The sequence below is a fragment of the Engraulis encrasicolus genome, chromosome 18 (assembly GCF_034702125.1).
Source record: "Engraulis encrasicolus isolate BLACKSEA-1 chromosome 18, IST_EnEncr_1.0, whole genome shotgun sequence".
NCBI lineage: Eukaryota > Metazoa > Chordata > Actinopteri > Clupeiformes > Engraulidae > Engraulis > Engraulis encrasicolus.
The window spans coordinates 2,618,266-2,748,747 of NC_085874.1; the positions used below are offsets into that span (position 1 = coordinate 2,618,266).

The window sequence follows — 130,482 nt, forward strand, 5'->3', positions numbered from 1 at the left end:
TGTCACATAGCATTACTTTACGTAGGTTAGTTCACTTATCGAAGTAGGCTATAAGTAAGGGATAACGTTCGGCGAGAAGGTCGCTACCGTGGAATAGCAGCACGACAGAGAGAATCTTTAGACCCCGACGCGGAGCGGAGGGGTCTTGTTCTCTCTGAAGTGCTGCTATTCCACAAAGCGACCGACTCGCCGAAAGTTAACCCGCTTATTATATGTATATACTTAAATGACTCACACATGGCGGGGACATTTCTTTAGGCCTATTTAATGTTAAGATTGTTGCTGCGCAAAACAAAACAGTGCCGTTGTGGAACACCGCTAGGCAACAGCTAGGTAGCCAGGACAACAGGTGTTGTCTATCACAGCAGCTGATTAGAGTCTTGTTGAAAAGTCGCTTTAGCAGTGAAAAGTCTTGTTGCCATTGACAGCGGTCTGTTATAGACCAACCCGTCCGTTATCGAAAAATAACAGACGTGCGAACGTTGGGGAGCCCCGTTGAAATGAATGGAGCATTCGACCGATGACGTCACAACCATATAATAAGTAAGGGTTAACGTTCGGCGAGAAGGTCGCTACCGTGGAATAGCAGCACGACAGAGAGAATCTTTAGACCCCGACGCGGAGCGGAGGGGTCTTGTTCTCTCTGAAGTGCTGCTATTCCACAAAGCGACCGACTCGCCGAAAGTTAACCCGCTTATTATATGGATATACTTAAATGATTCACACATGCGGGGACATTTCTTTAGACCTATTTAATGTTAAGATTGTTGCTGCGCAAAACAAAACAGTGCCGTTGTGGAACACCGCTAGGCAACAGCTAGGTAGGCTAGCCAGGACAACAGGTGTTGTCTATCACAGCAGCTGATTTAGAGTGACAAAAGACCGGACCCCCTGCGGAGTGATATGAAACATTCGCTTTAGCCACTGACTTGTATACAAGCCAGTGGCTTTAGCAGTGAACGTCTTGTTGCCATTGATGAGCTGATTAGAGTCTTGTTGAAAAGTCGCTTTAGCAGTGAAAAGTCTTGTTGCCATTGACAGCGGTCTGTTATAGACCAACCCGTCCGTTATCGAAAAATAACAGACGTCCGAACGTTGGGGAGCCCCGTTGAAATGAATGGAGCATTCGACAGATGACGTCACAACCATATAATAAGTAAGGGATAACGGCCGACGAGGTGTCCCAATATCAAGGGAAATAATGGACGAGGCGAAACGTTCTAACAGCCCGACGGTGCAGCCAAAGGGCTGTTCGCTTCACCAAGTCCATTTTTCCCTTGATATCGGGACACCTCAAAGGCCGTTATTCCGCTTATCACCCGGTTGCCAGTATTTAAGTAATAATTCATGAATTTGTTGATCTAAGGCAGTGTTTCCCAACCTTTTCTGTCCTGCGCACCTCCTAAGCAATTTTGTCATATGAGTACTATGGTGTTATAATGTGGACAAAAGGTCCACGAGCGCCACTCACTGTACACGCGAGGTATTTTATTCTGCGCGCGCGCGTAGACACTGTCGCGCGCGCGATTTTGCTCTGCGCGCGCGCGCAAACGCTGCCACGCGCGCGCAAACACCGTCTCACGCGCGAGAGGTGACATGAATTTCCTCACGCGCGCGAGCAGAAATATGAATATTTAAATTATCTCCTCCCACTGGTTAGCATAACAAATGAGGCGGAAGTTTGTTTAGTCCATAGTAGTCAAACACAGAGATCTCAGATCTCAATTGCTGATAGACTATCGTTGCTACGGTGACTGCAAACGACCACCTTTGAAACACAACTGAAACGCAACTCACGGCTGCGCTGACAAGGGCATTCACCTCTTTATTAGTAAACCCATTTTATTTTTTGGTGGATGAAAACATTGTGTCAATATGCTATGTCTATGTTCGCCTTATTCACCCGGAACGTTCTAAAGACGTTGAGGGGTACACTTCAGGGGTACATTCGGCAACGCACCAGCTGTCATGCCGCCTCACTTTTGTGTGCCCAAATGTTCGTCCTCAAAGAGAAAAAAATCCTACCGTGGACAGACTTTCCACCGTTTCCCCAAAGAGCAGGCACTTCGCCGTGAATGTATAAATCACATCAAGAGGGATCCTGGTCCATATTTCAAGGTAAGATGCAAAATTATGTTCAATCATACGCATTAGCTAGCACAAATAAGCTAGCTCGCCAAACTTGTCATGACTCATGTAGCCTAATGACGCGAATGCCTCGGTGAAATAAAAAAAAATATGAATGTGTAATTACACAACGCTACATTTATATGATATTTCCAGATCGCTATTTTCAAGATTAGGCTTTTAATTGTGTGGTAAGCGATCCGATGGCCATTGATTTTGTGCTACCAGAACCAGTAGCATAGGCCTACTTGATTCCCTGATTGTCGCTCCCAACGCAGGACGCTCCCCGGTCAGCTCGCTCCCACTAGCCAGACTATCGATCCCACCGCCATATAACGGAGCTAGTTATCTTTTTGATGTTAGTTTTTTGTTTCTAACCCTAAACCTAACCATAACCCTAAACCTAACCCTAACCCTAAATGGCTTGTATGTGGCAGTGTATGATAATACGTGAAATATAATCGGGTGGGACTACACGTCCGGGAGTGATAGAAACACCTGGGACTACACGTCCGGGAGCGATCTCAGTTGGGAGTGTCCATCTACCTCCCGGCCTACTTGTGCCAAAATCAAGTTGTTTTGCTAACGAACTAAAATGCATACCCTGGTATTTATGGTTACAGATCAACGCTGAGACCAAGGTTTGCTCTGAGCACTTTGAGAAGCAGTGTTTTGTAAAGACCGCCCGTGGTATCACAAAGCTTATAAGGATGCCGTGCCACTTTGTTCGCCTGGACTTCAGAGAGGCCAAAGAGGAGAATCATCATTCGCAGACCGAGGTTAGTTTGTTCAGTCAATATTCAACTGACATGTGTTTAGCAACCCTCTAATAATAATAATAATAAACTGAGCATAACCGCGTTCGTCCCGCGACCGTTCCGCCTTGGTATGTTTTGACCCCTTACATATCGCACGAAGCAAAGCGCTCAGGCCTGGGCAGGTTGCCGTGGCAACGCTTCGCACAGCCCTGGCTGGTAGAGCTGTGAAGGATTTTGAATGCCAGGCAGCCAGTAGGGTACAGGGTACAGTACAGGGTAAGCTCGCTTTTATGCTGTTATTGAGAATTTGATTGAATGAGCAGGCGTTGTAAACTATTCTATGCATCAAAAAGCCCTATGTTCTGTGCAGTGCTCCTCCCTCCGAGTCCAGTGACTTTTTAATAACTCACTTTTCTAAAGTTTTAACTTGGATTTCTGTCACGTTTAAACGCCACCGCTCCTGGATCTCTCTCTATGCTGTGCCCTGCCTAGTATTTCTGAGTCCCCTGAAATAGGCTGTCTGCATTCTCTTTTTTAATGCACTGGGCCCTTTCTTTCAAATTAGTCAGTTTGTTTCAGATCTTGTCATTTCTGCTATAGGTGACTGCTCAAGATGTGGCTTCCTGTAGTTCAGAGATAGTTTTCAAAACTGCCTCAAGCTTATGTAGTAGTGTTAAGAATAAACAGGTGTGGAACATATGGCCTATATTTGAATAGTTGTGGGAATAACTGTGGGAACATGGAGCAGCAAGAATAAGCTGTGGGAAACATAGAGCAGCTGACCCCCAACAGGGTCTTCATGGTTGTATGACCTGAATACATTTTCAAAGCGGAGCCACAGGATGCGGACTTCTACTCTTTTCCACTATTAGACGCGCCTTTGTCCTGCACCTGGCCTCAGCGAGGTGGGATGTGCATACTCTTACTTTTATAAAAATGTTGTATATTGACCACTAATTCTGTGCATGCTGTCATACAGAGATGATGACCCATTCCTGAAGTTGGACGCCAGAATGCAGGAAGGTGCTGTTTAAGAGCCTAGGTAGGTATTTGCTCTCAAGACACTTGTCTGCGACAATTTAGGAAACACTGTCAAAGTGTGTGAATGACGAAGACCAGCTTACAATGTTTTCTCTTCTCTTTTCTTTTGTTTCTGTGCTGTGTGGGACATGTTTGACATGTAAATAGACCACTAGGCTAGTTCAGTTGTTGGCGGTGGATTTATGTTGATTATAAATACAAGTCCTTTAGTAGGCTAGTAGGCTAACTAATTAATGCGAGCATGACCTACTGTGTCATGCTAAACAAGCAGGAAGCTGGGCATTCTTGGCGACTCTGAGAACTATAATACAGGCCAAGTCGTCATTGTTATAAGATGGTAATAACATCATCAAATATTTGCCCTGTTGAATGGATGTACGTTTTTGCGTCACATCCTGTTGATGCTAAAATTACGTGCACTGTTACATCAAGATCCATGAACTTGTCAGCAGTGCAGCCAGCCTTCTTTCTATGGTCGTAATGTAATCGTTTACAGCTCTCGAAATGAGCAGACAGCTCAGCTGCTTGGTGCATACTCTTACCAATCGGTCTATATTATTCCCTCTTGCATTATTTATTTTCAGGCGGTGGAAGAAGCACTTGCAGGTATGCTACCGACCAGGCTCCTCAACATCAATCCGAGACGGAAGATGAACCGGGATGAAGCAGTTAGATTGAGGTAAACATCTACACACCCCTGTTCAAATTCCAGGTTTCTGTTACGTAAAAAAATGACAGAAAACAAACTTAAAGCTTTAAAAGGAAAGAATAGAAAATAAAAAACTTCTATCTACATCGTTGCATAAATATGCACACCCTTAACCTAATACCTTGTTGCAGCACCTTTGGCTTCTATTACAGCACTCAGTCTTTTTGGGTAAGAGTCTATCAGCATGGCAAACATAGAAGTGACAATATTTGTACACTTATCTTTGCAAAAGTACTCAAAATCTGACAGATTGCGAATGCATCTCATCTGCACAGTCCTCCTCAGATTGCCCAACAGATGTTCCGTGTCATACAGGTCTGAACTCTGTCTGGGTCTTTCCAAAACCTCAATCTTATTCTAATGAAGCCATTTTTTGTTGATTTTTGGCATTTGCCTAAAAGTAATTGTCGTTCTGAATGATTAAGGTAATCCGCATCATTACCTTTCTAACAGGGGGCAGTATGTTTTATGCCACTACAATGGCCCCTGTGGAACTGTTCTAAATTCCAACCTCCCAGTTACAGCTGAAGAACGATAATCACATAGCATGATGCTGGCACCTTCATGCTTCACTTTACGCTTGGTGTTACCTTGGCAATGAGGTGTTGTTACCTTTTGTAATTATGTCCAAAATGTTAAACCTCGGTTTCACCTGACCATAATACGTCTTCCCACATGCCTTTGGGAGATTACAGAAATATTTTTTGCAAAATGTACTCCACCAAGATTGAACTTTTTGGTCATAATTCGAAAGGGTATATTTGGCAAAAAACATCACCCCAATAACACCATACTTAAAGTGAAGTATGGTGGTGGGAGGGTTCTTTTGTGCTGTTTTTCTTCAGCTGTCACTGGGGCCTTCATTAGGTAGGAGGCAATTATGAACATTTCCACAGGGGCTGTGGTAGTGGCACAAAATCTTCGCCCCCCTGGTAGAAAGGTGAAGATGCAGAGGAACTAATCTTTCACAACGACAATTTCCCTAAGCGCACACCTAAATCTACTAAAGACTGGCTTCACCAAAATAAAATGGAGGTTTTGGAATGGCCCAGATTGGGGGCCTTGTTGGGTGATCTGAGGAGGACTGTGGGAGATTGCACTCGCAATCTTTCTGATTTGGAGGGCTTTGCAAAGAGGGGTGAACGAATGATGAAGACCTGAAGGTCGAAACGTTGCTCGATTAAATAATAAATAGACAAGCAGTGTCGCGGACTTCTCTTTTCACTTGGATTTACTCTCATTGTCCTGCACCTGGCCCATCGAGTGGGATGTGCACACATCTACTTCTCTGAGGGTGAACGAATATTGCCATATTAATGTGTGCCATGCTGAGACTCTTACCCACAAAAGACTGTGCTGTAATGAAGGCCAAATGTGCTGCAACTAAGTATTAATTTAAAGGTGTGTACATTTTTGCATTGCATTGCATTGAATAATAGTTTAGATTGAAGGAGGGAAAAGCTGTGAATTTATTTGTCTCTCTGTCATTTTTTTACATCACAAAAACCTGACATTTGAAGAGGGGTGTGTAGACTTTTGGGAGCCACTGTACATGTAGAAATTATGTGTTCATATCACTAACCCTCTTGGTTTAGCACGATAATGAAAAGAACTGTGAGCAAAAATGTGGCTAGCAGAAAACCAGAGTGGCTAGTGACTTGGGAAAACCACTAGCCACTGTGGCCGGAGAGCAAAACATTATAATGTCAAACCCTTGTCTGTACCCAGACATGGGTTCTACCAGCTGTACGGATACCCAAACACAGCCTGTCACATCGTATGCAAAGCGCAAGTCTGAATTAAATTTTCTAAACACATGTACCTAAAAAGTGGACCACAGTCACCTTGTAGTTTGAATACTTTTACTTGAAGGAGAGGATTGTGCACATCCCAGAGAAAGGTGCAGTACGAAGGTCAACTGTAGTTTTCAGAGTCAGGAGTCTGCACACTTAGAATCGTTTTTGTTGCGTTTTATTTTTTCATGGCAGGATAACGTTTCTACCTCAACAGTCTTCTTCAGATTCTCAGATTCAGATTTTTCATTGTTTTTGGACAAGTTGGGTAAGACTGTATTATGTGCCAGTGCTTGAGTATTACCTGTTTGATTTCATTTGCCAACAATTAGAATTATTTTACACTGTCTGGACAAGATGTAGAAAACTACTACTGACCGACAGTGATATGTCATGTTCTTAATACTGTATATCCTGTCATTACAGACAAGGCGGCCGGAAACTTTGATGACCTCAATGACACTGGCTAGGTGAAGGACATCAAGAAAATGGCATCCGGTCACCAGACATCAGCTCATAAGCCACAACGTCATCAACCATTTTGCGCCAAAAATGAAGCCGTTCACATACCATGGCATCCTAAGCAGGTAATTTCATACCTCTCAGTAACCTCAGAATGTTGCTGGTGAAGGAGAACATCCCGTTCAATATCAATATTACACAGAATAAACAAAATCATCACTTCCCATAATTTCTACCACATGTATCAATAGGCAGCACCACACTACTGTGCAACAGTGAGAGAGAGCGGGCAAGGACAAGTAAAACGGACCTACACTACAGCAAGACTTTGACACTTCTCCACGTGAGAGGCAGCCATCGCCCCCACCGTGGAGCAGTGTGTACCCAGTACCCCCAAAAGAGGAGATGATCCGACGCCATCACAGCCGATTTCCAAAATTGTACACCAAACTCTGTATGGGCGTGTGTGTGTGAGATATTGTAAAACTTTTCAGTCCTTCTTCTATACTATACAGTGTATAAATATGCATGTGAAAACCTAAATATGCATTAAAAACCATTACTGAGGTTAAGAAATGCATTATAACAAATACATCTGATTCAGGTGTACTGTACATTGAAATGTCTTTATTTGCCACAAATACATCACATCCTGGAAACCTGTACAATGTGTGGATTCAAAGGTCTGCCAGATCTTTGTGATGGCACAGGATTGCAGTGGAACCCAAACATAGCCTAGGAGCTCCCACGCCATCTCACCAACTGCCGATATGCAGTATGCCTGAATTTCCTGTACAGCAAAGAAATGTAGAGATTGTGCCTTCATCGAGAATAGGTCATTTGGAATCACAACAATTATTCAATTTACTTTGTGCGTGTGGTGTAGCTATTGCTGTTATTATTATGTTACTACTAGTGACCCATTTAGTTGAGCTTAATAGTCTACATGACATCCCTGCACTTGTGTTACCACTATTGGGATTGGCAGCTCCCTAAATGAAAATGAGAAAAACTTGCCCGGATGAAATGTTATGAACTGTGTGCGTTGTGCTGCTTGCTGAAGTAACATGACACCCACATCACCTTCCAGAAATAAAGTGTATACAGGCTACCTAACCAGAGTCCTAGAGACCTGTTGCTGCTGTGTGATGAAATCCAGGCAAAGACCCACCTGCTTTGGCAATTGCTGCAACATGTAAAAAAGGTAGACAGATTAGGCCCCTTCAGATATGTCATGTGTGGATGGATTCACTTAATTCTTTAACCACTTAAATGGCTTGGGTCAGACAAGCTGGGCTGCACACTGACCTCTTCCATGTTGCCCATGTGGTTTCGTTGGCTGTGTGACCACCTCCGTACAGGGGCAGATTTATTTATTATTTATTACTATTATTTATTATTTATTTATTTATTAAAATGTCTGCACCTTTTTATTAAATGTATTGCATTGCACTGGTATCACATTGCATTAAATGTACTAGCCAAGTGACAAACAGAGCAGGTAAATACAGTCTTGATCTGTACCATTTATGTCACTTCTTAAAGATTCAATTATTCAACTCTATATTCGAAGAGGCCGGTATTGCGCTATCATTTTCCATGAACCAGTCAACTTCTGGGAGTCATTGCAGTACTTTGAGAAAGTGATCTTACTTTCTAGCCTAATCATTCATTGTGCTTGTGTCAGTATTGTAGTGTCATTGGTTATTTACAGTGTGTCGACGCCATCTACTGGATACTCCACGCACGGTTCATTTTCTATCCACTTAATCATTTCATTCCAAAGCACAGTGAGCTCTTGGATGCAATGTAGGCTAAATTCACCCAGAGCTCTAGTTGTGTATACCCGTTGGATCGCTGAATACATAGCCTACATTAAATCCATATTTCGGCCTCCGGTCTCAAGTCAACTGCGGCCGTCTTGCCCACTGTCGTCACCAGCTATGGAGAACAGTGGCCAAATGAATGATTGTTCCAACCGATTTCAATAAAGGGTTTCTGATCTGACCGCTTGAATTGACTATCCAGCTCCCTCTTTTATTGCAATGCTTACCAGCAAAAGTATCAAACACACTTGAATCCTTACACATTACAAATATCTGACTGGACCATCGTAGGAAACAGGTTTGTACCGGTAGGCCTATGTCTCTCAGTCATGCATCATGCACGGAGCTGGATTTCAGTGAAACATTGCACTTACAACATGTTAACTTAAGGTCTATGTAAACGTGCATTTTGGTCTTCTTTGCAAAACAACTATGTCATCATGCCAAATACCTAGCCTGCTAACTTTAAGCTCTTAAAACACACTCGTCGTGAGCAAAATGAAGCTTGACAGGAATAGTCCTAGGCTACAACACGAACCATATTCAGTTGATGAAATGTCTACTCACTTTATTCCTCATCTGCTGTCTGCGAATCTCAACAAGTTCGCCCATGAAACAAACATATGTATTAAAAACAATGTTTTCATAAAAATGGGTAAGAAATAGAGGTAAATGCCCTTGTCAGCAACCTTCAGTCATTCCACTCGTCAGTAAACGCGAGCTGCAGTCACCGTAGCAACGATATAAACAATTGATCTTGATATCTGTGTATGACTATTTCGGACTAAACAAACTTCCGCCTCGTTGGTTATGCTAATCAGTGGGAGGAGATAATTTAAATATTCATATTTCTGCTCGCGCGCGTGAGGAAATTCATGTCACCTCTCGCGCGTGAGACGGTGTTTGCGCGCGCAGAGCAAAATCGCGCGCGCGACAGTGTCTACGCGCGCGCGCAGAATAAAATACCTCGCGTGTGCAGTAAGTGGCGCTCGTGGACCTTTTGTCCACATTATGACGCCATATGAGTACCCCCCTCACTCATGCTCTATATCTGTTCTTCTATCCCAGTGTGACTACACTCCATGTATTTGTTATTGTTATATTTTTCCAAGTACTCCCGGAGGTGTGCTTGCGTACCCCTAGTGTTACACTTACCCCTGGTTGGGAAACACTGATCTAAGGTAAGAAAGAGGTGAGAAAGTAGATTAACCACTGTGCATTGTTCGTTGCTATGGGCACCACTTCCTACATTTCAGGCAACAACTTAGACACAATAGGCCCATACGACTTTGTTGCTGTCGACCAACATTGACGGAAGCACGTGAGCGAGAACTTGTTGTCACGATGTGGGTGTTATTAAATACAGCGCATTTACAGTCGGCCACAAATATGAACGAGACGATGAGCTCGCACCGGTTTGCTCTACTAACACACCACGTGTGAGGAGTGGGGGGGCAGGCAGTGAGGAGGAGCTGAAGTGGGGACCTGTGCAAACTTGTGTAGAGGTGTGAGACAAGACCCATATACACACGTGAGTGAGTTGTTGACCAACCAGTTCATGGGCGCGTGACCTCGGAGGCGAGCGTTGAAGGGGGTAAGCAACTGCAGAGGTTGCAAGATCTGACTGCAGTCGCATGCATCCCGCGATAGTTTGACACCATGTGACATGTCACCTCATCAACGCAACATCGACGAAATTTCGAAGTTTGACAGGAAATCTAACCGTCATGCAGCATTTTCATCCAGGGTGCATTGCTGTCTACATGCGAATGTATGCGTTGACGACATCTCGATCCCACCTACTGTCACCGCCCGAAGGTGCCTGGGTTGTCAGTGCAGGGTTCCACCTGGACACACCAGTGTTAATTTCGTCAACCACGACGATGACTAAAATATTTCATCAACGCCCCTTTTTCCCGTGATGATGACGAGACGATGACACACAAAAATTGTTTCCAGAACATAAAAATATGACGAAAATATATAAAGATATAAAGATATTTTCGTCAAAGAGACTAAGACGAGAAGAAATTCACAAGCTATGGACGAATGGACATTAAAAAATATAATTATTTATAATTAATTGTAATTTGTAATTGTTAATATATAGGCTTAAGTGTCTTGAACTTCATAGGGGATTGGGCGCTCACACTATTGCCTCGCTTGTCTCTGCCTGCAGCCAGTGCATGGCGCGGCTCAATCAGTAGTTCTGTAGTAGTTTCCCAGAGAAAGAAAAAAAAAAAAAAGCCGACGTTGAGGGAAGTGTTCATTTTGAAACCTGTTCAACAAACCTATTGTTCATGACGAAGACGTGTGTTTCTGTAGTAATGAGGTACAGTAGCGCCAATCTTCCTCTGATGCTGTCATGTTAAACTTCCTCGAGCTTCCACTATTCTCCTTTTCACTTAGTCTTAGCCCGGCGTTCGGTGTCTGTTCTTTTTTGTAATGGCTGCTGTATTTGTTGTTTAACCATATGAGTAGGCCGTTCGCAAGCAAATAATGAAGATCGGATTTGTATTTGTATTTATCAGTCACCGTGGAGCGCGCGCCACAGGAGAAAAGTTGCTTAATAGCCTGTCTAAAAAGAGGCAAGGCAGCTACTGTAGTTTTGAAAAGACTCAATGTATGGGCGATCGCTAAGGAGTTGTAAAGTGCTTAGATTTGAAACTTGTTCTCGTCGAGAGCAACGCTAAAAGACTCAAGGAAGTCGACAGCAAAAACTCTTTTCAGGCACATGCTTATTAACGAGCCTCAACACCCGACAAACAAAACAGCAATAGTGTTTAAATATTTGTATGTGCATGTCCTTTCTATCCTCCAGTCTGCATACCCCTGCCTACTATTTTTCCTGGGACTTTTGCAGGGAACTCAACGAATGGGCTCGCGCAATCTATTTGAAGTATTCCACGCATGCCGCACGAGTCATTATCTGCCTCTGCTCGCATTTCCAATTGAAAACAAAAACCGCTAACTTGCATCTACCGGTAGTCTAACATCAGGAATATTTTATCTGACACGCGGGCATCGGGAAGCCACTATCAGGGAGACTTCTTGAACTTCATGGAGACTTGGGATGTCTGGACTTCCCACTGCCGGTGTTCTGTAAAATCTTACTACATGTAATATAATCCTACAACGCCCCATTGGGCATGCGCAGACCATGAAACGTCATGAAAAGTCGACACCGGCTGATCCTAAGACTGTGCAGAATTAGCGGAGGATAGATAAATAGAGTACTTAAATTTACAATGTACACTACAGGTGTCTGTTTATTATCGTTATTTGTGTATGTGTGTCTTAGAAATTGTGTGACCCTGGCAACTTAGCTAACTTACTCGTTATGCTAGCGGTTTTATGTTTAGTAAAAAGCCAGGTTTTTAGTAGTAGTCTACTTTTGTCCATGAGCATGCGATTTTATTTTCATATATTTCATCTCGTAAATCTAACACCCTGTTTGGCGTTACTGTTTTGTATTTTACTGTAAACAATATTACGTTGGAAAATATTACAATGTAGGAGTAATATGCAGCAGAGAGAGAGAGAGAGAGAGAGAGAGAGAGAGAGAGAGAGAGAGTGCCCAGCATGCACCTGGAAGTGTGTGTGTGTGATGCTCTTTTGCTCTATGATGTTGAAATGACTCTGATTTGGGTTTTGGTGGAAAATGACCAAGTAACAAGGGGAATATTTGTTGCAATAGGCTAGGCCTCTCTAAGTAATACTTTGTGAAATAACAATAGCCATAGCAGGTTATTTATTTTACACCACAATATTGACTAAAATGACTAAAATTTGAAATGTTGACTAAAATGACTAAAATTTGACTAGGACTAAAATAGATTTTCGTCATTTTGACTAAGACTAAGACTAAATTGGGAAGGCAATGACTAAATATGACTAAGAGTCAAGACTAAAATTGATTTTCGTCATTGTGACTAAGACTACATTTTTAAAAAAGCTGACAAAATGAACACTGCTGGACACAAGGGGGCAGTTTCTGTTTTCTTTCAGGTGTGCAGCTGATTGGATGACCCTGATTGTGCTGGCCTTCAAAAAGGCACTCCTGTGCATTCTCGCTCTCTCTCCCCCTGACTTTGTGTGTCTGCCTGTAAGAGCTGACCAGTGCTAGCCAGTGGCTTTAGTGAGCTGCAGGTCTGGCTGAGTAGCCTGGTGAACCAGCGCCACCCGCTGGACGGCAAGTCTGGTTTATCAGGCTACTGGCTGAGGCAATTCTGCTCCCTCCCTCTGTCTGCCCCTGCCTGTCTGGTTTTGTTTGATTTAGAAAATATAATGCGTTTAACTCTACCACCTTGTCTGTCCCTTTTGTGTCAGGATTTTGAGCCATGACACATGGGGACTCGTAAGCTGATGCGGCTTCTGGGTAGTAGGCAGCGAAAGACCCGTTCAGCTCACTTCAGCCGGCCGGCTGGTTTTCGAGTTGAGTCGAGCGATGCCATTCCCAATCAAAAAGCAACAAGTGGCGGCCAAGTCGTGCTTTGGTGAGCTGTACCGGGTAGAAAATGGGCAGTGGAAAAGAGCCTTTTGTTGACCAACAAGTCCTTTTCGGTGCTCAGACATAAGTGATGTGATCTGATGGTCCTGATGCTGGACTGTCAGTCCCTTCGGCTCGTAGGGAGATGAAGTGACAGGTGAAAATGTCCTTAATGCAAGTATACTACTTTTTTTAATTTTACAAGTTGCTTAAAACATTTTTTCTGTCCACAAAATTGTGCAATTATGTTAGTAAAAGCTATGGCTTGCCTGTATGGTCTGGTGGTGCTCTGGGGAAGGGAGTGGAAATGAATCTCGATCCTGCAGAGAGGAGAGTGGAGACATACAGCGCTGCCAGTTAGTATTGGCACCCCTTAATTTTATTTACAAAATGTGCAATATATCCAGAAATAAATGGAAATATACACAACTTTTACCATCAGGATCTTTTAGTTGAACATTATAAGATATTTAGAATTGCCAAGTATTTATTTTCAAATGCATTTTGGACTTTCAAGCAAAAACACGAAAAAGGGCATGTCCAGGAATATTGGCACCCCTCCTTCAAGGGTTAACTGCACACTATTAGACAGCAATGGCATTCTCCGAAGGTTTTGGTTTTCATCAATGACCATTTTACAACCAATCCACTGTGCATTTGGATGTGTTCTTTGGATTTTTGTCTTGCTGGAGTGCACATGATGTTCAACTCAAACCAAGTGTTCTTGCCATGGTTACAAATTTTCCTGTAAATGATGATACCTGTCATGATACCTGTGATACGGTCCAAGCCTCCAATACCTGATGCAACAATGGGGTGACATAATATTATGGATCGGACACCATGCTTGATTTTTGTCAGGGTGTCCTTTTCCTTAAAGACTTTCTTGCAGAGTATGCAAACATGCTGTTTGCGTGAGTCACTGAAAAACTGTGCTATTGCTTCATCTGACCATAAAACATTCTTAAAAGGGCTGTGCTATCCCTTTATTTTCTCATACAGCCATCAGGTGTTCCCTGTTATGACTTTTATTAAGTAATGTGGTCTGCCTTGGTCTCCAACCAAAAGGCACTACTTTGTGTAGTGTTTAACACGGGGTGCTTATTGAAAAAAAAACACCCAAAACAGTTCAAAGTTGACAGTCAGGTCTGTAGATGTTAGCCCCTAGGTTTTTTCATTATTTGCACCGACATCCAAAGACTTTTATCATAATGTCTTCCCCTACCCCCCACATCCAAGGATGTTCTTTACAGCTCCATGTTTGGCAGATTTCTGAATAACAGGACACAGTGTTGAAAATGGTATACCAAGGTCTTTTGAGATGACCTTTTATTATTTGGAGGTCTTGTTTTTGCAAATAATAGTATTTGTGGTGTCCTCAGGCAGCTCCTCTGTCTTCACATTGGTAAACTTCAAGGGTGCCAATAGTAACTGGAGGCCCTGTACGGTGTTTTTTCATGTAGTAAACGTACCAGTCAGATGAAATTTGTTCTAGAATCTAGACAGAACAGAAAGCCATGGCTTGCCTGAATAGTCTGGAGTTGCCGGTGGTGTGGTAGTGGAAATCAACTTCAATCCTGCAGAGAGGAGAGTGGAGGCATTAGGTAACAAGACAGAACAGTCAGGTCAAGTTTTCACTAGTCATATGGGAAGTGATGAGATACCTTTGCCTGGAATCGTGAATCTGGCAGAGACCTCAACTCCTCCATTTGCTGTCAGTTGGCACTTCCATGTCTTTTGTTTCTCAGAGGGCTTTAAATCTATGACTTGTATAATTTTGTTGATGAGACAGACAGGTGTGCTTTCACTGTTGTGGTTCATGAGCAGAGGCTCTTTTCCTGTGCTGTTCATCCAGCTGATTTGAATGCCTTTACCCTCCACAGTTCTTCCACAGTTGTCATGAGTGTGCAGGACACACTGGAGAATGACTTTAGCACCAGCCTCTATATGGCTTACACTTGGCGATGAGGAGACTTGAAGAGAAATATATTAACTTCAAAAGATTTAATGTGAATTTAAGGCATTTTATCATGATGTGTATTTCTAAAAATGTGCATTACTGTCCCAAAATCATATCGTTGTGTTTTGATTTATCTACAGTCCATAATTTAGCATGGCAATACAGAGTTATGTTCAAAATACATACCTTGAAGAACAACCAAATTAATTGGAGCATCTTCTCCATATTCAGACATATATCCCTCTTCAGGAAACTGCATGCATGTGTACAGTCCAGCATCTTTAGCAGTGACATTATTGATGACCAGGGCACATGCTGAGTCAATACCAAGTCTCTCAGCTCTGTTTGATGGTGAGTTTTGTTTCACTTTTCCAAGACCAACTTCTTCAATAGCTGCATATGTAGCATTAGTATACAGCCATGTAGTAGAAGAGCAGTTCTCATATGTTCTCATCACATTTCTACAGGGCAGGACTGCTTGGCCTCCAGCACTGAAGAAAAGGGTGGGGGTGGGATATGCTCCTTTCACACCTGCACACAAAAAGCTGTGTGTTACCTATGAATTTTTTACTGCAAAAATGGTAAACCCATGCATAAGCTATGTGGTAAATGCAGCCTGACGTATCAGCCAGTTTCATAGAATATGCTACTTTTTTGACAGACCTGGCAGTCAAGAACCGCGCACCCTGAGGCTTGTGGACAAATGTGAGATAGTTATCTGGTTAACCCTCTGGAGTCCGAGTGCCCGCTGGTGGGCAATTTGACACTTCTCCAAAAACACATCTGTAACTCTGTGAGTGTTTGTCATTCAGACATAGAAGTGACACCATTAAAAACCTTGAAACTTTTAGTTTTCACATATATATATTGAAGAAATCCTCCGAAGTCACAGCTATCTTTATTCACATGTAAAGTACCCAGTGGGTGAGTGGCTATACAGAGGTGTGAACACAACCCTTTCAACCAGCAGAAACAAAAGACTGTGTGAAAACAAAGGCCGGGGTGCGTTCCAATATGCGACCTTGCTTCCTCCACTTGTGCTTGTGACCTCGTACCAGGAAGTAATATGTCATGATGACATCACTGACAACAGCATTATATTTCAATATCTTGCAAAAGCTCAATTGTGAAGTCTTTTTCTCATTTGCAATTGGGATGGTGAATGAAAAACAGACCCCCAAAAGAGTGTGGGAGTGTGAACAAAATGGGCACCCCCCTCCCCCAGTAAAATTGGCTGTGACACGGACAGTATACATCTTACATTCAAATAAATTTACAATGTGTCTCTTAACCCTCTGAGGTCTAAGGCCTTTCAGAGGCTTTTAGGCTGCTTGCACCACCCTGACATTTTCAAGTATTTTCAGCTAACAGTAAGCATCTATGCAAAAGTGGAATATATGGTTGTATTGTGAAAAGCCTGACAAGAAATAATCTGAAAAAAAATTGGATGTCATACAAACATGTTTTATTTAAATTGAGTATAAACACAACTGTACAAAAAAACAGGGTTCAGACGTCTTCAAAAAGTTCAAGAAAACACACAATAAATATATCTAGCCAATACTTTTGAAGTTTGAATCTTGTAAACAAATGTGTTGGCAGCATACAAGTGAAAAGGGCATTTAGAAATGTTTTGTTGTTTTCATACAAAATGCAAAAAAGAATGACTATGTCACTGCCACTGCCTGTCTCATTTGAATACTAATGAGATAGGTGTGAAAAACCTCTAATGGCCCACACCCCCCTGTCAATCCCCATGTGCTCTGATAGCCCCAACCCCCCTGTCACTCTACGTCTGCTGTGTTTACCCTACCTGAAAGGGGCGTGTTGTCACCTCTGAATAGCCACTCAAGCACTGGTACTTTACATGTGAATAGCTATAGGTGTGGCTGCTACAGGCAGAGAGTACAGAATATGCGAAGATTTCTTTTCACTTTCTTTAAATTGGGCCATCTATATAATTTATTTAATATATATATATTTGAAATCTGGAAGGTCTGAGGTTTCTAATGGTGTAACTTATGTGTTTCAATGACAAAAACTCACAGAGTTACAGATTTGTTTTAGAGACATGTCAAATTGCCCTCTCAAGGGCACTTAGACCTCAATGGGTTAAGTACCATGGGTGCACTTGGTAATATTTTCAGAATTTTTTGAGACCTAACTGTGCGGGCTCCTGTTGATTTGGCGTGGAATGACCCAATTGTTTTTTGAAGTTCACAAGGCACAGAGACACCAGCAGAAGACCACAGCAAACAAACTTTTTAATTTCACTAACAGGTATTTCACAAAATGTATTTAGTATGGATTTATAAAATGAATTAAGTCATAAAGTGATTCACAACCCATGTAAGACATTAAATCGAGTCCCCCACTTTGGATGTTGGGGCAGAAATGGCCCTTAAATGCAAGAATTGAGAGGCACGTTGATACACAAGTGCAGCAACACCAGCAATGTATTTGAGGTGCAAATGGAAATGAGAAGTCATGAAGACGACACAGACAGCGGGTCCATGCTCCATGCTTGGTCAAGTACTGGGTAACCTTGAGGCCTACCCAAAAGTACATGTAATCAGATGAATGTGAAGTTGACACTCCATCCTTAAATCTTTACCCAAAATGTCACACAAAACTGTTTCTATTCAGACCAGGGACACCTGAGTTGCCGGTTGTCACAACTCTCTGTGGAAGGATGCCGTAAAAAAAACCCTCATATCTCTTTAATTCCACAACACAATCTCACAAAGGTCACAGTATCAAACACGTGTGTCTTTTAAAACACACCCTACCTCAAAACTGATAGCACAGGCTGTGCAGACAAGCTTGACTAACTGCTTAAATATATTTGTATAACATATACAGTAAGTTTGATGGTTCAAAGCATAGGCCTAAATCCTTGGTTTAAAAACGCAAAGATGAAGACGAATGATATTTACCTTTGTTGTTTAACCAGATGAACAATGCAGTGAGAGAGATGCAGATGCTGGCAGCCATCCTCATCACATTTCTTATTTTTGCCATATGTCTCTGTATGCTGTAAGTATGTGTCTGTGTGTTCATTAAGGAAGTTGCTGAAGAGCCAGGTTTCACTTCTGCATTACATCATCCCCCGGTTGACAGTGTCTGATCTTTCCCATGGTCATGTGGTTTATGTGGGGCCTGGACAGCCTTACACTATTGTAATGCAAAAAACAAACAAGCAAGCAAACAAATATTTGCATCTATCGTATGATCCTTGTCTGTGTGAACTGAGCTCTTAGGACCAATTGTGACTAATCTACAGTATGATGCCCTGATGTTTCCATGCAACATATTGGCCTCTGGTAAATATGGATGTTTTCCTGTGTTAATTGCAAAGCCAAAAATAAGCTTTATTTTACCCAGAACTGTAATAACTATAATGTATATGTTTTTCCAGTTACCCACTACTCGCCTGCACTGTCTCGCCTTAACAGGCTTTTGGGAGACAGCTCCACCCCGAAAACCAGGACTTAAACACATTATAGCATGTTAAGAAACAGAAAAGTAAGTCTGTGTCGAAGAATTTCTTGGTGAAATGGTGTTGACCCTGTCAGAGGGTGCACTCATCAATCAGGTCTAGTCGTATCAAATCAGAACAACAGTTGTCTAAACAGATCTAATTGTTATTGATGAAGATGTATAGCAATACAATCAGTGCACAAGTCTTGATGGAAAGTCTCTGCATACAGTCACCATAACACAGAATTGATCAATCCGAGAAATTCCCTTCAGATGCTTCCAGCGCTTCCAAAACAACTTCTGCTTTAGGGTCTGTCCTCTCACATTAGTCTATTTTTAAGAGTTATTTCCCTTTCAATCAGCGTCCTTCATGACATTGTAGAAACTTTTCAATCATGGATTTGGTTCTGGTCTGTGTTATTGAAAAATATAATGATCTTGTTTATTTGAATGCCTTTTTTTTTAGCAGAGGTCAATAATGACTCCGACTTTCTCTCTGTAGTAGCCTACATTGGGGTAACACCATAGCCTTTCTACCTATAGCCGTCCCACATGCTATTCGCCCCATTATACAAAATTTGGCCGCAGTTCAATGGATTTGCATTAGGGGCGCTGTTCAGACAGAGCAGATTGGGGTTCCCCTATTGGGCTGGGGCTAATGGCAAACAATAAGTCCTCCCTAGCAGCTGAAACCTGAACATATTACGGTCGTCTATGACTACAAATTAAAAATTAAAAACACAGTAACCTAGGAGTTATATCCGTCTAGTTTCTTACAGATTCGACATTTGTGAGTCAGTCTTCACTAGCTTCTAGCTAAGGAAATGACGACATCCAATTGGTGAATGGGGAACTAAACCGGATGCTAACGTCGGCGAGACGTAGCCTAGCCACAAGCTAACTGACAAACGTGAGGCCAACAACTCAGCCGATCGTGATGTACGTCACAAATAGACCAATCGACCTCATATTTAGACACTACAATGTTGATTTCTGCCTTCGATTTTCATCAGTTAAGAAATCTAGCGTCGGATTAACACATTTTTAAGGTAGTAAACCGAGTTGCCGCCATGTTTGTTTTCCAGAATCAACCGGGTAGAGAGCTCACGTGCAGCATTCTGGGTAATTGAGTTTCACGTTATTCATGCACAAAATGCGTGTTTTTAAAAAAATGCAATGAGTTTAAAAAATCAAACCAAATGCCATTTGGAAGGGCAATTTACACTTCCTTTAGGAAAAATAAAATGAAAACCGGTGACCTTCCATATCCGACACATCAGTTGCGTCTATTGTGGAGCTTCATAGGACCCCCATTCATTCTGACGGCTCTCCTCTGCTTGAACATCGCCGCCCCGTGGACAGTACCACCCGGAAGAAGCTGCCAGTTTGGCCTCTCCTCTATAAATCCTCTCTGGTAACAAATTTAGAAAGAGGAACTTTAACTGCAACATTGTTGGTGACAACTGCTTTGTATCACACTCACACTTAGTACTCTTAAGATCGAAATGTAGAAATTGTAGTCTTGTGTCTTTGAATTTACTTTTAAAGCATGTTTTTGTGTCATGTTGTTTTGTTTTTGTCCTTGGTACCATCATAGGATGTTTTGTGATTATATCAAGTTCAATTTCAATTTCAAGTTCAAGTTTATTATATCCATATCAACAGTATAACATACAGTTGCTAGGAATGTCTTTGGTTTGCTCGTACATTTAACAACACAAATACATATAGCTAAGACAAAGACAAGAAAACAATGTCGTTGTAATAATCCTTTTTAATCCTTCTAATCATCCTTTTTAAACTTAATATCAATTCCTGTCCAGGGACTACAGATGATAATTAGCCTTGAGGTTATAATCTGGCTCAATTGTACGTCTGTGCATTGTCAAATAAACCTTAAACTAAAGTAGACCTGTCAGCACTATGAGGCCTTTATACAAATCTAACAATGCTGATGGACGGTAGTTGCGTTGTGGTCTTGTTTTTCAACACAAATCTTCTTACTTAACCGAGGTGTTCCTTCATTGCAGAATCTTTAACCGATTGCACAGCCGTCAGCGGAAATCCTACTAGGCCTACGAAGCATTTACGGTACACAGACAACATTTTAGAGAACTGCACACACAGCATGTGCTACCTGCAAGAGGTTCTTATTGAGAAGAGAGGCATGCTGTAACTCCACTGGTAGCAATAAGCCCTTGCAGATGACTGGGGATGGTGTGGCCCACAATCAGAACAACCACACACACACACACACACACACACACACACACACACACACACACACACACACACACACACACACACACACACACACACACACACACAAAGACTTCTTACAATACAGTGTGCTGTATCAGATCAAACAAAAACCTAAAAATAAACTCTTAAAAAGAATTGTTAGCATTCCTTCACAGCATCCCTCACACTCTGTGGCCCATGCACCCCTCTCCCTCTGCGTCACTTAGTCACTTCAGGTCCCATCTCCGTGCCGTGGGACAGATGAAGGGCTGACGACATCTCCTTTGGTCGTCGCTGTAGGACGCGTGGCTGCATCTGTCTTCAAAACCCCTCCAAACCGAACGAAACTGAAGCAGCCCCTCATTAAGTATATCCATCCAAACAGTTCCCAGGCCCTCTGAACCGTGCCCTTCCTCTCGGCCATCCTCCACTCATCCCTCAAACATCAACATCCATCCAACACGCCTGTCATCTTCCCATAGTGTTTGGAGTGTTGCAAACAGTGTTGCCAGATTGGGCGGTTACCCACCCAATTGTGCTGCTTGGGATAGCCGTCTGCGGGTAGAAACGGTCAAAAATGGCCATTGGGCGGGTTTGTAGTTTTATGGCCATAGAAATCAATGCTGAAATTGGGTGAAATTGGGCGGAGTTTAGCGCCTCCAGGCCGTTTTTTGAGTAGCATTTGGGTTGGAAATGACCAGACGCGTGTGGCAACACTGGTTGCAAAGTGTCGGTTGCTGGAAAAGGACCGCAGCCAGAGGATGATTTTACAATGCAACTTGGCCTATCGCCACCTCTGCTCCGCTCGCATTCGCCCCTACCGATGCACAGAGCTTTAATCAAAACAACATTTACATACTGTACGGTGGAGGAAGTACATGTATATATTCCACCGGCAGAGCGAGGAGTACTCTCTATACAGTAGTCTGGGCAATCAGGGCTCCGGTCGGACTGACTCCGAGGGGGGTCACGTGACCCTACAACCTTTGACCTCGAGCGTCATGTGTCCGAGCCGAGGCATTGTGCAGACACGGCCACAATCTTTCATCTGGGTTACTGGAAAATGAGAGGGAAAGGAATGTCAATGGGGTGCAATTGTGTGTGTGTGTGTGTGTGTGTGTGTGTGTGTGTGTGTGTGTGTGTGTGTGTGTGTGTGTGTGTGTGTGTGTGTGTGTGTGTGTGTGTGTGTGTGCGCGCGTGCGTGCGTGCGTATGCGTACGTGCGTGCATGCATGTGTTCGTGTGTGTGTGTGTGTGCATGTGCATGTGCATGTGCATGTGCGTGTGACAGAAAAGAGGGAAACACTTAAGTCAATGGCTTCAGCGTGCACCAGCTGCACCACTGCGTCAAAAACTGCTAACGTCCCCCCAGGCATTACATCCAAGTTGTGGGAAACACAGAGAACAAGGCGAGCACCACCTCCATAGAGAAAAAGAGAAAGAGAGTGAAAGCGAGGTGGGGGGGATGTAGCCCCAGCTCAAAAGCACTAGGCCGGCAGTGAAAGGCATTTTCACAGCTCCATAACTTGTTTGTGTGTGTGTGTGTCGTGTGTGTCTGTGTGTGTGTGTGTGTGTGTGTGTGTGTGTGTGTGTGTGTGTGTGTGTGTGTGTGTGTGTGTGTGTGTGCGTGCGTGCGTGCCTACGTGTGTGTCTCTATTTGTGTACCAAGGCACCAACAAGTTACAACATCCTACACAAACACACACAAGACGTAGTGTTTTGATGTTCAGGATACCTCGCATGGCTAGTTATCAAGATTGTTATTTCCACACACACACACACACACACACACACACACACACACACACACACACACACACACACACACACACACACACACACACACTTCTCCACATCTCCTCCTTTACTCAGCAAGCAGGCGCGTGTATATCATTAAAAAGACAACATTGACTCGTTCAGGCCTCCTCCCCTGGCGGGGGAACCGCTGTGTTATCACAGTGTAATGAAATGCTCCGCAACAACAAGAGGGAGAGTCAATAGGTGGGGCCCCCGCCGGCCCCACAGTGCAGCCATTGTGCTTGCCTTGGGGTGTGGAGGAGAGGCGGGGCCCAGGGTGGGATGAAAAGAGAAACAGGTTTTATTTGGCCCGCACAACAAAGTAGAGATGGCCAGCAGGCCTCATGTGACCATGCGTGTGTGTGTGTGTGTGTGTGTGTGTGTGTGTGTGTGTGTGTGTGTGTGTGTGTGTGTGTGTGTGTGTGTGTGTGTGTGTGTGTGTGTGTGTGTGTGTGTGTGTGTGTGTGTGTGTGTGTTTGTGTGTGCACACGCACATGCTTGCATGTTTGTGATAGCAGTCCTCAGGGTGTCCTCCATGTGTTTCTGGCCAGAGAGGGAAGGAGTAGTACTCATGTATAATTTAAACGGTGTCTTCCCAAAATAGTCCCATTTGCATCTTCTAGTCCACATGTCCACTCCCGCTGGGTCATTGGGTGACTGTGGGTCATTTGAGCCGGCAAAGCTCTTTGAGCTGACAGATAACAAAGTGTTTCCTAGAAAGAGGCCTGCTTACTGTAAAAGTCTGTCGAGACATCTGTGTGGTGGTTCTTTGCCTTGGTTACTGATGATGCTCGTCAGAGGCGGACTTTCCGTTAGGCAGTCCTCTGCAATTGCTGAGGTCCTGACCAAATCTGTCCTCCAACTGGGCTCCAACCAGGCCTAGAATTTCGTCATTTTAGGGGCAAGGCCACTTGAGAGGGCATCAGAGAGGGCATCAAGGCCACTGTGGCCTTGTGGCAGATATTTTTTCAAGTGGGATAGCCCTCATGGCCCTCGTGAAATTCCCGCCCTGGCTCCAACTCTCACACCAGTTTGTGGAACACACACAAAAAAGGAGGCTTGGTCTTATGTTGTCGCTTACAGTATGTAAAGTAATCGAATACACTGAATATATCAGACAAAACTCTTAAATAGGACCAAACACAGAATGTTCTGTCTATACAATGACTTTTGAGGGCCCCATGCTTATATTGTGTAAAATGGCAAAATCTGCCCCTGATACTAGTGACACAACAGAGGGGTTTGTGGAAGAAGGTTTTTTCTTTACACCATACTGTGCCAATTGCAGTCCTGGTAATTGTTTCCACATTCTTGATAATACAGTACATTTATTTTCAATATTTTAAACAGACATTTGTCTCACATCAGGATATTGAAAGGGAAAATCCCCCCAAAAAAGCATCCTGGGCATAAAACATGTGATGCCGTACATTATACTGACATCTCAGTAAATAATAAAAGCTGAGATTGTTCCTTTATTGATTTGTTTGATCTGTCTAGCTCACAGATGTTCTATGTGTTTTGGACGGCTTACCTGAGCCACCATCACCGGACATGTCTCACTTCACAAGTTAATTTTTTCACCTCACAGAACCAAACTAGAAATGCATTCAGAGAACGCAGACCTCCGCCAAGGAAGTTCAGTTCGTTTTGGACGGTAGCCTATAGACTCATGATGTGGTTTCATGCATTTAGGCCTATAAGCTACATAGCATTTGTGTTCAGGTAATTGAACCGTCAAGTCGTAACCAAATTACAGTTCTATCTGTCTCTTTTATCATTTCCATGTCCTCTAGCTGTGGACTGTTTAGTTCACCTTTGATTGTTTTATTGGCAAAGTGATTGTTCATGCTATATGCCTTCTGTGATTTGCAAATGCTCATTGCTACATATTAGTCACATTGTTGATGATTGGCAGCATGCCTTTCATTAGGCTACCATCTAAAACAAAATAAAAATTAAAAAGCACAATTTTCATTGGCCAACACCCATAGTAGGCCTACATATTCTACAGCAGTGCAGCGGTCCCCAACCACTGGGTCGCAGACCCAGAGCGCAGTAATAGGCCTATATATAGTCCTATATATTTTTTTGTAATAACAAGACAACATACTGTAGGCTACTTTGAGCCGTTCACTTAATTATTGAATCAGAATGAAATGTCCAAGAATCCCCTTATCCAGTGGCAGTGCATGGATGGTTGTGGAGTGTCAGTTTTTATTTTGGGCTATTTCGTAAGGCTAAACAAACTTTTGAGAGGTAAATCCACTTGTATCATTTCTAGCTGTTTCAATATCGTGACACCAACGTTGTGCTACAAACGCAATTGCTTAGCGAGAGACATGTCGACTCGACTGGTCGCAGCTAGCGGAATCATTGCCTACCCCGACACTACACTTGTTGGAGAAGTTCCTCCTACCTGTGAATAGCGAGTCATGTAGTCTATGGGGTTTTTTGCGAGTTGGTCTTGGCGCCGCATCTCCAGCGTTCATTCGTTATGAAGTCTAGGAACTAGTCTATGGAATGTTTTGTAGTGCTGATGGCTTCAGTGCGCGGGGATTGGGGAAGCAGCAAATCACTGCGGACTAACGCAATTCGTGCGCGCCTTTCTTTGAGCTTCATTTTATATGAATGTTTTGTGACAGCATTGTGAACTTAAACGATCTGCGAGGCTGTAGCTAAGGCTACTTTTTGATAGCGATTTTGACTGCGGTAAGAATTTCACTTCAATGCTCTGCCCCGGTGTGGCTGCGTGAAGGTTTGCCAGCTCAGGGCTCCTCCTCAGTGGTCCTTGCGCGCCCTGTGGCAGGCCATGTAATAGCAGCGTGACGAACACACACACAAACTCGGGCGATCACATAACCTCCTGGCGGAGGTAATTACCGGCTAACAGAAATCCTGGCACATTAGAGTTCAACCGCCAGCAACACATTTGAAGACACACACACACACACACACACACACACACACACACACACACACACACACACACACACACACACACACACACACACACACACACACACACACACACACACACACACACACACACAGAGCCTTGTGTGCTGAGTTGGTACAGTATGTTGTCTGTGTCAAGCAACCGTCAACAGGATAGAGTAATCAAGCAACTCAGAGAGAGAGAGAGAGGCTGTTCAATGGTGCCAGGCCTGGCGTTGCTGCTATTGAAGCTGGCAGCGGTGATGCGCTCATGCATAACGATGATTAGACTGGCACCGCCAACCATCCCAGAGTCTCTGCTGAGGGTCTTTCAATCATGGAGACGACTCTACCAGCACACTGTACCAGCTTGTTAGACTGGCATGTACACTGTATCGGTATTTTAGACTTACATGCTTACTTTACCAGCCTGTTATGGTGATGCTACACTGTTGCTACTAACTACTAACTATGCTATACTATACTTTATACTATATACTATACTGTACTATGCTACTAACTTTTTGAGGAATCTGTCCGGGCAACGATGCCATAGAATGTTGTTTAGACTGTTAATCATGTAATATTTTTAAAAAATATTTACAAACTGAAAATTCATTTCCAACAATATTTTATGACCATTTATGATTCTTGATGGCGAAATAAAATGACGAGTACATGGTAAGGGTGTGAATGATTACCAAGAAGTATGGACGGAAAAGATCTTTGATTCTCAGTGTATTGTCTGTAACAAGTGCAGGAACCAGCTACGACAATTGACATCTTAGCACATTCAAAAACTCGAAACTGGTTTATCGCTATCGTCCAAACATCATTCGAATGAGAGAGGTCAACAGAGGTCAAGAGCTTCTTTCCTGTCCAGCCTAACTACTCTGCCGGTAGAGCTCTGCTTTGCCTAGCCAACCAAGTAAGCCATTTTCAATCCATCCGCTACAGCAACGAGCAACACCCTCACAAGCCGGATGTGATAATCCTACTCCCTCCTGATCAGGGCTGTTGACAGCTTTGGCTGCGCCCAGGACAAAGTCATCTGAACGGGCCCCCCATCGAATACATACAATGTAACGAAAACCCAATTCTGGGCCCCCTCTCTCCCTGGGCCCGAGACAACTGACCCCATCGTCCCACTGTAGACTGAAGACTGTCAGTCTGTGTTCCACCCTTGTGGCTTTCTTTCAGTTCCCACTTATGGCAAAACAGACTATAATAGGCTACAATGAGAGCAGTGTGTGTGTGTGTGTGCGCCTGTGCGTGTGTGTGTGTACGTGTGTGTGTGTACGTGCGTGCACGTGTGTGTACGTGCGCGTGTGTGTACGCACAAGCACGCGCACGTGTGTGTGTGTGTGTGCGCGCGGGCATTCATGCATGTGTGCATGTGCTTTTGTGAGAAGTTGAGAACCTATGAATGGAAGGCGTGGTCACAGGAAGCAGCTTTTACTCCACCAACATGTGTGTGTGTGTGTGTGTGTGTGTGTGTGTGTGTGTGTGTGTGTGTGTGTGTGTGTGTGTGTGTGTGTGTGTGTGTGTGTGTGTGTGTGTGTGAGAGAGAGAGAGAGAGAGAGAGAGAGAGAGAGAGAGAAATAGAAACAGAGACAGAGACAGAGAGACAGAGAGAGAAGAAAAAAGAACACAACAAAACACATGCGTTGGTCCACGTGTAGAGGGAGGCGGGTGTCACGTGCAAGGGGAAGCCCTTGGTGTTGATGCATGTGTTGAATGGGAGGCAGGCAGGCGCTTTCAGACACAGACAGCCCCTTTTAGCAGCTCCCATCAGACACACATGGGCACACACACCTTTCCTGAAGCCCTGGCTCTCGTAAAGGTTGTGAATGACAGTTAGACGGCAAACTGCTTTAACGGCCGCTATGTGCAGCACTCACACACAGACACAGACACAGACACAGACACAGACGCACACAGACACAGACACAGACATTATTACAAACAGGTGTGCTCCTGTGAGTAATAATATATATAGTAATGTGTGCATAATATGACATGGTGTGTGTGTGTGTGTGTGTGCGTGCTTGTGTGTGTGTGTGTGTGTGTGTGTGTGTGTGTGTGTGTGTGTGTGTGTGTGTGTGTGTGTGAGAGAGAGAGAGAGAGAGAGAGAGAGAGAGAGAGAGATCGAGATCGAGATCGAGATCGAGAGACAGAGTTCAAATCGGGTGGGTGTATTTGTGGAGGCTAACTTTGAGAATCAAGTCAAGTCATATTTATATAGCATATACATTATACAATATGTACATACATATACAATAAGGCAACCCAATGTGCTTTACAAACAATAAGGAAAACAGAACAATGTACATTTGGAATTGAGATTAAAACATGCAGGTATGGTAGGCATATTAAAACTTAACAATAAAAAGGAACAAACAAAAACATGTGCAAATTAAATAACAGTAGTAGTAATAAGTATGGTAAGCCTATTAAAGCTATATAATAAAGGATAAAAACAAAAATGATTACGATTAAGATAACGTAACGATAACGGTAAAGGTAACAGATTGAGTTAATATAAAAGTATATAAAACATAGTAAAATGTTGCATCAGTAAAATGTTGCATTTTTTATGTCTAAAGGATGGGGGTTCCAGAGTTGGACAGCATGTACCAGCTAAAGGCAGCGTCTTGTGTGAACAGTGAGTACAACCAGTTGTACCAAGTGCATCAGCAGATCTAAGGGGTCTGGGTGGGCAGTATGTATGGAGAATTTCCGTTAGGTAGGAGGGTCCTCAATTATCAAGGGATTTAGAAACAAGCAATAGGGCTTTAAAATCAATTCAATTCAATCAATGAGTGTGCATGCAACGGAGGATGCCATTGCATACAAGCAAAACGTTTGAAATGAATGAGTTTGAAATGTTCTGGTCTTCTACAGATGTAGCAACACTATTAGTATATAGATGTATTACACAGCATTGATTGAACTTTAAAAAAGCCCTTCGCATCAGGTTGCTGTTAGGAGTTTTGTTTTGCAGCCCTAATCCAAAGATAAATGCATTGTTGCACAAAGTCAAGTCTTGCCTACCTTAATATGAGGCTTGTGAAAGCACAGCTGTTGTTGAGCATGTAGAGTGGAGTATAAAATGGCATATTTAGCGGGCAGGTTTTATCATATAATCCACATTTCCCCTTCTGCCTCAGTATGAGGGCCAGACGGTGCAAATGGCCCGTTTATCAACTAAACGCCTCATCAGTTCTAAATCACCTCACTGTGGTGAGATTAAATATGGGGTTTGTGTGTGAGTGTGTGAGACAACATGTGTTTTTCTGTGTGTGTGTGTGTGTGTGTGTGTGTGTGTGTGAGAGAGAGAGAGAGAGAGAGAGAGAGAGAGAGAGAGAGAGAGAGAGAGAGAGAGAGAGAGAGAGAGAGAGAGATTGGTAGTTTATTGAGAGGCTGTATCCCAGAAAAGTTCACTTTAGCTCTCCTAGCTTTCACCCTGCTACAATTTGTTGAGCCACTGAAACAATTTTTGGAAGCAAAACAAACAAAAACCTGAAGGTCGTTTCTGGTTGCACTGGACACATGCAAATTATTTTCTTATCAAATACAGCACATAATCATTCTGTCTTCATAGTACAGGTGAAAGCGATATGGAGTTCCTCCTGCCTCATGCCCAGTCACCACTTCATCTACACACAGAATACACACAGAAGTGTGCGCGGGGCTCTCCCCCTCCTCCTCCCCCTCCTCCTCCTCCTCATCCTTATCCTCGCAGGGTATTTTTCTAACCTTCGGCAACTGTTCTGTATAAACATTTGTGTCCAGCTTGGGCGTATTGAGATTTTTCTCCCCGCTCACAACGGCTGCTCTGTGTCCCTGTCGAGACGTACTGTAGGCCCAGGGCCACTGACTGCTTTGGCTGGGCCTGGGACAAAGTCATCTGTAAGGGCCCCCCTACCCAATACATTCAAAGTAATGATAATCCAACTCTGGCCCCCCCTTCTCCCTGGGCCCGGGACAAATGACCACTTTGTCCCCCCCTGTCGGCTTCCCTGTGTAGGCCCCTGCGTAGAGAACCCTCTTCACACTCGCTCCTGCCCCACAGTACTCCAGTGGGTCGACCTCGCTCCCACAGAGTTGAAAGTCGACTTGTTGGAAGCAATTACTGCCGACACGCTGCATGGAGCTCTAGCAGGCCAGATGTGAAGTGGATTCATATCTCCAGTACCCCGGAACTGACTAAAGCAAAAGTGCATCGGGTATAGAGGAACGGACAGGTGGAGCATCTAATGTATGTAGCCTGCCCAGCTTCAAAAAATGCAGTGCTAGTTGAACACTTAGTTGACATAGCCTCTTCTAAAGTGGATTTGGTCCAAGAGTGCTGTCCAAGTGTTCATTTGACACTGCATTTTCACTCTGTGTGCAATGGGGAGGGGAAGTGTTGAAGTGTGAAGGGGGAGGGTGTACTAGGACAATTCATTGGGGCCTGTGCTTCACAGGGACCCCCGGAGGACTATGCAATGGCAAGGCTGGATCCAGGTGTTATTTTCTTTCAGAAGGCCTGTCGTTTCTCATGGCTCCCATGCCTAACCAGAGGTGGTATCCTAGGGTAGGGCTGGGCAATATGACGATATATATCGTTATCGTGATATAAAAGTGTATATCGTGATCTTTCTCCTATATCGTTTATCGTGATAGTATTTCAATACAGTTGAATATCATTTAATTAAATTTCATGTCACAATACACACTTTGAGTTAATGTAACTGTAAAAATAAGAATAAAAAGATCAATTTTAAAGAAAGGTTGTTTTGCGACATGTAAAGATAAAGAGCAAATAAAGAGAATAACTGAAAATGTATGCAATTGTGCTATATCGTTATCGTGATATAAAGCAATCCATATCGTGATATTGTTTTTTTTCCATATCGCCCAGCCCTATCCTAGGGACACCAATTGGGCATCCTGGGCATCCAACTGAGTTTTTTTTCTACTTATGGTGTCCTGTCAAATTGATTCCAGCCAGATGATTGTAGTTCCGCCTTGTGGAGCAAAGTAGAATAGGTATCCTGGGGACATCAAGTGAACATCCTTGGCTTTCGCTATCTGTGAATTTATCGAAGGTCATTTCAGATATAAGCTCAGCTAAACTAACCTGAGTGCAGTAGCTGGGTTGATTAGGATCAGCTGTCGGAGTGAATGGCTGGAAGTACAGTATGTCCACCTCATAAGTCTCCCGCCAGTCCCCCGGATTGTTGACCTGGAATAAATCTCCACAAGTTGAAATGTCTGAATATGTGACAGGCCTTTAGTGATAGACAGACAGACAGACAGACAGACAGGCAGACAGACACACAGACACACAGACAGACCAGGCTATTCTATAGATCCCAGCCAGTGAAAGTAAAGTTGAGGTCAAAAGGTTCACTGGCTATGAAATGTCATGCTGGCAATAAGAATACAACAGGATGCATGAGGTAGTGTTACATGGGGATGTAGTATAGTGTTGTTTCTTCAGCGTTTAGTTTGACTTATTACTGAACATTGCTATCGGCAAAACGCCCACCCAAAAGAGCACATTACATTTTGCAATGTACTTCCTCTATCTTTCAAAACAAAATAAATAAGATCTTATTAACCTTTCTGTTTCTCCATTAGGAGTAGCTGCACAGTTTATGACTTCTAGGATTTATACTGGGTTTGATTGTGGGCACAGTTTCGTAACAGTTTAATTTAAATGGTATGAGACAAAGTCCAGATCTTACTTAATATTATATTGTTCCATCTAACAAAAAAACCCTCAGGAGAAATAGAGACAAGTCCGTTTTTATGTAAGGTTGTATTTGTTTGTGAAATTCAAAGTCAAAACAATTCTAAGAAGCCATATTCTTCTCTGGACAATGTTCTCACTGTTCACACAGCAGCAGAACTGGCTGACCATTTGGTAATAACAAAACTGAGGCAGAAAATAAAAATTTAACAAGAAAGCACAAGCATGGCTAACAAATTAATGCTCCATTGTTGGTGGGTTTGTCACATGGTGACTTGAGCCAAATTCAATTGTTGTGCATAATACCCTTAAGCTCACGGCATTAGAGGAGGCTTTGATCTTTGCACTGTCACCTCCTGTGGTGACAGCGGCAGAGGGTGACAGAAACCTCTAAGCAGAAAAAACCCAAAGAATGTTGACCAAGAAAAAGGTTGCAAAATGGCAAATGCAGCTTGCTGAGTTTCACACCATGTGCTGCGATGGAGAATGGAGACAATTAGTTCTCCATGTGCGATTTGTTCAGCGTTTTTTGATACTGGTCATAATTACTGATGGCAACAGAAGAAAGCAAGAACGTGAAATAAAGAAATTATTTGAGTCTTGAGCCCAATGGGTACAGGGTGTGCGTGTGAGTGTTAATGTGAGTGTGAGTCTCATGAAAAATATCTGCAAAAATGGCACAGCCTGTCACTGTCAGCTAGTTTTATTGTTGTTTTTTCTTTGAAGTATTCTTCACTAAGGATGCTCTCATCCCCTCTGTCTGTCTCTGTCTGTCTGTCTCTGTCTCTCTCTCTCTCTCTCTCTCTCTCTCTCTCTCTGTCTGTCTGTCCGTCTGGTGCCTTATGGAGGCTTTCCGTCCAACAGTCCAGACAGGCCTGGGAGGGTGGGGTGAGCTGCTTGCCTCTGCTACTCTGGTGATAACCAGCCAGATGTGGGAGCTAATATAAAGGGGATCAGCAGTGGCCTGCAAACCACAAATACAGAACTGAATCCCCCACAGGTAAATGGTGTGTGTGTGTGTGTGTGTGTGTGTGTGTGTGTGTGTGTGTGTGTGTGTGTGTGTGTGTGTGTGTGTGTGTGTGTGTGTGTGTGTGTGTGTGTGTGTGTGTGTTTGTGTGTGTGTGTTTGTGTGTGTGTGTGACACATGCAACTGTTGATAGGCTATAATGTTTCAAGTCGAGTCAAGTCAAATTGTATTTGTATAGCACATTTCATATTTACATAGACTCAATGCGCTTATTAGGTAAAATAAACACACGTAACAATTTAAATACAATTAAAACATTAACAACCCAATAAAAAAATAAAATGCACAAAATAAAAGTAAAAGATAAAAATCATGAATAATATACTACAGAAAATAAAAAAGTTTTAAGACCCTTCTTAAAAGATACAATGGATTGAGGTGACCTTAATTCTAACGGCAGATTGTTCCAGAGGGATGGAGTACAGTAACTAAAAGCGCCATGACTAGTTTTTGTGTGAATTCTGTGGACAGTGAGAAGATATTTGTTGGAGGACCTTAAATGACGGGTTGGGTTATGAAGAGATATTAGATCAGAAATATAGGGAGGGACTAGATTATTTAATGATTTATGGACAAGAAGTGAATTCAATTATTTGCTTAACTGGGAGCCAGTGAAGAGATTTGAGAATAGGGGTGATGTGGTTATATTTGGGAGTTCTAGTGAGTATCCTTGCAGCTGCGTTCTGAATAAGTTGTAGTTTGTTTAACATTTGCTGAGTTAAACCAGCATAAAGTGCATTACAGTAGTCAATGCGACTGGAAACAAGAGCATGGATTACTTTTTCGGAATCATGTAGAGACAGAGTGTTACGCACTTTAGAGATGTTTCTAAGATGGTAAAAGGATGCCTTAAAAATGTTGGATATGTGCTTCTGAAAATTAAGATCAGCATCAAGGGTCCCTCCTAAGTTTTTGACCTCCTCACAAGGTTTAACGATAGAATTAAGAAGTGGATAACATTTATTTCTGAGGGCCTTTTGGGCCTACCAACAGAACCTCTGTTTTCGCATTATTTAACATTAAGAATTTTTAGGCCATCCAGGTCTCTATGGCAGACATGCATTGAGTGAGATCATTCATAGGACTGGGGTCATCAGAGGAATAAGATATCTATAGTTGGGTATCATCAGCATATGAGTGGTACGAGATGTTGTGTTGCCGGATGATAGACCCAAGAGGTAGCATGTACAGGTTAAAAAGTAAAGGACCAAGAATTGACCCCTGTGGCACCCCGTATAGAATAGGCTTAGCATCAGAGACAAAATTATCAATAGAGACAGTAAAAGACCTTCCGCTTAATAAGACGAAATCCAAGTGAGAGCTGTACCTTGAATACCAATTAAATGTTCAAGACGGTGGAACAGAATAGTATGATCAACCGTGTCAAAGGCTGCACTTAGATCAAGAAGAACTAGAACTTACATTTTCTGATTATCAGTGGCAATTCTGAGATCATTAACAACTCTGACCAGTTTCTGTGCTGCGATTTACACGGAAACCAGACTGAAAGGGATCGAATATGGCATTCTGAGACAGATAGGACACAAGTTGCTTGGAGACAACCTTCTCAAGAATTGTGTGTGTGTGTCTGTGTGTGTGTGTGTGTGTGTGTGTGTGTGTGTGTGTGTGTGTGTGTGTGTGTGTGTGTGTGTGTGTGTGTGTGTCTGTGTGTGTGTGTGCACGCACACATTTGAGCATGTGGGTGTATGGGGTGGAAAGGCCAAGAAGTGCAGCAGTCACCGTGCTTCACTAACCACATATCACAGAAATAATATGTACATCTTCATCAGTATGATACTGGAATTATCAAGCGACTGACACGTGATAATATCCTGCCACATTAAATTCTGACATTAAATTGAAGTGAATTTTGGAGGGGTTTTTTTTGGCTTGTACTGCCCCCTGTGTGTTCACCTGCATATGCAAATCTCTCTCTCTCTCTCTCTCTCTCTCTCTCTCTCTCTCTCTCTCTCTCTCTCTCTCTCTCTCTCTCTCTCTCTCTCTCTCTCTCTCTCTCTCTCTCTGTGTGTGTCTAATGGCCTGTCAGGGAAGATTGGGCTGTTGTGACGGCAGAAATTCCAAACAATCAATCATCGACCATTCACTTGAACCTCAACAACTACCGCTGGATGAAGACATAGTTTACATTTTTGGGTCTGTAGGCGTGTCCTCCAAGTGAAGCATTATTCCCTGGCTGTCCGTTCAGAGGGGAAACAGGAGTCTTTTTTTATCCATCCATGGCACTGGGGGATGGATGCAGGCTTTTTTCCTTCCTTTCTTTTTTTCCTGAAACTCCCTCGGCTGAAGTCGTCATTGCTTGCCGACACCCCCCTGTTCACCAGCCATCTGTTGTCTCCTGTAGATCCTCTCACACATCTGGTGCGTGATCAGATCAATTTTGATCACTTAAGCCAGCACGTGAGATAGAAGATGTGCTCTCTGTGAGGGAAAAAAATATAATTCTTTTGAAAGAGAAGCCGATTCTAATGAGGTGTGACTGTGAGGAGTATGCATGAATGTTCTCACCTCAAGGCAGAAAGACAGGCTGCGTGTGTGTGCGTGCATACGTGCGTGCGTGTGTGTGTGTATGCGTGTGTGTGTTTGTGTAAGACAGACAGAAAAGACAGAGAAAGAAAAATAATTACAAATGCAATACCTGAGACGTCTTTGATCACCTCTCTCCTCCCCTCCATTCCAACGTCCAAAACAAAAACCTGTTGGCGAAGTGAAAACTCCTTCCTGTGCCCACGCCTAACCTACAGGTTCTCCACTACACGCGAGTGCACGCACGCACGCACGCGCACACACACACACACACACACACACACACACACACACACACACACACACACACACACACACACACACACACACACAGCCCTTAACTCTGGGTGACCTCTGAAGAGAGGGAGAGAGGAAGAGAGGGAGGGATGGAAAAGGGCGTCAAACGCAGCCAAATACGATGAGCATAATGAGGGCCTTTATGTGTGAAAGACTACCGACATTATTACATGAAGGCACCAGAGGAAAAACATCTCCAGGCATGAGAGGACACCGCTGAGGAGTTTCACATGGCAACATGCAGTACTTGTGTACACACACAGACATACACACACGTGCACTGTAAATAAAGTCAGGGAGTTTCCATCTCTAGAGTGACCGGTACACAAAAATACCATTTTATTCACTAACTTTTACCGCAGATGTCGTAAATAATACGATCTGCAGTAATGGCAAGGGATTGTATTGTTTGTTAGTCGGTTTGAAGCAAGCACTGACCTTTTCTTTTTCCAATGTGAGGTAATGTCACTTTGCACTTCAGTCTTCATACTGCATGAAAGAAAATGACCATTTGAAAAGCAACAAAAAGACTTTTCCTACCTCAAGGTAGGGTATGCTTGTTATTTGCTTAATCTTTCATCATTTGTACCCATTTTATGTTGGTGGTAGAATGGCAATGTCATTTTGTTCCATCAGAACACAGCAGGCAAACTCACTAATGACAAGACATAGTATCAGCCTCGGCCAGATTACTGTTGCACTACCCATTTTATTACTCCTCAAAACATAAAAATATTATGAACAATGACAGTAATCGTCAATCATCCCCCATATCCTCTTAGTATAATTTTATTTAACATTTTATTAGTGTAATATACTTACAGTACTGCACACATCACTCTTTTCCATTTACTAAACCAGGCTGTGTGTTGTGGACCTTCCTCTGGCTGCGGTGCTGTAGGCAGCGTTGCCAGATTGGGTGGTTTCCTGCCCGATTAGGCTCCTGGATGGCCTTCTGTGGGTAAAGAAGGCTAAAAAGGGCATTTGGTCATGATTTTTCTTACCATTTATGGCCATAGAAATCAATAGAATGTAGTTCAAATTGGGCGGGATTTAGTGCTTCCAGGCGGGTTTTGAGCATTTTTTGGGCTGGAAATCATTAGTCTCATCTGGCAACCCTGGATGTAGGCCCAAGTGGGGGAACCTGCTACCTGCCTCTACCTCTTCCTCACCTTTGCTCAGTCTTGGCCACCAGGTTTATGTCCGCATAATGTTTCATTTGCGGAGGTATTGGCCATGGGGCCGTCATTCATCACATGTTCACTGACACGCAGCTTTTTGTGCCGTGTATCCTTCACGCCAGCACCCCACAGCCCTAACCCTACATAAATACTCATAAACATGAAATGCACTTGGCGAAAGCTCAAGGCAATTCTGCCAACACTCTGTCATTAGGAAACTTGAGCATCTGACATCAGAAAAAGTAGCAACTAGGTCACATGTAGGGTCCACTTTCGTTCTTTCTGTTTTCATAACTGATTCGTGCCAACTTTTTATTTGGTCTCTTGGTGCCAGTCTACTTAGCTGACGGTTGGTTGATAACACCAGCCTACGAAGGTATGTGCCATGCTTTGAGTCAACCACCAATAAAGCCAGTCCCACCTCAAATAAAAATGGCAAAAGAGCTTTAAGCGGGTTTCAACTTTAAAAAAAAGGTCAGAGTTGTCAGCAGTATTTCAACTGCACAAGCACCGAACAAGTCTGAGCTCATTGCCGCCCCTGCAACAATGACTTCACAAATGTGGTGGAGATCAAGTGCGCTAGGTGACCTGTAAATCTGACCGAAATACCAGCCCCTGTGTGTAATGCCTGGAGAGCGGGGAGAGCCGAGGCGGATGCCCGATATCTTTCGTTACTGACCGCATACCATACATCACAGCCACAGCAGCAGCAGCAGGATCAGTTCAGCACAGGCCTACGTCTGTTGCCTGATGGCCTGAGTTGAAGAGGGTGTAGACAGCATGTTTTGGGAAGATGTCCAGGTGATGATGTGACCCTCAGAGGTGTGGAGAGGTGGAGCATTGAGTGTAAATGGCATCAGGGATTAGGTGGTAATGGATGGTTTCAACTTTATATGGGGTATGGCAGTGGTTCTCACAACTTTTTCTGAGGAAACCCCCTTTTGAACCAAGGAATAGTTTTGCAACAGACCAACCCCCTTACGCTTATTGCAAAAAAAAAAACTGAGGGCTACAATACAAGTGAATACTGTTACAAACCAAATCATGGAATTATGTTCGCTGTTAACTTGTGGATTTCCAGCTTTTATTTACAGTAAAGTCCCTTCTGCCTGTGACCCCCTTGCAATACATTCATGACCCCCTAGGGGGCCCGACAACCAGTTTGGGAACCACTGCTATGTCAGAAAATACATGATGGTGTCCATATTATGGCTGAATGATAAATAATGCTGACCCCTCACTTACTTAGGATCTCTTATTGCTTCATATCACATGCAAAAAAAATATCCGTGGGAGGGGTGAGTGGTGGTGAGGCATTTTATGTATATGCCAACAACGATGATGAATTAAATATTGAATAATGCTGACCCTTACTTGCTCATGATATCTTATTGATGATAGACAAAAAATCTGTGCGAGAATGAAGTAAGGTCTTGGTTTGAGCTTAGTGAACATTAAGTGGACAACGGGTAATGATGGATGGCTTTTAAATGCCAAGACAGATGATCACAGATTAGATATTACAACTAATAAATTGAGGCGTCTTTTTGTCTTATCGTACCATATCAAATACCAGACAGGAAAATTCTGTGGGAGAAGTGGGCCAAGGTGCGGGTTGAGCTGACTGGACATTCATCATTACAGTGAGAAGTGATGAAATGCTGAGATAAAAAAGAGATGAATAAGAATCTACAAAGCGATACAGGATCACACTGCACACCCAGTCAGTCGTTAGCATTTAAGATTGGTGCTTCTTTGTCTACCAAATAAAACCAGGACGATCAGGTTCGTAATCTTCAGTCGAGTAGGGGGGATAGTTGTCATCACAAAGAAGAATGAGAATGTACTGTATTAAAAGATTGTGTCACCTGATCTTGCAGAAGAATATCACACCTTATTGTCTGTGTTACATTCTTCATCTGTGTAGTGAAAAAAGGACATCGAATTGAACCGCATAAACAGATACGGCCTGAAGGTGTTCAGTTGAGACCAAATCCAAGTGAGGCTTGCTGGTGGATGAAGCCTCGCTCCTCACACGGTGATTCAGTACCCTTGGAATGTGAGACACCTGACTGAAATGGCACAGACGGAGCAGACCGAAACTTCAAAGGTCAAAGGTGTGTGTGTGTGTGTGTGTGTGTGTGTGTGTGTGTGTGTGTGTGTGTGTGTGTGTGTGTGTGTGTGTGTGTGTGTGTGTGTGTGTGTGTGTGTGTGTGTGTGTGTGTTTATATCAAATATTCTACCTGAGGAGAGATGCACACTTTTGAACTATAGAACACATTTTGTTGATCTCATTGCTTGAAATTAGCCCCTCACAAGCCAAAAAAGAAATGCCTTAATGTCTTTAAAAAAAGTTTTGCAGCACACCATATTTCCTGTCATTATACAGTAATCACTAAACTTGAACCAACATGGCATAATGTAAAACGTTGTTAAACTACTGCATATGTCAGTCTTCGTGACATTTTCATGACATTTCATCTACAGTCTTATGACCAGAACTTTCCATCAAGCCCTGTTACTGTCAACCCCTCACAACTGCTGCTGTAGACTCTGGTTGAGTCACTGATGAGCTAGATAAGCGAGATGCATTCTGTCTCATTGAAGGGGAGGTTCACGTTGCAAAATTTACCTGATGAAGGTCCGAAACGTTGTGTAATAAAGAAGAAAACGAAATGGTCAATGTGTGGGAGGTTTTTTTTTATATTGTTTGTTGTGTGACGCATGGGCCATCTCCTACGCATCTGCCAGCTGAGGTGTGCGAAAAAAAACACAAATTCAAGTTCACGTAAAATTCTATTCTATTCTATTCTTATACTTCATTTATATACTGTATATACGTATATCAGGGTTTCCGGCCGAGTTTTCATCTTCCGGACATTTTAAGAACATGCCAGTCAAATAGGCTATTTCACCGTTCCATACTAGCTTGAATTCTCAATTGCATGACCTGCACAAGACCGTGCATGAGCAACTAAACAACCCCACCAACTCTGTCCAACGCAATAAGATCAGACAGACACATTGGCTGTGCACACTACTTGCACCCTTAGATAAGAAGCATATGAACCATTCTCAGTCATTTTTGGATTGAACCAAAAGGAAAGAGGTGGTCAACCAATGAGAGGCCTTTTCAGACTTTGCCTGTCTGGAATAGGTCTGGGCACTGGATCCGGATCCGGGGCCAGTTGGGTTTGGTTTGGTCCTCCAGGCAGATGGGGTGTTTGGACGGCTGTGTGCAAACACTTCGGAGCTGGAGGAGGACAATTACTGAAAGTGCTTATAGCCACTCAAGAAAGAAAGTGGATAAACGATGTGAGTGAGAGATTGCTTGGGGGAGAGTGAGAAGAGAGTGAGAGACAAGCGAGACAAATAGAGAAAGAGGAACAAAGGAAGACAGAGCTAAACAGCAAGAAGGGGTTTGAGGGAGGGACACAGAGTAGGGCAGATGTCCACCGGACCACTTAAGCTGTCAGCATAAAAAGCAACCCTCGGAGTCATGGCTTTCTTTTCTCTTTTACAGTGCAAGCAAAGTAACAGGTCAGTTAGCCTAAGGTTAATAATAGGCCTACATGTAAAACAGACACTACAAGACATCAATGTCTCAATCTCTGGCTATTTAACAGTGGTATTGCATAAAGGAACTGTTTCATTGTCACCTACATATCAATAATACATAACATTACAGCTGTCATTCTCACAATAATAAACAAAAAGGAAAACTGTAACAACTCCTGCACACTGGTCATCTGGCAACTGTTTTATTTATGTTTCACTCTTGGGCCTTCATCAGGTGAATTTACGGTATTATTTTTTAAAAAATTATCTGAAGGTCTAGGACCGCAAAGTTTCTGTGCGCAGTGATCAGTTTTTCTGATCAATGACCCACACGGTCATGTCCATTTCCATGACCAGTAAGATGTACAAATAATACAACAGGCTATGACAATTACAAAAAAAATCATATCAAACTATTAATGAAGAACACAAATTAAGCCAGTGTGGAAACACAAACAGAGGCGCAGCGCCACTTGCAGATACAGTATTTTGGGGAAAGTTGTTTGCAAGAAGACATTACAAGCACATGGTGGATGAGCTGGAAGCATTTGTTCTGCTGTTCAGGAGAAAACGCTCAAAACGCTGGCCAACGAGTCTGTTTATTTCAGAGTGCTAAAATCTATTCCTAAGAAAATGAAACCCGGATGGTTGGATGAACATAATGGTTTGGGGTTCGATAAGATTGCTTGCCTCTCCGCAGTTCGCAATAGGCACACATCACATTTATCACTGGTATGCATACAAACAAACACACCTGCACACGCACGTGCAGACAGACATACACGTGGACATACAAGCACACTCACTCACAGACACATATTTTGTTGATGTTCTGTCTCTCGTCGAGCTTCCATGGGAATAAAATGATTAGAAAAAGACCATGTCTTACACAGCCAAAAGCCCCCCTCTCTTCTCTCTCTCTCTCCAGTCGGAGACTGACAGAGAGGACCAGGTTCTGAGGTTCTACCATTATGCCAGATACTTATTACATAACAGTCCTGGCAATGGGGAAAGTAGGGGAGGTCTAATTGTGTGCCTCTGTGTGTGTGTGTGTGTGTGTGTGTGTGTGTGTGTGTGTGTGTGTGTGTGTGTGTGTGTGTGTGTGTGTGTGTGTGTGTGTGTGTGTGTGTGCGCGCGCGTGTGTGTGTGTGTGTGTGTGTGTGTGTGTTCATGGGGTTCATCTGAGGTAAGGGGACAGGGGGACCTGTGCTGTGCTGTATTTGTGCTGTGCCGCATCCAGTCCCGTTTGGCTAATCCGGCTACAGCTCCGTGTCCGGCCACAGAATGCCTGGAATGCCCAGGAGAATTCCAGTTCGGAGTTCTGTGGAGGTCGCCTCAGGAACAAAAAAAGGATTCTTCTACCCCAAACCACCCCCAACTACACACACACACGCACACAGACACAGACGCAGACACAGACGCAGACACACACACACACACACACGCACGCACACACACACACACACACACACACACACACACACACACACACACGCGCATACACACCATTCTGCTCATGGGAGAATACAGAAGTGTCTTTAGTTACACTTCGCCTGTGATCTATCAAGTCTGTCCTGCCTTGCTCCTTTACAGTGTACAGCCCCCACACGCATGCACATTGCTCCTGACACCCTGTTTCACGATACTGCAGAACGTTTGTTTGGAACAACTTTGTTTTTGTTTTGGGGGGCAATAAGTTGTGAGATGCCAGGTCCTCCCCCAGCATGCAAGAAAAAAACACTCACTATGGTGGTAATCTCATTCATACTAATCACAAGCAGAATGAACATGACATGGCTGTATTCCTAGCTGTATGCAGGGTTGCCAGATGAGACTGATGATTTACAGCCAAAAATGCCTGAAAGCACTAAATCTCACCCAATTTGAACTCAATTCTATTGATTTATATGGCAATAAATTGGCAGAAAAACCTGCCCAAATGCCATCTTTACCCACAGATGGCCATCCTAAGCAACCCAATTGGGTGGGTAATCACCCAATCTGGCAACAGTGGCTGTATACTGCACTCGCCAGTCTTATATGGCCCAAGGTACACTTCACGTCCTGGCTGGATGTACTGCTGCCACTGTGGCTGCTGAGGTTCTCATTTTCTACACATTTGGTCTGCTACTGTAATGTTACTCTAAAGAGGCTGTTTGTGTTTGGAGACAGCCATTGTAGTTCGTGATGAATGGAGGCAAGGAGAGTTTTTTTTAAAAGGCATGGAATGAAACATTTAATTAATTTTTACATGATGTGTATATAAGACTCCAGATCCAACACTTTTAGCCAAAATCAACATCACAATGGAAAGAGATGTGAAAAGCAATTAGCTTTTTCATTAATGGCACAAAAGAGGGGTAACGATGCCTTTATCTCGTTATCTTCATCATTTTCTTTGGCAACTATGATGTTGGATATGAAACCAAATACAGACATTTAGTGCTTGCAGTTGGTCTGTTTTGTGTCTTTTGGTTGGAACAAACATCTCTTTGCACCCGTATGTCAGGATGACAAGAATGTGAAAAACATATCTCTCACATCAAGTGTCTAAACTAGACATGAATGAAAATAACAATAAGAAAACATGAGAGTATAAATAGCTTAAACTGGAAAAATATGTCTGACCACGGAAAAGTGCCCAGCCAGCAATTTTTCATGAACAATGTGTCCTCTTCTCAGAGGAGAGGAGACGTTGAAATATGTGTGTGCCTTAGGCAGCGTTAAGTAACTTGCTAACACACAACAGGCTATCGTCTTTCTACACTGAATAGGCCTAAGTGTTTTTTTTGTAGCCACTGAAAACAGTTTTGTTTGTTTTTATTATATTACATAAAGTATGTGGTAGAAACACTTGCCCATACAGAATACTGATTTAGTAACTGCACATCATGTTTACCCTATTTAGTAGGGAGTACAAACACTGGACAAAAAAATATGCAGGTAACATCATACAAAGTAATTTATTACCAAAAAAGAAAAATGATCTTCTATCACATCCCTTACAATCTTCAATGTCATGTTGGAGCCCTGAGGAAGGTCAGTAGACCAAAAGCTTGGCCTCTTATTAAAAAGAACACAGTTTTTGTTTGTTTGGCACCTTTTAATCGAGAGTGCGGTGTGATCCGGATAAACACAATCTTCAATGTCATAAAACTTTGTACACTCATTTTGTTCAAGCAAATAGTGCTACTGACAGCTTTTGCTGGCCCTGGACAAAGCCATCTGAAAGTACCCCTGCATTTCCCTGAGAAACAAAACTTGTTTAACACAGCGCAATAGAGTTCTTCAGTAACGCGGAAGCATGTAGTAGATTGTAGTCTTTCATGTTAGCATTTAAGGACTTCCTGGTTCGTATCGGCTTCCGGCCTCCATTGGGAATGAATAGGGGTAAATTTCAAATAAGCTCCGAGTGCAAGCACGCGCTTAGCGAGCCCCCGCAAACTGTCGAGGGTGTTAAAAATAGGCTGTAGGTATGACATGGTTGATCATTTTGTGTCAAACTTCGACATAAATACGATGTTGCGTCCATATGCTAAACCCGGAAGCTTTTGGCGACTACAGAAGCGGCGTCTGTATCTAACGGCACGTACGTGCGGAGGGTTGTACCCATAGCAACCAAAGGAAAGTATGTAGTTCGGAAGTTTTAATGATCAGAAAGGGGTTAGCAATATTGAATTATAATCGTCATGATTTAACATGTGAATACACCAACATGATGATACGATCCGTTCCACTAATGAGAAAGGGATGCGGGGACACGCTAATGTTCGTTGTTGCCGTGCAACTTATATTTTTGCCAAACCTGAATCTCTATGGCGTTTTGCAATGTAAAAAATCGCCATCGAACCGGAAGTCCAAACGCCGCATACAAGTTGACGTCAACGCTGAAGAGGTCTATACCTTTGATTTCTTTCCCCATCCACTTGGCTTCCTCATCAGGCCTAGTGGTCTGCTAATGCCGTGTACAGTCCAAGAGCGGACAGAGCGAATTGAGCGATGGAAGTCATTATTTCTCTATGGAGGGCATGCGACCAGCGCTACCAAAGTGAATTCGCCAGGGGCGCAGCTTCCTGAGCGACCAGAGCGAATTTTGACTTCTTCTGCTACCCACGCTACCAGGCAGCGTAGTTCGCTCTTGGCCTGGACACTGCATAACACTTATGGCGCAATCAGGCTGCCCGAGAACCGTGCTGGTGCCTGTTCCTGCACCTAACCGCCCTGTGTGTTCACGTCACAGATCTTAGCGTTTGCAAACCATAAAGTTGGTTTTCAATGCGAACCGAAAAATATTTCCCCCCCGCGAACTGTGACAACGTGGCAGTCAGCAGGTTCATCTCAGTAACATACAGTCACGCGCGGAATAGATCAGAGGTCGGTATGAACGCAAGTGGTTTTCAGGTGAGCACTTCAGTGCTGAAAGTAACTGGTGCAGGCACCAGCACCGTTCTGGTCGGCCTGCAAACAGCATTAGTATTAGTAGGCCCTATGATTTCTTTCCCCCTCCTCTTAGTTTCCTAATCAGGCCTGGTGGTCTGCTAACACTTAGAGGACTATGTGGGAGATAAACTGCATTCCTGCCGGAGGAACAAGCAACCTTGCTGAGCTGTTGTTTGCAATGGATAAACAGCCCCTCCATGCACGTCACTTACTCTGGGCCACAGCTGCGTACATGCCACACACAGGGATGGATCAATGCACAGGCTAGATATGGATGCAGCCCACCTGCCAGAGAGAGACCTATTGCCCTTAAGATGCGTATTGGAAAAATGTTGAGTACTGTTATGTTAATTCTCCTCTCCTCGTAATTATGACACAATCTATGGAATTTTGTCACGAAATTTGTCTTCGGGGGGGGGCACAGAAACCTGTAGCCTAAGGGTCCCGGGCCATCTTAATCCGGGCCTGGGCACACAGCACAAGAAATAGTCTAACGTACTGAACTGTACTGTAGCTCAACTAATTGACAGGGGCAGGGCAGTCAGACGTGCCAAGGCATGCTTTGTATTTCCTTTCTAAAAGACCACTCATGGACCAGAATTTGTAATTCAGAAATCAGCTGCGAGAAATATAGTTTTTTTGCTTTGTTTTCTGTCAGAAATAATATTCCTCATCAGATCTGCCTCTCTGTCATTAATCCCATTATATGAGTACTCACCCCCTGCCCTCCATGGTCAGAGAGCATAGGGGGATAATTCTGCATGAAATCTTGCCCTCAGTCCATATGGCTGCTATTGTGTACTCTAAAATCATTTAAACTGCTTGGGCTAATCTCCAGAGGGGCTCCGCCGTTATGGCGGCCATAAAATAACAAGTCACCTCGAGTGATCCCAGTGCGAGAGAGAGAGAGAGAGGGGGAGAGAGAGAGAGAGAGAGAGAGACCAGCAGCATTGCAACATAGAGGAATGCAGCACTTTTATGGCCTTGCTTAAGTCATGATGATGACGAGGAGCCATTTTATTATTTTTTCTTTTTCTACTCAGGCGTTCCAATTAAGTGCTGGACAGGGAAATACATCACCACTGAAGTATACGTAGCTAATGCCTTCTCCCAGCACCGAAATGCCTCGCCCCACATCAGCTGATGCAAAGGCAGACCCTGAGCCTGAAGAGGCAGGAGCTCAGTACTTATGTTGATACACATAAGGCTCTTACCCGGTTCTAGACCCAGTTGTAAGGGTTCTGCATACTACCGAGGCGTGGCTTCACTGCCCATCTTCAGTTCTAACGGGGGCGATTTTAGAATCGCCTCAGACGTGGTTCTGAGCCTCCGAGTCTAGTTCCAAATGTGACAGGTTGCCCTCTCTGTATTTACCGTCATGTGCAAACATCTACCCCAACCACACACTTTCAAACTCACCATGGCTTTTCTACCACCAGTGTTTACAGTAGGCTAGACAATCAGAAATTGGTCAGGCAATTATGTTCTTAAAAGTGGCTCCAGTCCTTCGCCAAGGGATGAGTTGTCAAGGAATTGAGTTTTTTGTGCTAATGGCATTATTGACCCATTTAAAAAAAAAAAGGTATTAGGCCTATATGTTGCTATTTTCATAGCTCCAAGCCTCCTTGCGAGAAGTCGTTTAGACGGGAGATATATAGTGAAAGCCCAAAGAAATCCCATTGGGAAACTCCAATTCCCATTGTCATTGTGACACAGCACTCCACAGCACACAAGTGAACACTGCACACTGCACACAACGAAATTGCATTCATGCCTCACCCGTGCAAGGGGGCAGCCCTCAGTGGCGCCCCATGGGCAGCAGTGCGGTGGGACGGTACCATGCTCAGGGTACCTCAGTCATGGAGGAGGATGGGGGAGAGCACTGGTTGATTACTCCCCCCACCAACCTGGCGGGTCGGGAGTCGAACCGGCAACCTCTGGGATGCAAGTCTGACGCCCCAACCGCTCACCCATGACCGCTCACTCAAACCATTACCATACATGCATAATAGTACTTGTTAATGGTTAGGTGTTAGGAGACAACAAAGAGATAATGTTTTTTTCATAAATAAAGGAGGGTTGTCTGACATTTTAATGATGGTTTAATGCTTAGCAGAAAGTTCAATCACCATAAGCGAATCATTAATTAACAGTATGTATTAATTACCAAGAAATACATAATGACTACCTCGTGATTCACTAATGGTTAACTAATGTTAAAATAAGGCTTGACTAAGGCTTAACTTTGCTTAGCGAACAGTTACATCAGCACACACAAACCATTTACTAACGGTAGTAGTTAATGATTAAACGTGTAAAAACGTGGGTTTGAATTGCATGCTCTAAATGCCTTTCAATTAAACAACCAGGAGGCTCATCATTATGAATTAAATTTACAAGCCACTGCTGAGGCTGTGCACCCTAAATTTGCAATTATTTTATTTTCATGGAGTTGCATAATGGAAAATATGTTGTCGTTTGAGCTGATTATTGCTGTTGCTGACTGCAACCAAATGGCAAGCTCAGGGGAGTGTCTAAATTGGAGTCTATAATGAAACAAAATGTATCTGGAGTAAGAGAGGAAAACTCTGGCCTGGCTGCTGGAAAACTAAGTAAAAAAACATTCAACAAAACAACACGTGCCAAAGAGATGTAGAAAAAGCTTTAAAACATAAAAATATTAAGAAGTAAACACTACAGCCAGTTTCATGGCAAAAGAAACATAGCCACTAGTACTGTAACTGGCATATTCCCTTGGGCATATTCCCTTTTCCCATTCCTTTTGTAAGCTAAACAATGGATGATTCAGCTGATATCTTAATGTATTGTATAGGTAGTGGGCAGATTTTTTTGTTTTTCAAGGTGGGGTAACACTTTACTTGATGCCAGTGTCATACGTATGACATTATAGTGTCATAACAGTCTCGTAATGCAGTCATGGATGTGTCTTAAACATTGTGTCAATGTTGCCATTAAGTGACATTCGGTTATGCTAAAGACAGCCCAGTCACAAGTGTTCACTGCACACAACAAAATTGCATTTATGCCTCAACTGTGCAAGGGAGTAGTCCCCAATGAAGCAGCACGGTGGGACGGGACCATGCTCAGGGTACTTCAGTCATGGAGGAGGATGGGGGAGAGCACTGGTTATTTACTCCCCCCACCAACCTAGCGGGTCGGGAGTCGAACCTGCAACCTTTAGGCTACAAGTCTGACGCCATAACCACTTACCCATGATTGCCCATATAGAACTGTAAAGCAAAAAAAACAAAAAACGCTTATATTGAATGAAGTATTTACCGTACTCTCTTGTAAAAAATCTGTATTCATTCTGCAATATTGTAATTTTACGTGGAGCATAATTACACAGGGCACATAAGGCATAGAGTAATCTAATGCAGTACAGTGCCTATTGTTAAATTGCATTCTAACATGAATGGGGTTTTATCTCTGGTGAATTAAAAGTTCCATACCACCAAAGCACCAAAATGTGGTATGGAAATATACGTGGTATATTGAAGAGTAAAATGTGGGTCACCAGGTCAACAAATAAGAAGGGCTGACAACAATGCATCAAGGGTATCTGGGCTCCCATAACTCCCATGCACTGTTTCTGCCACTGACTTCAATGTTAAACGCATCATGGCAGTGATCAGTGGCGGACTTAGCAATTTGGAGGCATAAGGCGAAATTAGCTAGGGGGCCCATCGGCCCACCCAAGTGTGTACACCCCCCCCCCCCCAAAAAATAAAAAAAAATAAAAAATAATAAAAAAAAATAATAATAATAATAATAATAGGCTTGCTTAGGGAAGATGCTTAGCTCACAGCATGTACACAATTCAAAAACCAAGCTCTCTAAAACAGTCAGAAGGCCTTGTGAACATAATGTGCTTGGGCACAGTTTTGCTTTAATTTAGACAGCATTCAATGTTGACATATTCAACATTGCAATCTTCACATGCGCATCAGTCAATTACACATGGGCATCATCTCTCTCTCTCTCTCTCTCTCTCTCACACACACACACACACACACACACACACACACCTGCCTCTCTAGCCTGGTGACAAGATGCACCTCTGACGACGCATTTCAAAGCAACCAACAGAGGAGTAGCTGCATTTTGCCCAAATGCCAACACCGCCACCACACCAACTGTGTGTGCACAAGACGTATGGTATGCCGAGCAGCAAGCATCTCAAACTGAATACAAAACAAAACACCACGGCGGGTGAAATTCAAAGCAACCAACTGAGGCATAGTAGCAATAGTTCCAATTGCTATCACACACACACACACGCAAACACACACACACACACACACACACACAATCAATGTGACTTACTATGAGTAGAGTGCGCATTCTTTTGTCAATCATGTCGGCGTTTCTCCAGGCTGAACTTCCACATCACCTCCTGTTAGCATCCAGAACTAGCCAGCAATATCGCCAAGTAACGCAGTTGATTAGCCAATAAAAACTACAGCATATCTAGATGTAGAGCTGTGGGTGACATGTCAGCTGTTCTGCGCTTTTCTGAATCTCGCCACATCGCGTCAAGTTACTGAATGTTCCTTGAAAGCTGCATGCTTGTTTAAGCCTTTCCAAATTTCGATAGCATGATTCTGAAATCATTTCAGAGAGATTGAGAAGGTTGTGTGTCTGAAGATACAGTAACCGATGCACTGTCTGCAAGCGCTTAAAAGGCTGCGTCCTTTTCAATGGCATAACTTACTCGAGCCAATCCCAGTTCACAGCTAGAGGAAAAGTAATGTCTTTTCGAAACAAAATATCTCACGAGGTATTCTTTCAACAAAACCTGATTGGGTTTATCAGTGCCGCGGTCATTCACAGATCCATCAGTGGGGATAGCCACAGTAGTCGACCTGCTAGTGCTACTGTAGGGCACCGCTTCCTTGTCGGCACGGCTGTCAATGGTCAGGATCCACGGAGATAGTTCAGGCTTCTAACATGTCATGTCGTGGGTTATCCAAAGTTACCGATGTTGGAGTTTTAAAACATTTACGCCTAGTGGTATCCATATTCAGGAAAGCACAAAACGTTCATGTCTGCTTGCAATCCTCCTTCCCCACCACGTCATTTTTGGAGTTGGTAATCCACTCGTCATCTTAATGGACATCCACAACATTCGGGCCAACTGGCGTTGATGCATAAAAAAGATGATCAGCTTCGTAAGTGCAAAAGTTGTAAAAGTTGTCCTTTTCCTCCGTTTGGTAACACTACCAGGGTATTGGCGCTTCATCTTGATAATTTTGCAACTTTATCACAACTTTCCTCTACTTCCTCTCGCAAAAGGAACACGTTCGCGATGCCACATGCTGCGCAAATATGCGCAGGCAGCGCTGCAGAGCACAACCACACTTGCATTGTAATTTGCAATGCGCTTATTTGAGCCGCGCCGACTTGCACAAGTTTGTCACCGTGAACGTTGTTTTGGATATTCGTCTGGCGCACATGGCATAGATGGAATATACCATGTTCACGCGAAAGGGAGGGGGTGTGCATGTAATCTATATTTATTTGTGTTTTATTATGCTGTTTATTTTGTTTTTGACGTACAGAAATAAATATTTATGAACGCAGTATGTGCATTACTGACCAAAGCGCCCTAACTACCAACTGTAGGCCTATGGGAAGTTTGGGGGGGTCCTCTGGGGGCCCCATACATTTGGCGGGGCCTAAGGCGGTTGCCTAGGTACGCCTCAATTAAGAACCGCCACTGGCAGTGATTAAGACAGAGAGAGTCCTAACCAAGTATTGAACATTGCATGTTGTGTATAAAGTACCAAATTTCCTCTGATTTGAAGTGACCCGAATTTTGCCGAAGAAAATTGTGATTTTCTTACAATATTCTAATAATGTAAATTCCCCAATTCTGTTTTTTTAGCTGGAATATGTAAGAAAGAAAACAATTAATGATTGGAATATTTCAAAATCTGGGCAATTAATCTATAATCCATGACGGTTAACATTATTGATGGAATTGTGGAAATAATAATTCCATGTGATTCTAATAAAGTGGCCTGACATATACATAATGCTAAATAAAAAAGGGACCTTTTGCTGGAGAATCGAGAAACAAGAATTAACTAGGAAGCCATCCTGCTCACATGTAGTATTTTTCAGCCACTGTTACCGGGCTAGCAAATAAAGAAGGAGGAAAACAATGTCCCGTGTTTTTTAGGTATTTGCATTTTCTTTATGTAGATAAATGACAAATTTCAATAATATTTTATTCATCCGCTTGTAATCAGTGGCTCCCTTCATTCAGTGTCGAGAGAACGAACACACACACACACACACACACACACACACACACACACACACACACACACACACACACACACACACACACACACACACACACACACACACACACACACACACACACACACACAGTGTTGGGCAGGGCACTAGGTTGTCATCTTGGATTACTTGGATCACTTTCTACATAGCCTACATACAGTATACAGTATACTGCAACATTTTACACACACACACACACACACACACACACACACACACACACACACACACACACACACACACACACACAGTGTTGGGCAGGGCACTAGGTTGTCATCTTGGATTACTTGGATCACTTTCAAAACAGCCTGTATTCAGTATACAGTATACTGCAACATTTTACACACACACACACACACACACACACACACACACACACACACACACACACACACACACACACACACACACACACACACACACACACACACACACACACACAAACATCACTATAGCATCTAATGTTGGGCAGGGCACTAGGTTGTCATCTTGGATTACTTGGTTCACTTTCCGCCTATATTCAGTATACTGCGACATTTTGCCTGTTAATTCTTCAACTTTACAAGTCATCTGATAATTAAATGACTCACTATCTGTCAACGGTTCAGACAGACAACCAGAGAAATGACCAGAAAGTTTATTGAAACTTGAGGGGAAAAGGGAAGTTGGGAGACAGTGAGAGTTCCACTGGTTCCAAGGTTACCGGGACACACAAACACAACAGCACGATGAAACAGGGCAAACGAACCGTTCAAGGAGAATCCGAAACCGTAGTACAAAGGCAGAAGGCTGGTCAGAATTACTGTAGAAGAGTAGTCAAGAGTCGTGCAGGCAGAGGGCAGGTTTTCCGGGGCAGAAGAGTTGTCAGGATACAGGCAGGTCCAAGGTCACGATACACTTGTCAGAGAGAAGCGAGAGCAAACTGCTTCCGGGTGTGAGATTTGCAGGCAATCTGACAAAGTAGAGCTGTAAGAAGAGGCTGGGAGAGGTTAGTGGGCAATGCAGCGCAGCTGGCAGAGTAGTCAGAGCAGAGTGGTTCAAGGAAAGGGATGGACAGGGGTGGACAGAGGATGAGAAAGTTGGACATTTAGCAGCATCGTTAGAGGGAGATGCCCAACAAATATTTTTAGATGTAGAGGGAATTCAGGTGACCCACACAGCTCAACTACATCATGCACTGTCACACCGGTTTGGAGAGGCCACATCTACCCTCTCACACCGGCAGCAGTTCCAGGACCGAGTGCATGGAGTGAAAGAGCCATTGGGAGTATTTATGGCTGACTTGCGGTATCTGGCCCAGTGCAGCTACCCCACTTTTAGTGTAGAGGTCCGAAATGCTCTCACTTTAGACTCCTTCATCCGAGGCCTTACCCCAGATAGCCTGCGACAGCAACGCCTTATGCAGCCCTCTACCCTCGAACAGGCACTGCCGCAGGCACTCTCCATTGAGGGGATTTTTAACGAAAAACCCAATACCGTCCATAAGAGTGGGAATGGCCACCCACGCACCTTTGCTGTGTACCCCAGTGAGAGAGCTCCCCTGCCACCTGCTGCTGAGCCCAAAACCATGGAACGCGATGCCGTGATCTGCTGGCGCTGTGGTGAGCGTGGCCATCTGCGTCGTCAGTGCATCAAGACGGACACTGCCCCCCGATCGCAGGGAAACGACAACAGGCCAGAGTAGGAGACGCCTCTGGTCAAGGTGGTACAGAGTCTCCCCATAGTGTTTCCCCCTCCCCTCCATGCTCAGTAGAGTGCTGTCGGGTACCAGTTAAAGTGGATGGGCATCCCCTTATGGCTCTCAGTTGCTACGTGTACATGATGTTTTTGAATCGGATCTAATAGATCGGATTTAAGTAGATCGGATTAAGAGTTATTTTGCGACGTGTATACATGGCAATTTCACTTAAATGCGATTAAACGTCTGGGGAAAATAAAGCATTGCGATTGGACTGAGGACGCACGTGCTGAGTGAGCCAAATAAGGCGTGGGGGCGTGGTCGCCAAACCTCCGGGGAACTACTGGGACACAAGGTAATCTTCAGCCCGAAAATGAATTCCCTCAGTGGACTCAAGGCTGGTAAAATCCCCTTTGGGTCTGGTTCTTTCAAATGCTAGTTAGCACCCTCCTAGCTTAGAAAAACGAACTGGTGAAAGGGTGATGTGGAGTAACTTTGTTGTGCTTAATTACTTCGTGGGGCACTTTTACATCAATATATGGAAGCCACAACATTTATTGTCGCTTAGGGACTTTAAATTAAGCAAAACTTTCATGTGAAAATCAACAGGAAGTGCCGCCATCTTTTTCTCACTGACAAAGAGCACGGGCTCTTGGCGCCATCGTGTGGTCAACGAGCATGCGTGGAACGACCGGATTTATTGTAATTCTGATTAAAAGGTTACATGACAGAGGAACGTGTTTAATCGGATTTAAAAGAGGAATAAACCACCCACTTTAATCGGACTTAAGTTTAAATCGGAATAAACTTAAATCCTGTTCGGTAAGTGTTTACATGATGTTTTTAAAGCAGAATTAAGTTTTAATGAGATTTAAAGTGAGTTAAATCGGATTTAAATGCCTCATGTAAACGTACCAATTGACATTGGCTCCACTGTCACCATAATTCATCCAGCACTTTTAGTGAACAGAGACATCCAGCCCAGTCATGTCCCCTTAACCACTGTCACCGGTGAGCTGAGGGAGGGATGATGCAGAGTCCCAAATAGGGTGTGGCCTGTGGAACTTGAGCATTGCAGTGCATTATGGGGATTGTTGTCACAAATCCACAAGCACTAAAAAGTCATTTTCTGAATTTCTCGGCACAAGAAGGCACCAAATTAGAAATTTATGCTGCTATTCTACTATATATATGACCCACTTTCAATACAATATTCATGTCTCCACCGGTGGAATGCCCCTTTAACACTGGTGATGCCAAGCCGATTCGCCAGCGTGCACGACGCCTAGCCTATGCCCGAAGGCTGGCTGCAGAACAGTGCCTGAAGGAGATGAAGGAGGCAGACGTTACTGAGCCCTCTTAGAGCCCCTGGACTTCCCCGGTCGTCCTCGTCCCCAAGAAAGATGGCAAGTGGAGGTTCTGCCCCGATTTCAGAAGGGTCAATGAGGTCACCGTCAAGGACTCCTACCCCCTGCCCCGGATAGATGAGTCCCTCGACCAGGTCGCCGGCTCTCTGTAATTTTTTTCCTTGGACCTGCAGTCAGACTACTGGCAGGTGCCCCTGAGCGACGATGCCAAACCCAAGACTGCCTTTACCACCGGCTCTGGGCTATGGCAATTCAAGACCATGCCATTCGGTCTGTGTAACGCTCCGGCCTCCTTCGAGCATCTGATGGAGCGAGTGTTGCAGGGGGTGCCGAAAGAAGCCTGCCTGGCGTACCTGCACGATCTTCTGGTCCATGGGAGGGACTTCGAGTCAGCACTTCAGAACCTCGACCTGGTCATTTCCCGGATAGCCGAAGCTGGCCTCAAGCTGCACCCGGACAAGTGCAAGCTCATGCAGCAAACTGTCACCTTCCTGGGACATCAGGTGAGCGCAGAGGGTGTCGCCACGGAGGGCAGGAAGATGGAGGCTGTGCGTGACTGTCCAACCCCCTGCAGCATGAGACCGTTAAGGTCTTTCCTTGGGCTGGCCTCCTACTACCGGAAGTAAGTCCCAGGCTTCGCTACTCTGGCTTCCCCACTCCATCAGCTGTCGCGGAAGGAACAACGTTTTCACTGGGGCCCTGAACAACAGCAGGCTTTCGACGCACTGAAGCAGGTCCTCTGCAATGCCCCCATCCTTGCTGCCCCAGACCCAAAGCTCCCCTCCATCCTAGACACCGATGCCAGTAATGTGGGCCTGAGAGCAGTACTCCCACAAGAGACAGCAGAGGGAGAGAGAGTCATCGAGTACTACAGTAGGACATTCAACCAGGCAGAGTGCAACTACTGTGTTACTCGAAGAGAACTGCTGGCTGTTGTGGAGGCTGTGCGGCATTTCAGGCACTACCTGTGTGGCCTCCCATTTGTGGTATGCACCGATCACGCTTCCCTGCGCTGGCTGCTGTCTTTCCGAGAGCCTGAGGGACAGGTAGCCGTCTGGATTGAACAGCTGCCCACCATCCTGCCCACAGTGTGCACGGCTCTCCAGCGGTGAAGAGGCGTGCTATCCGAAGACCTGGGGGAGGAACCACACACAGTTGAGTGCAGAGCCATCCTGCCTGACTCCAACCTTACCTGGGCTGCAGAACAACGGAGGGATCCAGAGCTCCTCGCTGTTATAGGCTGGCTGGAGTCGGGGCGACGGCCACCCTGGGAGGATGCGGCTGCACATGGCCTCACAATGTGGGCTGACTCTGACGCAAGACGGGCTGACTCTGCAGGCTGGTGTGCTGAAGAGGCGCTTTGTGGAGCCTGAGACAGGACGAGTATGGTGGCAGACTGTAGTCCCCAAGTCCTGCCATGACTCAGTCCTGAGTGCGATGGATGGGCTGCCTGGTGTGGGACACTTTGGAGTGAAGATGACCCTTAAGCGTGAGCAGCTGGAGTTTTATTGGAGCACTTGCCGGAGAGATGTGGAGTCCTACTGCCGCAGATGTGACCCCTGCACCGGCCGCAAAGGCCCAACAGGGCGCTCCCATGCCCCACTGCAGCAGAGAATAGTGGGGTGTCCCATGGACCGCGTTGCTGTGGATGTGCTCGGACCCTTCTCAAAAACACCTAGGGGAAACCAGTACGTCCTCATAGCTATCGATTATTTCACGAAGTGGCCAGAGGCGTATGCGTTGCCAAACCAGGAGGGAAGTACATGTGCAGAAGCGCTCCTGCAGGGCATGTTTGTGAGCTTTGTAATGCCCAGTGAAATCCACAGCGTCTAGGGGCGAAACTTTGAATCCTGTGTCTTCTCTGACTTTTGCGAGCAGATGGGAATCAGGAAGACCAGAACTACCCCTCTCCACCCACAGAGTGATAGGCTTGTTGAGCGTTACAACCACACTCTCGCCACTCAGCTAGCTTTGTGTGTGCAGCAAGACCAAAAAGACTGGGATCTCCAACTTCCCCTTGTCCTGTTGGCAAGCCGCAGCGCTGTGCAAGAAACAACAGGATGCACGCCTGCGCTACTCATGCTGGGTAGAGAGCTGCGCACTCCACCTTCACTGCTGATGGGCCAGCCCCCTGATGCGCCTCAAGCTCCCCCTGGACTGGAGTTTGCCCACCAGCTCCCGGATCGAGTCGAGGTAGCACACAACTTTGCCCGGCAACAGGCCATCCAAGCGGGGGCTCGCCAAAAGAGGGCCCATGACCACCAAAGTAGAGGGCGGGACTTCACGGGGGGCGAGTTGGTCTGGGTCTATGCCCCGAAACGGCAGAGGGGACGGTCACCTAAGCTCGACTGTGCCTGGGAGGGGCCGGCATATGTCGTAGAGCGGGTTGGGGAGGTGACATACCGGGTTCGGAGGAAGCCTGGGGGGAGGTGTATAGTTTTACACCGGGATAGGCTGGCCCCCTATCTCGGTGACAGACGACCGTTTGGGCGGACATCTCAACAGCGGTCTCCTGGATGACCCGCCATCGCTTCCCGACATGTCCCCGCCACTGCCTGACGTCCGCCAGAGGGAACGTCCGCGTCAGCACCAGCCCGATGACCTGGATGACCAGCCGTCCCACCCCTCTGCGTCCGCGCCAGTGCCGGTCGTCCGTCAGAGAAAGAGGGGAACCGGTACCAGGCGCCGGTCCAGCCGTCAGCCTCCTGCACCCGCAGAGACCCTGACGACACCCCTGGGCGCTGTTCTTCCTATAATTCCACCACAGTCCCAACGCTACAACCTGAGGTCCCAGAGAGAGCTGTGTTGGGGGCGGGGTTATTGAGAGGGGATCAATAACGTTCATTAATTGTAAGCGGAGCTGAGGAAAACTAAATTGAGGATGGACGTGTGTAGTGTGACGAGCGAGTTAGTGTTCTTGACTGTGTTCGTCAGGGTCATAGCGCCGCCGCCGGTGACAATGATTTAGACCATTAACTGTTTTTGAATGCTCTCTCAAATTCAAACAACAACTAATTGATGACTTATCTGTGCTTGTTTCGTGCCTGTTGACCAACGTTAGCATTTCACTAGAAATGTAATTTGGTGATTTTTGGTTAATGAATCTTTTGATTCTTGTTTTTATGTCGGGTGGTGGTTTTGATGTGCACAAATGTTTGCTCCATTCATTAATTGCCATCTCTTTCTGCTTCACTGCAGGTAGTCTTTGCTGGGGCCCATGGTTCCAGTTTGTTAGGGTTGGCAATTTTCTGATGCTGTGCAACCTTTTATTCATCCTACGTGCTTAATTTGTTTGTTTTATGGAGACTATAGTCACCATTTTGGCATGGGGGTGTTACATGTGCAATGTATTGTCTGTCTTCCCACCATTATGCAGTTTGGCTCCCCCTCATGTCTTGTCTATGTAATCAGCAGGCTAGCTTGATTGGTGCCTATCAGGCTGATTGGCACACCTGTGGACCTGATCATCGGAGTCACCTGCAGCAGTCCTATAAAAGGACTGCCAGAAAAATGCAGCCACAGACGCTTCCCCACCGGTTTCCCCTCCTGACCTGTGTCCTGACGCTCTGCCGTCCTGTTTTTGGTTTATGCCTTTGTGAATCTCTTGGACTGTGTCTATGGCACTTTCATTTTGTTTTGGACATTGAGCTTTCATGCTCCTTTTTGCCCTTTGTTAACCGCCTAGACATTTTGGTATTAAACCCTTTTTGAGCTTTCGTCCATGCGTCTGTCCCCTTATGTTACCCGTTTGTAACACAAAGCCAGGTAAAGATAAAGCTGATGTGAAGAGCTATAGGCCTATAGCACTAACGTCTAACCTTTGCAAACTAATGGAAAGAATGATCACCAAAAGGTTAGTGTACGATCTGGAAAAAAGAGGTCTTCTTTCTTCTCATTAGAGTGGATTTAGAAGAAATCGTATATTGTTCGACCTTATTGTTTGTTTAGAAAATTAGATAAGGAAAGCCCAAGTGAACAAAGAAAATGTGGTGACTGTTCGACATTGAAAAAGCTTATGATATGCTCTGGAAAGAAGTCTTGTTGTTAAAACTGCATAAACTGGGTCAGGGATTTCTTGAAAGGTAGGACTATACAGGTTAGAGTGGGTACGGCTCACTCAAATATCTATAGTATAGAGAATGGTACACCGCAAGGAAGTGTTTGCAGCCCGATACTCTTCAATATTATATGATAAATGATGTTTTCCATGATGTAGATGTTAGAATCAGTAAAGCTCTTTATGCAGATGATGGGGCGTTATGGATTAGGGGGAGGAATGTTCATGCCCTTCAGAACAGAATGCAAATGGCTGTTGGTCAGGTTGAAAGATGGTCACATGAGTGGGGCTTTCATTTGTCAGTAGAGAAGACGCAGGTCATTTGCTTTTGCAAGAAAAGGGTTAACCCTTCTGTTCTTGAACAGAGACTGATATTAAACATGCATGCATATTCATATTGTAACAGTGAAATCTTTCCTAAATATCATTGCTACTGTCAGAATAAGCATTCTTTTCTGTATTCCTGCAAATAGAATGCTTTTGGACAGAATAACAATTTGTAAATAGTAGGCCTAGGCCTACTTTGAAGTGTATAGCTTCCTTAAGAAGTGGACATGTTAAGTGCACTTTTATTTGAAAGAGGAAATTTAAAAGATGATAAAAAATTTGTTTATTTGATTGCTATTCAAGACACTTTTATAATGACTAGGCATATATTGTTAGGCGGCATAATTTGTTTTCATTATTTCATAATTTTTGGTTGGTGGTGAGCCGCGAGATTTTTTGAAGGGAAAAAGTGTGCCCTGGTTCAAAAAAGGTTGGGAAACACTGGTCTAGTGGGAGATGTAACCTTGGGTAAAACTGATGCGCAATCCAACATTCCGCCTTGACTCTTCTGTTTTCCTAGTGTTAAGGCTAAAGACATCTTAAAATCTGGAGCTGTCTATCGTAATGTTCAACAATTCATAGATGGAATGTATGGCCATGCTACACAGATACACAGATGATTCTAAAACTGACAGTGGTAGAACAGGAGCTGCTTTTTATGTTCCTCATTTTAGTATTTCCATTAAGAAAAGGACATCTGATTTTCTTTCTATTTTTACAGCAGAGATGGAAGCAATCTTACTGGCCCTTCAGTGGGTAGAAGAAGCAAGGCCAAGATATGCATGTAGTCATATGCTCAGACTCTACTGTATGTCTTCATTGACAAGTATCCTCAGTGGAAAGTCAACATGTCGGCAAGATCTATGAAATTCATCACCTGTTTTTTTCTTTGACACAGCAAGAATCATGGGTTCAGTTCTTATGGGTTGCTACACATAAGGGAATTTTGGGTAATGAGAAGGCAGAGGCTATGTCTCAAATGACGCACTTTTGTCAGTGCACTGAGGTCTTTAGTGCATAGTGTCGTGGAAAAATTTGAGCACTATGCACTGTGCCCTCGCTGGAAGTGACTGCTGAGCATGGCATTATCTCGCCAAAATATGAGTTAGCTACTGTTTACAATGCACAGCGTCTGGTGCTTGTATTTCCATGTCCTTCAGCCCAAAGGACAACAATCACACATACAGTACTTTGGTTGGCATGAAAAAGTTGGTGTCCCATCAACATTACTTACAGAATTAGGAGACTGTTGACCAAACTCTTCTACTGAACTGAATGCCAAATTTCCTCCGTGTCATTGTCGACATGGCCGCCGTTTAGTGCGTGCAGTGTCCATCATTCAAGCACTGCATTTTTCCGCCATTGTTAGGGGATCATCCTGGCACTTTCAGTGCACTGGCTCAACTGAAATTTTCAGCGTGAGTGTTTTTGTAAACCGCCTATGGGGCACCTAAGTCACGCCCTCTACTTCCTGGTTCATGGGGCAGAGGGAGTAAAAAAACTGAATGGAAGTGAACGAGGCAAGTCGTGGTGGATTTGTGTTGCATAAGTGGAGGTCCAAGGTTTGGATTGGTATAAAAAAACCCACTCATTTCAAGCCCAGTAATTATTTTTTGACTCCCTCTGCCCCATGAACCAGGAAGTAGAGGGCGTGACCAGAGAACCTCTAACAGGGAGAAGGCTCAGTCTCATTGGTTCCCATTGTAGCCAGTTAGCTTTGCATGCATAATGCAGTAACGAGCGTGGGCCAGTCCTTCATGTGGGAAAATGTATGGAATGGAAAGGGGAACCCATGCTAAATACATTGCTACTGCGATTTCCAGTCACAAATATCATCAACAAAACATTCCTGGTAAGCACTATGACTGTTGTTTAACAATAGGCTGTATTGACAAATCGCACAGGTGTGTAGTTTTACAGCAGGTTAGAAGATTTCAACCTGTACTCGCTAGCATCGCGCTAATGTTTATGGGTTTGGCCCCATAAAAATTGAGCTTTGTGACCCAGTATATAATAATCTAGTGGCGCAAAATAATCGAAACGCTACTCAAATGGGGTCTTATTATTTCTAGCTTCGAACTTAATATTAATATTTCAGGACAAAAAATTATAAAAAATCACAAAAATTATAATGGTAAAAAACTCCATTGACACCAATTCATTTTGCACTGTCCCGTGGTTAGGGTTAGCCAATTGTGGCTAACAGGAAGTTCCGTGAGTGAACAGCCCCTGGCGTGACTTAGGTGCCCCATAACCCCCACTGAAGAAGAAGAGGAAGGAAAGGGAGGTGAGTGGATAATGTAGCGCAGCTGGCCAGGTAATTAGAGTAGAGCAGGGAAGAGACAGGTGGAGTTAGTTAGTAGAGGGAGCGGTGAGCAGAATGGCCGATAATGGGAATGGGAACCAATTAAGGAGGTAAACTGGTGAAGTGAGAGGGCGCTCATGACATTATCATTCTCCTCTGATGGGTTTTCCACATAGTTTTTACAATGAAGACATTAGGCCTAATTAAGATATGTTAAGATCTGTTGTAGTACTGGTAACACAAGTTTGGTACTCAACTTGCCCCCAGGTGCCTAACTGGTCAGCACTAAGAATTCATGGGGGAAAATGAAGCTTGACAATGCCACGCCCAATAAACTCCACCCCTTCACCCACTTGTTTCGTAAACTAAGAATACTCCATGTGTGTTGCGATCACTTTTCACTGATATTTCAAGATGAAGGACTATGAGGAAACTATTGCGTTTTTAGGGGAGTGGGGTACTTTTCAATGGCTGATTTTCATTGCCCTGGGTCTAGGTGTGGTACCCAATGGATACTGGCCTGTATCAATGGTCTTTGTGGGAGACATCCCTCCACATCACTGCAGGGTTCCATTCCTGAATAGCAGCTATGGAGAACAAGACTATAATCTGTCCATCCCGACTGAGGAGCTGAAAGGAGAGATCATCCTGAGTCGCTGCAGACGCTACACTGAAAAGAGAGACTCTTACTCTGCCTACAGCAATGACACAGAGGGCTGTGTGGATGGCTGGGTGTTCAGCAAGGAGAGATATGCATCTACTATTGTCACTGAAGTGAGTATCATGGACATTTTGGTGCTAGTTTATACTATGTACACATTATATATAAAAATTATATTTCATCATTCAGTGGCATTTGCAGTCAATAAACACTTAAACATGCCACCTTCAACATGTTTGTGCAATCATTTGCACTTCTTTCCATGTTTTGTTCCACAGTGGAGTCTGGTGTGTGATGATGCATGGAAGGCTCCCTTTCCAGTCACAGTATTCTTTTTTGGATCGCTGGCTGGATCGTTTGGTTCAGGAATTTTGTCAGACAGGTATGTCAGCTTAATCCAAACCGACGCTACATCCACAAATTCTAATTTTGACAAATGTAAATTCATCATAAGATTCAGATTTAAAATCGGCATATTAATGAAGTCTGGCCTGATGTAAGGGTGTAGAAATGGAGGATGTTGGAATTTTGCCAAATCAGCAAGGTAATGTATATGCTAGACCAGGGGTATCAAACTCATTTTGGTCCAGGGGCCACATACAGCCAATTTGATCGCAAGTTGGACAGACTAGAAAATATTGCCAATTTCTGGTTCATATCGGAATTGCATTGCTATCAATCACCTCAAGGTGGATGACCGTGGGTATATCAGGACTGACTGTAAATGGCGAGCAATAAGGGCTCTAAGGTTGATTTCACACCTGATCCCTTTCAGCCATTGGTGAACTCAGACCTGTGACTCTGCATTTTCTGGAGTTTGATTAAAAGGCTGAAAGGGACCAAGTGTGAAAACACCCTAAATTGCGTAATGTGTGTGCAGTTTCATTCAAAGGCATTCTACTCTATTGTATTTGATTCTTTGCTGCTAGGTGAGATTGAGGGATAGAGCTTTGGCACTCAATTTTGCGTAGTCACTGTGACTGGGATGAGGGGCACTACATAGTGTCATGAAACCAGCAGAGCCCTTTGTCTAGCCTTTTGTCTAGCACAGGGGTGTCCCTGGGGCTGGATGCGGCACAGCAGATGGTTCAGTCTGGTCCCTGACTTGTATTGGGGAAAAAAAAGACTCAAAAAGAAAACATCTAGCGTCATAACAAAGTTGCTGCAGGTGTCTGAGATTTCAGGTTTTCAATACTTGACAACAATGTTAGGGCCTTTTCACACCTGCTATCAGCGGTAGTTCGATGGTAGCCTATTTAAAAATACAAGCTCTCACCTGAGAGCTCTGTAGGTATGTGCGTGCATCACTGACTTGTGGCGTGCATGCATGTGCCCACTCTTTGCCTTGCAGAAACCAACAGTTCATGACACGAACAATGATGTTCATGTGATGTGCAAGCCTCTCAACTGTGAATGATAAGAAGGGTGATAATTTACATAATCACAGCCTGCAACAGCACTTTTTGTGCAAGTTTTGTGCATCATCCCTGGACAAATGGACAATCGCTTCACTTTTTAGTCCACTTAAAGAGGACTGAGTTTGGTTCACTTGCAGGGGAGTAGGTGTGAAAATACCTTTAGTCATTAATTTGTGGTTTATATTATGAGTTGGAGGCTAAAGGGAATCCATATAACTAATTGTAACATTTCCACCAAAATACTGTTAAACCTCTCACAAGTGTTGAGCAGAGCTATCCAATGACGTAAACCCCTACAGCAAAATGCTGTACAGGGGTCTACTGGAGCTCAGAGGCAGTGTAGGCAGGATAAACGGTTGTCTATCAAAATGCCTCAGCACTCAACGTCACGCAATAGGATGGTGCAACAGCCAATCACACTAAATCCTCACACAGCAAACTGTAGGGGCGTGGCCAGCAATAGTTCCAGAGCTACGTAGCGGTGCAGCCGTTACTCTCCATGCGCACGCACACAGCCGGCAGCCGGCTTGATTCTCACTCCCTCCACTCGCATCGCATAACATTTGGCTGTTTGCACACATAACACACTCAGTATCACAACACAATGTCTATATGGGTTATGGGATTCCGCTCTAACAGCTTGTGACTATCTGGTTCTGTAAAATGCTAACATTAGCTTACCTGGGTAGCTTAAAACATTGAGTGATCAAATGGTAATGTGTAGTGACCTATTTGTGTCAAATAAGTTCATGGTGCATTTGTGCACGCACCGGAACCTTATCTTCCACCGCCCAATGGTGCACTCTACAATGCCCCGTGCAAGGCAGTGGGCCTCATTTTACGCCTCTTTTTGGGAATCTTGAGGGTTGGCCTCAGGTGTGAGGAGGTACCAACATTGAGGGGTAGTCGCTGTCCCCAAGGAGCCGCCACTCACCCCTGGCTCCAGCGGCTTCCCAGCCGATGGCGGACTCTCCAAAGATGTAGGAGTCGTGATTACTCCACAGTCACCTTACCACAACGTCCAGGAAGAGGCCCTGGTGGTCCATTACCACCTGTGCGTTAATGGCTGCAATGCCTTTTCGTGATATGAAGAGGTAGCCGTCTTCATTTGGTGTCACGATCGGAATGAGGGTCCCATCAACCGCCCCTACTACATTTGGGATCTTGTGCTTTGTGAAAACTGCTGCTGTATAGCAGTTCACTCCTCCCGGGTGTCGAGGAAAGCGATGTGGAGCCCAACTCCCCTCAGCAACGCTGTTGTCACAGCCTGCACTGAGCGACTGGCAGATGCCTTTTTGATGGCCCATGTCCGTCCCCGACAACTTGCAAAAAGCAGCCCGTGGCATAATGCCCGAGGGCCGCCAACAGTTGCACCTCTGGTGTCAGTGCACCGTTCCTCCTGGTCGGCCGCCTCAGGTGTTGCTGAATCTAGAGGTGCTTAACTCGAATCTTTGAGGCGTCCGGATTGATTGGATCATTCCAAGGAGGGTATCCGGATCACTCGGATCACTTATTTAAAATAAATAAAAATAAATAATAATAATGTATTTTTTAAAACGTTTCTGCCGTTAAATAGCTATGCGCCTCGCCTTTGTTGTTCCATTTATCAATTCACGTTGATAAATCAAAGAGTAAGACAGTTTGATCAACAAAACTCACTTTATGAATGTCACAGTTCCTAAACTCATGCTGCGATCCGACCCACCTGGGTCTCCTCACTAAACATGCAACCACAACTGAACAGCCTTTGGCAGCAGTGAAACGGCATGTTCCTGATTTTGCAATAAATAATGTGTGTGTTTGTATTTAAGAAGACTCAAAGTCAAATATTTGGGAGCAGAAGTCTAGTTGAGCAGGGACAGTCAGGAGGCGAGCAGCAGATGGCCACTCGCTTCCGCTGCCGAGTTGCCTTGCGACTCGCACACTCGTGGCAAAAACGAAACTTAAGCGTTGATCCGATCCGTAGGGGATTCGCTGCTACCAACAACTCAGTCAGGATTCGTCTCACCGAGTCGCCGAGGGCGCCGCTGCTGAGTGACTCGGACGAGGGGAGTGACAGCAGTGGCTTTAAAGACTGTACGCTGTAACGCAGTGAGTGATAGTAGACTAGAGTCACGTCTGTAGACTATAATTTCCCTAAAAGTAGCCTACAGACTGAGATGTTAAAGCGTTGGCAGAGCACTGTTAACATTTAGAAATGTAGACCTCAACAGTCAGAAGCACACACATAGGGAGCGGGGATCCGCGACTCAATTGGCCACAACAGGCTGGACGGATCAAACAGGCTCGATGAATGACGAGGCGGGAGTTGGTTCAGTTTTACTAAGTGAGTGTTCGTGACTGAACAGCATACTAGGGAGATTAGAGAATGGCTGTTGTAGTCAACTAAAGAGGATATATTCCGGTTTCACAATTTCTCATGCTGTAACTGCCATTTTGTTGACATATTAATGAAATGCCGTCTGACCCGCCTTTGGCGAATCAATGCACGACAGCCATCCGGTCTGTTCGGATGAGGTCTTGACCCGGCTCTCCAACCGGATCCTCCGGGTTTTATATCAGCTCTAGCTGAATCGTGGCCAGGACATCCAGCATCACCTGCAGTGGCAGATGGTAACGCTCCAGGATGGCGTCGTCGTTATACAATTGCGGCGGTGAACAAGTTGCCCTCAGACCCGCATTTATAGCCGCAAGCCGGCTCCTAGGAGGGCTTTGCCTCTCAGCCCTGTCCTGCGCTCGCAGGGCTAGAATGCGCTGTATTGTGGCTATGGTCTAGCGTGCAAAGTGTCTTACACATTTAAATACCAAATGAGGGAAGTCAGGTCTTCATTGGTTGCCCATAACAATCCACTTGACATAAAAAGTGCAGACAATTACGCAGGAATGCTCTGTCAGCAATCAGTAGCAAATCCAAGAATATTTGGCCCTAAGCACAAGCATACCACCCCCCGCCCCCACACACACACACACACACACACACATGCAATGGTTTCACTCATCACAGTGTTATTGTAAGCAAACACATAGGGACACGTAATGGCATAACTCAACCTGTGGAAGGTGAGTGCCGATAGTGTGCTGCAGAATTGCTTACGCACAACCTGTTATATTACATTTGCTACGTTTACATGAGACATTTAATTCGGAATTAACTGACTTTTCAATAGTTCACGCTGAAATTTGGATTAAGCATGTATGCATACATCTTCGTTCTGGCTGGAGAACGGACTTCTTGTGATCGTGCTGTCCACGCGGTGGACTGATCATCAGTGCTCACGGGTCCGCAGGGAACACTGCACTCAAGAAGCTGAGAGATTACGTGGCGTATTGGGCAAGATCGCTGGCCGTAGTGCTGAAGTACTGCCACGGCCGAGAAATGTCTATCAGTGATTCTACGATTCAACTGCGCTTTTAAGTCCATGGATTTTATTTGCCAATTCCACAAACTATTAACTGCATGCAATGATGTTTTGGACATTAGCACACATTTATCTTTCATATAATACAGAAAGTGTAGACATGGCATTATTTCCCTCAGCAAGAATGTATAGTTAATACTGGTTTTGGGCGTTTTCATGCCGTCCTGTTTTCCAAATGTCAGATTCAGTCTTCATATTAGCATGTAAAGAAACTTGTTTTGCAAATGTTCATTCACAGAAATCATCACAATACGACAAAACTGTCAGAAAGACCACTGTGTATGAAATTTGCCATTTTGTGTGTGTCCACGAAAACTGTGTTAATCGTGTCACGGTCTGAAACCTCCTCCATAAATCAGTAATGGTTTGGTCCTGGGCCATACGAATAACATCACGTGATGTCATAACCTCTTTGGCAGGATATGGGAAGAGTTTTTGGTAAGTTTTGAGCTCCATCTTTCCATAATTTAATCCATTCTTTTTCATGTTCTCATAGCGGGAAAATTGCCTGTCAACTGTGTTATCAGCATATTCATAAGAATCTGAATTAGAAATCTCATGTAGAAAAACACAGATAAAGCATACAAATAAATGAATTGATTAAGGTGTTGTGGTGCAACTTCTGAGGTCCTCAGTTAGCACAACACCATAAAAACGACTGAAATGTCAAGCTGTGTTACCGTCAATGGTGTTACGCATCAGCTATGACAGTTGAGGAGGAGTATGTTTTTGCCAATTTATCTCCATATTGACAGACAAACAAACAAAATAATTTGTGTTCTAGGGAGATGGGTTTGTCTGCTCTGTTTTTTCTCCTAAAAAAGTGCTGACTTGTTCCCCTGCACTGTTGACCGTAACACAGTTTAGTAACACGGTTGACTGTTTTGAAAGTGTTTTTGTGCTATTGATCCCTTAAGTGTTGGAAAAATCCTATGAACAGACACTAGGGATTATCTCTGGAGAAGGAAGTCTTGTGTAAGGAGGGTGACTAAATTCAAATCAGACGTTACAGGGATTTATAATGAAAAATGTGTCAGTCTGTATCACAGTGAATCATAAAATCCTACTTATGAAGCTCAACAATCATATTTTCTATATCAGTTGCACAGATTAATGACAACATTATTGTTAAGGGACATAAGCACTTTGAAACGGATGTTGTTTCAACTCTGTAGTATTTTTATATATGTTTGAAATGACATAGTATTTGTCCATAACACTGTTGACAAAATAATCAAGCAAATGTTCGCTTTCATTAGAGTATTTATCAAATGATTTAAGATTAAGCTTGGCAATTTGTTTGTTTGGAAACTTAAATATATACACTATGTAAACATCTAGGTCATTTAGTTGAAAAGAAATACTGATAATTGACATTTTGCTTTTGCCAAAAGCGCAGTCGAATCGTAGAATCACTCATATGCAGCAAACATTCTCGAGCTCGGAAGTACGGGGCGCCACTGAGAGCTCGGGCAGTATCTGCATCCGCGGACACCCCCCGTTGGATGATGGTAGGAGAGCAATGGAGCGGGGTGAACTGGAAGAAAGCTAGGGAAAAACACCTGCATCTTCGTTCTTGCTGGAGAATGGACTCCTCGTGATCGTGCCGCTCTCGCAGGAGAGTGGCTGTCCACGCGGTGGACAGATCATCAAAGTGCTTCACGGGGTCCGCAAGGACCACTGCACTTGAGAAGTTGAGATGGATTACGTGGCGTATTGCAAGACACCTGACGAATCGATCGAACGGTAGTAGAAGGGAGGCGAAGGGGAGGTGGTGGGACGAGCGAGACAGAACATTTCTGACTGGAGACAGGTGAGTGGAGAATAAATGCTGGATATTTAATTAAGGGGCGTTCCAAATTTTCTGTGCGCTGAAATTCCACCGAATGACGGCAGAGCGGAGAATGAGATGCAGCTGGTTAAATAGGCGTGCCTATCTTTTCGCGCTAATTCAGGTGAATGACAGTTGAGTGGAGAACAGAATGCAGGTGGTAAATTAGGCATTCCAAATTTCATTACGCTTCTCTCGAACTTTCGTTTTATAAACAAAACGTGCATTAATTGAATAAAGCTTAATTCCGCTTTGAAAACGTCATGTAAACACCTAATTCGGAATTAAAGGAAAGATGAAAGTAAACTGGATGGTATTATTAATTCGGAATTAAAAACATTATGTAAAAGTAGTGAATAAGGGTGAGTGTCCGCAGACTTTCTCCCGCGCTGCGAGTAGCTAGAAAATGTTGATGTAGAAAAAGAAAGAATGAAATGAGCAACAGGGGAGCAAGTGTGGGTCTTCAACTTTCGGTAGTTCAGTTATTATACTCAGTAGGCTGACCTTTTAGTTATGCACCTGTTTTTTGGATGTGCGCACCGCTTCCTTACCTGACCAACATGTAATATAACGCACAGCAAAGACTTTGAAATTATGTGAAATAACACGCACGGACAGGGATGAAATGATGGAATGTGGAAATGGGGTGGGGGTCTTTATTTTGAGAAAGAGGATTCTGTTGAAGGGGGCCGTCGTTTCTCCGTGACCCATGTTTTGGCCCAGATTCCCTGGGAACAGCTGAGAAGAGAGAAACAATTACCGAAGAAATACACCAGCGGCGATCTGAGCGAGTCGCGCGACGGAAGTAATTGACTTTGCATTGAGTCGAGAGACAAAAGCGATTCTGGAGACTACAGCGATTTGCGCGCCGAGCGCGACAGTTTGAAGTTGAAATCTTTTCAACTTTCTATGACGCGGCCAATGACTGTATAGAGGTCGGTGACCACAGTCAATGGGAATGCTTGAATGCTTTGCCTTCTGCTTGTACGGACATACTCTAGTCTCCTCAATCTCTCGTATCGCTTGCTGCTACACTCTGTCGCTTGAATCGCGTCGCCGCTGGTGTATCTCTGCGGTTAGACACATGCCACAATGTCCAGAAGACTTTAGGCTACATTAGACTGATGAAACACATTGTCACACACAGTCATGGCTGCGGGTGGGCGGTGGGGAGTTGTTGTCTGGCACACGACAGGGCGCGCGCTGGAGAGTGGTCCTCTGGCAGGTGGCTGCTGGTGCACGGAGGAGTGAGTTGGTGTGGAGAGTGGTGGTCTGGTGGGTGGCTGCAGGTGCGCGGACAAGTGAGGTGGTGTGCTGGGTGCGGTGGACTCAATGTTGAGCTGTGGCTGGGGCGCTGTGGTTTGAAGGGGCATGCTGGATAGTGGCTTGGGCGGTGTGGCTTGAGGTGGCGAGCCATCGAATGTGGCCTAGGGCGAGGCAGGCGAGTGAGATGGTTCTTCCGGTAACGGGTGATGGCGATCGACTCCCTCTATGCCCGCACAGCCTTCACGGACATCGTGTGCCCGTGGAGGCTGTGCTCCCCAAAATGGCTAGGGCCTTCTCCTCCTTTGCAGTGATGAGTGGCCAAAGTTGGTGCTCCACCACCTGTGCTTCTCTCCTCTGATGCCAGCCGCCCTTCGTTTGGCTAGGCTGGAGAAGTCCTGCCACGTTTCGTATCTCTTCTCCAGACCTAGCCACGCCTGTGACGGCTGTCATCTATTCTGATTGTTTCTTCTTCCTGCTGTCCTGCATCCCCTTGAATCTGCTGAACAGTTTCGTTTTCTGGCTCACCACTTCATCCAGCATGATCTGGATTTTTGTCCAGTATGAAGCTCTGTTTTCGCTTGCGTGTCACCATGATGAAACGTATGATGAACATCTTCCGAATTTTCTGGGTTTTTTTCGGTAGGGACGTCAGTATACGTTGTATGAGTGGCATCTGAATCGTCTTAAAAGCTGCGGTGTACAGTAACTCCTGTGAAATTATTTTAGTGGCACTTATTTAATTTATTATTATTGGTATGGGCGCCGAAATTGTGGAGTCCATGGCTGGTTGTCATATATCGCTATGGCACTGTGTATTTTGTTGCGGAATGACACACTTGGTAAATACGCCCTTGTACTGTGGATAGATGGGTGGTTACGTAGCTGTGGTGGCAGCGAGGCACTTGTGACATTCAGCACCAGGGACAGCGATCATTGGAGTGATATTGTCACGTTTGGAAATAAACACATTTTACACCTCTCCTTGAGTTAAATGATTGAGTTTTACCTTTCTCCTGTACTTTCAACCGTTCTCTAAGGCTACGAACCATCGTTAACGGGAAACACAGCCCATCATTAACTGTCAAATCTCGCTTCGAGACTTGCCCCGTGTCTCAATCCACGCACTTGTGCACTTCGGGCACTGTGTTTCAGTGTCTAGGGCGCGCAAGCTGAAAATTGCGGTTGAGTCAGTGCACTGAAAGTGCCGGGATGATCCCCTAACAATGGTGGAAAACGCAGTGCTTGAGCGATGGACACTGCACGCACTAAACGGCTGCAATTTACACAAGTGTTATGTTGTCAGTTCTACAAAAAAACCTATGTCAACTTGAGATATTTTATTGCCACCTTAAATAATTATGTAATCTGGACATTTTTGCAACATTGAGTACAGCAGCATAAACTTTTCCTTATTCAAAGAACTGTTGGGGAACACAGTGTGGAGTTACTGGCCCGATTTTTTTTTCTTTTTTCTTTACTCTGTGATTAAGACATAAGATTTGGAATAGACCCAAACAACTAGAAGAATGAATTCCAAATCACCTATGAAAATTAAAGAATGCACAAGTCATTGATTAAAACACAGGCTAGCAATGTATAGTGACTTGTGCATTCTTGGTAACACTTTATAATAAGTACCCCTTTTTAGGCATTACTTAAGGGTTAGTTAAGCCTTATTTTACCATTAGTTAACCCTTAGTGAATCACGAGTTAATCATTATGTAAGCATTATTTCTCATTTCCTAACTATTATCTACTACCGTTAGTAAATGGTTAGTGTGTGCTGATGTAACGGTTCGCTAAGCAAAGTTAAACCTTAGATAAGCCTTATTTTTAACATTAATTAACCCTTAGTGAATCACGAGTAAGTTGTTATGTATGTGTTATTTCATCATAAGCAATGCTTATCAAGTCATTTGTTAACGTTTTGGAAAGCATGGAAAGGTTTTCACTTTAGATTAGTTCCCCAGATATACTTAAGTAATGAGTTGTAACTCCTTGATAATGCATAAGCAATGCTTAACAAGTCATTTGTTAACGTTTTGGAAAGCATGGAAAGGTTTTCACTTTAAAAGTTCCCCAGATATGCGCAAGTAGTGAGTTGTTACTTCTTGTTAATGCATAAGCAATGCCTAACAAATCATTTGTTAACATTTTGTAAAGCATGGAAAGGTTTTCACTTTAGATCAGTTCCCCAGATATACTTAAGTAATGAGTTGTAACTCCTTGATAATGCATAAGCAATGCTTAACAAGTCATTTGTTAACGTTTTGGAAAGCATGGAAAGGTTTTCACTTCAAAAGTTCCCCAGATATGCGCAAGTAGTGAGTTGTAACTTCTTGATAATGCATAAGAAATGCCTATCAAATCATTTGTTAACGTTTTGTAAACCATGGAAAGGTTTTCACTTTAGATCAGTTCCCCAGATATACTTAAGTAATGGGTTATACATCCTTGATAGTGCACAAGCAATGCTTATCAAGTCATTTGTTAATGTTTTGGAAAGTATGGATAGGTTTTCACTTAAAAAGTTCCCCAGATATGCGTTATTATTGCGTTGAAACTTCTTGGTAATGCATAAGCAATGCTTATCAAGTCATTCGTTAATGTGTTGTAAAGCCATAACAGGTTTTCACTTTAGATCAGTTCCCCAGATATACTTAAGTAATGGTTCGTAATTCCTTGATAATGCATAAGCAATGCTTAACAAGTCATTTGTTAATGTCCAGAAACATCCATGAGGGGCAGTCACGTGAGCCTCAACTTAGGCCTAGGCCTACTGTTTGCCATGCTACCAGTCATCACACTCTAACCATTACAAAAGGGTTAAATAAGACTTCACTGATGCTAAAGCAAGAGTTTACAAACCGTTACCATACATGCCTAATAGTACTTGTTAATGGTTAGGTGGTAGGAGACAACAAAGAGATAATGTTTTTTTCATAAATAAAAGGTGGGTTATCAGACATTTTAATGATGGTTTACTAATGCTTATCAGAAAGTTAAATCACCATAGATGAATGATTAATTAACAGTACTTAATAATTTCACAGAAATACATAATGACTGACTCGTGATTCACTAAGGGTTAACTAATGCTTAATTTTGTTTAGCGAGTAGTTACATCAGCACACACTAACCATTTACTAACGGTATTAGTTAATGGTTAAGAAATGAGAAATAACACATACACAACGACTTACTCGTGATTCACTAAGGGTTAATTAATGTTAAAAATAAGGCTTAACTAAGGTTTCACTTTGCTTAGCGAACCGTTACATCAGCACACACTAACCATTTACTAACGGTAGTAGATAATAGTTAGGAAATGAGAAATAATGCTTACATAATGATTAACTCGTGATTCACTAAGAGTTAACTAATGGTAAAATAAGGCTTAACTAACCCTTAAGTAATGCCTAAAAAGGGGTACTTATTATAAAGTGTTACCTAATATTTTATTAATGCCTTTGCTCATCTCTTTCCAGGTATGGCAGAAAAGAGTGTGTTTTAAATCTGGAATTTGAGTGTTAAGTAGGAATTGTGTTTAGTGTTCAGTGACATTGGTTAGGGGAGTTGGGAAATGGGTGAGATGTTCCGAGAATTATGTGTGAAGTACCAGAACTTGTGTGGAGGCAATCGAGAAAAACTGTATTACCTTTGCTCATCTCTTTCCAGGTATGGCAGAAAAATCACTTTCTTCTCTGCAAAGGTCCTGCAGATCCTCCTAGGCTTTCTTCTGGCAGCCTCTACCAGGTGGGAAATGTTCTGTGTGCTTTACTGTGCTCTTGGAGTGATGACCACCACCACGTACTGCGTTTGCTTTGCACTTGGTAAGTCTGCATTGCTTAGGGCATTTCTAATCAAACTACTAAAGCACTCGGATGTAGTTTAGTAAGCCTTGCCATTTTCTCTCTTGCCATGGTGGCAGTTCTGATTAATTTCTTGGATTGCTGCCATTCTCCATTTTGTTCTTCTTCCCTGTTAGGGTCAGAGATACTCATCAAATCAGCACGTGAGAGTTTTGGAATCCTGGTCGCTGTTCTTTATGGCGCTGGCTACACCATCCCGCCAGTCTTAGCATTCTTCATTAGGGACTGGAGGATACTGCAGACAGGACTGTCCCTGGTGGTGTTTATTTATATCCCCCTGTTTTGGTAGGCTTTCTCTCTCTCTCACACACACACACACACACACACAGACACGCAGACACACACATGCAGACACACACATGCAGACACACACATGCAGACACACACATGCAGACACACACATGCAGACACACACACGCAGACACACACACGCAGACACACAGCCAATCCCACAATGTTTGATTGATATAATTATGTAATAATATATAAAGAAGGAATTTCGCAAACTGAACGCAGTATTTTTTTCACTAGCCTAAATAAAGAACATTACAACACACTTAGAAAAAAACCTAGTTGAAGGTCAATGAAATGTCATTCGGTTGGGTGGTAACACTTAGGGTCAATTCCAAACCCTTGGCTTAGAGCCTCTGTTATAACCTTATTGCCACCAATATGACCAAGTATTAATCTGTCACTTAAAGCCTGTCTCAAACTACAAGACTCTCGGCTGAAAACCCCCCTTACGACAATTGGTGGAACGTTACTCCCCAGGAGCATCGCAAGAGATTGTCGGGCAAGATTTCCTCGTTGTGTGCGACATTCTAAGATAGTACTTGAGCAGCTCAAAGAGTCGCCGATCGCAAATCGTAGAAATCAAACAGTGTTTGATATTTGCGACTGGAAATAGAACGTCAGGCATTGTCTCGGTGGTTGCAAGCAAGGATAATATTGCGATTCTCTTCTAGTGTGCGGTGCACCCCGACGTCAAAATTGGTCACACAATCGGGAGTTGTGTAGTTTGAGCCTGGCTTTAGGCTCCCAGTAATGCCATAGCAATGTTGTTATGATGTAGCAGTGTTGTTATTATGATATCTGTTATCAGAGTCTTTTCAGCAAAGAGTGAAAAGGCCCACCGGCAGAAATCAGGAATCATCATGTTCATACTGCAATATGTATTACATTATATCAAAATATCACCACTATGCTTGGCAGCCCTGGCACCTTCAGGTGGAAGCATAGTGAATCAAATGTGCTCCCAGTGGATTGGTCTTTAGAATGCTACTTGATACATATGCATACTGTGTTTCTGTTCCCCTCAGGTACATCCCAGAGTCCCCCCGCTGGCTCATCACCCAGGGCCGGTTACAGGAAGCAGAGGCCATCATTCGAGCTGCTGCCAAGAGGAACGGCATCACTCCCCCAGAGAAAATCTTCCAGCTGGAGCACAGTGCAGACACTAAGGTGAAATAAGAAAATAACAAAAATAAGAATCTGAATCTCAAGATAAGCATCTGAGCTCTCTAAATTGGATATGAAGTTAAAAAAGTGTGTGTGTGTGTGTGTGTGTGTGTGTGTGTGTGTGTGTGTGTGTGTGTGTGTGTGTGTGTGTGTGTGTGTGTGTGTGTGTGTGTGTGTGTGTGATGTTTACAGTAAATATTCTTATTGCATAATCAAGAGCATCTTGATTTTTTCAGGCAACGGAACATGTTGAGGACAGCTGTAAGTTCACATATTTGGACCCACTGAAAAAGGGAAATGATAGGATCAGCGTCATCACTCTCCCAGAGGACATACTCCAGCTGGAGCTCAGCTCAGACACTAAGGTGACTCTTTAGTACAGGGGTGGGGAACCTGTTTAATTCGACGGGCCACTTCCTCCAAGGGTCATACTACACAAGCCAGGATTTCCCCCAGCACTTCAGGCGTATATTGAAGGCGGCCACCTTTTCAACAGACCCCACATTCACTAGGTTCCCTGAAAATATATCTTAATTGTATTGCTTGATTAACATTAGTGTAATATAATACTATTACACGTAAATATACAATATATACACAATACAATATCTTTTATTTGTCATTGTGACAGGCACAACGAAATTGTGCATTCCTTGTTGAAGCAAAAATAAATAAAAACCCCAACGGTGTTGACAGTAATGGTTGGGACAGTACCAGTGTCCAAACAAATGAACAAATTCAGGACAAAATAGTAAACTTACAGGAGCTTCAGTGATGGTGAAGTATGCAGTAGAGCTAAAGGTTTGAAAAGGGGTCCTCAGTAATGACAATGACCTTGTGCACACCTGATTTTATTGTCTTTAAAAAAAAAAGAATCTGACGGTGGTGACGAATGTGCTGGACACATTTTCAGCAATCAGAAAATAATAGTAAATATTGTTTTCCATATTGCAGGTTCTCGATTCTTTGTAATCTAAGACGGGATACTTTTATAGTTGTCTTTTCTTTTATTCAACAGTGTCATTATGTCAAAACCATATGATTGACATGCTTGTAAAATCACACATGCCGATGTTACAATCCATTCTTAACAGCCATGCATATCCATTTTGCGCCATGAGTCGTGAGTGAGTCAGCCTGCATGTAGTTGCATTGAATTGTAGTTGCATCAATGTGCCACCAAAAAGAGATGATATGATATGATAGAGAGATGATATGTTTTTATTCAATATCATAGCAGGTGAAGGAGACATACAGCGATTGTTTAAAAACACAACAGAAAAGTACTTACGACAGCTTTGACGTTTGCATAGAGATCCAGACTTTTCCATGTCTAGTCAGTCTTCCATCCGGACGTTTGAGTGACAAACAATTTAAGTACTTCTTTGTGTGTAAGCACACCTCATACATAAGTCTCCTGCTCTTTTTGAGCGTATAAATTAAATGAGTAATTCATACTTAATAGTTCCAGCTCTGTTATTATAAGTGCAGGGGTAGAACGTTTTCTGAAGCTGATCTTCAGTAGGGATTAGAAGTCTTGAGATGTAAAAGCCTACTTCCATTGTTGATTAGCCTACTTGTTTTCCCAGGGAACTAAACGTGGATCCAGTGGTCGGGACAAGTACACTTGGCTGGATCTTCTAAAAAATCAAAATATGAGAAACATCACCTTTATAAACATCCTAACCTGGTTAGTGAATTATTTTCAGACATTACTCTAGTTTGTGTTGAATACGGTTACAAAGGTCAACTACGATGCCTTTTATTTCCTTTCTTTTCTTGAGACTCGCTATAGAGTAAAGAAGTGATGATACAATACCTAACTGTTGTGAGATTATATGTCATATTACAATCATACAAAAAACAGGTCTATGAATGGGTAGTTTGATAATGATAATCATTACATTTAAACTTTAATGAATTTTAACAAATTCCTCTTTTCATGTAGTGTTTTACACGCTGCACTGGACTGCTGGATTGTGTTCCCTCATATCTTTGCTACTGAGCTGTATTAATGAATGATTGAATGAATGAGTTAGTCTTGTTTTCACTTGTATACCTAAATAATATACAAACGTATTTCCACAGGTTAACCATATCCCTGACATATTTTGGCCTGTCTCTTGACATCTCCAATCTGGATGGGGATCCATGTGTCAACAGCCTCATCTCTGCTGCTACAGAGTTCGTTGGTTGTGTTTTTTTGTGGTTTTCCATACATTACGCTCCTCGTCGGTTTGTTCTGCCATTCACTCTGCTTCTTGGAGGGGCCTTGCAGCTGTTCATCCAACTTGTACCCAATGGTTTGTATGATGTAGCTTACAGTAACCCATATTATCCAGACAGAGAATGATGACACTGTTGAGTGGCGGTGGTCTCACTAAGTGGTAGTCTCATGTTCATTATTTTAACATTGGGCATGTATTTCAGAAAGTGAAATGCAAAGATGGAAAAGTTTGCCGAAAATTTCTTGCATGGGTTCTTTTGATACCCTTTTTTCCGAGTTGTAATATGTACAGTTTTAAACAGTGTTATCCAGTGTTGGTTTTCCTGATACAGTATAAAATGTTGGATAACTGTACTATAGTGTCCTTCTGCTTAATCTTGCATTTCATTTTCCTCCCTCAGAGCTCAGTGGGTTGATCATCACATTGGTAGTGACAGGAAGACTGGTGATGATCGGGGCCTTTGGATTTGTTTTCGTCTATTCCTCGGAACTCTTTCCCACCGTTGTGCGCGGTATGGGATTGGGTGTCAGCTCCATGGCCGGCGGAATTGGATGTGCTCTCTCACCATACGTAGCCCATATTGGTAAATGTCTTACAGTAAAAGGCAGTTAATGTATCAGTTTGTACTATGTCTCCTGCAGAAGCAGACAAGTCCCAGAGGTCTAGCAGTTGGCCTTTTTGCCAAATAGTCTATCCAAAGCAGGCATGTTCTGCATTTCAGTCAGGTTTCCTGCTTTCCTCCCTTGGACAGCCTGATCAAGGTCAATCCATACATTTTTAATGATTTCAATTTATGTGTAGCGTGACTATAGAAAAAATACCAAATTTTCATACCGACTACACACACTTAAGGGAGATCAGCCCCATGAGGGAAATAAGTTAATTTCATACGTGTCATACGGACAGAAGGGTTCGTTGAGGAACGACAGACATGATTAAGGGGAGCAATACATTTCCTCTCTCTGTCCCAATTCCTGTATCTTCAGTTATAAAGATAGTAGACACACATTAAGCAAACATGCAGAGAAAGAAGCACGACACTCAATAGTTACGTGGTCTTTTAAGCGGAAATACACAATAGGAGGACAAAAAAGCAAGGCTAGCAATCTGGTTGGAACACAGAAACACTGCAGAGAAACCAAGCTGCCAGTACCAGGACAAATGAACTCCACAGAACTGCCATTTTCCCGTGGAGTGCAGATCCATCCAGAATTGAACTCCCAGGTACAAATGACCCAAGCACAAACTGGTGAAATTGGCCCAAACCATAAAAGCTGATGCCAACCTAGGAGAACACTGTGACATGCTTTTAAAGAAACACATAGACTACCAATTGGTGCCTGCTGATCACCTGCCATACAAGGCCACATCAGACTATGGCTGTGGTTTGTAGGCACAGACACCCAATATGCCACATGTGCACACTGGGACCATTATAATAGTTGTAACCTATGCTTCTGTGATATTTTTGACTTTTGAAAATGTCTTTAATAGATGTTCTGATTGACGGACTGTTTTATTCCTCCATTCATTTTTTAAACGAATTGTCTTATTTTTGTATGTCTAGAGTTCAAGTTTATAATGTCACTCTCCATACCGAATACCGTGAACAGAACTAGCAATTTCTCTGATGAACTGCCTTTTCATTGGTTGTATCCATCTTCTTCTAAACAGTTAGCAATTATGTGCAAAAAAACTGTCGCTTACAAAAGTACAGCAAATTGTTATGAATTCTCAGATCAGTGCCCAAACTATTGCATCCCTCTGTACACGACGTGTACGTATATTAAAATGAACGGTATGCATTAATGTGGAGTGTTGTATGTTTTCACTTTTGCATACAGGTACATATAACAAGACACTTCCCTTTATTCTGATGGGCACTATCTCGCTATTCTCTGGTGGTCTGAGCCTGTTGCTACCAGAGACAAAAGGTGAAAAACTCCCAGAGCTCATCAGCCAAGTCAAACCTCTCCAGGGGTGAGTACTTCTGCTGAAACGATGCCGTTGTATTTGTGCCACTGTCATTTTAACAGTAATAAGAACAATAATCATTTCACGTGAGCTTGTATTTTTTTTTTCTTTTTTCTACAGTTGTTGCCTCAAGATGAAGTCTGGTGATGGAATCCGCGTAAATGGACATGTAGAATAGACGAAACAATAAAAGAAACAAGAGGCTGGCGTCGACAAAATTTGAAGATATTTTAACTAGGGCTGAGACTCGAATAAACATTTTAATCGAACTAACTATAGGCTTTGAAATTAATTAATCAAAATGAATCACATTTTAATCACATTTAAACATCTGGTTTGAGAACAGTGAAAAGTATTCATTTTCACATGGCTTTTGAATAATAACATAAGTTTAACCGACAAAATATTGCTCATTTTTAAGAGAGAGAAATCTCCATCAGCTGTAAGGCTGCCCTCCACTGGTCTAATCCAGAACTATGTAACTATATTATAATTAAAATGAGTTAATTTTTAAAATCACGTAATGTTTGTGTAATTAATTAATCAACATTAATAGTGTTAAGTCCCAGCCATAATTTTAACACATTGAACAAAATACACGTAGACTACCTTTGCATTTGCAACATAGCACATCAAACCAGTTAATTTCCTCAGTGGAAGGCAGTAGAGAAGCAAGAAGGATTGAGGGTGTAACTGATTTTCCCTGTGATGGACCTGGACGAGTCTGACTCTCCCTGCGCTCCTGCCCTGGTAAACCCTACAAGCTTCTGTGATCCTGACTTTGATTCTGCCTGGGGTGGGGGTGAAAACTGGAATGTGTGTGTATGTGTGTGTGTGTGTGTGTGTGTGTGTGTGTGTGTGTGTGTGTGTGTGTGTGTGTGTGTGTGTTCCAGGACTCTGGAAACTCGCTGAGTAATCCCACTTGGCTACCATCAACAACACACACACGCATGCTCCCGTTTCCCCTCGAATCCCTAAATAAATTCTTAATAACGTGACACACCTCTTCTGAGTCCTCTTCTGTCTGGTTCGGTCTGTTCGGTCCGTGACTTCCATGGCTGTTCGATGTTTCATGTGTAACAAGGTTAATGTTGTACAATGCAATTAGCAGTGGCGTGCACAGACATTTTGGGAGGTAGGTGCTCAGGGCTTGTAGAACTTCCAGCTTCCTTACTTAGTATTATATCGGGGAATTGTCTCATGCTTTTGATCATCAAGCATTTGTACCATATGGCTCGTTCAAAAAATCGAGAATCCCCAGAAAGCCGACCTAAAACCTCGGGAAAGTGGGAGTGAACATTTGGTGACGCAATGTCAGATCGATAATTATCGAGGTTGATCTCTGGCGGAAGTATAGAAGAACGAGTTCCCGAGCTTGTGTTTTGTGTGACGACACACGCATCATCAACATGGCGCCCATGCATGCAACTGACATGTAAACAGTATCATAAATGCTAAAATATCATCTTGTAATCACGATCAACAACACCAGTCAATGTCATTCAATTGCAGATGCACATATGTCAGTAATGCTGGTCTCTGGCTGTTTAATTTAGCTTACTTCAGCTAAAATTATATGTCGTGGGTGTGGAGGCTCAAGGTGAGGTGAAAAAAAAGAAAAGAGAACCAAAACAAAACACGCATGAATCCCGATTGTTCCGGGATCAGTGGCGTTCATGCGCCAAACTCCAGAACTCGATTGTCATGTGAGCAGTGTCGTCAGCTGTCTCGAGAGGTCCCGAGCTGGTGAAGACAACAATAGATCATGTCAACATGGATCACAGTACATTTAAAAAAAAAAAAAACTTTTTTGTCCAGTAGGGCAAAGGGGACGGTGCTTATCATTCCTATCTGTGCTCACCTATAGCAATTTGTAAATTCACAGTAAAATTTGCACCATCATGCGTCTATGATGATTTATTCAACATGATGTAGTCCTCCAGTTAGCCAGTTTTCAAATCCAGGCATATACATGGTAGGGTTATTAATTATTTGCCTTGACCGGTTATGAGGAGGCCAGGGGGCGTTTGGGCAAAACAGGTTGAGAACCACGGGCATAGACGGACACATCTGCTGTCCGCCTGTCGGACTTGTTTTGTGAAATGAGGTTCCTGTCAGGCAAGTTTTTTTCTAACCCACTTGGTTTGACTAGTGGTCCCTGGTCCCTCCCTTGTGTTCTGTCTGAGTGGAGCTTGGGTTGACACTACATATTCTGCCATGGAGGATGTAGAGCCTCCCTAGTTGCCTTACTTGGTCTGGGTATTTTATGCTACTTGTGTGCCGTCTCCAAATTTGTGGACTTGCTTCTGGGGGTAAGCATTCTGCCCGTTTTTTGTTGAATGTGACTGCACATATGCCTAAATGTTTTTAACCAAGGGAATCGGTCTTGTTCATTCCCTTGAAACTCAAGGTTGTTATTGGGCACTGTTCTGAATTTGTTCTGCTCTGTGTCCTTGAAGCGTCGTATTTCGGGGATAAGCAGTTGAAGGCGACTGCACAGGCCTAGTTTCATAAATGAAGACCCTTCCCTTCATTTGCGCCCTTTGTTTTCCCACTGAAAAAGAATCTTGTTAAAAACTCTGGCAAAAGTGCAGATTTATGAAAACTGGACTCAAATGGCGTTCTCTTTGCCTGGCACAGGCTTAACATATTCGTATGTTAATTGGACTGAAACTTGTTACAAGGGGAACTGAACCAAAACTGCAAGCCCATTGGAGGAAACTGACATGGGTCTTGCTTTCATATCGTTTTCTTGTGGACTATTCATCTACCTTCTACAGCCGTCTCCAAAAGTGTTGTCGCCTATCCATCTGTTTGGAAGCTAATGAGCTAATGAGCTGACTTTCAATTAATCACTTCAGAAGTCACTCATATGAAAGCTACTACCCTCCCAAATTAAGTTTTATGTACAAAAATAAATGTCATGCACCAAAGAAAGATTGAACCTTTTAATGAACACAGACAGGGCAGATTTTCACAAGACAAAAGTTTTGTCGCCTATCGAACCTAATGTAAAAAATGAGCAGATAAGTCACTTCAAAACACTTCAAATACGCAGATCGGGTGTCATACTTAATCACTGAATCACTCTCACCTCTTCAAAAAATCAACTTTGACCTTAGGTGTATGTTTAGGGTCATTGTAATCATGGAAAGCAACACAATGAAGATCATTGAGAGATGGTGACATATTCACTATTCGTAGAGCAATACATTTTTAACTTCATGATTTAATCAATGATAAAAGCCCTCAAACACCTGCAGCATGCATGCAACTCCTCATAAGAGCTGTATCGCTACCATGTTTCACTTTATGCACCATGTTTCTTTTTTCATATTCTACCCTGTCTGTGTTCATTAAAGGGTCAATCTTTCTATGGTGCAAGAAATGTATTTTTGTACATACAACTTCATTCGGGAGGGTTGTAGCTTTCATATGAGTGACTTCTGAAGCCAAGTGATTAATTGAAAGTCAGGTTATTAGCAAATTAGATATCCCACACAGATGGATAGGCGACAGCACTTTTGGAGATGACGGTATTCTTCTAGCAGCAATAACACAGCAGTATCTGGCCACATAGCTCAGTAGGAGGTGGCTTGTGGGCAAGTCTGTACACAGGAATTGAACAACTTCACTTGTGTCAATACAGAAATGGGTGACAAACTATTTGCATCAGATACAAATACATTTGTACTTTATCACAAACGGCCCTCGAGACATAGGTTCCACACCCCTGCTATAACCAATATCCCTATAACCCTAACCTATAGGTGAAGAAAGTGTGTTTTTGACCACTAGAGACAAGTTTGTTCCTGGACCAAAACCCCATACCGCCATACATACCACCATTGACTTTTTATTGCAGGAACCATTTTTCCAACTTGCAGGAACTGTTTTCAGACCCTACCTGTAAGGGCATTTGGACAGTGACAATATTAGACACTAAATTATACACTAATCCTGTTATTGTGCTGTCACTCTCTCCACTTCCGCTCATGTAGCAACATTGTTGCAAATGTCAATTAAGTCAGAACGTTGTTCACGCTCCTTTGCAACAGTGTTCAAATGACACAGAATGGCTCGGAATGACAATCAAATACTGTCGGAATGGCGGTATGTTGGAATGGCCTGCCTGTCTGACTAGTTTGGTGACAAATTTTGGAATTCGATTTGCCCTCCAGGGCTCAATTTAGACTGTTCAAATGTTTTGGTCACATTGGGTTTTTGAAGTATTGACCATGAACTTTAACTCCACCCATTATGTTCTCCCATGAATGTTTTTTTTTTGTTGTTGGTGATATAATATACCTCTTTTCACAGATTCTCCAAGATGAAGGACTATGAGGAAATCTTCTCGTTTTTAGGGGAATGGGGTACTTTTCAATGGCTGATTTTCATTGTCTTGAGTCTAAATGTCATTCCCAGTGGATATTTGCCCTTATCGATGGTCTTCCTGGGAGACATTCCTCCTCATCACTGCAGGGTCCCATACCTGAACAGCAGCTATGGAGGACTGGGCTACAATCTGTCCATCCCGACTGAGGAGCTGAATGGAGAAATCATCCTGAGTCACTGCAGACGATACACTGAAGAGAGAGACTCTTACTCTGCCTACAGCAATGACACAGAGGGCTGTGTGGATGGCTGGGTGTTCAGCAAGGAGAGATATGTGTCTACTATTGTCACTGAGGTTAGTTGAAATTACCTTAAATGTCCTATCTGTGTTAATTAATGAAAAATTAATATGAATGATATTTAAAAAAAAAATATATATATATATACAGTACAGTTACCATACATACTTACTGTGTATTTGGGCAACAACAGGGTAACAGAGAGAAGTAACATGGTAAAAAGGGGGGTATTTACAAAATAAATACCAATAATTAACATCAGGGTATCAAAGAGAAGTTAGATGATATGAAAATGCACTGTAGTTTCCTAATAGTTCTTGAGATATGTGTATTTTTGGGTATTTACTTTGTTATAATTACCCCCTTTTTACACGTTGGATACATTACAGTAACTTCTCTCTGTTACCCTGTTGTTACACAGAACGTACACAGTAATTAGCCTACTGTTCCGTAAAGCAAAGCGTTACCCATATTTCATATGAAGCTGCACAACATAGCCTTTGCGATGATATTGGCTTACCCCTTACCCACCTGGACCAGAAAATGTTCTGCAGGAATCACTGAATTATCATGATTGTGTTCTTCTTAGCATGTTCTCCAAAATTCCTATCCATGTTATGTTCCACAGTGGAATCTGGTGTGTGATGATGCATGGAAGGCTCCCTTTCCAACAACATTGTACTTTTTTGGAGTGCTGATTGGATCTTTTGGTTCAGGACTTTTGTCAGACAGGTATGGCTAAGGTTGAGTGAGGTGCATTTTACATTGTTTTTATTTCATTATTGTCAGAAATGTATGGCCTAGGCCTCAACGATGCTAAACGTAAACTATGGTTGCATTCATATGCAGACAAATTCAAATTTTGACAAATGTGCATATAAATCATAAAAAGATTGTACTTTGGTTTAAAATCTACTGAAATGCATGTACACCAAGGATACCATATCTGGGTTTCCAACTGAGAATTGAAGCTGTAACATTTAACCCTTAAAAATCAGCCATTTTCTGAATACTGTGCCACTGTTATCTCTTCCCAGGCATGGCAGGAAGATCAATTTTATCTCCACTAAGGCCCTGCAGACTCTTGCTGGCTTTCTTCTGGCAGTCTCTACCAGCTGGGAAATGTTCTGTGTTGTTTTCTTTGTTTTAGGATTGACGGCCACCAGTTACTCTAATACCATTGTACTTGGTACGTCTTATCAGACTACATTAAAATGCTGAAATGCAGTCTAGACTCTTTCTCTCTCATATTTATTAATATACGCTGTAAATACAGAACACAGTAGTGTGAAATTTATTTAATTTCCTAATTTATTTTTATCCTTATTTTTTTTCTCTGTTAGGCTCTGAGATACTTATTAAATCAGCGCGTGAGTCTTTTGGGATTGTGGGGGTTGCCTTATGCTTCTGCACTGGCTATGCCATCCTGCCAGTCTTCGCATACTTCATTAGGGATTGGAGGATACTACAGATAGGATTGTCTGTGGTGGGATTGTTATATATGCCCCTCTGTTGGTAGGTACACACACACACACACACACACACACACACACACACACACACACACACACACACACACACACACACACACACACACACACACACACACACACACACACACACACACAGCTGTATTGCCAATGCATTAAGCATATACTGGTACTTCATGGATATGCAGTACATGCTGTGTTTCTGTTCCCCTCAGGTATGTACCAGAGTCCCCCCGCTGGCTCATCACCCAGGGCCGGTTACAGGAAGCAGAGGCCATCATTCGAGCTGCTGCCAAGAGGAACGGCATCACTCCCCCAGAGAAAATCTTCCAGCTGGAGCACAGTGAAGACACTGAGGTGAGGTGGCTAATTTAAAAATGTCAAAGTAACAGAATTAATCTGATCTCTCTTAACTAGATATAGTCCATGAGCCAGACCACCGATCGCAATCGAAAGGGTGGGCAAAGTCTTGTTGGTATTTTATTATTGCTATATATGTCCAGTTTATGAATTGGTATGATAACCTTTGCAGAACAGTAGCTTTATCATATTTATCATACATTTCTTATTTGAACCATTTTACACTAAAAACGCCTAGGCTAATTTGCTAATATCTTGATAAATTGAACATAAAAATTACTGTGAGGTAAATATATTTATAAGAAAAGTTGTTATACAATTTTTTTAGATAGTTCAAAGGGCACGTTACACATATTTCCCACTTAATTTAGTTCAGGCCCCCATTTTCACTGACTTCATTTAAAAATGAGGGTTTATTTCTCAAGAGTGAAAAAAAAACATTCTATGCATCACCACACAATTTTCCCAGTACATTACAATACAGGTGGGTTTTGTATTACAAGTTTCCTTAAAAGTTATCTTTCATTATCCAAACAAAGTGTAATGTACTTAAATGTGAACTAATTTACATACACACTCGAATTTGATATGTAGACAAAGACCTATTGGATAAAGCAGAGACTACACTTTTTACATCGACTAAGGGTGTTTGGAGAGGATAAAGTCACTTTTTGTACCATGCTGTTGTTGAGACTGTACGACACTATACAATCCGGTGCCATTTTTGAGGGCAGGTGCTCAAGGTGTGGGTGGGGGGCATGTGGAACTTCCTGTTTCCTTGCTAGGTTAGAACAGGAGTGGGGGAGCCGTTTTCATTCGTGGGCCACTTCAAATTTTATAAAAGGCTGCACTATGAACACAAATCAGGATTTCCCCCTGCAGTTTAGGCCTATATTGAAGGTGGGCACCTTCACAACAGACCCCACCTCCTCTAGGTCCCCTGAAAACATAACTTAATTGTATTGCAAATTCAATTTCTAAGAGTTCTTTACAAAGCATGTCAAATTCCATGTGAAACTGCATAAGATTAAAATTACATCAGGGGCCGTAAACGGCCCTTGAGACATAAGTTAGATTCCCCACCCTTGCATTATAAACTATATTATATCAGTGGGAATTGTCACATGCTTTTGATCTCAATAGTTTCAAGAAGTTCTACTGTAGATGATCATGCCAATATGGAACACATTGTGACAAAATAAAAATAACTTTCAAAAAGGGCCTTTTTTTCGTCCAATACTGCGAAGGGGCAGGTGCTTTAGCACCACCAAGTCCGTTCCTAGATCTGTGCATGCCTATGATACAATCACTTGGGTTTGGAAATCCAACAGTAAAAGTAAAGTCCCAAATCAACAGACTGACCCGCTCTGCACTGGGATCACCCCACCTTCCAAGCAACATACTGTATGAAGAGTCCAGAGAGCAGGCCAGTAATGGGGAATAACAGATTACATGTTTCACGATTACATTATTAACAATCAAAAAATTGAAGAGTTGCATTCCCTTACAGTTACTGCTTCAGTGTCTGGTAATTAAAGTACATTTACTATGTGAAAATAAGTGGTGGTTTCTAGATTCATATGTTATGCTATTCTCAAATTTTGATCATTCCACACATTACCAGAAACCCAGAGAAAACACATAATGTGCATGCGTGTTGGTGTGGCAGTGGCTGTGTGTCTGTGCCTGACGGATGGAGTTGACATCATGATTCTGCTTGCATTTGTCTCCTTCTGCTCAAATATCTACCTTCATATGGCTGTCCCTGCTGGTAACTCTTGTAATATCGTCTGAGTTTCCCAAAAACACTTAAGTAGTAATAAGTAGTACTTAAGTATGAGGCACCCTTTAGACAATAGCAGGGATAGACATCAATTCAAGTTTATACAATACCTTTTCTTGTACATACATGCTTGAACATAACACATGTGTGAGGAAAAAGGCCTATATACACTTTTAGTGGTGATGTGTATATTCCTGATATACTTACAAGGGGCCGCCTCATACTTAAGTTCTTTAACCTACAGTAATTGCATTTGCTGAAATTACTGTAATTGAGTACTTTGATGAGTAACTTGTAATTTCCAAAGTAGTTATTAAAATGGGTGATTTTATTTTTACTCAAATTACAATTTGGCCCAAGTATTTTACTTATATCTATCTTGAGTACTGAGGAAGGCAAAATTGAAATAAAGGGGAACATCTGTCAGACATGAAGGGAAATTGTGTGTTATTACCATTTACCATAAATGATCTATTTTGGACTAATCTATTGGATGACTCTAGGGCCCGCCGACCCAATACCATTAGTCCGACAGCCCATAGATGGTACACAATAGAGTTGCAAGCAACTGGCTGAGAATAGTAGAGCACACACCAGGGACTAGATCTGAGGGAGTAGCAACGCAGCCTGAAAACTGTTTTTTAGAAGATATACAAGACTTATTATTTATTAACAAAACTTATTCATGAATTTAATCTCACAACTGGGAATTAAATGAAATCCACCAGACTATTTCCTTTGGTAGACTTCCCCGCCTTTGAAATTGAAGGTCCCAGACCCAAACACAATGAAATCCAGACCCCTAAATTCAGAGTAATGGGCTGTTGTATCAATGAGCTGACCCTCGGCCTGCAACTTTGCCACAACAGGGCACACAGAATTTTGTTGTCACGATCGAAGCCAGGTTTTTGGAAGATGGCATGTGTAGAGATAGACAGAGGTCACGAAGGGTGCTATTTAAGGAAAGTGATAGAAAGACAAACCGAAAGTAATTAAGTTCTACTCAAATTACATTTTTAAAGTATTTTTTCAAAACTTTTACTCAAGTACACTTTTAAAGAGGTAATTTTACTTCTACTTTGAGTAGAATTTGAACCAATTTACTGTTTTTACTTAATTACATTCTTTAGTATTCTTTCTACCTCTGATGGCCTCCTACTGCAAATGAGCCTGGCAACAGGCCAATTCACTCTTGGCTGAAAACGCTCAACTACATTATAACAACATTGCTAACAATGCAGGAAGTCTTAGGTAACCGATTAAGACTTGGCCATTACCATTTGGTGACAATAAGGTTATAACAGAGGGACTGCGTTACAACCTTAAAGCCAGCCGGTCGAGGTGCACCACATGACAGCCAGGGTACACCACGTGACAGTTTTCTTGAACTACTTGTACCCAGTGCGAATTTTCTAATGTAAGGGGGAAGAGGCTAGGGCTACAATAGAAAAATAATGTAAAGTAAATATAAAAAATAATCATAAAAACACAAAAGGACAGTGCAGGCCGTGGAAAGCTCAGAGCCTTAAAGCTCACGATGAGATCAGAGCTCTTTCAAATAGTTTTTCATAAGCTGGGACAGGACTTGGAGCTGTCCATGGATGTATTCATGAAGCATTTAGGTGCCAACTCTACATAGCATCGACAAATACGTAGAACATACATACAACCCGCTACCAGCTTTTCTGCACTCAGCATGGAGAGTGTGAATCAAGCCAACTTCCACCATGTGAGGACTGCCTCCTCATGCATGCTATGTTTGCCAACTATCAGGCTGGCATCTTGAGAGCAAGTCTTCAGCAGCATCCACAAATCCCAAGAACACTTGACCATGGCTGGGCCAACTATGAAAATGACCAGCTCACTATACAGTGAATGCGGCAATCTCCAGCGCCTGAGGCAGTGCTACAACTGCAAGTGCAGTCTTGCAAGTGCAGCCATCAATGTAAACTGCAGGATTGCCAATGTCTGAGAAGTAGCTCAAAATGCACAACCCTCTAAAAACTTAAGACATGCGTATATCAGCATGAAGAGGATCATCATGGTGACATATTTACAGATGCTTACTGGACTGGAGTCAGATCTTGAGGACTGAAATAATGCTCTTAAGCTTATTTTAATATGCTTAATGTGTATTTGTTCATGGTGTTTGTTCATGTTATTCTTGCTATTGCAGGACAAGTTTAATAATAATAAAAAAAAAACGATTTCATATGTTGTCATTTTTATCACATTTTCTCATTCACATATAGCTTAGGTGATTCTATTAGGTCTATTGGTATGGTCTAACAACCGTTTTGGGGTCTTGATTGAAGGGAAAGCATCTCTGAGGAAATGTAAGCACCCTGTGTGGTCAACAAACTGCATAATAACAAAGAACAACAATAGAGTTTTCACATTTCCATTTTACTGGTCCACCATTTCAACGCATGATCTTTCACTAACTACCTCTTTGCAATGGTTATAATGCCATATTAATGTACAGTATACGGTTATCACATGTTAGTATGTGTTTGTTCATTATGTTTTTTGGTGTTGTTTTGCTGTTGGGGGTAAAAGTAAAAAAGTAAAAAAAATAAAAATAAAAATAAAAAAAATAATCGGATTTCATATGTTATCCTTTTTATCACATTTTGTCATTCACACATTGCTGAGGTGATTCTATTAGGCCTATTAGTGTGGTCTAACAACCCCTGTAGAGTCTTAATAGAAGGGAAAGCATCCCTGAGGTAATCCAAGCACCCTGTGTGGTCAACAAACTACATAATAGTAAAGAACCACAATACCGATTTTCACATTTCCATTTTACTGGTGCACCATTTCAACACATGATAACTACCAAAAAGCTACCTGTTTGCAATGGTTATCATGCCAAAATGTTTACTTGAGATGTCCAAGAAGTCAAAAAAACAGATTAGAACTTGCCCACCCGTTCGATTGCGAGAGGTCAATTTTTGGGTCCTGGCTCAAGGCCTAATATGCATGTTTCGGTTATCTGATTGTGACTGTGTGCGCGTATTTAGCATTTTACTATAATTATTCTTCCTGAACAGTCAAATGCTTTTTGGATTTGTTTTCTGACCTCTACAAATGTTCAGAATAAGTGTAAGTATACATGGTTGGACCCACTAAAACTGGGTGACTCATGAGTAACCTGTACAATAATGACATTAGTACCCTACCATTGGTCATAGTTTGATAGTTTGATTGGATAATGTATAGTAGACAATAAGTCACAGTACAATGACTTTTCTTGGATAGTTTGGATCAATCAGAAGTTGAGATCTTGCAGGTGCCAGACAGGAAACCTTGCCTCCTAACATTTTATTTTATTTGCATATGGGGAATACCTCTTGAGATGCAACATCTAATTTTCAGTAGGGTGCCCTTGAAACTGGACAATACAGAAACATGTCAGTGTTTTACTGTAATAACACAACTCTATACACAAATACTGAGTCTGTTTTTAATCACTTTGCAGCAAGTCTTCCTCCCAGTCTGGAGATACTACGAGGTGGAAAGTTTGAACTAGGCAAGGGCACACTAGTGCCATGACCCATAGGCCTATCAGACAAGCTTGAGGTGGATGATAATAATAGATACCAGCTAGCCTGACTTACCTAGCCTGAATATCATTTGTATTACAGATTTAAGATCACCTACTAATTGGGAATAGTCATATTGTCAGAATCATATGATCAAATATCATATTGTTGAAGTTATGACCTCATGCTCATGATGTCTTTTGTTTTGATCAATACATTTAATTCAACCATTTTCTGAAGCATTTGATCTTCATGAGCACACAAATCAGACGTGTAAAGGATTAATGAGTACTGAATAGTAACATCACTGCTGCCAATGTGAATGCAGACAAAGCATGTAAACTTATTCTTATGTTGATTATGGATTTTCCCAGGAAACTGAAAATGAATCCAGTGGTTTGGAGAAGTACACTTGGCTGGACCTCGTAAAAACTACAAATATGAGGAATATCACGGTTATAAACATTATTGCTTGGTAAGAAAAATTAAGATGAAAAAAGTCTGAGTTTCACACGGCTTTATGAAGTGCTATCGTATGATGACATGTCATGCAACCATATGCTTCTGTTTTGCTATATAAATATATAAAGCTGGAGCTGCAGCGGATGATTTTAAAAACTACCGTCCCATCTCAAACCTTCCCTTCATCTCCAAGCTGCTAGAGCGTACTGTGGCCTTACAGCTTCAAGAACACATGACATCATTTAGCCTATGGGAGGAACTGCAGTCTGGGTTCAGGGCTAAGCATAGCACTGAAACTGCACTAGTCAAGGTCGTAAACGACCTTTTATTAGCTGCGGATTCAGGCCATTTCAGTATCCTCCTGCTACTTGATTTAACAGCTGCTTTTGACACAGTCTGCCACAACGTCCTTCTCACAAGGCTGGAAACCCTACTGGGCATCAATGGTACTGCACTCTCATGGTTCAGGTCCTATCTAACTGGAAGAGAGCAGTTTGTCTCTATTGGTGATTTCCGGTCTCCAAATTCACTCCTCACACATGGTGTTCCACAAGGCTCAGTTTTAGGCCCCCTACTCTTCATCATCTATATTCTTCCCCTTGGTAACATTCTCCGAAAACATGGCCTAAATTTCCATTGTTATGCAGATGACACCCAAATCTACATACACACTAAACCCTCCCATCCACTCCCCCTTGCTAACTTAACAACTTGCCTCAATGAAATTAGTAATTGGATGACCCAAAATTTTCTTAAACTTAATCAAAGCAAAACCGAAGCCATCATCATCGCCACCCCATCATTACTTAGAAAGATAAACCTTTCTCAGTTCTCTATCCCTGACTATTTTACCTCCACTTCCTCTGAAGTAAAAAATCTGGGCGTCATCATCGACTCTTCGCTCTCCTTTGAATCCCATATTAAACACCTCACCAAAACTGCATTTTTCCACCTTAACTCATTGGCTGCCAGCCATTTTCATAAAAGGGTAACCCAGAGTGCCAGAGATTTTTCAGCATTTTGGGTGTTTTTTGGAGGCTCACAGAAAATTGAGTTCTGTGTCTATGTCAACACCATACCTATCAAAACACAGATTAGACGCTCATCTGTCATCAGAAAAAAACGGTGTCTCTCTACCCCTTTCCGTTCTTTCATAATCATCTGTTGAAAATAAGTGGAATTCGCCAAAATGCGGCTTTCTAGCCAAAAAGCTGAGAAAACGCCATTTGAAGTTGACCTATAATTGCAAGTGTTTTTGCTCATAATGACACCGTCCTAACAACTCCAAACCTATCAGATGCTATTACAGAGTCTCCTGTCATCTGTAGCCAGAACAAAAGATCGTTTGTATGGTCTTTTCAACCTAATACTGTACTGAAATATAACGGGATGGGCTTGAAAACAATAGTGTTTTGGTTTGTTGCTGGCGCGCACAATGGATCATGACAGCAGGTGCATGTAACTCATGTGAAATACTAAACTCAGAAATACTGTCTCATAGTCCCTCTGTTTAGCATGTAGTCCTCTCGTTGGGGATCAAATCACAGCTGATTTGTTTCCTCCTGTACCGTGTGAACTGGGAGACAGGCAGGCAGGCAGCACAACTTAGCTTACTGCTGCTTCTTTGGCAGAGCGGACAATTTGCAGATTGATGATTACTGTCATCATGTTTCTGCTATCTTGTCATATATTGTTCAATGAATTTTCTTTTGATAAAGTACTGATCACATATCCAACATTTCACAAGCCGATTGGAGTGGGGAAGGCTAGCTGGTCTGAGGCTAAGTGCAATGCTTTCTCATGTGAGCTGAATGTGTCTGACCAGACACAAAGGCTAGCCTACTCTGTTCCAAGAATCTGCAACCCCCCTGTCTTTTTGATGATACAGTAAGCTGATCATACTATACAGATCCATAACTGCAACTGTAGAATGAGTAAAAATAGTTGACTTACCAAGGCTCCTTTATTTAGGCTTAGTTGTAAATTGTTAGCGATTTCGTGCTAGCTAGCTAGCGTAGCAAACAATAGCCAAACATTCCCAACTGAGGTGACCACTAGTCCCGTGCATTTTCCTGTTAGATGATCTTTTGTATGCATCATCCTGATGTTGTGTAGGCTGATCACATTATCCAAAATGAAACAGTTGCCACACAGATCATCTCTGGTTGAACATGGTGTATTTTGGGCAAGCTAGTTACAATGCCTACTAGCTAGATGGCAACAGGGGGGTGTATTTTGGTCATGAGAGGAAGTTTTTTTTTTGTCAGGCTCTACTAAAATCAGTAGAATACCTGTGTTAAAATCAGAGGGCAAGAAAGTAGACTACTGTCACAGGTGCATACTTTCAAAAATGATTTTGCTACTTTTGCAACTTTTGAGATTATAATAGTAAAAAGGGATGTTTTTGTCTTGACATTTCCTCTTGATGTGAGCTAATGCCCTGCCCTGACTGTTCCTAAGGACACTTCTGCCACCTACAGGAACAGTTAGAACATGACTAGAGGCGTGAAATTAATACACAACATAGGTTAGACCGTCCTCAAGGCGTGGCTGTAAAAAAACGCAATTATCGGCAAGCGACGTCGAAGGCAGGGGGCGTCACTATTCGAAATGACGTCATTAGACGGCTAAGGCAGCCAATGAGTTAAAACCATCTCCAGACTCCGCCCCTCTCTCACCCCTACCTCTGCTGAGACCCTCATTCACTCTTTCGTAACCTCCAGATTAGATTATTGCAATGCCCTACTCACTGGTCTCCCCACTAAATTGATTAACCGTCTACAATACATTCAAAACTCAGCAGCTAGATTACTTACACACACCAGACCCTGGCATCACATTACCCCTATCCTCTATCAATTAGGCCTACACTGGCTTCCTATCCATTCACGTATCCATTTCAAAATTCTCCTCCTCGTATACAAGGCCCAGCACAACCTTGCACCCTCCTACATCACAAGTCTCCTCACCCCATACAATCCCACCCGCACACTACGATCCACTGACTCACTCCTCCTTACTGTTCCCTCCACACACCTGCGCACCATGGGCGACAGGGCATTTAGTGTTGTTGGCCCCAAACTTTGGAATTCTCTTCCACTTTCACTTCGTCAATGCTCTACACTATCTACTTTCAAATCTAAGCTAAAGACACACCTTTTCTCTTCTGCTTTTTAACTTCACTGACAGGCACTTCCACTTATTTTAATTATCAGTCTATTTTTTTATTTTTTTATTTTACATATTATTTTTCCCACTCATTTTTATTTTATTTTCAAATGCATTCTACTTCTTTTTTCTTATTTTAAAAAACATTTATTTTATTGTAAGTTACTTTTATTTCTATTTTATTCTTGCATTTTTATTACTCTCCTATTGTTAATTCACTGAAGCTTTGTTATACTTTCTCTACTGTTATGTATTTGTTTTTGATTGTAAAGTGTCCTTGGGTATTTTGAAAGGCGCTCAAAAATAAAATGTATTATTATTATTATTATTATTATATCGTTGTGGCCTTAGGTCTTTGGTGCTTTCTTGCTACTGTTACTGTTCTTGTCAATTTGTTATCTGTTTCCAAAATAATGTACGTGTTGTATTCCCACAGGATAGCCACATCCATGACGTACTTCGGTCTGTCTTTTAACATCTCCAATCTGGATGGGGATCCGTATCTCAACAACTTCATTTCTGCTGCTGCAGAATTTCTTAGTGTTCCTTTTGTGTGGTTTGTCACACATTATGCTCCTCGTCGGTTTGTTCTACCATGCACTCTGCTTCTTGCAGGCACCTTGCAGCTGTCCATCCAGCTTGTACCTAAGGGTTTGTATGATGGCTTACTCTAAACCATATAAGCTGTACAGGGAATTACACTATTCAGTTGAGTGACGATCATCTTGAATGGCACCCTCTGGAATTCAAAGCAGCATCTCATTGGAGGGCTGCTCTTCCCACCTTTGATCATCATACATCATAGATATATACACTGTACACCTTTGTGTACCACATGAATACATAGAGATTACATGCTTTTGATGATACTTTTGATATCCTGCTTCGACATAACATTGATGAGTTTCAGCATTTTGGTTCAGATGGGATCATCGACAGGCCTGGGCTAGGGAAGAAATAGGGCCTGGGCACTTTTGGCTGAAAGGGGGACTCCTCATAATTAGCTGCGCAGAACGGACTCACCTGTGGCCCGCACCAATGTGGGCCCCCATTTCCAGATTATTTTTTTTTTTTGCTGTATATATTTTTACATTTCTGAAAATAGGGGCCCACAAGGGTGCAGGGCCCACTATAGGAAATACCCGCTGTGCCAGATGGCCAGTCCAGCCCTGATCATCGATAAACCCGCTCACTGTTGAAACAGCGTGACATCATATTACAGTTTATACTGAGTATAATGTTTAACACTAGTTTGGCTAGCCTGGTGATGTGGGATGTTTTTGTACTTTATCACTGATCTTGTGCTCCATTTCCTCCTGTCCTATAGAGCTCAGTGGGTTGATCGTGACCTTGGTATCGACAGGAAGACTGGCTTTGACCGGGGCATATGGGTTAATTTTTGTCTATTCTTCTGAACTCTTCCCCACCGTCATACGCAACATGGGACTGGGTGTGGGCACCACAGCTGCCGGAATTGGAAGTATCATCTCACCATACATAGCCTATATCGGTGCGTATCTAAACAGGCTGTTAATGTGTTCTTATATTGTGTACTCTGTGTAACAGTGGTAAATTGGAAAGCAATAGTCAACTACACCACCTGAGGGGGTTTTACCCCAGGCCAATTAACTCACCGGTTCCTGCACACTAAGAGTGAAACCGTAGTTATACATTTAAATATACATTTATTACTTCAGACAACAATGACAAATAACTTCAGAGCACCCTAAAACCATTCATGCAAGGACACACAATTGGGGCTCTTACCCCTCTACCAACTACCACAAAAACAAGGTTAAAAGGGAGGCTGCAGCATCCACAACTTCTACAACATGCTGCTCCACTGGGGAACCAATAACCTCTACAAAGATTGGGACTGCTAGTGGGCAGGGCGCTTAAGACGGCTAGCAAGAGGACAGAGGAGGAGGTCCCACACAGCCATACCACCACAATTCTTGTGTTTAACTCATTGGCTGCCTTGGGCGGCAGCTGACGTCATTTCGAATAGTGATGCCCCCTGCCTTTGGTGGCGTCCGCCGATAATTGCGTTTTTTTACAGCCACGCCTTGAGGACTGTCTGTCCTATATTGTGTGTTCAGAGCTCTACTCATGTTCTAACTGTTCCTATATGTGACAGAAGCGTCCTTAGGAACAATCAGGGCAGGGCATTAGCTCAGAGCAAGAGGAAATGTCAAGACAAAAACTATAATAATCTCAAATGTTGCATAGCAAAATCATAACAGAAAGTAAAGCACCTGTGACAGTAGTCTACTTTCTTGCCCTCTGATTTTAACACAGGTAGGCTACTGATTTTAGAGCCTGACAAAAAAAAATCTTCCTCTCATGAACAAATACAACCCCCTTTTGCTATCTAGCTAGTAGGCATTGTAGCTAGCCGCTAACCGTTTCATTTTGGATAATGTGATCAGCCTACACAATATCAGGATGATGCGTACAAAAGATCATCTAACAGGAAAATGCACGAGTATGGGGACTAGTGGTGATGTGTCACCTCAGTTGGGAATGTTTGGCTATAAAGTTCGCTACGCTAGCTAGCTAGCACGAAATCGCTAACAACTTACAACTAAGCCTAAATAAAGGAGCCTTGGTAAGTCAACTATTTTTACTATTGTACTGTTACTTTTTTTTGGATCTGTATATAGTATGATCAGCTTACTGTATCATCAAAAAAGACAGGGGGGTTGCAGATTCTTGGAACAGAGTAGCCTTTGTGTCTGGTCAGATACATTCAGCTCACATGAGAAAGCATTGCTCTTAGCCTCAGACCAGCTAACCTTCACCACTCCAATCGGCTTGTGAAATGTTTGATATGTGATCAGTACTTTATCAAAAGAAAATTCATTGAACAATATATGACAAGATCACTATAGCAGAAACATGATGACAGCCAATCTGCAAATTGTCCGCTCTGCCAAAGAAGCTGCAGTAAGCTAAGCTGGGCTGCCTGCCTGCCTTCCCTTCACACATACACACGGTACTGGAGGAAACAAAACAGCTGTGATTTGTTCCCCAACGAGAGGAGAGCATAAAGTAGGCTAAACAGAGGGAGGACGATGAGACAGTATTTCTGTGAGTTCACGGAGTTACGTGCACCTGCTGTCATGATCCATTGTGCGCGCCAGCAACAAACCACCCCGTTATATTTCAGTACATTAGTACAAACCCCAACTCCATAGAAGTTGGGACGCAAGCTTAATTGTGAATAATAACAAAATACTGCCATTTCCAAAATGTCTGGTTCTGACCTTAGTTGGAGAACGGTACAAAGAAAACATATCAGTCATCAAAACTGACCAAAATTATTGTTTTGGGGATATTCATGAATATGTAAATCCAACACGTCTCAAAAGAGTTGGGACGGGGACAATAAAAGGCAGCAAATGTCGAGGAAGACTAAAAACAAAACAAAGAACAACACTTAACAGTTAATAGCATTAACCGATGAGATGATTTTATATAAAAACAGTGTTGATTCCTATCTTGGACATGATTTCACCAGCTTAAATGGTAGGTGTATTCCTTGTCATGTTTTTCAATGTTTTCCTTTCTGTAGTGCTTACAGTGTGACAGATCTTGACCAAAAGTCAGCCATTTTATGTCCTGCTGGTCCTTATGTTGGAGATAAACTGTTAAAACATAGTAAGGACGAATTGCATTCTCTACTATGTGGCCGTAATCGAAGATCTCCCCTCAAAATATAATGCACGAGTGGCTTTTCATGCTGTTTAAAACCCATTTATTTCATTCAGTACTGTATTCAATTCTACAGGTGAGTTAGAACAGCTTAACCAATGTACTACTACACCCCCATGCCATCATGGAGGCTGACTTTTGAAGTTAGCACTAACACAACTTGCATGGTCAATTTTCACTGTAGCACAGGATGTCCAAGACTATTATTTTCAAAAATAATTAACTTCTGCAACTTCTGCTGACTTCTGTAAGCAAAGGACAGTTTCCCATGTCGTCTGGGTCTATTAGAGCTCGGGTGGATAGGGGAATGTTAAACCCCTCTATCATTTGCAAACATGAAGCGTCCTTAATATGGTCAAGTTTTCACTAGCTGTAATTCTCGGAGTGCTGGAGTGAGACTACAGCCAATATATATTTCATGTTGTCATGAACCTATACAATGATTTTAATTACAAAAATATGTCTTATATACACTCAATCACGGTCAATGGAATTCAAAACTTTATGTAATAACTATGGTAATTGTTCCCTCTGCATCTTTAATTCTGAGTGACTCAGCCTCTCTGTGATTGTCTTATACCTGGACACTCAAATTGTTCATCAGTACAATTCATTTTGAAATGTTCTTCCTTGTTGTTTTTTCTTATTTGGATGTTAATAACATTTCACGGATCCCCGTCCCAACTTATTTGAGACGTGTTGCAGTTATCAAATTAGAGTATATTTGTCCCCTAAAACAATATTTTTTCTTGGTTTTAACACTTGATATGTTGTCTTTTCACTGTTCCCCATCTAAGGAATGTATTGAATGTTTTGAAAATGACAGCATTTTGATTTTATTCTCAGTTTACCAAACGTCCCAACTTCACCGGAGTTGGGGTTTGTAGGTTGAAAAGACCATACAAACGATCTTTTGTTCAGGCTACAGATGACAGAAGACTCTGTAATAGCATCTGATAGGTTTGGAGTTGTTAGTACGATGTCATTATGGGCAAAAACTTTTGCAGTTATAGTTCTACTTCAAATGGAGTTTTCTCAGCTTTTTGGCTAGAAAGCAGCATTTCGGCGAATTCCACTTATTTTCAACAGATGATTATGAAAGAACGGAAAGGGGTAGAGAGACACCGTTTTTTTCTGATGGCAGATGAGCGTCTAATCTGTGTTTTGATAGGTATGGTGTTGACATAGACACAGAACTCAATTTTCTGTGACCCTCCAAACAACACCCAAAATGCTGAGAAATCTCTGGCACTCTGGGTTACTCTTTTATGAAAATGACTGGCAGCCAATGAGTTAACAGCAGCATCATAGATAGCCCACCATACCACAAGATGCAGGGCTACAGCGAAAGTAGCCCACCATACCACAAGGTGCAGGGCTACAGACAGTAAGGGCATCAATGCACAGTGATCATTACGCAACATCAATGCAGGTTACAGGTTAGTGTATACCTACGGTTACTGTTCTTGGGTTGGCGCTGAGACATTGGCGTTGTGATTAAAATGAAATTATCCAAATTATGACACAAGCTTTTGACTGCCATTCATTTGTATTAATCAGAGACCTCCCAAAATCACATATAGCCTATGCATCAAAGGGTGTAGATTCGAAATAAAATATTTAAACGTAAAAACGTATTTATATCATTTGGTACTCAATGCATGGGCGTGAAATACGTACTTTTACGTATTTACGCACTCAATGTGTAAATATTTAGGTCAGTGCAGAGTTTAAGGACCATTGTGATTTCACTCACAGGAAAGAATCTCTGGCAAGTGCAGCCAGCCCACAGCCACAAATAGCATATTACTGTGCATACATATATAGTGCATTTATACATTATATTCCGCCTTATATTTATTTTTGCACACGTTGTACATTTTTCACACAGGTACATATAACAGGATACTACCTTTTATTCTGATGGGTATACTCGCTGCACTCTCTGGTGGTCTGAGTCTGTTGTTACCAGAGACAAAGGGGGAAAAACTCCCAGAACTCATAAGTGAAGTCAAACCTCTCCAGGGGTAAGTACTCGAGCTTAAAGCTATGTATTCATTTATGTCACTGTTTGAACATGGAAAAAAATAATCATATGTTGATTTGGATTTCTACAACAGTTTTCAGTGTTCTTGTGACACAAATGATGTGGATGGACAGGTGGACAGGAACACAAACGAAGACAATGGCAAGACAATTTAGCAAATTAAACTAAACCCCTTCGCCTGAGCTTACATGATGTGTCCACTTTTAAGTAGATTTAGCCTTTTCTGAATTGTCTGCAATGGGCTGTTGGGTTAGACTACAGTTTCTCAACAGGAGCTCTACAGTCCCCATGGGCTGTAATGTGCATTTCATTTTCTTCTCTGTGTTCTCAGTACTTACATTTATTGACATCAATACATTTAGCATAGCTTAGCATAATCACTGGAAGTAAATGGGAGCATTAGCATCAAGCCACAAGTGATCAGGATGGGATTAAATAGCCGTTTTTCTCTCTGGTGAATTTTACATTCATTTTTACGTAACTTTTTTATAAGTACATTTGATGATGTTTTGTTTGCTTCCATATACTTGCATCGTACAGTAAATGTAAAATGTCTTCCGTTCAGTAATGCACTGTGGAAACTTTGGCAGATTTTTTTGAATCCAGAAGTATCCTGTCTATATGTGCAAATCAAACTAATATTTAGAATATTTCAAGGTTGCACAATCTATATTCAATTTGTATTGTTCAGCCACCTTTGCAAACATACCCATATCAGACTGAGACAACATCAACACCTTCAAAATGACCCTTAACAGTGGCTGCAAACAGTATGCACATTGTTTTACTTCTGTATTTATTTTGGTGTTTGTGATGTGTGGGTAAAGGGTCTTCTGTTATGCTGTATTATTTGTTTTATTTAGGTTTTTATTATTATGCGTACCTGCCTTAGAACAACGCATACAATGTAGCACCTATGCTAACTCTGGCATACTTATATTGAGGTTTTCTTTTTCTTAAATGATGTATTGATTAATGTGCATTGTCCTACTCAAATGAATGAATGAATGAATGAATGAATGATGAATGTTCATCAAAATTCGGTTCACATCAAATCAGTTGAAATTTGGTACTTTCTACATAACATACCATGATGCGTTTAACATTGAAGTCAATGGCAGAAACTGTACATGGGAGTTATGGAAGCCCAGATATCCTTGATGCTTTGCTGTCAGTTGTTCTTGTTTGTTGAATTGGTGTCCCATACTTCACTCTTCAATACACCTGTAGATTTCCATGCTACGTTTTGGTGTTAACTCACCAGTTTAATTCTAACTCACCAGAAATAAAACCCCATTCATTTTCAATGGGGTTTCATTTCTGAAGATTTAGAATTAAACTGGTGAAATGGACGGGAAATTACCGTTTGCACATAATATTGTAGACTTGGCAACAATTGGCAAGGAGATGCATTGTTTCAGTCTCCCATAGAGATGCCCCCCCCATTTCCAGGTAAAGTCTTATCCCCTCCCATTGACTCACTTCAGAATAGAACCCACGGCGTCCTCTCTATTTAGTGTCAATGTTGCAAAACATTGTTCAATGAAACTGTTTATGTATTTCATTTTCCCATTTGCCAAGAGGGGCATCAGACTAATAAACAGATATACAGTACTGTAACAATGGTGTATAGTTGCCTCTACGTGCATAATTTAGCACGAATGTAAACAATGGAATTATGAATGCATCATGTGTGCACCTTCACAGTTTAAGGGTGGTGACAAAGAAACAGCCTTATCTTAACATGACTGGCATGACTGTTTTTTCACAGATTTGGAACTCAAAATAGACTAAGCATCTGTGACATTGCCCATAGATTTTAGCAGAGCCGTTAAAAGCCAAATTTGAGCAACAGGGAGCTGACGTTTTTGCTCACCTGACTATCATTTACAATCCACTAGCTCACAAGCAGTTCGAAATATGGGTGGACTGGAGGACAAGGTCGTTACTGTCAACTTACACTTGGCTATGTGGAAAATTGGAAGTGTTTAAGATTCTGTTCCATTAGGCCTTCTTTCGCTCACCTAAAATGTTGTGTGGGTGTGTAATACAAATGTTGATACAAATCACCATTTGTACAAATTTAACGCATCTACAAGCAGGATAAAAAAGTGGATTCTGAACATTTGTGATTATAATTTTTATTAGTTTTATTAGTCTGAACTTTTGTTTCATATTCATCTTTTGGTCTCACACCTAAATGTCTTCTGTGGACAACAAAAGCAAGAGCTGCTGTTCCAAGCTTTTTAGAGTGGACTAGCCTAGAAATCTAGATGCCCCCTAGCGACCGCGAGTTAAATTTGCTCCCGGGGACAGTCTAGTAACTCTGAAACGGCTGAAAATCCTAAGATGACAGAGCCAATCAAATCGTGAGGAACGAGATGGGGGGCCGGGCTACCTAGTGACCACAGAAAACTTCCCAAGAAGAAATATGGCGGCTGTCCGTGCTACTTACAACCAAAGAAAATGGAATATTGTACAAGAACGACCACTAGCTGGTGGCCAGGAGTGGCACTGCAGCTATGTTATCGCAGCCAAGTAAATAATGAATGGGTGCCAATGGGGCTGTACGCTTCTCATAGAACTATCTGCCCGTGTGATTTTTTCCCTGGAAACAATGAAGTCGCGTTCGATAGATACAGAGCCGGTTCTGACCTCTGTGGGGCCGTAAGCAAAAATATGCCAAGGGGCCCCCCTAACTATATATATATAAAAAAAACAATCCCTCATTTTTTCCAGTGAGTATATATTTGGGCAGCCATAGGCACTACATACTCCCACACTAGCTAGAGTTTTTCAGACCCTAGGGCCAGATTACACTTCCGGCCCGATAAACTGACTCACACGTGAATATAGGCTACATGAATGACATTATTAATATTATATGAAATTATTACCCACAAAGGTTAAACATAAAAATGCATTGGTACCATGGGAGTCTCACAATGTGGCATACAAGTCCTTATTAGTAATCTAAAGAATTTGAAAAAAAAACATGGTCTATCCATAAAAGTTCCCATTAATTTAGAAATGACACAAACTAGACTGGATGCCAACAAAATACATTTCCTTTAGCACAGGTGTTGCCTAAGAGTAGCCTAAATTAGATATTGGAGGCTAGGCTTGCACATCTTAAGACATAAGGCTTGCACATGCAAGACGTGGTGGTAATGTGAAAGTAGGTGAGCAAGTGAATAGCCTACACTGCGCGCCCTCGACAAAGTGCTCTCTCGCCAGGAGGAGTAAAATGAACAGGTTGCATTTCTCCTCACAAAGTTAACAAGCCGAGTTTAGCATTTATTGCGTCGTATTTCGCTGTTAAAAGTTTGTTGATCACTCTCCATCTCCCTCTGCAAGCGGGGCTGGAGCACGATAGCCTACCCACACACGACTTTCATTGTTTTGGCGAGCTCATTAGAAAAGCCGACTTGATGATGGACTACTGAGAAAATTATTCAATAAAATATGCGGGAGATAGGCAGATCATAATCGCAGCGTCAATCGCGCACACATCCAAACCAATGACAGTATATTACTGTCAATGATCTAAACACACAGACGCGCGACCGGTCCCTTCTTGGCGGGAACAAGCACACGCACACACACACACACACACACACACACACGGCACCCCTTCCTATCTCATACTCTCCTCCGTTGATTCGATTGCACTCACGTTTCGTCGGCTAGAAGTCAGCTGATGTTTCTCAACTAGGCAGCTACTAGGCCTACAACGTTCGAAACAGCAGTAAGGCATTGACAGCAAGACATAATTTCCTTCACTCTTCCCCGTTGATTCGATTACACAGGCGGACTTAAATTCCCGCGGTAACGCAAACAGGAACGCTTGTAATGCGCACTATCGAAGACATGGGCAGGAACTCGGCATTGTTGTGAGATTCTCACTCAAGATTCTCACTCCTGTTCCATCCGAAATTAACCACAGAAGAAGGGGCGAATCACGTAGGCCTAGTTATGTGACGGAATCAATAATAAAGTTCGTCGTTTTTTAAATTAGCCCATATATATATTTTTTTTTTACCTCAACGTAAGTGACGTCATGGGCAACGCGAGGCCCTACGCTGTGAGCGTAGTGAGCGTTATGGGCCCGCCGGCTCTGTAGGCAGCTACTAGGCCTACAACGTTCGAAACAGCAGTAAGGCATTGACAGCAAGACATAATTTCCTTCACTCTTCCCCGTTGATTCGATTACACAGGCGGACTTAAATTCCCGCGGTAACGCAAACAGGAACGCTTGTAATGCGCACTATCGAAGACATGGGCAGGAACTCGGCATTGTGAGATTCTCACTCAAGATTCTCACTCCTGTTCCATCCGAAATTAACCACAGAAGAAGGGGCGGATCACGTAGGCCTAGTTATGTGACGGAATCAATAATAAGTTCGTCGTTTTTTAAATTAGCCTATATATATATATATATATTTTTTACCTCAACGTAAGTGACGTCATGGGCAACGCGAGGCCCAACGCTGTGAGCGTAGTGAGCGTTATGGGCCCGCCGGCTCTGGATAGATATGAGTAAATGAAAGCATTTGCCGACACGTTTGCATCTTGTCAAGTGTTCGATTCGTGAAAATGACCCTTATTTCAACTATAGCAATGACATAACACGTGACAATCGACTTTACGGCACTACGCCATTTGTTTTGTAGTTTTAAGTCTGACTTCAGATGTCGATGTGTTTAAAGTTATGTTAGGATTGTTGCGGACACCTGTTATTTATTGCATTTAAGGTGGTGGAAAAGCGGCATGTGTACATGGGGTAAAGGAAATGACTGAGCTCATCCTTAAGAATTTGGGCACCTTCAATTAACATGTTGGACGGTGGTGGGGGGTTTTGAGGTGTGTGACCGTAGATGTCTCTGCTAGGATCAGTCAGAGTACGTCTCTCGTCAGCTCTGGTCGTGAATAGTCGCAGAGATTCCTCAGCCAGCAGGTATTAGCCGAATGCTAGCGAGTTGCAGGACAAAACGAACACGTCTTTGGGAGAACAAAGCCATGTCAGGAACCTTTAACTTCACTTCTAATACAACTTCCATGATAAGGTACAGAATGTGCACACATCTTTACAAACCAGAGAACAGAACCGTCACAAATCCCTGCTGAGCCATTTAGCACAATAGGCTCCCATTCATCTTTTACTTGGCTGCGTTCGCCGACGGGGCTATAATGGGAGCCAATGAGAGATGCCTTTCTCATAGCTTAGAGAATCTCTGTTACAACACAAAAGTTTTTGCTTAAAGGGACACTGTGTGAGATTTTTAGTTGTTTATTTCCAGAATTCATGCTACCCACTCACTAATGTTACTTTTTTCAGGAATACTTACCACCACCATCAAATTGTAAGTATTCATTATGACTGGAAAAATTGCACTTTTCATACATGAGAAGAGGGATCTTCTCCATGGTCGGCCATTTTGAATTTCCAGAAATAGCCATTTTTAGCAGCAAAAATGACTGTACTTGGGCCATACTAGAAAATATTAGTTTATCACTTAGTAAACTTTCACGAAAAGATTCAAATTTGGCAATAGTCAACTCAGTTTCAATGACCAGCATAGTTGCAGTACCTTTTTTGACCATTTCCTGCACAGTGTACCTTTAAAAAAAGCCTGAATGATTATACATTTCGTGCCTGCCATGGATTAATGTAAAAATGCACCAGGAACTTATCTGACACAAATAGATCACTACACATTACCATTTGATCATTTGATGTTGTGGACCTGAGACCATATGGGAATTTGAATCATAATCAATGAAATAATGGTGCACAGTAAAAAAAGAGCTAGCTTGGTAAGCTAATTTGAACATTTTACAGAACCAGATAGTCACAAGCTATTATAAGACCACTGTTGAAGGTGTAGAATGAAATTGCTGCCCCAATTTCTAATAAGACCCATGTCATTAAAAATGAGACATTTGGCAGCTTTGAAAATCTATAAGTAGCTGACTAAATAGATGGTAATGACACCTAATCTACCGAGCTAGCGGCTAACCAACCAGTCGTCAAATAACACAGAGCTAGCTAGGTATCCAGCTAGATAGCTAACACCGAACATGCCATGTTGACAGCAATCATAAATATATAACCATTTAACAAGCCCCAAATTTCACATTTTGCTGGTTGATCAAGGAGGGCCATGTGGTTGAAAACGAGGCATTTTTGAACTGTGTGAGTGAAAACACAATTTATTAGGAAACTCTGGCTGTGGTGATCACACGCATTCATTCATATGGAGGCACGAAGTTGTCGCTTCACCTAAAAAGGGGCGAGTCACGTGTACGTTTTGAAAGACAGTTGTGACGTTACACAAAACTGTGTGGGGATTCAGTGTGATTGGTTGTTGCGTCATCCTATTGCGTGGCGTTGAGTGTCAAGGCATTTTGATAGACAACCGTTTATCCCACCCAGACCCCTGTACAGCATTTTACTGTAGGGGCTTGGCTCACCTGGGGTGAGTTTCTCAAAAGGGAAGTTGTTAGCCTGTTAGCAACTTCGGTAGTTGCCAATGGGAAAATGCATTGAAAGCAACGAAGTAGCTAATGTAGTAAGCAACTTTGGTTTCGAGAAATTCACCCCAGGCTAGGAGGGGACTGCATGAGGAGAAAAACCTCATAGGCTTAGGTGAGTGATGAGATGTTTCAGAAGCACTGGAGACTTGTCACACAGTTGTTCTATTTCACCTCATCAACCGAGAGGGTTAGTTTTATTATAAAATATACAGTATAAAAACAAATAAAAGTATAAAACCCTGTATATTAAAACTATTGCAAGAGTAGCATTTTACATTTATTCTATACATGCAACAATATAAAAACCCTCAGATAAACCCTTTATGGGGTAAAACCGCAAAGATTTGTGAACATTTTTCTCTATACAACCCTTACAATACAGAAGCATTTGCATACATTGTCTTCACTCTATCACCAGGGGATATGAATGAAGATTTTGGTTTGTCACCTTTTCTGTAACCCTGTTAGCATTTATGTGGTGATATCCTATGGAAACAAAATAAAAAGTAACATACAACAGGAGCCATACTTTGGTATGACACTTGCAACTAACCAACAGAAAAAAACAGGCACACACAAAAAAAAACGGTGGGATTGCTTTGCAGACAACTCAGAAAAGGGGCTAAGTGTGCTTAATAGCGGTCACATCCTTTAAGCTCAGGGTAAGGTCTCACCTTCACCTAAGACAGTCAATGCCATTTAATGTGTTAAACTGTCTTGTCAAATTTGGATCCTCTTCTTCTGTTTGTGCATTACTGCCCACATTACCATCCACACTGTTTGTATCACACCTTAACTTGAAGCCAAAACTGTTAAAAAAACAAAAACAAATCAACTGATGACTAATGAATTCTATGTTATAAAAGTGAAACAATGACAGTTTTAAGCATGAGTACTTACCCCTGGAGAGGTTTGACTTCACTTATGAATTCTGGGAGTTTTTCGCCTTTCGTCTCTGGCAACAACAAGCTCAGGCCACCCGAGATTGCAGAAAGTGTACCCATCAGAATAAAAGGTAGTATGTTGTTATATGTACCTGTGGGGGAGAAATGTACAATGTGTGCAGAAATATAAATATTGGTTTTGCATGTGCAAAAATGTAAACAGTACCCGTGTATGCATACACAGTAACATGTAATTTGTGGCTGTGGGCTTGCAGCACTTGTCAGAGGCTTCTTTCCTGCAGGTGGAATCATGAGGCTCCTTAAACTCTACGCTGATCTATTAAAGCGATGGTTCGGAGTAGAATCACCCTAATGCCATTTGAACCGTGACACCCATCCACCTTTACACCAGAAGTGTTTTCTGCCGCAGGCTTACATCAACAGAGTTGCCGTGTTATTCGATGTTTATTCCGGTTAGCTTGACTCAAGCGCATATGGATACTGGGCACCGTCTCCAAACTTTCCCCACAAAAATAACATGTCATGACACCAAACTTCTGCAGTAGCACAAATATGGTCTGTACTCACGAAACGAAGCATTTGGAAGTTTGGAAATAGTCCAGGAGTTTATTATTATCAACACAAGCCGAATAGCTTCTCTGCTGCTAAAGCTGCGCCAACGTTACTTCCGTCATCTAAGACAAGCATGTAAGAGTCCTCAACGAAGCTCATAATATGCACAATGAAAAGTGAATTCAGCATCAGTATTGATAACGAAAATCCTTGTCTAATTGATAGTAGGTAAGATTTGAAATATCTTTTAAGTATTGCCTTGAAAATATAAGCCTTAATCACAATTCAGTGAAAACTTTTTTAACACTCTCGTCTGGAAGTTTGTTGAAGACTTTTACGGGCTTGTCTCATATGACGGAAGTAACGTTGGCACAGCTTTAGCAGCAGAGAAGCTATTCAGCTTGTGTTGATAATACTAAACTCCTGGACTATTTCCAAACTTCCAAATGCTTCGTTTCGTGAGTACAGACCATATTTGTGCTACTGCAGAAGTTTGGTGTAATGACATGTTATTTTTGTGGGGAAAGTTTGGAGACGGTGCCCAGTATCCATATGCGCTTGAGTCAAGCTAACCGGAATAAACATCGAATAACACGGCAACTCTGTTGATGTAAGTCTGCGGCAGAAAACACTTCGGGTGTAAAGGTGGATGGGTGTCACGGTTCAAATGGCATTAGGGTGATTCTACTCCGAACCATCGCTTTAAGGTAGATCATTCATAGGTCTTTGGGAGGAATAAAATTAGTTATCTTGGTTGTTTTAACAGTCTGTCTCAGTCCAAATTTTATTTACTCATTTATTTTTAAACGGGACAAAGGAATGATGATCATTATGAAACAAATTATCAGTCAGCCATTAGAAATGACAGAAGTTACTGACAGGTGACACCCAGAGGACAACAACCTGCAGCCTCTTACTGTCCATGCAAGGGTGGCGTCATTGCTTCCAAACAATTTACGATTGTGCTGCAGGGTCATTTTACTGTGTCTTTAGAAAGACAGCTATCGCTATTCAGCCGAAGCCAGAATCAGATCTCTGGTCTGAGTCAGCCTACTAGCAGCTTAGCTTACATGCATGTTCAAAAGATCTGACGTATGCTTGCAAATCCCCCATTCACAATGCTAAGAAGAGCTTGCGTGGCTAACCTTACATATTGATTGATGAAATAGTAATGCAAAACTTCTGTGGCTGTACATATGTATGTATGTATTAATGTATTTACTTATCTACCCTTCCTATATTTAGCCAGGATTGTCCCATTTACCTGTATACTAACTCTGTGTCTCATATCGCGCACCTGTGCACTTTGGGCAATATGGCTATGTCTCAAATGACACACTTCTGTCAGTGCACTGACAGTCAGTGCACAGTGCGCACAGTGTACTGAGGTCTTTAGTGCATAGTGTTGTTGAAAAATTTGAGCACTATGCACTGTGCCCTCGCTGGAAGTGACTGCTGAGCATGGCATTAGCTCGCCAAAATATGAGTTGGCTACTGTTTTCAATGCACAGCGTCTGGTGCTTGTATTTCCATGTCCTTCACCCCCAAAGGACAACAATCACACATACAATACTTTGGTTGGCATGAAAAGGTTGGTGTCCCATCAACATTACTTACAGAATTAAGAGACTGTTGACCAAACTCTTCTACTGAACTGAATGCCACATTTCCTCCCTGTCATTGTCAACATGGCCGCCGTTTAGTGCGTGCAGTGTCCATCATTCAAGCACTGCATTTTTTTCGCCATTTAGACGGTGGGCTAGATTTCGTAGCTCCTTTAGAAAACGAGTTTCGTTCTCACTCTCGAGTGGCAACTTGATTTTTCTAATATGACCTCCTGACTTGTAACTTTTTGCCATGAAATCTGACGGTTCCGGGTAGCATGCACGCGCTAGCTGTATTCTGCCTCGTTGACTTTGCATTGACGTGACGTCACTCGGTCGGCTATTATTTGTTGTCATTTTTATAAATCAATGTGCCTCAAAGTTTTGAGGATGGCAACAGCCAAAATATTGATTAATGAGTTGTCAGGGGGTTATATAAGCAAAAATAAAGCTGCCACTCGTTAACACCAATGAACTGACAAGATATGAGACTGGGCCCACCACCTAATTGTTAGGGGATCATCCTGGCACTTTCAGTGCACTGGCTCAACTGAAATTTTCAGCGTGAGCGCCCTAGGCACTGAAAAACAGTGCCCGAAGTGCACAAGTGCGGCATTTGAGACACGGCCACTGTTTCAGTGCGTAGGTAAGGGCGCTCACGCTTTTCGGTACATTCAGTGCACTGACAGTGCCCAGGTGATGCCCTAACAACAGCCAAAAGCACAGTGCTTGAATGATGGACACTGCACACACTAAACAGCTGCCATGTTGTTGATGAAACAGAAGAAACATGACGTTCGGTTCAGCAGAAGATTTTGGTAAACAGTGTCCTAATTCTGTAAATAATGTTGCTGAGACAGCAACCTTTTCATGCCAAGCCAAATCTTGTTTGCCAGATAGTTGCCATTTGGGGTGAAGGAGATGTACATACAAGCCACGAGACGCTGTGCAATGTTAACAGTAGCCAACTCGTATTTTGGTGAGCTAATGCTATGTTCACCCATCACTTCCAGTGAGGGCACAGTGCAAAGTGCTCAACTTTTCTACGACACTATATACACTAAAGACCTCGTGCACTGCTGTTTGCACTGTGTGCACTGTGTGTCACAAGTGTGCGATATGAGACACAGGGAAAATGTCTCTTCTGTTAGGGGGGAGTCCTTGTCAAAATGGCAGTCAACATAATGCTCCAGACACAGACAAACACGTTAACATATAGTAAGAAAAATAAGCTGACATAAAACATTAACACATAGTTTTGTAGAATAGCTAAAAAAAATAGAGATGCACCGGATCCTGATTTTTAGGATCCTGCCGGATACCGGATCCACTGCTTAAGATCCTGCCAGATCCGGAACCGGATACCGGATCCTACGAAAGGGTTGAAACACATAGCCAACTCGCTTCGCTGCATGGACTGACTGAAAATTCTAGGCTATGTAAAAAGAAGAGATGTCCCAGATCCTGATTTTTAGGTAACTGCCGGATACCGGATCCACTGCTTAAGATCCTGCCGGATCCGGATAGTCTGAAAAACCCTATTATCCTGCCGGATCCGGAACCGGATCTTGGATCCTGTACATCTCTAAAAAAAAAAAGAAAAGCCTGTTTTCCCTAAATCAGTACGTGTTGTGAAAGACTGTAGTGTAACGACTTGTGTGAGGAACGTGTACTATGCATATATGATGAAGTGCAGAGAGTCAGAATATGGCAGATATACTGGGAACGTTTGCCCAACAAATCGATAGGCCATTTAAACTAATTAACGCAGAAGTGCAAGTGGAATCAGGCTGTCATGACAACAAAGGCAAGACATCTGACAGAACTGGAGGTGCTTGGATTGAGCAATTGGCAAACGTAAGCTGTTAGGCCTCTGGGACATGTCTGTTCTGTAGGAGACATGGGGTATTTGTCAAAGTGAAGTGTGCTAGCCTTGCTAGGACGAGTAACACCCACTTTTCCAAGGTGTATCCAATAATTAATTAGCCTTAGAACTAGTATTGGATAGTTAACCGTTAGGCGTTAAACTACTCGTCCTAGCAAGGCTGGAATACTTTGCTTTGAGAAATACCCACTGTACACAATACAAAAAGACACTAACTGCCTTCTTAGATACTTACCAATATGGGCTATGTATGGCGAGACCGCACTTCCAATTCCGGCAGCTGTACCGCACACACCCAATCCCATGTTGCGTATGACGGTGGGGAAGAGTTCAGAAGAATAGACATAAATGAACGCATATGCCCCGGTCAAAGCCAGTCTTCCTATCACTACCAAAGTGACGATCAACCCACTGAGCTCTGTGGGACAAGAGGAAATAGAATGCAAAATCAGTGAACAGCTACCATGACATCACCATAGTTAACAGGTTAGCCAACCTAGCTTTAAAATATACTTAGATATAATCTGTAATGTCATACAGTCAGTATAGATATGATGTTGATGTGATGCATGATATAATGATGTGATATGATGATTTTCAGAAGTGAGTAGGATCTTCCGTGAACCCATCTTAACCAAACAGCTACTCAGCAAGGATACCAACGGCTACCAAGCAGGATATCAAAAGAACTCATGAAAGATGTTTTGGCAAGCATTTTGACACTTTCATTTTAACTCTGCAAGCTTTCTGAAATGCATGCATTTACATGTAGCTTACTTTTTAAGACAAATGCTCCCTTCATGCTTTTCAATACATTCTTCTTCGAGCACTTCTTCAGCCAATTACGTGCCACGTTAATGACTGATGTAAGGTTGACCAGAAAGCTATATGGAAGATGGGCATTGGATGTTCAGAAATGGACGATGACGTTGTTCGGGGACGCGCATTTTCTTCTAGCCTGCCCAACCACAGACTTATATTAATCGTGTGCCCAGCACTAAACTTGTGCATGTGCTGAGAGCAATGGCGCACCCACTAATCATCATGAGCGAAGTGGTACCGGATATGTGAAAATGGTGACAAGGAAGTGCCTTGCTAATCAGCAAAGCTAACCAGCCAAATCATGACCCCCTGATTCGGATGAATGGGCTGCGCTCTTTCGCCCTCTAATTGAACTGCAGGCATGGATTGACACTGGACAGTCTCTAGTAAACTGACTCTGGGGTTGGCTATAATCGGCCAACCTGGTGCAGTCAACCTGTAAGAATGGCATTGTTTCTAAACAAACTGTGGGCTACCAAAGTTCTCTATGCCTCGTTTTACATGTCAACAACCCTGTGACTCTACAGAATGAAAATTTGAGTAACTTTGAGGCCCGCAAATGGGTGGAAAGTAGAGATTTATAACGATGGCTACTTCTATGCCCTGCTGAACCACAGCAAAAGCCCAATGTTAGCATCGGATAACTAACGCTGGACTTCAGATTGCTGGGGACGAATGGAGGTAAGGTATGTGGCAAAAGTTAGCGTTCAGAATCACGTGATTATCTGTATAGCTTATATATGGTTTAGAGTGAGCTATCATACAAACCATTAGGTACAAGTTGGATGAACAGCTGCAAGCCCGCTGCAAGAAGCAGAGTGAATGGTAGAACAAACCGACGAGGAGCATAATGTGTGACAAACCACACAAAAGCAACACCAAGAAATTCTGTAGCTGCAGAAATTAAGCTGTTGACATACGGATCCCCATCCAGATTGGAGATGTTAAGAGACAGGCCGTAGTACGTCACAGATATGGCTATCCTATAAAAATACAACACATACATTACTTTGGAAACAGATCACAAAAAAGTAACAAGAAGGATTCTAACAAAGGTAGGTAGCAAAACAGTACCAAAGATCCAAGACAACAACAATATAGCAAAACTGCATTATAGTATTTTGAACTCATAAATTCTTTACCTACCAGGCAGTGAGATTTATAACAGTAACATTCCTCATATTTGTAGTTTTCACGAGGTCCAGCCAAGTGTACTTCTCCTGACCACTGGATTCATTTTCAGTTTCCTGGGGAAATCCATAATCAACATAGGACTTAGCTTGCATCAGTGACTTGCAACCAGTAGCCTAGTTAAGATGATCCAGGTTCCTACCAGACCTCTGTGTGTTTGAGCTCTGGAGCTCATGAAGCTGCGCGGAACTACAGGTCGGGCAAGAGCCAGGCCAATTTAAGATACCAGATTCAGAAAATGTACTTTGTCTGCATTTACAGTGACAGAAGTGATGGTAGTATTAACTGCACTAGTATACCGGATATCATGAGAGGAACCCACTGGCAAGCTCAAACTTGCAATCAATATCTTCAGATTGCAAATAGCCTATTCATTGAAATCTGTCCAGAAAGGGTTGTAATGTTTGCCTGTTTTTTATGTTTGTAATTATTATTTTTTTTTAAATAAAAAATCGTGATTAAAAAAAAAAATAGCCTAACAAAAATAGAGATTTTATGTTAAAAAAAAAATGTGATATGGGATGGACCGATGGCCCCCCTAGCTAAATTCGCCTTAGGTCCCCACATTGCTAAATGTAGTGTAAGGGATTATTTTGAAAAGACAGTAACATGTAATCAGCAATGCATTACAGTTTTTCAGTAAATTGCCCAACACTGTTGAAATCCTATGGTACTTTTTCAAATCCAGGCTTATACAGTACATGGTAGGCTTATTGATAAATTGCCTTGACAGGTTATGAGGAGGCCAAGGGGGCGTTTGGGCAAAAAAGGTTCAGAACGGGCATAGACGGACGCATCTGTTGTCCGCCTGTCGGACTTGTTTTTGTTGTTGAAAAAAGGTTCACACTCCTTTGGATTTTTTTTTTTCTTTAAGTTATTTTTTTCTTCTTTTTATTCATTCATTCAATGGCAATGACGTTTCGACCTCTCGGTCTTCCTCAGATTAAAAAATCCAAAAGGAGTGTGCGAACCTTTTTTCAAAAAATACGTAATCTTTTTGTTCAGCAACAGGGATTGTGCACAAGTAACTCTACAAGTGAACATCTCAACCAGTGTTGCCAGATTTTCTGTGAGAAATGAGCGATTGCTGTCCTAAAAACAAGCCCAAAAGAAGCAACTGAAGACGGAGGGGAAAAAAACACAGGGTGGGTCATCAGTCGCGTGCTTTGGTCTTTGCAAGCATCTGTGACCGAGTGTTAGCTTAAATCCACTTAAGTGACCGAGGCACTGAAAGTGGGAATTAACAGTGGGCTAACTTGTCGTGGGCTAACTTATAAGAATGAGTGAGTAGTCATTGAGAAGCCTTAAGTTTCAAACATCCAGTCACATTCAAATCAACAACAGAGCAGAAGCAAACATCAAGCCTAACCCTGAAAAAGGACAAGCCCAAGAAAACGCAACCCGCAACTGCACAAAATTGAAAGCGACTGCCAAGAAAAAAAGAAACCCAAAGTCGCTTATAATAAGTGGAATTGGCAACCCTGATCTCAACTTCTACCAGGTTGATCCAAACTAGCCAACATGTCATTAAGGTCACTATTAATGTCTACTACAAATGATCTAAACTATCAAACTTCGCCTAATGGTATGGTACTAACGTCATGCACTTTAAATGTCTGTATGTGTTTTGTATAGGTACTCTAGGTCAGGGGTGATCTAGGTCAGATCGTGATCGAGGCTTTCCTAGTCGATCTTGGGGCAGGAGGAAAGAAAGTGGATGATTAGGCTATAGGCTACAGAGACACTGAAATGACTGCAGCATCAGTCTGATTGGCATTCATATTTGCGTCTGTATTCCGTTCTGATAGGCTCACTACAGCTTTCCCCTCGTGTCACAGGGTTATCTTATTCTTCCTTTTAATAAAAAAAACCTCCTGCTGCATATCGTCTTAGAGCGCCGTCAGCATATGGCGAGAGTCTCCTGTGGTTAATTCACCTGCAAGTGTGGCAGAGCATCGACCACTGATGAAGCTGAGATCATACAATGTTCATCAAAAATGGGAGGAGGAATTCCTATCTACTTTCGTGAAAGGAAAGTTTGCATTTGTTGTGCCATCCGCCACAGGCACTATCAATAAGACACCTTTTCTCTAAACACAAGCGGCCTTTTACAAACAATGAGTCTGTGCAGTGCAGCCAAACAGGAGGAGTAGTCTTATTTTCGCGGACAATGCATAATCGATTATTGACATAATAATGTTCTCACTTTATCTAAATTATTTGGCAATATCCCTCACAACAGTGCAACAACACAGAATAATGGCAAGAGTTTTACCCTCGGCATGTAATGAAATCGAATGTGCACAGTGGTGCTGATGGACAGCGCAAGAGGTTGCGCAAGAAGTTCCATGTTGCAACGCAACTCGTTGATCATCTCGGTCGCATTCGGTTTCGTCAGTCTATAAACTTTTGGATGCATAAAATGAACAGCAATTTGGCAAGACAGCTGCAGGGAAGATATTGCTGTCAACAAAGGATTCTGGATAGGCTAATCTACTTGTACACGATAGGTAGCCTATCTATAGCCTACTGGACTAGTTGCCAAACAAAGCTTTGCGAGTGTATGGAATATGTTGCATCACACGCAGGACGGCCCAGGCTCCCGTCACCTGGCAGGAGTGAGCAAAGAAAGAGAAAGGGTCACTGTGCTGAGGAGCTATCTGTGCTCTTTTAAGTAAGTGTTAATGGAAATTACTCACCTCTGTGTCTGAACTGAGATACAGCTGGATGATGTCGTCTGGGAGAGTGATGACGCTGATGATACTTGAAACTGTGATGTTCCTGATGTTGTCCAGTTTTAGTGGGTCCAACCATGTGTACTTACACTTATTCTCAACATTTGTAGAGGTCTGAAAACAAATCCAAGAAGCAGTTGATTGTACAATAAGAATAATTACAGTAAAAATGGTAAGCGCATACAGTCACAATCAAATAAATGTAAAACATGCATATCTAGTTAAGAAAGGTCAGATTAACAGTGGTATATTGTTCTTTTCTATTGAACCACCTCACCTCACTAGTGACTGCACTGTGTTCCAGATGGAAGATTTTCTCTGGGGGAGTGATGCCGTTCCTCTTGGCAGCAGCTCGAATGATGGCCTCTGCTTCCTGTAACCGGCCCTGGGTGATGAGCCAGCGGGGGGACTCTGGGATGTACCTGATGGGAGCAGAAACACAGCATGCCTATCCAATCAAGCAACAGTCTAAAAGAACATTTCATTGACAGTAGGATTCATTAAGTTTCCATCCGAGGGTGCAGGAGACATACTGTAGGAGTCAGGAATCAGGACTAAGCAACAGGAGAATACGTGGAAATATAAATTGATTGTACTCAAGCATGTGCTATACTGCATGTTTCAGTAGGCATGTCCATCACAGATTTTTGTTTGTGTTTTCACACATTTTCACCACATTTCGTGTGGCAACATTGTAATGAAGGTACATGAACATAACTTTTGAAGGCCAGTGCTTTCAGGGTGACTGATAATCAAGATGGCATCAGAGCCAACACTTTGGCAGTGAACTCCACTCATCTTTACGCTAATATTGCATTAATAGCAAAGGTACATTCATTTTTAATGTCTGCAGGTGAAACATTTATAATAGCAATAAAAAGCGGTAAACAAGTGAAAAGAAAAGGCTAGAAAAAGCTGTCTTAAATGCTGACTTATTCAAAAGCCTGGAGAGGCCGTCAGTCAGAAAACAGAGCTTATGCGTTTGTGTGTTCAATATACAAACAAGTCAAAAATTAGAGTTAAATCATATGTGCGATACACAGACGGTCAGTCTGTGGCTGACCCCATGTGCCTCTCAGCTTGTGGTACAGGTATTGGTCACCTCTTTCCTCTACTATGGAAACTCTGCTGTTAGCCCTATGATTATCTATCGCTTCTATTGTATGTTTTCTTACTTTCTTACTCTTACTTTTACTTTTTCCTACTTTTTCTTACTTACTCAATAAAGTTACTCACTTTCAATGCTTTAGTCACATCTGATATGTGCAATAATGTTGCAAGGTCAGATAAATATTTAATGATATCAATCAAACATGGGGTGTGTGTACTGTGTATGTGTGTATGGGGACCTACCAACAGAGGGGCATATATAATAATCCCACCACAGACAGTCCCATCTGTAGTGTCCTCCAATCCCTAATGAAGTATGCGAAGACTGGCAGGATGAAGTAGCCAATGCCAAAGCATAAGGCAACCCCCAAGATCCCAAAACACTCACGTGCTGACTTGTTGAGTATCTCAGAGCCTAACAGAGAAAAACATCAAAATAGCAGCCATTAAATTAGGAGATATATATATATATAGTATATATATATATATATATATATATATATATATATATATATATATATATATATATATACACATACATACAGACTCGTTCAGAGTCGACGTCCTCATGAATGCGTGCGCATCGTTAACTCAAACACACCAGCAATATTGTAAGGATATTACAAGAGACTCCACTTTTCTGGGTGGTACTGCACTCTAGGGGGAGTGCAGACTGCATTCAGAAAGAACGGGATACGTGAAAAGTGCATTTTTCCCTATCGAATACTTAGAATTTGATGGTGGTGGTAAGAATTCATGGAAAAGGTAACATATAAATGGCCAGCATGTGTCATGGAAATAAACTACTAAAAATATTACACAGTGCACAGTGCACTCGGTACGCTTGCTGCGAGCTCTAAATTATGCGCGTCACCGCGAGCAACCGAATGCACATGCTTGCTTTAAAAGCAGTAGACCAAGACGCAAAATGTTAACGTGTTTATGCATGAATCGGGCCCGCGCACGCGTATCCTGCCGTAAGCATACCGAGGGCCTAAGAAATACGATGAGGAAGAACAATCTCTAAATATCAAAAGTGCTGAAAGGCCCTGACCCAACTGAGTTAGACATACCGAGTACAATGGTATTAGAATAACTGGCGGTGGTTGTTAATCCTACAACGAAGAAAACCACACAGAATATTTCCCAGCTGGTAGAGAGAGCCAGAAGAAAACCGGCCAGAGTTTGCAGAGCCTTTATGGAGATGAAAGTGATCTTCCTGCCATATCTGAGAAGAGATGATAGTGGTATTCAGAAAATTGCAGATTTTAAGGGTAGGCTACATATGAATCAGTTGAAAACCCAAATGTACATGCATTTGAACAGATTTAAAACCTAAGTTGATTATGATGAATGCACATTTGTCACAATTAGAATTCGTGTGCACATGGTTGCAATGGTTTGACTTCAGTATCGCTGAGGCCTAAGCCATAAATGTCTGACAATAATAAAATAAATAAAATATAAAATGTACTTCTCTCAACCATTGCCATACCTGTCTGACAAAAGTCCTGAACCAAAAGATCCAATCAGCACTCCAATAAAGAACCATGTTGTTGGAAAGGGAGTCTTCCATGCATCATCACACACTAGATTCCACTGTGGAACATAACATGGATAGGAATTTTGGAGAACATTCTGAGAAGAACACAATCATGCTAATGCAGTGACTCCGGCAGAACATGTTTGAGTGCAGATGGGTAAGGGCTTATCTGATATCATCAGAAAGGCTGTAATGCAGCTTAAGATGAAATACGATGTATATTATATTCATTTCCCACATATTCATTGATAGGAAAAAGTAAGGTCCTTTATACCCACCTCAGTGACAATAGTAGACACATATCTCTCCTTGCTGAACACCCAACCATCCACACAGCCCTCTGTGTCATCGATGTAGGCAGAGTAAGAGTCTTCCTTTTCAGTGTAGCGTCTGCAGCGACTCAGGATGATCTCTCCTTTCAGCTCCTCAGTCGGGATGGACTGATTGTAGCCCAGTCCTCCATAGCTGCTGTTCAGGAATGGGACCCTGCAGTGATGTGGAGGAATGTCTCCCAGGAAGACCATCGATAAGGGCAAGTATCCATTGGGAATGATACTTAGACTCAAGACAATGATAATCAGCCACTGAAAAGTACCCCACTCCCCTAAGAACTTGATGGCTTCCTCATAGTCCTGCATCTTCGACAATCTGTGAAAAGTAGTATATCGGTCACCAACACACCTCCAGTATCTAAATATGTTTAAACAAAAACATTACATTACACTTGATGCTTTTATCCAAAGCAACTTACAGTTATTTACAGGGTATTGGTTACAGTCCCTGATGCAGTGGTTAAGCACCTTCACCTTGCTCAAGGGGACCTCAGCCATGGAATGAGAATAGAGAGTGGCAGGCAGGTATTTGAATCTGCTCCTTGACCATTTACCATGTCCTTGACCAATAGGTCACCACCCCACAAAAACACGACAGTGGGCAGGCAGAATGGGTGGTGTTCAAGTTGGGTGGAGTTGAAGTTAAAAGTCTACAGTGCACAGAACATTTCTCAGAGTTAATTTTCTAGTGTTAAGCCAAAAGCTGAGCATCAAGAGTTGGAAATACACTGCACAAAGTTCTTTTAATGACACAAGAGTCAAATATCTGTGTTGTTACGCAGAGTTAAATATTTTAACTCCCAGAGTTATGAAAACCACGCCTCACCAAATTTCAAATGGTTTGGCAATTTGAGCAGCCATGTTTCTTAAAGTCGGAGCACTAAGACCCTATGAGACATTTTAAGGTAATTCAACATACAATGCCCTGTAAGTGAACCAAACTCAATCCTGCGGGTGGACCAAATAGTGAACCAACAGAAATCACTCAGTTTTGTTTTCTTCCCATTTAACTGGCTAAACTGGCTGAGACTAGCTTGCTTGCCAACTAGCTATGGCCTACATTTTCCTTTAGACTATATTTTAGGGTCAATATTTATCTGAGGATTACATTACATTACATTACATTACATTACATTACATTTAGCTGACGCTTTTTATCCAAAAGCGACTCACTTGTTTTAAGCACAGGGCATTCATTACAGTCTCTGGAGCAGTGTGGGGTTGGGTGCCTTGCTCAACGGCACCTCAGCGATGGAGTGTGGTGGGGAGTGGTAAGGATAGGATTCGAAACCTGCAACCCTCTGATCCAAAGCCCATATCCTTAACCACTAGGCTACGGCTGCCCCCTTCTGATAAGCAGCACCCGGTCCATCTGCCAGCAGTAGAACATTAGTATTACACATACCATTTAAGTATCTAATTAAAGTTTAATTGGACTCCACTGAGGATAAGTCCAAATAGTAGTCTCTAACAACCCAGTATCTAACACCAACTGGTATGAACACTCTTATATTCAACAATGAAGTCTGTACAACTGCACTACTGTGTCAAATACTGGCTGGTGTGAACTAAATACTTTATCAGATTCAGAAAGTAACTCTACACTATAGTGTAATGGAAATGTATCACTATTTACAATGCAGCGTTACCAGAGAGTTACCTACTACTCTGGTTGGAGTAGTATCTGGATTGCATCTGGATCAGTGGAGGTGGATGTGTGGACCACGCCTCTCCTCACATGACAACTGTGACAACTGGACAATTGGTGTGTGAATTGGACTGAAACTAATTAGGTTTACAAGGTGAACTGAACCAAAACTGTAAGCGCATTGGAGGAAAGTGACATATTGACAATAACTGACAATAATACAGCGGTATCTGGTCAAATAGGTAGGACGGGGCTGGGGGCACTTATGTTAAGACAAAATATAAAATGTTGTCAAAAAAATCAATAGGCTATAGGGCCTAACCTATCCCTGATTCTTGAAAGATTGGCAAAATCATGTCCCAGCTTAAGTGTCAATTCTGTTGAAAATCAATTAGGGTATTGTCGTGAACAAAATAAATCCAGGCAATGACCTACTCAAATGTAGCCTAATGTTGATTGAAATATTTAAGTGAAATTTCATTATTTTGCATTGACGTAGACCTGCCCATAGCCTACCCTGTAACACCCGCTCATGAGCGCACAGTCACGGCGTCTGAAACCAGTCGCCATTGGACACAAGAAACATTCTCCCCATTCAAACTCGCTCTGCCCGACTTACAGTCCTGTTTATGCACTGCACAAATTGCTCCATGTAAAAGTATGCCTCCATTATGACTGCTTAGCATAGTATTTAAGTCATGGGTGCACACATAGTTAGATCGCTGATAAAGGTTCACACATTACATGTTTACCTTACCACGCACAAACACTACGAATAAACACCATTTAGCTAACTTTCTTTGTTTCTTTGATTACAGTTCAGTTACACCATTAATCTTTGTGGATCAAACCCAATTATTTTAAGACGTTATGAAACACCGATAAATGTTTGTATCTTTACAAAAAAACTTAACTGACCTGACGCAAGGCCTTCCCTTCCCCTTGAGTGCCAAAGGATTCCGACTTCCGAGTCAGAAGCGAGAGTGCTGCGCTATGTTTCTGGGCACGTTCGCGTGTGCGCGTCCTCGCACCCCCGCGATGATGACAATGTGTTATCATCGTTATCACAGCTCAAAGTGTATGTGTTTATGGGTAATCATTTCTCAGAAGGCCTGGTATGATTTATATATATGTGGCGCCATTTTAAATAGAGTAATTTAGTAATGATGTGTACATTCCTGAAACATTCCTGTAGGCCTATTGTGCGCGCAGGATGGTATGCTCCACCTGTCGGGATTAATTTATCATGGCGCGAGTGTCATTATCATAGGAAGAACCTGCTGGAGGACGTGCCTTTTTTGTCCCCAGATTTGTGTGATTTTGAGATTGTTCCAGAATTTACATTTACATGTCTTCTTTCAAAATAATTCAGGAAGGTGGAGAATGCACGCACATCAGTGGTACAGGTGCTGGACAAAATAGAGTAACTGAAATAAATGATAGAAGTCTGCAACACTGTTAATGCTCCCAGTGATTTATTTAACAGTGTTGCGGACTTCTATCATTTATTTCTTTCAAAATAATGACAGAAAAATGTCACTAATAGTCGTCTGGTTGCTTATTTTGTGTCATTTGCACGACCATGAATTTGGCATGGCATACATTTGTCTAAACATTATACTTTATACAGCAAAATAGAGACTGATTTTTACATCAAACCCACACGTTCAACATAATGTCTTTGTCTCTACATTCCAAAGATGTTGATATTATGTAACAGTAGTGGCATACTTTTCCACAAAACATCAAATTAGACCAGGAAGTCAGACCTACCCCTTTTGGCCCTATTTGGCTTGTATCGAGATACTCAAAAGTGATTGCCTCTAGATAGGCCAAAAATTAGTGGAATAGATAGGACTATGAAACTGCCCCAGATTGTTATGGACATAAAGCCTTACAAATTCTGTATTGGAAGTTTTCAGAATTTTATTCATGAATATATTTATTATGCAAATTAGGCCGTAGCTCATATATGCACATCAGGCATCCTGAACATCAGTCCATGGAATACCTAATTCTCTAATACCCTAGATACATCAAACTTGGTAGACATATTCATATCTACCCCCTGCTTGTATCAAAGGGTTTGTGGATATGTCATTCATAGCCTGACTTACAGAGAATGCAATACTTTTTAATTTTTTTTTCTCAAAATACGATTGTACAGATTTGTATTGCACATAAAAGACGATATCTTAATTTCTGTTGTACATGCACACACCTAACTTGGGAAAATATCTCCTTAGCCACATGATGCAACTATCTACAGAGTAGTTGATATCTCATTCACAATTTGAGTTAGAGCAAGCCAGAGCAGGTGAGCCAGGAGGACGCAAACGCCAGTCGATGCCTCACTGTCATCGAGCTATAGAGTGCATAGGCGTATACTTTTTACTGAATTGTCCAATCTTGATGTTGCCGCTGTCTCTGTCCCCGTTCATCCTGGCTCAGCAAGCAAGAGACGAGAGATGGGGGAAAACAACACAGCAAGACCTAAAGTGGACGTCCATGCAGCACCGATTCCAGCAGCTACAGATGCTGGTTTGTTCTGAAAACCATCGCTGTCATACCACAGTGGATGAACACCAACACCCACCCGCTGCTTTACCAGACGCCCACCCTGAACCTGACACCCAGCATGATGGCCTGAATGCCACAACGACGGGGAGCTGCAGCGGTCTGTGAGCCTTGCTCTGGAGAGCAGACCATCTTCAGCATCCTGTGCAGTCAGCCCCAGCCCCTGGCCATTGTTTCTCCACCCCACCCAATATGGCTACCATCCTCCCAAGATGGCGTCTTACACAGAGGATGAGAAAATTTTACATAACCTCACTACATTCAAGAGGATCGCCCTTGCAAACAGGTGGCCTACAGCTGGGCCATCTTTCTGGTTCCAAGGAGGCAGCCAACCTGGTAGAGGCCTTCGTCGCTACAAGACGACACCGCTGTGGATACCACATCAGACAACAAGATCAGCCCAACCAGGGTAACCAAGGCAGCCAGCATGACAAGGACCAACCACCTCAAGCCAACTGGATACTCCAGGCGCAATGACCTATGTACCACTTTTCATTGATATTACAAGATGAAAGATAATGTGGAAACTATTTAATTTTTTGAGTGAGGAGCTGAAAGTTGAGACCATATGTGTCTACTATTGTCACTGACAATAAATGCCCTGAAATTTCATGTAAGTGGTAGTAGACAATGATTGTTACAATAATAATGAATAATAATTCATAATGAATGTGCAGATTACATATTTGATCTGTCGTCATCAAGTGGCATTTGCAATAAGTAAAATCATAATGTATTTTGTGTTTCCCTATTGACATAATTGTGTTCTTTCTTGACTGATCTCCAAAACCTTTGACTGATCTTTCCATGTTATGGTCCAAAGTGGAATCTGGTGTATGATAATGCATGGGTGACTGCCTTTCCAGTCACAACATTATGTCTTTGGGCTACTGATTGGTCCTTTGGTTCAGGACATTTGTCAGACCAGTATTGTCATAAAGGGGTTGAGGCAGGTCCCCCCAAGACTCACTTAGGCAGAACCCGTCTGAGAGGAATCTCACCAAACAAGGAAATCATTTGCAAGATAAAGGGCTCTACTTCGAAGTTTCACCACACCAGATACTGTAACCTTATCTCTGTTAAAGTTAACTACTGTATCTCTCAGTGTATAGTCAGCACTGTTCAATTGCATCACTAATATTTAGTTATTACAGTAGGCCTATTTGGAAGGATAGACATTTAGACAATTGTGTATATATTTGTTTGTGTCACTGTCGTTTTAACATGGGGTCATTTCACCAGTCACTGTCGTTTTAACATGGGATCATTTCACCAGTCTGTTCTGGATTTTTTTTTTCAGTTGTTGCCTCAACATGAGGTCTAGTCAGTGGTAGGAAGAGTTGATGGACGTGTGGACGAGACAACACACACAACAGGAAAAGAGACTTACGCCATCAAATATTTACAAGACATTTCCATGACAATACACAAAAAGACTTTCTCAGATGGGTAGCACAGAAGCAAGGAGGAATTTAAACACCACATCCAGCATGTTGTGTCTTGTGTGTCTGCACACCATTAATACTCTTCTCTAAATTGACATGCTTTGTCAATGCATGTCATTGTCATGCATGTTACTATCAATCATTCAACACAATACGCAAGTAAAGTAGTGATAATGCAGAGTGCCAACTCACACAATTTTCTTTAATTTCTGGGAGATCGTTAACCAGACTATTACAACTACGAAGCTCTGCAAGTATTGAAAGAAAGAAAGTGAAAGCCCATTGGGAAACTCCAACTCCCATTGTCATTGTGACACAGCACTCCACAGCACACAAGTGAACACTGCACACAACGAAATTGCATTTATGCCTCACCCGTGCAAGGGGGCAGCCCTCAGTGGCGCCCCATGGGGAGCAGTGCGTTGGGACGGTACCATGCGCAGGGTACCTAAGTCATGGAGGAGGATGGGGGAGAGCACTGGTTGACTACTCCCCCCACCAACCATGTGGGTCGGGAGTCGAACCGGCAACCTCTGGGATGCAAGTCTGACGCCCTCACCGCTCACCCATGACTGCCCAATTGGTCTGCCCATTGGCTGCCCAATTGGTCTGCCCATTGGTCTGGCAATGGTCTCTTGTAAACAGACATCTAAGAGGGCGGGCTTCACTCTTGCCTATAAAATGGCTCAGTACGCTACTAGTTGGAGCTACAATCAATCAGACTATGCCCCAATACAATTATGCCCAAATAACGTATTATTTTCATACATTTATTTCAACGGCTGGCGTGGCTGTACACATACACAGTTGTTGTCCACATAAAAATGGCGTGAATAAAAATTGGACCCATACGTCCCAGTTAATATCAGTCAGTCCTGTTGTGTGCAGACTATTTTATTCATTTATTGCCAGGATTTTTTCCTTTATCTGTCCCTCTGCAATATTCAATATCAGACAAAACAAAGATGACGTGATTACCAGGCTGGAAGTCATTAAACTCTGCTAGTCTTGTGGCAGTGGGAGAAGCTGGCTTATCATCCTGCCTCAGTCTTGAGGAAAAATATTAGGACAGTTGCCTCATGAAAGCTATAAAGCACTTTGTGCTCTGTGATCTAAGTCATCTTTTAAGGACTCTTCTGATTGTTTTGCGAAGGACACATGTGGAGTGCGAGTTTTGTTCTTGCCTGGAAAGTGTGCTGGTATGTAGTGGGCATGTAGCAGTGGGCGCACATAATTTCACTGGAAATCATAACACTGAATTTCACTGAGCTCTTATCCAGACAGGGAGGCAGGGAAGGCAGGCAGGCATGGAAGCCAACAGGATGGGACGAAAGGGTCAGTTGTCCAGGGGCTCAGGGAGAGAGGGGGTCCAAAATTGTGTCCTCATTTCATTGTATTGAGTGTGGGCCCATATCTCTTTACTCTGTGCCCGGCCACAGCTGTAAGTGGCCCTGGGGACATAGATATATCCTTTGGATCAGGGTTAGATGTCTCGCCCAAGGGCATTTCAGATGGCGTGTTCAGGCCGACTGAGAACCGTGCCGGAGCCCGTTCCCGCATCTAATCGCAAACTTGCCAGCATGTTGTAGTGAGTTGCAATTCCATTTTGAATTCTATGTCCTGTAATTCAATTTCAATTCAATTCAACATCCTGTAGGGGTGGAGTCAATTCAATTCACATTCAATTCCACTTCCTGAATTGAATTAAATTCAGAAATTCCAAATTTTGCACAAGCCTGAGTCACGTAGGGAAAAGTTCAGAGCCTGGTATGAACGCAGGTGGTTCGCAGGTTAGAACTTTAATGCCGAACGTTATTGCACTGGCACCATTATGGTCCACCTGAAAACAGTAAGAGAGGCCACCCACATTTCTCCTGGTTTTCAAACTTGTAACCCTCCTATTCCAAAACCAACTACCTCGTGGTCATCTATTTATCTAATCATTTGGAAATTGATGGATACATTTTTTTCCTTCATTTGTAAATCACTTGTTTTTTTGCCAGTGGATCGAGGGGATGGAACAACACATCTGTTGGATTTACATCCAGAGTAAATGTGATTAGACATTTGAGTTGACTGGAATGTGAATAAAAAGCACATTGGGCCTATTATGTAGAATGAGGTGCTTGGAGGGGAATCATTTTTATATGTATGTATGTATTTACATATTATTATCATTATTATTGTTATCATTATTATTGCATAATAATTTTGGGGTCTTGAGTTCCAAGCCGTCATTTGGCATTCTTGTCATTTAAACTATAAATACTCTGCACACTACCCACCACTTGGCCCTTACTTCACCTATCCAGCCACATTCCGGCCCTGTATCATGGACACTTCCTTTCACATTCCCAGTCGATGGGCTTATCCCACTACTCACCACCCCCGCCCCGTCCTCTTAAAAACGCTGATCTCAGAGAAACCAGACAGACCAGACAAACCCCTACAATAGACCACCTACAGGAGCTGACATCAGCCTCCTTATTTGTCATGAAAAACAGCAGGATGCAGCTACCGGCGGTCAGACTGTGAGGTCCTTGTGAGTCTGACTACCTACATGTGTACTGTCTGATAACACGCCAAACCAGTGCCATTCCAAACCAGTGCCACGCCAAACCATGAGAAAGGCACTGGCCTTTAGCCGTCCCTTAGGCACATGCCCAGGACATGTGGGAGTCGGATTAGCCTTCATCTGCTGTCCCTCAGGGCAGCTGGTGTGTGTGTGTGTGTGTGTGTGTGTGTGTGTGTGTGTGTGTGTGTGTGTGTGTGTGTGTGTGTGTGTGTGTGTGTGTGTGTGTGTGTGTGTGTGTGTGTGTGTGTGTGTGTGTGTGTGTGTGTGTGTGTGTGTGTGTGTACATATGTCTGTGCTGTGCATGGGTGCTTTATCATGCAGTGTTGATGGGTTGTGTGTGTAGGCAGTCTGCAATAGCCAAGTGGTGGTGGGAGTTCAGGCTTGTTCAGGAGGAGATGTTCTGGCAGGTACACTGTAAGTTTTGTGGTGTTAATTCAAGTCCAAGAGAGTCGATTTCAACTCTCACTGTGTTGGGTCAACTCAGTGTTGAATTGGCACTTCAAATTTTACTGTGTATCTGAGTCTTCCCCTCCTCCCCCATCCCTTACTTCTCGTCTTTCTCATCTTCTCTCCTCCTCCTTCAATCACCAATCCCTCCTCCTCCTTCCTCTCCATCCCCCATTCCCTTCCTTCCCCACACCCATCTCCGCTTCCACCCCTCCTCCTCCACCTCCTCCTCCTCCTCCTCCTCCTCCTCCTCCTCCTCCTCCTCCTCCACCTCCTCCTCCTCCTCCTTCGCCCCCTCCTCCACCTCCTCCACCTCCACCGCCACCTCCTCCTCCACCCCCACCTCCTCCTCCACCTCCACCTCCACCTCCTCCTCCACCTCCTCCACCGCCACCTCCTCCTCCAACGCCACCTCCTCCTCCGCCTCCTCCACCGCCACCTCCTCCTCCTCTTCTGTTTATTGGCCGTGAGCAAATTCTCCTGACACTAAGTGGAGCCACATCTTGAAATAAAAATGCAGTAATAATCTTTCAACTTTTCTTTCCCCCTTTTTTTCGTTTTTCCTCTTCTCTGATTCAATTAAATATCTCAGCAGCGATTTCTGTCTTCTTTCTGTTTTTGTCTCTTTCTATGAGTCCCGGTCTCTGCCTCTCCCCCAGTGATACTATATATCACAGTAGGACCGTCAGTGAGTTTTCTACGAACTACAATTGCCCAGGGGTGTCGTAAAGGGGGGTCAAGTGTGACTTTCTAAACATTCATTCAGCCCGAACCGGAACCAGGACCTTTTTTAAGATTCTTCACCATTGCTAACCCAGAAATGTAGATGCCCCTAATCACCGCAAATTGAATTTCAGACCTTTTTTACGTAAGATTCTTCACCACTGCTAACCTAGTAAGTCCCTAGTGACCGCAAATTGAACAGGGCGAATTTTGACATTCCAGTTTCTAGTGGAAAGACTTCAAATAACAAGTCCAACAGGCGGACAAAAATGTGTCCGCCTATGCACTGCCACCTTGTGGACACAGGAGGGAATAACAATTTAAAGAGAGCATTTCAGACCGACAGACAAACCGATGGATGGACATACCCTCTTATAGAAATGCTAGGGCGCATCTAAAAATAGGGTGTAACTTCGTGAGCTGAGAATTATAAGGTTCTATCTCCATTTTTGGCCAAATTGAGTTTTTTACATAATCTGACCCATTACATGCTTATTAATGCCTGTGTGGTGTTATTTTTGTGGAAAAAGTATTATTTTTTATTGTTATTAATGAAATAAAAACGTTCTAGCTCACAAAACAGCTGGGATGTAAAAACTTTGATACTCAATATCTCAGAACTACCCTAAACGGAGATAGAACCTTATAATTCTAAGCTCACGACTTAGCAAAATGCTCTATCAAACAGCTTCCTTGGCAGAGGTCTGCACTCTCAGAGTGCATCTAGTTTTATTGAAAAACTAACTTGGTTACAAATTAATCACACATGCTTGACACCATCTAACAGACCAGGGATATGAATCACTTGAATCATTGTGTGGTCTGATAAGATCTTTCTTTTTTTAAATGTACATAAATTCATGGGGGGACTGCTTTTAGATTAGAATGCTATTAAATACAAATAATAATGATAATAATACATTTTATTTTGAGCGCCTTTCAAAATACCCAAGGACACTTTACAATCAAAAACAAATACATAACAATAGGGAAAGTATAACAAAGCTTCAGTGAATTAACAATAGGAGAGTAATGAGAGTAATTAAAATGCAAAAATAAAATAAAAATAAAAGTACAATAAAAATAAATGTTTTAAAATAACAAAAAGAAAAATAACAACATGAAAATAAAATAAAAATGAGGGGGAAAAAATAGATAAAATATGTAAAATAGAAAATAAACTGATAATTAAAATGAAGTGGAAGTGCCTGTCAGTGAAATTGAAAAGCAGAAGTGAAAAGGTGTGTCTTCAGCTGAGATTTGAAAGTGGACAGTGTAGAACACTGTCGAAGTGACAGGAAATCAACAACAAGTGCAGACGCTAAGGAGGGTTCGTTTTGTTTTTGTATTTTCACTGACAGCCACATACACAGCAGCATGATTCATGGATGCACTCGTGTGCAGACACACACACACACACACACACACACACACACACACACGCACACGCACACGCACACGCACACGCACACGCACACACACACACACACACACACACACACACATTTGTTTTATTTCAGAAGTCCGACCACACACACACACACACACACACACTTCGGAACTCCTGAGCACATGCAGTTACTCTCACACATGCTAGGCCACCTCCAGCTCACGTGTTGAGAGGTAAGCGTACCCACCACTTCCACTTCCAACTAGCGTGCCGTGCAGTCGTGCGGAGAGTGCTTTGGACCAAAACCTGAGTTTTAAAACGTGAGCACGACTCCTGTGAGCACTTGTGTGATCGTGCCTACAGCAAGGGTGCCGCACGGATGGGCTCACTCAGGATTGTTTGGATAATGACTCTAATAGCTTCCTATAGTTATGTAACAAACCGCAGCCTGGCTGAGGGTTCGAAGCTCTTGGCTCTTGGCAGTTGCCAGGGAGTCACAAGGGAGAAGAGCAGAGCAGGTGAGCCAGAGGGCTTGTGCTGTAGTAGTGGTAGCTGGCGAACGGGTGCGGAGTTTTGTTTTAATGGGGGTGTCAGTTTTCACTCACGCGTCCTTTGGGCAGGATGATAAAGATCTATGTTCCCTCCTATACGCCGTTACACCCTC

General features: G+C 42.7%; 3 protein-coding genes and 1 long non-coding RNA gene across 10 annotated transcripts; 3 read left to right on the forward strand and 1 right to left on the reverse strand.

Moving 5' to 3' along the window:
• Nucleotides 1-1,499: 1,499 nt before the first annotated feature.
• On the forward strand, nt 1,500-7,804 carry LOC134468882 (uncharacterized). 3 transcript variants are annotated; one of them, XR_010038910.1, is made up of 6 exons: nt 1,500-2,118; nt 2,751-2,906; nt 3,865-3,927; nt 4,511-4,605; nt 6,855-7,015; nt 7,142-7,804. It is a non-coding gene; the product is annotated as an uncharacterized LOC134468882 (long non-coding RNA). The 3 variants fall into 3 exon arrangements; XR_010038909.1 differs by having other exon boundaries at nt 1,507-2,906; XR_010038911.1 differs by lacking the exons at nt 1,500-2,118; nt 2,751-2,906 and adding an exon at nt 2,945-3,161.
• A 52,733-nt stretch (nt 7,805-60,537) lies between these two features.
• LOC134468338 (organic cation/carnitine transporter 2-like) lies at nt 60,538-78,867 on the forward strand. 2 transcript variants are annotated; one of them, XM_063222278.1, is made up of 12 exons: nt 60,538-60,577; nt 60,964-61,241; nt 61,407-61,510; nt 72,741-72,895; nt 73,051-73,219; nt 74,254-74,395; nt 74,629-74,757; nt 75,982-76,082; nt 76,481-76,695; nt 77,021-77,203; nt 78,465-78,600; nt 78,715-78,867. In XM_063222278.1, the coding sequence occupies exons 2-12, from the start codon at nt 60,996-60,998 to the stop codon at nt 78,770-78,772; spliced, it is 1,638 nt and encodes a 545-aa protein (XP_063078348.1). In that variant the 5' UTR covers nt 60,538-60,577; nt 60,964-60,995; the 3' UTR covers nt 78,773-78,867. The 2 variants fall into 2 exon arrangements, with proteins under 2 accessions (XP_063078348.1, XP_063078347.1); XM_063222277.1 differs by lacking the exon at nt 60,538-60,577 and having other exon boundaries at nt 60,863-61,241.
• Nucleotides 78,868-82,924: 4,057 nt separating this feature from the next.
• LOC134468738 (organic cation/carnitine transporter 2-like) lies at nt 82,925-99,781 on the forward strand. The gene is made up of 9 exons (XM_063222613.1): nt 82,925-83,284; nt 83,857-83,960; nt 84,266-84,417; nt 84,572-84,743; nt 84,934-85,075; nt 90,781-90,881; nt 94,473-94,687; nt 95,364-95,546; nt 99,642-99,781. Exons 1-9 carry the CDS (start codon nt 82,925-82,927, stop codon nt 99,779-99,781), a joined length of 1,569 nt encoding a protein of 522 aa, XP_063078683.1.
• A 6,713-nt stretch (nt 99,782-106,494) lies between these two features.
• Nucleotides 106,495-121,650, reverse strand: LOC134468883 (solute carrier family 22 member 4-like). 4 transcript variants are annotated; one of them, XM_063222798.1, is made up of 13 exons: nt 121,580-121,650; nt 120,187-120,385; nt 118,960-119,329; nt 118,634-118,737; nt 118,212-118,366; nt 117,382-117,553; nt 116,306-116,450; nt 115,993-116,142; nt 113,249-113,349; nt 112,871-113,085; nt 111,516-111,698; nt 107,235-107,370; nt 106,495-107,143 (listed from the first exon to the last, which is right to left on the reverse strand). In XM_063222798.1, exons 3-13 carry the CDS (start codon nt 119,317-119,319, stop codon nt 107,011-107,013), a joined length of 1,854 nt encoding a protein of 617 aa, XP_063078868.1. In that variant the 5' UTR covers nt 119,320-119,329; nt 120,187-120,385; nt 121,580-121,650; the 3' UTR covers nt 106,495-107,010. The 4 variants fall into 4 exon arrangements, with proteins under 4 accessions (XP_063078868.1, XP_063078867.1, XP_063078869.1 ...); XM_063222797.1 differs by lacking the exon at nt 120,187-120,385; XM_063222799.1 differs by lacking the exons at nt 120,187-120,385; nt 121,580-121,650 and adding an exon at nt 119,433-119,513.
• Nucleotides 121,651-130,482: the final 8,832 nt, after the last annotated feature.

Coding starts and splice junctions, on each gene's coding strand:
- LOC134468338 (XM_063222277.1), top strand. CDS start 60,882: ATGAAGGACTATGAGGAAACTATTGCGTTTTTAGGGGAGTGGGGTACT. Junction 77,204..78,464: donor ACCATACGTAGCCCATATTG/GTAAATGTCTTA, acceptor TTTTGCATACAG/GTACATATAACAAGACACTT. Junction 78,601..78,714: donor CAAGTCAAACCTCTCCAGGG/GTGAGTACTTCT, acceptor TTTTTTCTACAG/TTGTTGCCTCAAGATGAAGT.
- LOC134468738 (XM_063222613.1), top strand. CDS start 82,925: ATGAAGGACTATGAGGAAATCTTCTCGTTTTTAGGGGAATGGGGTACT. Junction 84,418..84,571: donor CTCTAATACCATTGTACTTG/GTACGTCTTATC, acceptor TTTCTCTGTTAG/GCTCTGAGATACTTATTAAA. Junction 90,882..94,472: donor GTTATAAACATTATTGCTTG/GTAAGAAAAATT, acceptor GTATTCCCACAG/GATAGCCACATCCATGACGT.
- LOC134468883 (XM_063222797.1), bottom strand. CDS start 119,319: ATGCAGGACTATGAGGAAGCCATCAAGTTCTTAGGGGAGTGGGGTACT. Junction 111,699..112,870: donor CATCCAACTTGTACCTAATG/GTTTGTATGATA, acceptor CTTGTCCCACAG/AGCTCAGTGGGTTGATCGTC. Junction 107,144..107,234: donor GAAGTCAAACCTCTCCAGGG/GTAAGTACTCAT, acceptor TTTTTTTAACAG/TTTTGGCTTCAAGTTAAGGT.